The following is a 143794-nucleotide window of genomic DNA, read 5'->3' as shown; positions in this document are numbered from 1 at the left end:
CCCTAGACCCCTCGATCACAGCCGGGGAGCTAAATAGCCTAAAGACAGAAAAGGAAATCTAAACTGCCCCAGAGCAGACCCCAAAGTAAAAGGCAGCCCCCAACATATAATGACGGTGAAGCAAGATGAAAAAACACTCACACAGATAGAAAGATAGGCTGAGCAAACGATGGGGCCCAAGCTAACTAAACAGAACAGGAAAGGAAGGTTGCTGTCTGCAATCTGCCAAAACCCTATCAAAGACATAAGCCAACAAGCTGATATGAAAAAAGACCCTGAAGCAGCTAGGCTTCAAAAACTAAATCAGCACTCAGGTATTTTCAGAAGACAGAGCTAAAGGAATTCAGCTCACCCCAGCAGGGAATGGCAGAAATCCAGAAAAACAAAGCAAAACAAAGTCAAAGCACAAATGCAAAAAGCCAAGCAGAAAACTTAGCTTTAGAAGAGCAGGAATTCAGACTGGTTTCCAAGGATCCCACAGAGAATTCACCCACAGGGCAGAAGGGTGTCGGTAGCCTTATATCCAGTCAGTAACTCCACTCAGCCAGTCATCATCATCAGGCTCAGGTGTTTGATAATTAGGCTCACTACCTTTTTTCACCAGAAGAGGGAGTTCCTCGGGCCTCAGTAGTGAAGGGGAAAATGAACTCACAACAGCAAACCCTGTCTTATGAGGAAAGGTTGCAGGATTTGGGAATGTTTAGTTTGCAAAAGAGAAGACTGAGAGGAGACTTAATAGCTGTCTACAAATATCTAAACGGCTGTCACATTGTAGAAGGATCGACTTTATTCTCATTTGCACAAGGAAAGACTAGAAGCAATGGGATGAAACTGAATGGGAGGAGACACAGATTAGATATTAGAAAAAACTTTTTGACAGTTAGAGTGATCAATGAGTGGAACAGGCTGCCACAAGAAGTGGTGAGTTCTCCTTCAATGGAAGTCTTCAAACAGAGGCTGGACAGACATCTGACTGGGATGATTTAGCGAATCCTGCTTTGAGCAGGGGGTTGGACCAGATGGTCCAGGAGGTCCCTTCCAACTCTACGTTTCTATGATTCTATGATTCTATGCCCCAGACCACCAAGAAAATTGTAAATTTTTGGTGCTGCATAATTTGCATGATACTATTGTTCTGGGTTTTCCTTGGTTGCAAACTCATAATCCAGTTTTGGATTGGAAATCTGGGTCTGTGGTGAGTTGGGGTTGTCAGTGTGTTCTTAGGGACGCTCCTGTTTTCTCCACCTCTCCTCAGTCTCATGATATTCCTGATTATCTAGCCAATTTTTCTGATGTATTTAGTGAGAGCAAGTTTGCGTCTTTGCCTCCTCATAGGAGTTATAACTATGCTATTGAGTTGATGCCTGGGTGTAAATTTCCCATGGGTCGGCTTTTCAACTTATCAGTACCTGAACATGATACTATGCAATCCTATATTAAGGAGTCATTGGAGAAGGGGCATATTAGACCATCCTCGTCACCTTTAGGTGCTGGGTTTTTTTTTGTGGCCAAGAAAGATGGTTCATTAAGACCGTGTATTGATTATCGTTCCCTTAACAAGATGACTGTTAAATATCAGTACCCATTACCTCTGATGTCTGATTTATTCTCCAGAGTTGAGTGCCAGCTGGTTTACTAAGCTTGACCTCAGGGGGGCGTATAATCTTATTCGTATCAAGCACGGGGATGAATGGAAGACGGCGTTTTTGATCATCTATCTGGATGATATTTTGATCTTTTCTAGTGATTGGGATTCTCATGTGGAACACGTCCGGACTGTGTTCCGGGTTTTGAGAGAGAATTCCCTGTTTGTTAAGGAATCGAAATGCCTCTTTGGTGTACAGACGATTTCATTTTTGGGATTTATCTTATCTCCATCGACTATTGAAATGGACCCAGCCAAGGTACAGGCCATTTATGATTGGGTTCAGCCTACTTCTTTGAAGGCCCTCCAGAAGTTTTCGTGTTTTGCTAATTTCTATCGTAAATTTCTAGGTAATTTTTCTGGTATTGTCAAACTACTGACTGATCTGACCAAGAAGGGCGCTGATGTGCTGAATTGGTCTCCTGAGGCTATCTCAGCATTTCAGGAGCTTAAGCAGAGATTTACTTCAGCTTCAGTTTTACGGCAACCTGATGTCTCACTTCCATTTCAGGTGGAGGTAGATGCTTTTGAGATTGGTGCAGGAGCTGTTTTGTCCCAAAAAGACCCTGTGACTTCTTCATTGGTTGGAGGGAGCTAGACATCAAGTTGTGGTCCTCAGCGATCAAAAGAATTTGATTTATCTGGAGTCGGCCAAGCACTTGAATCCTAGACAGGCTAGATGGGCCTTGTTTTTTCATGTGTTTTAATTTTGTGGTCTCTTTTCTTCCGGGCACTAAGAATGTTAAGGCAGACGCCCTTTCTAGGAGTTTCTTTGTCGATTCTCTTAGTGTGACCGAGCCTATAACCATCCTAGGTGAGGGGGTAGTTCTTTCTGCCATTTCGCCCGATTTGAGACGTGCCCTGGAGGAATTTCAGGAGGATAAACCTGAGCGTTGGCCTATGGGAAAATTGTATGTTCCTGACCTGTGGAGAAAGAGAGTGATGTCTGAAATTCATTGCTCCGCATTGGCTGGTCATCCAGGTATTTTTGGTACCAGAGATTTGGTGATTCGGTCCTTTTGGTGGCCTGCCTTATCTCATGACGTCAGGAATTTTGTACAGTCCTGTGGGACTTGCTCTCGGTCTAAACCTTGTTCTCGTTCTAGTGGGTTGCTGATGCCCTTGCCGCTGCCCAAGAGGCCATGGACCCATATCTCAATGGATTTTATTTCTGATCTTCCTTTCTCTCAGAGAATGACTGTTATATGGGTGATTTGTGATAGATTTTCGAAGATGGTCCATCTTGTACCACTCCCAAAGTTGCCATCTTTTGCTGAGTTGGTGCCCTTGTTTTTACAACAGGTGGTTCGGTTACATGGGATTCCTGAGAACATTGTGTCCGACAGAGGAGTTCAGTTTGTTTCCAGATTCTGGAAAGCCTTTTGTTCCAATCTGGGAATTCAGTTATCCTTCTCCTCTGCGTTTCATCCCCAGACCAATGGACAGACTGAGAGAACAAACCAGACCTTGGAGTCTTATTTGAGATGTTTTATATCTGCTGATCAGGATAATTGGGTCTCATTTTTGCCCTTGGCCGAATTCGCACTGAACAATAGAGCTAGTTCTGCCACTATGATGTCACGCTTTTTCTGTAATTTTGGGTTTCATCCTCGATTCTCTAAAGGGCAAGTGGAATCTTCGTCCTGCCCTGGTGTGGACACTGTGGTTAAGAGAATGCAGCAGATATGGGACCAAGTGGTGGATAAGTTGTCACTCTCTCAGGAAAAGGCCTAGCGATTTTCCAACCGGCATAGGACCATTGGTCCCCGGTTTAAAGTGGGTGATATGGTTTGGTTGTCATCTAAGAATATTCCTATGAAGGTTCTAAATTTAAGCCAAGATTTATTGGTCCTTATAAGATTTTGGAAATTCTTAATCCTGTTTCGTTTCGATTGGCTCTTCCAGTTGCGTTCAAGATCCATAACGTATTTCACAAATCTCTGTTGAAGAGGTTTGTGGAGCCAGTGGTTCCTATGGCAGCACCTCCTGACCCTGTGTTGGTCGAAGGCAATGTGGAATATGAGGTAGAGAAAATATTGGATTCTCGTTTGGTTAGACGGAGACTCCAGTATTTGGTCAAATGGAAGGGTTATGGCCATGAGGATAATTCTTGGGTCTCTGCCTCCGATATTCTTGCCAATAGATTGGTTCATGCTTTTCACCGGGCCCATCCTAATCGGCCTGGTGGCGTGGATGAGGGTTCGGTGACCCCTCCTCAAGGGGGGGGTACTGTTATGAGTTCATTCTCGGGTTCACCAGTTGTGAGTTCCCCTTCTGTACTCCCTCTGGTGGTGACGGGAGGTGGTGCGGCTGGTTTGATCGGTGGAGATCTGCCACCTGAGAATGAGGATGACGATTGGATCTCAGGATTCTCAGATTGGATTTAAGACAGCCGACGCCCTATAAAGTTGCTGGTGATTCTTTTTGGCTTGTCAGCTCTTGGTTTTCATCTCTGTTCCAGTCATCTAAAGCTAAGTTTTCTGCTAATGTTCACACTTGATTTTGTTGGTCTTTTCAGTTTTTGTGTGGTCTGCCAGCTGGGGGCTGAGCTGAATTTCCACTCTTATTTATCAGTATTTTGGCAATTGGCTTTTTGTCCCTTACTAGTTCGGTCTCTTTTTGCTCTGTCTCAGAATATTTCAGAGTGCTGATATAGTGGGAGAAGTCTAGTGACTTCAGGGTTAATTTTGCTATCAATAGTGTTGGACATTATTTTTGTAGGGTTTTTTGCAGGTTGCAGATCATGTCTTCCCTTTCCTTTCCTGTCTAGTTAGTTTGGGCCCCATCATTTGCTCAGCCTATTTTCCTGCCTGTGTTTGTGTCTTCATCTTGTTTCACCATCAGTACATGTGTGGGGGCTATCTATTCCTTTGGGGTTTGCTCTGGGGCAGTTAGTTTTCCCTTTTTTTGCTTTAGGCTTATGTAGTCCTCCGGCCGTGACGAGGCGTCTAGGTTCATCGTAGGCACGCTCCACGGCTACTGCTAGTTGTGTGGTAAGATCAGGGATCTGCAATCTGCATAGTTACCAACCACTCTGGTTTTCTGTGGCTTAGCTTGTTTTGCTTTTTTCTCCTCGGTGACCCATTCATAACAGGGAGCCAGTCCTACATTGGAGTCCATGGAGATGGGAGCTATCAACCTCAAAGAGAAAGAAAGGAGACAGCAGCGTTTCAGAAATCTGTGTTTTTAATGCGGTGATCCAGGACAATGGAAAAAGGACTGTCCCCCTGCCCACCGACTAACAAGCGGCTGAGTCTGGGTGATCATCTTGGAGGGCACTCAGACACTCAGGTACCCCTTTCTTCATTTTCTAAGATACTGTTAAAGGTTGAACTTGGTGTTAAAAACTGCTTTTCCCTTACTTCGGCTTTTGTGGACTGTGGGTCATCATTGAACCTGATTGATTCTAAGCTGGTGGTCAGCTGTAGATTAGGGACAGTTAGGTTGGAGACTCCTATAAAAATAATGACCATTGATTCTACATCTCTCACCAAGGACGGTCACCGTTTTGTTTCTGAAGAATTTACCCTCAGAGTTTAGACACTTCATCAGGAGTATGTCATGTTTTGTTTTGGATAACCTCCCTGCTGGCCTGGTGTTAGGGTTTCCCTGGTTGCAACGACATAACCCAATTATTGACTGGGGTTCCTGGGATATTGTTAAATGGGGATTTAATTGTTCTGAAAGTTGTCTTGCTACTGTGTCTGTGTCGTCCGTTGGTCTGGAAGGTATTCTGGAGTACCTAAAGACTATGTGGACGTTTTCTCCAAAAAAGAGGCTGAAGTTTTACCACCACATCGCCCATTTGATTGTACCATTGACCTGGTTCCAGGTGCTAAATTGCCCAAGGCTAGCTTGTGTAACCTCTTGGGTCCTGAGAGGGCTGGTATGAAAGAATACATTTCCGAGAGTCTTCGTAAAGGACACATTCTTCCTTCTGTTTCTCCCATGGTGGCGGGGTTCTTTTTCGTAAAGAAAAAAGACAGTGGTTTGAGCCCATGCCTCGATTTTCAAGAGTTAAATAAGATAACTGAGAAATACTTACCCCCTCCCACTTATTCCTGATTTGTACAACCAGTTGTCTGGGGCTAAGTGGTTTTCGAAATTGGATCTGCTGGGGCCATATAACTTTATCCGGGTCTGGGAGGGGGATGAGTGGAAAGCTGCTATTCTCACTACTGAAGGGTTGTTTGAGAACTTGCCTTTCGGTCTGACCAATGCACCAGCAGTCTTCCAAAATTTCATCACTCATGTGTGCTCTGACTTTATTGGGCGTTTTATGGTTGTGTATTTGGATGACATACTTACCTACTCGCCTGATAAACAGGCTCACATTGGTAATCTTCGGGAAGTTCTCCCAAGGCTCTGGGAGAACTGTCTCTTTGCTAAGCTAGAGAAATGTCCATTGTTTGTTCAGGAACTGTCTTTTCTGGGGTTCATTGTTGTCACGTCCCCTACCGGCGCCGTCACCTACCTACGCAGGCCCGGGCGCACCTCTCGCCGCGCTTCAACTCCACGGTGCGCCCCCGCGCCTGATATCCGGCCTCCTAGACGTCGGTCCCGCGCGCATGCGCCCGACGTTTCACCCGGTGCTCAGACTGATGGGACCTCTGACGCGCTGGCTCCGCCCCCAACATGGCGGCGCCCACCGGCCATATCTTCCCGGCGTCTTCCCAGGTAAGACGCCTGTTGACCCTGCGGTGTTGCTGTCCGTTCGGCCAGCGTTCGCCCAGCGTTCGCCCATTCTTCAGGCCCTTTATTTCTTCTGTGTGTACCCTGTCAGTCCTGTGTCTAGCAACCACTGTGTCCTTCTCTAGTACTCCTCCTGTGCCCCTGTCTCCCTGGCTCTTGTGTCTCGCTTCCCCTGCTCCTATCTCCATTAGGTTCTTTGGGCTTCCCTAGCCTATGTGTGCTTTGCTTTGTTTCCCCTGAGCTCTGTGTCTTTTGTTACCTTATACCTCCCTCTCTTGCAGCCTCCGTCCCCCGTCTGAACCGGCTACTCCCTGCCTCTGGATCTGCAGCCACTGTTAGCTCCTCCGTTGTAGCCTCTCGGATTCTCTACTTTTGATTCCCTAGTTCCTACCCAGTCGTCCCTTTGGCTCCGGCTGTCACTGTTTCATCCCTTGTGGGCCTGCCCCTAACACTCCCTGTATAGGGGGTGGCTCCTCCTGGCCAGCTCATTCGCAGGGGCTCTGGAGCCATGACCCAGAGGGTCCACTCACTCCGGGTTGTACCTCTCTCCTCTCCATACCACAACCATAACAATTGTGTCTGCTGAGGGTTATCGCATGGATCCTAATAAGGTGCAGGCCATTGTCGATTTGTTTCAACCTCATGATTTGAAGGCTCTGCAGCATTTCTTAGGATTCTCAAATTATTATCGCAAGTTTATGAGGGGGTTCTCACAGGTAGTTAAACCTCTGGCAGATCTGACTCAAAAGGGGGCTGATATCAAGAATTGGTCAGCCACAGCGGTGGCAGCATTTCAGTTTTTAAAAAAATGTTTCATGTCAGCTCCGGTTCTTATTCAACTGGACCTGTCTGAATCAATTATTGTTGAAGTGGAAGCCTCAGAGGTGGGGGTGGGGGCGGTGTTGTCCTTGGGACCTGCCACTTTGACTAATTTGAGACCCTGTGCCTTTTTCACTTAGACGTTCTCTCCTGAGGACAGAAACTATGATGTTGGGAATCGAGAACTTCTGGGCGTGAAGTTGGACTTTGAAGAATGGAGGCATTTATTGGAGGGGGCTGTCTATCCTATTACCGTGGTTACCGACCACAATAACCTAGTTTGAGTCTGCTAAAAGGTTGACTCCTAGACAGGCGAAATGGTTGCTTTTTTTTCCCGATTCCAGTTCTCCATCACTTTTCGGCCAGGATCCAAAAATGTCATGGCTGATGCCTTGTCACGCAATCTGGATCCGGTGTCTCCCCCTGAACCTCCATCCTCCATTCTTCAGCCTGGGGTGATGGTGGCGGGTGTGTCTACTGTGTTGGAGTGGGAGATTAAGGAAGCTCAGTCTCTTGCCCCTCTGGCTAAGTTGGTGGATAAACTTTTTGTACCAGTTCAATTTCGTCTCAGGGTTCTTTGGGAGTTCCACGACTCAGTTCTAGGTGGACATCCAGTGATCTAGGCTACCCAGAGGGCCATCGCTAGGATATTCTGGTGGTCTTCTTTAGCCTCTGATGTCAGGGAATTTGTGTCTGCTTGTGGGATATGTGTTCGCGTGAAAAACCCCCATAACTGGCCGGCGAGGGAATTGGTGCCACTGCCAATTCCTGATAGACCCTGGACCCATTTGTCCATGGATTTTATCACCAATCTTCCTCTTTCCAAGGTAATATTGTAATTTGGGTCGTGGTGGACAGGTTTAGTAAGCAGGCACATTTTGTACCCTTGGCGGCTTTATGTAATGCGGAAACGTTGTCCAGATTGTTTGCTGAGCATGTGGTGCGGTTTCATGGGGTTCCCCTGAATGTGGTGTCTGATAGGGGGGTACAATTTGTTTCCAGATTTTGGAGGGCGTTTTGTAAGAGGTTTGGTATTGGTCTGTCTTTTTCATCCGCTTATCATCCGGAGACTAATGGTCAGACTGCGCAGACCAATCAGTCTCTGAAGCAAATTCTGCATTGCCTGATCTCAGCCTGACAGAATGATTGGAGTACTGCATTACCTTTGGCCGAGTTCGCGGTTAACAACCGCATTAACCAGTCTACGGGCATATTATTATTATTATTATTATTTATTGTTATAGCGCCATTTATTCCATGGCGCTTTACATGTGAGGGGGGTATACATAAAAACAAGTACAATAATCTTAAACAATACAAGTCATAACTGGTACAGGAGGAGAGAGGACCCTGCCCGCGAAGGCTCACAATCTACAGCGGGATGGGTGATAATACAGTAGGCGAGGGTAGAGCTGGTCGTGCAGCGGTTTGGTCGATCAGTGGTTACTGCAGGTTATAGGCTTGTCGGAAGAGGTGGGTCTTCAGGCTCTTTTTGAAGGTTTCGATGGTAGGCGAGAGTCTGATATGTTGTGGTAGAGAGTTCCAGAGTAGGGGTGATGCGCGAGAGAAATCTTGTATGCGATTGTGGGAAGAGGAGATAAGAGGGGAGTAGAGAAGGAGATCTTGTGAGGATCGGAGGTTGCATGCAGGAAAGTACCGGGAGACGAGGTCACAGATGTATGGAGGAGACAAGTTGTGGATGGCTTTGTATGTCATGGTTAGGGTTTTGTAATGGAGTCTCTGGGCAATTGGGAGCCAGTGAAGGGATTGACAGAGGGGAGAAGCTGGGGAATAGCGGGGGGACAGGTGGATTAGTCGGGCAGCAGAGTTTAGAATAGATTGGAGGGGTGCGAGAGTGTTTGAGGGGAGGCCACAGAGCATGAGGTTGCAGTAGTCAAGGCGAGAGATGATGAGGGCATGGACTAGGGTTTTTGCAGATTCTTGGGTGAGGAATGAACGGATGCGTGAAATATTTTTGAGTTGAAGTCGGCAGGAAGTGGAAAGGGTTTGGATATGTGGTTTGAAGGAGAGATCAGCATCAAGGATTACTCCGAGGCAGCGAGCTTGTGGGACTGGGGAGAGTGGGCAGTCATTTACTGTAATTGATAGGTTCGTAGGGGGGGTCACGTGAGATGGGGGAAAGATGATGAATTCTGTTTTGTCCATGTTGAGTTTCAGATATCTAGTGGAGAAGAAGGATGAAATAGTGGACAGACATTGAGGGATTCTGGTTAGTAGGGAGGTGATATCTGGTCCAGAGATGTAGATCTGTGTGTCATCAGCATAAAGATGATACTGAAAGCCATGAGATTCTATGAGCTGTCCCAGGCCAAAGGTGTAAATAGAGAACAGCAGGGGCCCTAGGACTGAACCTTGTGGGACTCCGACAGATAGGGGGCGAGGTGAGGAGGTGGTGTGTGAGTGGGAGACGCTGAATGTCCGGTCTGTTAGGTATGATGAGATCCAGGAGAGGGCCAAGTCTGTGATGCCGAGGGATGAGAGGGTCTGTAATAATAGGGAATGGTCCACTGTGTCAAAGGCAGCCGACAGGTCCAGGAGGAGGAGGACGGAGTAGTGTCGCTTGCTCTTGGCAGTTAAGAGGTCATTGGTGACCTTAGTAAGGGCAGTTTCAGTGGAGTGGTGTGACCGGAAGCCAGATTGTAAGCGGTCGAAGAGGGAGCAAGAAGAGAGATGGGAGGACAGTTCAAGGTAGACGTGTTGTTCCAGTAGCTTGGAGGCGTATGGGAGAAGTGATATAGGGCGATAGCTAGATACACCCCCTTTTTCTGCAACTATGGGTTTCATCCACATTTTGGAGAGTTCTCCTGTTTCGACTTTGGGTGTCCTGGGGCGGATGAGAAAATCCATCGGTTGGGGAAGTTATGGCGGGAGGTCCAAAGGAACATTACGAAGGCTCAGACTAAATATAAGGTTTTTGCAGACAAAAAACGTTCCGTGGGACCTGTGTTCCAGGTTGGGGATAAGGTATGGTTGTCTACTAAGAACATAAGGCTCAAGGTCCCCTCTGCGAAACTTGGACCTAAATTTATTGGTCCTTATGAAATTACAGAAGCCGTTAACTTGGTGGCTTTTTGGTTGTGTCTCCCGCCTTCTCTATGGATCCCCAGCGTTTTCCATAGGTCCCTTTTGAAACCTGTGGGGTCCTGTGGGGAGGGATCATTGTCTTCCCCGCTCCCAGTTTTGGTAGATAGGCAGTCTGAGTACGAGGTGGAACGAATTGTTGACTCTAGGTTGGTCCGTCACACTCTTCAGTATCTTGTATATTGGAAAGGCTACGGTCCGGAGGACCGGTCATGGGATCCTGCCCGATCGGTTCATGTGGATCAGATGGTCCGTGCCTTTCATGAAAGGTATCCTGAGAAACCTGGGGTCCAGTGGCCCCCTCCCGTTGAGAGGGGGGTACTGTCATGATCCAGAACAGGGTTTTATCTTTGTCCCGTCCTGGTCAGACAGGGGTTAATTGTTTCTGCCTCTTTCTGGCAGAGGGCAGCTATTTAGTTGCCAATTGACCTAGATCCGGTGTCAGTTATACTCTTTCCTTTGGCTGAGTTAGTTGACCCCTTGCGTGCCTGTGCCTTGTGTCTGACATTTTGTTTCTTGTTTGGTTTCAACCCGGTCCGTCTCTTCATTGTGAGTTAGTCTACTGTCTTGGTACTGTGTATTTGCCCATTCTGGTATACTGATCTCTTGCTATGTCCTGACTATCCATTCTGTCTAATCATTTGGTACTGTTGTGCTATCTCGTGCTTTGACCCCTGCCTGATAAGGTTTATGACCCTGTCTATACCCCTTGGTAACTTTGCCCCCTAGTTGTCCTTCTAGGAGTTTTCCTTCAGCTCCTAGCTCTCCTTAGCTTAGGCCACACCCCCAGCAGTCAGGTGCTTCAGGTCCTATCTGGCCTGAAGCAATCTCTCTCTACTCCTGCTTCCTCTGGAAGACCTGTGGCTGGCTCCGCCCCTTGGCAGTCACATGCTTCAGATCCTGTTTGTCTGAACACACATTTTTACCGCTGCTACCGCACTTCACAGGTATCTTTGAGCACTGTTTGTCTTACTCAGGACATGCACACTGGCTCAGTGAGCAAGTGCAGCACAGTGTTCCTGACACAGATTGCTCCACGGTTCCTGAGCACTCTGAAAAAGTTTTTTGGGGACCTCGAGTCTCCCATGATACGGCGCTCCAACTGCTGGCACTGACAAAGGGCTCATCCATGGTCAGCTATTTTGCCGTCCACTTCCAGACTTTAGCATCTGAGTTGGAGTGGCCGGACAAAGTCCTTATTCCTGTATTTTGGAGGGGACTGGCTGACCATGTGAAGGACGCTTTGGCCACTAGGGAGATTCCCGACACATTGGAGGAGCTAATAGCAGTGTCAACTCGCATCGACCTTCGTTTTAATGAGCGAAGGTTGGAGCGAACCTAGTATCGACAGAGGTTTCGGCTGGCTCCCACCTTCGCCAAACCTCTGGAATCTCCAGTCCAGGCATCCGAGCCACATGAGACCATGGAGGTGTCACGAGCGGGATCTAAGTCCCGGACTGCCCGTGCACTCAAGGTCTGTCATGTCTGCCGGCAGTCAGCACATCTTGCCTCCAGATGTCCTCAGTGGTTGGGAGAATGTCCCCGTTTAGTGACGTAGGAGGTGGTTCACTAGACACAGCAGCGTTTTCCTCCAAACTGTCCTTCAAGGGGAAAATTACCAGTGGCCCATCCACTCATACGGTATAGCTTTTCATGGATTCCGGGGCGGAGGGCAACTTTATGTCTTCTGCCTTCGCCCAACGGCTCGCAATTCTTCTGGTGATGCTCGCCTAACCAGTGGCCATACGAGTGGTAAATGGGTCGACACTGCACTCACAGATAATGCATCAGACCATCCCATTTACTCTATCCATGTCTCTTGCCTTGTGCAGAGCCTCCCCAGGGTTGAGTCTATCCACTATCTCTCCCAGAGACGGAGGCAATGACACAGTACATCCAGGAGAATCTGGTAAGAAGATTCTTTAGGAAGTCAGTGTCAACTGCAGGGGCCGGGTTCTTGTTCGTGCAGAAGAAGAATGGAGAAGTACGTCCATAAGCAAGAACAAAAGAGAACATTCAGCTCACCCCTGAGATGTAATTCCCAGCACAAGAAGGAGCACGGCTTCCTCACTGCTGCACAGCGTCCAAGGCAATAGGAAAAATAGAAGTGGATCCAGCTCACTCACAGGGCTTATTTAAAAATTAGAAAATTTTTATTGGATGATCCTTAAAAAATTCAAAATGACAAAACAGACATCTCAGATGGCACAGCAATGACAGGGGGTGGTGTGTAATGAGACCATACGTTTTTCGAGCAACACGGCTCTTGATCACTGGTTATTTTTAAATAAGCCCTGTGAGTGAGCTGGATCCACTTCTATTTTTCCGAACCACGTCCATGCATAGATTACAGGGGTCTTAACACCATCACCGTTAAGAAAAAGTACCCGCTGCCCCTGATATCTGAGCTATTTGATAGGTTACGGAGAGAAAGGGTTTTTACTAAACGTGATCTGCGGGGTGCTTACAACCTGATTCGCATCTGTGAGAGGGTACGAATTGAAGAAGGGATTTAATACCAGGGATGGCCACTACGAGTGTCTGGTGATGCCCTTCGGGCTCTGTAATGCTCCTGCCATTTTCAAGGACTTTGAAAACAATATTTTCTGGGAAATGCTTACCACCTCGGTCGTAGTCTATCTGGATGATATTCTCATCTACTCTCCAGATATAAACTCCCACCGGAGAGATGTTTGCAAAGTCTTCAACTTCCTAAGGGCTAACTCCCTCTATGCCAAGTTGGAGAAGTGTGTGTTTGAGCAGGAGTCCTTGCCTTTCCTGGGCTATATCATCTCCGCCCAGGGATTAGCTATGGATCTTGCCAAGCTACAGGCTGTGATGGACTGGCAGGAATCCCATTCTCTCAAAGCGGTGCAGCGCTTTATGGGGTTCATTAACTATTGTTGCCAGTTCATTCCCCACTTCTCAACTTTGGTAGCTCCCTTGGTAGCCCTCACCAAGAAGGGAGCAAATCCCAAATTGTGGTTGGAGGAGGTCTCCAAGGTCTTCCTATCTATTAAGTCAAACTTCGCTAGCGCTCCCATTTTACGTCGCCCCTATGTAGATAAACCATTTATAATGGAGGTGGATGCCTCATCCATCGGTGCAGGAGCAGTCCTCTTCCAAAAGGATGCTCAAGGTCGGAAGCATCCTTGCTTCTTTTTCTCAAAGACCTTCACATCGACGGAGAGAAATTATTCCATCGGGGACAGGGAGTTGCTAGCTATGAAGCTGGCCTTCTCAGAGTGGAGACACCTCCTGGAGGTGGCTCGTTTTCCCTTCCAAGTTCACACTGACCACAAGAATTTGGTGTACCTACAGACCGTCGAGCGGCTAAATTCTCGCCAGGCTAGATGGTCCCCGTTCTTCTCCCGGTTCCATTTCACCCTCCATTTTCTCTCCGGGGAGATGAACATTCGTTCCGTCGATCTCTCCCGCTCCGTAGTGTCATCAGAGGAAGAGGAGCCTTGGTTAATTGTCACTTCTGAGAGCCTGAGGACCGGTGAACCAAGTTTCGCTTGAGTCTGTGCCCCCGGGCAAGACTTTTGTGCCACCTAATTTGCAACCGGAGGTTCTCTCTTGGGCTCACTCGTCCTGGGTGGGTGGACATTTTGGGACCAAGAGGACATCTGAGCTTCTGGCGAGGACGTACTGGTGGCCGCATATGACCCGTGACGTCGATGACTATATCCGGGCATGTGTCTCCTGCGCCAAGAATAGGTCTTCTCGACAACAGCCTGCTGGGCTACTTTACCCCCTGCCGATGGCAGACAGGCCCTGGGAAATTGTCGGGAAGGACTTTGTGGTGGGTTTACCCAAGTCCCGTAGTTGCACAGTCATCTGGGTAGTCACCGACCATTTTTCTAAAATGGTGCACCTGGTGCCCCTTCTGTGGGTACCTTCTGCACGGGCCTTTGTGGCGTTGTTCACTAAGCACGTTTTTCGCCTACACGGTATGCGTGACAAAATTGGCAGCGACCAGGGTCCTCAGTTCGCATCTCGGATCTGGAGAGAGCTTTGTCGCCTACTCAGCATTGAGCTGAATCTCTCCAGCCTATCATCCTGAGACAAATGGGTTGGTAGAGAGGGCTAACCAGACCCTGGTCACATACCTGCGACATTTTGTTTTGGCCAGGCATGATGACTGGGCCTCCTTGCTTCCATGGGTGGAATTTGCGCTGAACAATGCCATAGCTGACTACTGGACAGACCCCATTCTTCCTTAACTACGGCCAGCATCCACGTTTCCCTGTGCCAATGCCAGTGTCTTCCACCGACTCTAGAGGGGCAGACTGGGTGGTGGAGGCATATGACCACACACTGGATGCCATCTGGGCCTCCAAGGAGAGAATGAGGGTCTCCACTGAGGCACACCGGTGCCCCGCTCCGACCTTTGCTCTGGCAACTTAGTGTGGCTCTCCGCCCGTAACATCAGGCTGCGAGTTGAGTCCACTAAATTTGCACCTCGCTACATAGGTCCCTCCAAGGTCCTGGAACAGGTCAATTACATGGTTTATTGTCTGGCCCTTCACTCATGCCTAGGTATCACCGACACCTTTTATGTGTCCCTCCTAAAACCCGTTCACATGTTCTGGTTTTCCGAGTCATCTGCCGGGACAATGGGTTCGTCCACGGATGATTATGAGGTGAATGCTACTGTGGGATGTGAGGTGGTACGTGGCAAAAATTAATATCTGGTGGATTGGAAGGGTCATGGCCCAGAGGACAGGACCTGGGAACCTATTGAGCACATTCGTGCTCCTCAGCTCGCTGCAGCTTTTGAGTGTAGCGAGGCTCAAGGAGGTGGGGGCCCTAGGAGGGGGGTTGTTGTGAGTTCATTTTCCGGTCCACCAGTTGTGAGTTCTGCTTCCAGGCTTTCTCTGGTGGAAACTGGAGGTAGTGAGGCTGATTTAATCAGTAGAGATCTGCCACCTGATAATGAGGATGACAATTGGACCTCAGGAATCTCAGACTGGATTTAAGACAGCCGACACCCTATTCTGGTGCTGGTGATTCCTTCTGCTTGTCAGGTCTTGGTCCTCAGCTCTGTTCCAGTCATTTCAAGCTAAGTTTTTCTGCTAATGTTCACACTTGATTTTGTTGGTCTATTCAGTTTTTTGTGTGGTCAGCCAGCCCCGGCTGGGGCTGTGCTGAATTTACACTCTTATTTATCTGTATTTGCCAATTTGTTTTTTTTCTTTATTAGATTGGCCTCTTTTTGCTCTGTCTCAGAATATTTCAGAGTGCTAATATAGTGGAGAAGTCTAGTGCCTTCAGGGTTAATTTTGCTATCAGAAGTGTTGGACATTATTTTTGTAGGGTTTTTGACAGATTGCAGACAGTGTCTTTCCTTTCCTATTCTGTTAGTTTGGGCCCCATCGTTTGCTCAGCCTATTTTCCTGCCTGTGTTTGTGCTTTCATCGCTTGCTTTAGACTTATTTAGTCCTCCGGCTGTGACAAAGCGTCTAGGATCATCGTAGGCACGCTCCACGGCTGCTGCTAGTTGTGTGGTTAAGATCAGGGATCTGCAATCTGCATAGTTACCAACCTCTCTGGTTTTCTGTGACTTAGCTTGTTTAATCTTTTTCTCCTCGGTGACCCATTCATAACAGAATCACCAGCCATACCGCAGATTCTAGGGTACTCAAAAGCAGGAAAAAGTTGTTAAAAAGAAAAAAGAAAAAAATGTGTCAGTATTTTTTTTTATTTTATTTATTTTTTCCTCTTTTTTTTCTGGGGCTGTAGGAGGATTTTTTTTTTTTCCTAATGGAGACTAAGCAATTGTCTGATCGTGTGGATGCATTTTTTCAAGCCTTGGGGTTGTTTTATGATGAACCTAATGCTGTTGATCAACCTGAAAGAACCCTGTTGGCATTAAACCAGGGTCAGGATTCTGCAGAGTTATACTGTCAAAAATTCCGAAAGTGGGCGGTCCTTACTACATGGAATGATAGTGCATTAGCAGCTCTCTTTCGGAAGGGTTTATCAGACACCGTAAAAGATGTTATGGTGGGATTTCCTGTTCCCTCTGGTCTGGATGATTCTATGTCATTAGCCATTCAAGTTGATCGGCGTTTACGTGAACGTAAAACTACCCGGGAGGCGCTGCCACCTTTTGAACAAATGTCTGAACCTAAGCAATGTGATAGGGTTTTGTCTAGGGCGCAACGTCAGGAGTTTAGAAGGCGTAATAAGCTGTGTTTTTTCTGTGGAGACGCCTCTCATACTATTTCTGTCTGCCCTAAACGAGAGAAACGTTTTGCACACACATTTGCTGTGGGCAGTGTACAACCTAAGTTCCTTTTGGCAATTACTCTGATCTGCTCCTTATCCACGTTTTCTACTAAGGCTTTCGTGGATTCAGGAGCAGCGTTGAATCTGATGAATTTGGACTTTGCTAAACGTTGTGGTTTTTCCATGACGCCTCTGCGGACGCCTATTCCTTTGAGGGGTATTGATGCTACTCCTTTGGTGGAGAATAAACCTCAGTTTTGGACCCAGGTGATAATGCGAGTTGCCCCAGACCACCAAGAAAATTGTACATTTTTGGTGCTGCATAATTTGCACGATACTATTGTTCTGGGTTTTCCCTGGTTGCAAACTCATAATCCAGTTTTGGATTGGAAGTCTGTGTCTGTGGTGAGTTGGGGTTGTCAGTGTGTTCTTAGGGACGCTCCTGTTTTCTCCACCTCTCCTCAGTCTCATGATATTCCTGATTATCTTGCCGATTTTTCTGATGTATTTAGTGAGAGTAAGTCTGCATCTTTGCCTCCTCATAGGAGTTATGACTGTGCTATTGAGTTGATGCCTGGGTGTAATTTTCCCAAGGGTCGGCTTTTCAACTTATCTGTACCCGAGCATGATGCTATGCGATCCTATATTAAGGAGTCATTGGCGAAGGGTCATATTAGACCATCCTCGTCACCTTTAAGTGCTGGGGTTTTTTTTGTGGCCAAGAAAGATGGTTCATTAAGACCGTGTATTGATTATCGTTCCCTTAACAAGATGACAGTTAAATATCAGTACCCGTTACCTCTGATGTCTGATTTATTCTCCAGAGTTAAGAGTGCCTGCTGGTTTACTAAGCTTATTCGCATCAAGCACGGGGATGAATGGAAGACGGCGTTTAATACTCCGGAGGGACATTTTGAGTACCTGGTGATGCCTTTTGGGCTCACTAATGCCCCTTCTGTCTTCCAGTCCTTTATGAATGATATTTTCCGTGACTTTGTGGATAAGTTTTTGATCATCTATCTGGATGATATTTTGATCTTTTCTAGCGATTGGAATTCTCATGTGGAATACGTCCGGACTGTGTTCCGGATTTTGAGGGAGAATTCTCTGTTTGTTAAGGGATCGAAATGCCTTTTTGGTGTACAGAGGATTTCATTTTTGCGATTTATCTTGTCTCCATCGACTATTGGAATGGACCCGGCCAAGGTAAAGGCCATTTATGATTGGGTTCAGACTACTTCTTTGAAGGCCCTCCAGAAGTTTTTGGGTTTTGCCAATTTCTATCGTAAATTTAAAGGTAATTTTTCTGGTATTGTCAAACCACTGACTGATCTGACCAAGAAGGGCGCTGATGTGCTGAATTGGTCTCCTGAGGCTGTCTCAGCATTTCAGGAGCTTAAGCGGAGATTTACTTCAGCTCCAATTTTACGGCAACCTGATGTCTCACTTCCATTTCAGGTGGAGGTAGATACTTCTGAGATTGGTGCAGGAGCTGTTTTGTCCCAAAAAGACCCTGTGACTTCTAAGATGAATCCCTGTGCCTTCTTTTCTCGAAAGTTCTCCCCATCTGAACGCAACTATGACGTGGGGAATCGGGAATTGTTGGCCATGAAATGGGCATTTGAGGAGTGGAGACATTGGTTGGAGGGAGCTAGACATCAAGTTGTGGTCCTCACCGATCACAAGAATTTGATTTATCTGGAGTCGGCCAAACACTTGAATCCTAGACAGGCTAGATGGGCCTTGTTTTTCACGCGTTTTAATTTCATGGTCTCTTTTCTTCCGGGCACTAAGAATGTTAAGGCAGATGCCCTTTCTAGGAGTTTCTTTGCCGATTCTCTTAATGTGACCGAGCCTACTACCATCCTAGGTGAGGGGGTAGTTCTTTCTGCCACTTTGCCCGATTTGAGACGCGCCCTGGAGGAATTTCAAGAGGATAAACCTGAGCGTTGGCCTATGGGAAAATTGTATGTTCCTGACCAGTGGAGAAAGAGAGTGATGTCTGAAATTCATTGCTCCGCATTGGCTGGTCATCCAGGTGTTTTTGGTACCTGAGATTTGGTGAGTTGGTCTTTTTGGTGGCCTGCCTTATCTCGTGACGTCAGGAATTTTGAACAGTCCTGTGGGACTTGTTCTCGGTCTAAACCCTGTTCTCGTTCTAGTGGGTTGCTGATGCCCCTGCCGGTGCCCAAGAGGCCATGGACCCATATCTCAATGGATTTTATTTCTGATCTTCCTGTCTCTCAGAGAATGACTGTTATCTGGGTGATTTGTCATAGATTTTTGAAGATGGTCCATCTTGTACCACTCCCAAAGTTGCCATCTTCCTCTGAGTTGGTGCCCTTGTTTTTACAACAGGTGGTTCGGTTACATGGGATTCCTGAGAACATTGTGTCCGACAGAGGAGTCCAGTTTGTTTCCAGATTCTGGAAAGCCTTTTGTTCCAATCTCGGAATTCAGTTATCTTTCTCCTCCGCGTTTCATCCCCAGACCAATGGACAGACTGAGAGAACAAACCAGACCTTGGAGTCTTATTTAAGATGTTTTATATCTGCTGATCACATTGATTGGGTCTCATTTTTGCCCTTGGCCGAATTTGCACTGAACAATAGAGCTAGTTCTGCCACTTTGATGTCACCCTTTTTCTGTAATTTTGGGTTTCATCCTCGATTCTCTTCAGGGCAAGTGGAATCTTCGTCCTGCCCAGGTGTGGACACTATGGTTGAGAGAATGCAGCAGATATGGGACCAAGTGGTGGATAAGTTGTCACTCTCTCAGGAAAAGGCCCAGCGATTTTCCAACCGGCATAGGACCATTGGTCCCCGGTTTAAAGTGGGTGATATGGTTTGCTTGTCGTCTAAGAATATTTCAATGAAGGTTGCATCTCCAAAATTTAAGCCAAGATTTATTGGACCTTATAAGATTTTGGAGATTCTTAATCCTGTTTCTTTTTGATTCCCTCTCCCAGTTACGTTCAAGATCCATAACGTATTTCACAAGTCTCTGTTGAAGAGGTTTGTTGAGCCAGTGGTTCCTATGGTGGCACCTCCTGACCCTGTGTTGGTTGAAGGCCATGTGGAAAATGAGGTAGAGAAAATATTGGATTCTTGTTTGGTTAGACGGAGACTCCAGTATTTTGTCAAATGGAAGGGTTATGGCCAGGAGCATAATTCTTGGGTCTCTGCCTCCGATATTCATGCCAATAGATTGGTTCGTGCTTTTCACCGGGCCCATCCTAATCGGCCTGGTGGCGTGGATGAGGGTTCGGTGACCCCTCCTCAAGGGGGGGGTACTGTTGTGAGTTCATTCTCGGGTTAACCAGTTGTGAGTTCCCCTTCTGGACTCCCTCTGGTGGTGACGGGAGGTGGTGCGGCTGGTTTGATCGGTGGAGATCTGCCACCTGAGAATGAGGATGACAATTGGATCTCAGGATTCTCAGATTGGGTTTAAGAAAGCCGACGCCGTATTCAGTTGCTGGTGATTCCTTCTGGCTTGTCAGCTCTTGGTTTTCAGCTCTGTTCCAGTCATCTAAAACTAAGTTTTTCTGCTAATGTTCACACTTGATTTTGTTGGTCTATTCAGTTTTTTGTGTGGTCAGCCAGCCCCGGCTGGGGGCAGTGCTGAATTTCCACTCTTATTTATCAGTATTTTGCCAATTGGCTTTTTGTCCCTTACTAGTTTGGTCTCTTTTTGCTCTGTCTCAGAATATTTCAGAGTGCTGATATAGTGGGAGAAGTCTAGTGACTTCAGGGTTATTTTTGCTATCAGAAGTGTTGGACATGATTTTTGTAGGGTTTTTTGCAGGTTGCAGACAGTGTCTTTCCTTTCCTGTCTAGTTAGTTTGGGCCATATCGTTTGCTAAGCCTATTTTCCTGCCTGTGTTTGTGCCTTCATCTTGTTTCACCGTCAATACATGTGTGGGGGCTATCTATTCCGTTGGGGTCTGCTCTGGGGCAGTTAGTTTTCCCTTTTCTTGCTTTAGGCTTATTTAGTCCTCCGGCCGTGACGAGGCGTCTAGGTTCATCGTAGACACGCTCCACGGCTACTGCTAGTTGTGTTGTAAGATCAGGGATCTGCAATCTGCATAGTTACCAACCACTCTGGTTTTCTGTGACTTAGCTTGTTTTGCTTTTTTCTCCTCGGTGACCCATTCATAACAACCGTCCTTTAAATGGTCACCTGATGCATCAGCTGACTGTTGGTGATAGAGCATTCTATACTGACCACCAAGCCTGGAGGAAGGAGCTCTCTGGCTGCTATGGTGTATCAGCTGGTTTCGTGGTCTGGGTGCCTTTCTTCTCCTGTGCAGTGCTTTGCAGCAGAGAAGGCTATTAAGCTAAGTTTGGTGTTTTTGTCCTCGTCTGTATTTTGTTTGTCACTGTCCCCTTTGTCGCTCCATCTGCAGTGATGAGGCTAGCGCCCTTGCTGGCCAGTGCACTAGCCAGGGCAGTGCTAGGTGACAGCGAGGGATGAGGTTCCTGATGGCGGTGGGGGGAAGGACCCACTTAGGGTGTTAGGGGAGTGCAGGGTCAGTCTCAGGTGTGAGCAGGAGGTGTCCATCCCTCATTTCCCTATCATTAGGGCCTTTCCCCATTTCCATCCCGTTGTGTGTGTGTCGTGCCGTCCACTGTGCTACCCCTGTAAGGTCTCTACATATCGAACAGGCGGCCGCAGGGCACAGCGCTTTGTACATGGCCTCATACATATGCATTTGCAGGACTGGATTGCTTGACATAAATATGGCAAAAATAGTAAACTGAGAAGGAATACCCATTTAATTATTGTGATATCAAACATTCTGTAGCTTTCTTATATAATCTCTGCCTCAATCCTATCTATCCATAATGCTTCCATCACCCATCTACATCATCTATCAGCCATCCATCTTACGGAGCACAGTGCGGCTGTAGAGGACCTGACTGTCGTCTCTCGGGGCCTGTTTCGTCCCTCTTTCTCCCACATACATTTATACCAGTTTCTCTTTGCTTCTCTTGGCACCACTGGGCATGAACACGACTGATGGAGAAGATCTGGTTGAAGCTGCTTCACACCTCTTTCCTATTCATCACATGCGCTGTGTTGTGCACACGCTGCAGCTGGCAATAAGAGAGTCTGCAAGAGGGACATGCTGGAGCTCTGATTAGCAAAGTGAGGACATTGGCTATTGCTGCCAGAACCCCTAAAATTGATTCCATCTTGAAGAGACGTGCTGGGAAAGGGGCAATTGTGGATCAAGCCACTCGGTGGGGCAGCACCTATTTAATGACTGAGCGATTGCTTCAGCTGAAACACTTCCTTGTAGATATGGCAGACCCTCAGGTAACACTACATGAAGGTCAATGGACACAGGTGGCTGAATTGAAGAAATTGCTTCATCACCCATTTACAGTGACTAAAAAGTTACAAGCTGAGGATTTAACTCCTGGCATTTTTATAGAGGAGTGGAAGAACTTGTTGTTTTGCCTGTCCCAAAGAGGAGATTTAATGGCAGATGGCATTGCTGCTTCAATGAGACGGAGAGAGACACGGCTATTAGAAAATAACATTCTTCCAGCAGCTGTTTATGTGGACCCGAGTCATCGTATATTGCTGGATGATCAGCAGCTACTAAAGGAAAAGAAGCTCTGACTGAGGTAGCAGGTAGGATGAGTGGGCTACAGGACGGCCAAGAGCAGAGGACTCGGGTCCTGCCAGTGCTGCTGCTGCCGTTCCTTCATCCTCATCAGATGAGGAGTTTGATTTCGACAAGTATTTGGACGACATGGAGCAGACAAAGCGTTGCCGCAGGGAAAAGATTCCACTCCCATAGAAAACACATCGACCATATTTCAGCAACATTTGTCACTTGCTCTCAGAGAAGTAGAAGATTTCAATCATTTATCAGCACTGACTGCGCACGAGGCAATTCCTCTACACCCTGAGATTGTTAGAGATGTTCCCATGTGGTTACGGCTTTGCCTCCAACCCAAGTGACTGTAGAGAGGTTGTTCTGTAGCCTTAAAATAATGAGGTCAGATGTGAGGTCCTCTATAGAGGAGGATCTGATGGCGGCGATACTATTCCTCAGAACACATTCATAGACTGCACACACGTTATTCAGGACGTTTTTGCTGAAAACTGTTTTTCCCACTTACTGCACAGTGTATAATAAATTGTAAATGTGCAAAAGGTTTCTGTTCTAAAGTTGTATTCCAATAAATATTTTATGTTCTCTCTAAATGACTTGATTATTGTCTCATAATAATGATTAAAAGACTGATGTCACCATTTTACTACAGCAAATTTATCACTTACACATGAGCCATGTATGAGGGAGTCGGACTTGTGGAAATTGAGGAGTCGGATTCATAGGTTTGGCTTACCGACTCCACAGCCCTGATTTTGTGTGACTGTGGGTTTCCTCCCATGTTCTGAAGACAGACCTGTAGGAGATATGACCCCTGATGGGCGCAGTGATGTCTGTAAAGTGCTGTACAATCAATATGCTTATTTATTATGCTTCATAAGAACGGTCTCACTTTGCACCCATTATTGCCCCGTCAGGACTCGCATCCTATCAGTATGTCTTTGGAAGTGGAGCTGCTCACACTCTGCTCCATTCATTGTTTATGGGACGTCTGAGAACGCAGAGCTCCGTTATTTCCAGACATTTCTATAGACAATGACTGCAGTGGAGGATAAGCCCGCGCACCTCTGCTCCATTCAAGAATGGGTTGGATCTAGGACACTTGTGCTCCGAGCTCTGGAGACCGTGTCCTGGAGATTATTACGTGATGTTTTCTTGTACGTGGATGTGTCAGAGATGTCCCACAGTGAACGGCCGCCCTCGCCAGTCTCTTGTCTGAGAACACAGAGACAAAAGCCTTTAGTTCCCGTCTCATAGCTCGGGGCACAGCCTGCTGTTGCTGGTGGGTAAGCACCCATGGGGCAGCATGGTAACACTGGGGCTTTCTTGTTGCTGTTTTCATTACTTCAGCTCTGACCAAGAACAATGAGATTCCTCCTCTCAGACTCATCTCGGAAAATAATCAGTGACCACAAGGGAACCTGCTCTTCTTTCTCATGACCTGTCGGTGGGTACTGATAGACATATTGATGACCTAGCCATCAGGTAATGCTCAGGCAGCTCAGTGGCTCACTCAATTGTCTTTCAATGCTTGGGTCCTTAGTTCAATTCTGACTGATGGCTGAGAATTCTACCTCTCAGTTGTACTTTAGAAATTGCAAATGGACCTGCTCTAGTTTTTCTTGGTCTTCCCATAGGAGCTGGTAGTAATATCAATGACTTTGCCAAAGGTTATCTTCTGCGCAGCGTGGTGGCCCAGTGGAAAGTACTGGTGCTTTGTAGCATGGGAGTCCTGGGTTCAAATCCCACCATGGATGACATCTGCAAGGAGTTTGTATGGTTCTCCCTGTGCTCAGGTGGTCTGCCACCCATGCTCCAAAGACATACAGGTAGGGACTAATGATGGTGTTACCTGTGCAGCATCCAGGAGGGCTGCTTGCCCCCTTCATTGGGCAAGTAGCCCCAGTTCTTATTGGATGAATAAGTGATTGGCTTGTATATATAGACAGCTCAGTTGTGTTGACTGAGCTGTTGTCTTTTGGACTTAGCTATTAAGGTAAGTACAAATCCTAAATGACAACAGCTCAGTCACAAGCAACTGAGCTGTCTACATAGCAAGCCAATCGCTTGTATCAGCACATTCATCCAATAAGGACTGAGACTACTTACCCAATGAAGGGGGCAAGCAGCCCTCCAGGATGCTGCACAGGTAACACCATCATTAGCCCCTACCTGTATGTTTTTGGAGCATGGGTGGCAGACCACCTGAGCACAGAGAGAACATACAAAATCCTTGCAGATGGTGGGCTTTGAACCCTGAGCTCCCATGCTGCAAAGTACCAGCACTTTCCACTGGGCCACCGTGCTGCTCAGAAGTTAATCTTTGGCAAAGTCATTGATATTACTACCAGCACCAATGGGAAGATCAGGAAAAACTAGAGCAGGTCCATTTGCAATTTCTAAAGTAGACCTGTGAGGAGGAATCTCATTGTCCTCAAACAGAGATGAACCCAGGGCACCAGCGTTGGACATCAGCAGCGCTACCAACTGCACCACCATGCTGCCTGAGTACTATGCTTTGGGTAAGTCATCTATGTGACTGTCAGCACCTAAGGAAAGGTCAGGAAAAACTAGAGCAGGTCCATTTACAATTTCTAAAGTACAACTGAGAGATAAAATTACTCAGTCCTCAGTCAGAACTGACTTATGGACTAATCCTGCAGTGGCTCAGGGGTGCGCTTGACTACCTTTCATTGTTTGGGGCCTTAGTTCAATCCTGGCTGAGGGATGAGTAATTCTACCTCTCAGTTGTACTTTAGAAATTGTACATGAACCTGCTCTAGTTTTTCCAGACCTTCCCATAGGTGCTGAGAGTCATATAGATGAATTACCCAGAGGTGAGCACTCAGGCAGCATGATGGCCCAGTGGTTAGTGCTGCTGCTGCCCAATGCTGGTGCCCTGGGTTCAACTCTGAGGACGATGTGATACCTCCTCTCAGGTCTACTTTAGAAATTGCAAATGGACCTGCTCTAGTTTTTCCTGATCTTCCCATAGGTGCTGGTAGTAATATCAATGACTTTGCCGAAGTTTATTTTCTGAGCAGCATGGTGGCCCAGTGGAAAGCGCTGGTGCTTTGCAGCATGGGAGTCCAGGGTTCAAATCCCACCATGGATGACATCTGCAAGGAGTTTGTATGTTCTCCCTGTGCTCAGGTGGCCTGCCACCCATGCTCCAAAGACATACAGGTAGGGGCTAATGATGGTGTTACCTGTGCAGCATCCAGGAGGGCTGCTTGCCCCCTTCATTGGGCAAGTAGCCTCAGTCCTTATTGGATGAATGTGCTGATGCAAGTGATTGGCTTGTATATAAAAGCAGCTCAGGTGCACTTGAGCTGGCACCCATTTTTAAAAAAAATGGTTTGAAATAACTTTTTAAAGAGGTGACAGCTCAGGTGCACCTGAGCTGCTTTTATATACAAGCCAATCACTTGTATCAGCACATTCATCCAATAAGGACTGAGGATACTTACCCAATGAAGGGGGCAAGCAGCCTTCCTGGATGCTGCACAGGTAACACCATCATTAGCCCCTACCTGTATGTCTTTGGAGCATGGGTGGCAGACCACCTGAGCACAGGGAGAACATTCAAACTCCTTGCAGATGTCATCCATGGTGGGTTTTGAACCTTGGACTCCCATGCTGCAAAGCACCAGTGCTTTCCTACTGGGCCACCGTGCTGCTGAGTTCACCTTTGGCAAAGTCATTGATATTACTACCAGCACCTATGGGAAGATCAGGAAAAACTAGAGCAGGTCCATATGCAATTTCTAAAGTAGACCTGTGAGGAGGAATCTCATTGTCCTCAATCAGAGATGAACCCAGGACACCAGCATTGGACATCAGCAGAGCTAACAACTGTACCACCATGCTGCCTAAGTACTATGCTTTGGGTAAGTCATCTATGTGACTCTCAGCACCTATGGGAAGATCAGGAAAAACTAGAGCAGGTCCATTTACAATTTCTAAAGTACAACTGAGAGATAGAATTACTCAGTCCTCAGTTAGAATTGACTTATGGCCTAATCCTGCAGTGGCTCAGGGGTTAGTGTGGTTACCTTTCATTGCTTGGGTCCTTAGTTCAATCCTGACTGAGGTTGGAGTAATTCTAGTTCTCAGTTGTACTTTAGAAATTGCAAATGGACCTGCTCTAGTTTTTCCAGACCTTCCCATCGGTGCTGAGAGTCATATAGATGACTTACTCAGAGGTTAGCACTCAGGCAGCATGATGGCCCAGTGGTTAGTGCTGCTGCTGTCCAACGCTGGTGCCCTGGGTTCAACACATGATGATGATGAGATTCCTCCTCTCAGGTCTACTTTAGAAATTGCAAATGGACCTGCTCTAGTTTTTCCTGATAGGTGCTGGTAGTAATATCAATGACTTTGCTGAAGTTTAACTTCTGAGCAGCATGGTGGCCCAGTGGAAAGCGTTGGTGCTTTGCATCATGGAGTCCATGGTTCAAATCCCACCATGGATGACATCTGCAAGGAGTTTGTATGTTCTCCCTGTGCTCAGGTGGTCTGCCACCCATACTCCAAAGACATACAGGTAGGGACTAATGATGGTGTTAACTGTGCAGCATCCAGGAGGGCTGCTTGCCCCCTTCATTGGGCAAGTAGCCTCAGTCCTTATTGGATGAATGTGCTCATACAAGTGATTGGCTTGTATATAAGCAGCTCAGGTGCACCTGAGCTGTCACCTTTTTATAAAGTTAGAAATTTTATTTTAAAGCACATACAATACATTTTTAAAATAAGGCGACAGCTCAGGTGCACCTGAGCTGCTTATATACAAGCCAATCACTTGTATCAGCACATTCATCCAATAAGGACTGGGGCTACTTGCCCAATGAAGGGGGCAAGCAGCCCTCCTGGATGCTGCACAGGTAACACCATCATTAGTCCCTACCTGTATGTCTTTGGAGCATGGGTGGCAGACCACCTGAGCACAGGGAGAACATACAAACTCCTTGCAGATGTCATCCATGGTGGGATTTGAACCCTGGACTCACATGCTGCAAAGCACCAGCGCTTTCCACTGGGCCACCATGCTGCTCAGAAGATAAGCTTCGGCAAAGTAATTGATATTACTACCAGCACCAATGGGAAGATCAGGAAAAACTAGAGCAGGTCCATTTGCAATTTCTAAAGTACAACTGAGAGGAGGAATCTCATTGTCCTCAGTCAGAGTTGAACCCAGGGCACCAGCGTTGGATAGCAGCAGCGCTAACCACTGGGCCATCATGCTGCCTGAGTGATCACCTCTGGGTAAGTCATGAATATGACTCCCGACACCTATGGGAAGGTCAGGAAAAATAGACATAGCCGCCCAACACATCTAACCAATCTGTTTATTGATTTCAATTTCTAAAGTGAGGTGGAAAGCAGAAATCAGATGATGCAGAGTATAATGTATGTGTATACACACTAATGTTCTTTTTCCACTCTTAGGTTTTTTTTTTTAAGTGCACCCAAAAAAAAGCAGTGTAAAGAATGTAGGATGGGGTCAGACTCAGATTAGACGATGCAGTTGCGCTGGAGTCGGACTGTCATGTGCATGGTTGGAGATGGTATCACATTGATATGTGGGGGGTCCAATCTGAGGGATCCATATAGATGGGGGCCATATAGTATTTGCGGACACAGTTCTTGTACACTTTATGTCATGGCTTCAGTCATTTCCCTTTTGCTGTCATTCTGCACACAGTGTCTGCTGACACCATACGATTGCAGGGAGGTGGAGTTTTGCAAAAACACGGCCGCTGCTAATGACCTTATATCAGAAGGTAAGTTTGGATTTAGTTTCCCTCCAGCTCCATCCAGTTGTCCATACATGTGCACACTCGGCTAAAACGTGCATGCATTCCCAATATGGAAGCTGATATGTTTCAGGGGAAGAACCTACAGTGGGTACGGAAAATATTCAGACCCCTTTTTTTTTTTTTACTCTTTGTTTCATTGCAGCCATTTGGTAAATTCAAAAAAGTTCATTTTTTTCTCATTAGTGTGCACTCTGCACCCCATCTTGGCTGAAAAAAACAGAAATATAGAAATATTTGCAAATTTATTAAAAAAAGAAAAACTGAAATATCACATGGTCGCAAGTATTCAGCCCCTTTGCTCAGTATTGAGTAGAAGCACCTTTTGAGCTAGTACAGCCATGGGTCTTCTTGGGAATGATGCAACAAGTTTTTCACCCCTGGATTTGGGGATCCTCTGCCATTCTTCCTTGCAGATCCTCTCCAGTTCCGTCAGCTTGGATGGTGAACGTTGGTGGACAGCCATTTTCAGGTCTCTCCAGAGATGCTCAATTGGGGTTAGGTCAGGGCTCTGGCTGGGCCGGTCAAGAATGGTCACAGAGTTATTCTGAAGCCACTCCTTTGTTATTTTACAGTTGTGGCCAAAAGTATTAACACCCCTGCAATTCTGTCAGATAATACTCAGTTTCTTCCTGAAAATGATTGCAAACACAAATTCTTTGGTATTATTATCTTCATTTAATTTGTTTTAAATGAAAAAACACAAAAATAATTGTCCTAAAGCCAAATTGGATATAATTCCACACCAACCATAAAAAAGAGGGTGGACAAAAGTATTGGCACTGTTCGAAAAATCATGTGATGCTTCTCTAATTTGTGTAATTAACAGCACCTGTAACTTACCTGTGGCACCTAACAGGTGTTGGCAATAACTAAATCACACTTGCAGCCAGTTGACATGGATTAAAGTTGACTCAACCTCAGTCCTGTGTCCTTGTGTGTACCACATTGAGCATGGAGAAAAGAAAGAAGACCAAAGAACTGTCTGAGGACTTGAGAAACCAAATTGTGAGGAAGCATGAGCAATCTCAAGGCTACAAGTCCATCTCCAAAGACCTGAATGTTCCTGTGTCTACCGTGCGCAGTGTCATCAAGAAGTTTAAAGCCCATGGCACTGTGGCTAACCTCCCTAGATGTGGCCGGAAAAGAAAAATTGACAAGAGATTTCAACACAAGATTGTGCGGATGTTGGATAAAGAACCTCGACTAACATCCAAACAAGTTCAAGCTGCCCTGCAGTCCGAGGGTACAACAGTGTCAACCCGTACTATCCGTCGGCGTCTGAATGAAAAGGGACTGTATGGTAGGAGACCCAGGAAGACCCCACTTCTTACCCCGAGACATAAAAAAGCCAGGCTGGAGTTTGCCAAAACTTACCTGAAAAAGCCTAAAACGTTTTGAAAGAATGTTCTCTCGTCAGATGAGACAAAAGTAGAGCTTTTTGGGCAAAGGCATCAACATAGAGTTTACAGGAGAAAAAAAAGAGGCATTCAAAGAAAAGAACACGGTCACTACAGTCAAACATGGCGGAGGTTCCCTGATGTTTTGGGGTTGCTTTGCTGCCTCTGGCACTGGACTGCTTGACAGTGTGCATGGCATTATGAAGTCAGAAGACTACCAACAAATTTTGCAGCATAATGTAGGGCCCAGTGTGAGAAAGCTGGGTCTCCCTCAGAGGTCATGGGTCTTCCAGCAGGACAATGACCCAAAACACACTTCAAAAAGCACTAGAAAATGGTTTGAGAGAAAGCACTGGAGACTTCTAAGGTGGCCAGCAATGAGTCCAGACCTGAATCCCATAGAACACCTGTGGAAAGATCTAAAAATGGCAGTTTGGAGAAGGCACCCTTCAAATATCAGGGTCCTGGAGCAGTTTGCCAAAGAAGAATGGTCTAAAATTCCAGCAGAGCATTGTAAGAAACTCATTGATGGTTACCGGAAGCGGTTGGTCGCAGTTATTTTGGCTAAAGGTTGTGCAACCAAGTATTAGGCTGAGGGTGCTAATACTTTTGTCTGGCCCATTTTTGGAGTTTTGTGTGAAATGATCAATGTTTTGCTTTTTGCTTCATTCTCTTTTGTGCCTTTTCATTTAAGACAAATGAAATGAAGGTAATAATACCAAAGAATTTGTGTTTGCAATCATTTTCAGGAAGAAACTGAGTATTATCTGACAGAATTGCAGGGTTGTCAATACTTTTGGCCACAACTGTAGCTGTGTGCTTAGGGTCATTGTCTTGTTGGAAGGTGAACCTTCGGCCAAGTCTGAGATCCAGAGCACTCTGGAAGAGGTTTTCATCCAGAATATCTATGTGCATGGCTGCATTCATGTTTCCTTCAATGGCAACCAGTCGTCCTGTCCCTGCCGATGAAAAACACCCCCACAGCAGGATGCTGCCACCACCATGTTTCACTGTTGGGATTGTATTGGGCAGGTGATGAGCAGTGCTTGGTTTTCTCCACACATACCGCTTAGAATTATCACCAAAAAGTTCTATTTTCGTCTCATCAGACCAGAGAATCTTATTTCTCATAGTCTGGGAGTCCTTCATGTGTTTTTTTAGCAAACTCTATGCAGGCTTTCATATGTCTGGCACTGAGGAGAGGCTTCCATTGGGCCACTCTGCCATAAAGGCCCGACTGGTGGAGGGCTGCAGTAATAGGTGACTTTGTGGAACTTTCTCCCTACTCCATCTGTGGAGCTCAGCCACAGTGATCTTGGGGTTCTTCTTTACCTCTCTCACCAAGGCTTTTCTCCCACGTTTGCTCAGTTTGGCTGGACGGCTAGATCTAGGAAGACTTCTGGTGGTCCCAAACTTCTTGTGCTAGGATCCGAGTGATGCAGTGAATTGCATACTCCGTACCGCTTATGCACAATGTCCCATCATCCTGACATCTACTGCGGTATGTCTGCATTTTTAATTCCATAGTTTACTGCTCGATGTCTACCTTACCGACCACCTCTGCCGTCTATCAGTGGTGGCCAGTTTGCTATAAAGCTAACTAGCGCTGCTCTGAAACTGGCTGGATCCGGCTTCAATGCAATAGAATGGCAGAGAGCTCAGTTCAAGCAGGTGGTGCGACCATGCCACGTCAATCTTCAGGAGCGCATCCTGAAAATTGGAGAATGGACGCATCAAAAAAGATCACACAACCCCTATATTCGATTTGTGTGATTTTTTTTTTTTTTTTTGCTGTAGCTTTGGTGGCCAAGGCTGGGGCCTGCCATTGAGAGTCAGTGGAGCCGTCTGCATGGAGGGGACCTGCCGAAACAGATTGAGGTGCTGAGGGACATACAGAGTGATGTGGACAGGTAGGTGACAGGTTGTCATCTCCGTCACTGGAATCCCGGCACCACAGACACTAATCATTTGTCTCTGGATCATCAGATGCCTCGCACATTGCACATCTCTGCCCCTCACCGACACCGCGTGGTTATCAGCCGCCGTCCTGCATTTCACCATGAGAAGGAAAAAGATGGCACATGAGGAAATATTACAATTACTTGGCAGAAAACACGTTCAGGTGATAAGAATGCAATGATGGTCATACTGCAAATGAACAAGAGGTTTCTGGGTAGGAAGACTCAGCTGCTGCAGCGGTGATTTAGTGCATGTGTCAGGTGCTATAGACGACATCTAAAATATCATACTGTAATTGCAGCACCATTTGCCTCAGAAACCTTCTCCATTTTCCTTGCAGATGTTGGATTCTCTTCTGTTCTTTTCCGTTCTGGACCTCATCCCTGTGTTACTGGAGGTGACGCACTGATATTTTACCTTCATTTTCATATATATAAACTTTAAAGAAAGAATGGAACTGAAAAGATGTATAATGGATTTCTCTTATGTTCTGATAGGAAGGAGAAAGAACTAAAAAAGCGCAAGAAAATTGTCTGTCCACTATACGTTGCCTGGAAGCAAACGGGGGCAGCTGGGTGACGGCCTTTCAGCCCACCAAGGAGAAACGTGAGTAGGAGCAATGACCTTGTGGGATCTCAGCCATTCGGAAGCATTTTAGCATCCGGACCCCCCAAACCTACATAATTGTGGAGGTGTCTAGACCTTGCAGTCATTATACAACCATCTTGGCAACTTCCACATTGCAGATTCTTCAGTTGGGATCTACAAATGTATATACATTGACGAGGAAGAACGTAGCGTGCAGGCTCCAAAATGTGCATATTCATGCCGTATTATAGGATTCTGCAGGATGAGATGCTAATATAAAGGCATTTTCTTGCAGACGTGACCCTTCTGCAGCAGACTGCCCCGGACGCCCTGCGTGATCTGCTTCCGCTGGCTTTCTTCAGGTGTGTTATCTGGCAGGGGGGGTCATGGTATCCTCCATATTGCAGACGTCTTATGTTTCCACCTCTGGTTACAGTTTGGCTCCTTGTCTTCCCGTGGAGAGGACGGTATTGCAGCAGGACTTTGTGTGTGTGACGCTGGAGCTGTATGGCAGATTCCTCCAGCTTTTTGTAGATGGAAATCCAGTCCGGGGTCAGGTAGAGTAATCTCAGAATCAGTAATATGTGGTCGGCGCACAGGAACCCTGAGGCTGTGTGCACACGCTGCGGATTATGTGCGGATTCATCCGCGCGGATTTTGTAAAATCCGCAGGCGAAACCGCAGGTCAAAAGACCTGCGGTTTTACCTGCGGATTGCTCTGCGGTTTTGCCCTGCGGTTTTTCATCTCCTCAATGGAGGAGATGGCAAACCGCAGGAGAATCCGCAGAAAGAATTGACATGTCAATTCTTTCTGCGGATTGAAAACCGCGGAAAATTCCGCACCGTCTGCACTGCGGTTTTTGATTCCCATAGGGAATCATGGTACTGTACACCGCAGCAAGGACCCGCAGCGTGTGCACACAGCCTGATATCTATCCCCTGTTTGAGGCATCCCTGGTGCGATGGCATGCGATATTATGCCAGGCCACCTAATCAGCAGACATGCTCAGGCTGCAGAGAGGTAGGAGGCATTTCTCAGGGCTCCAATCCAGTGGCCAATGGACTGGATCATTCAAATTTATTTGCACCAACTCTATATCTGTCTGTTCCGTGTCTTCAGACAGATACCAATGAAGTTTTCAGACGCGGCCGTGAGTCTCTACTAAATTGTGTACAGACATCACGAAACAATCACTGACCTCAGGGAGACCAGTCAAAGAAAACACTGCGGCAGCCGGCAAAGGCGCTCAGCCAGTGAAATCCTAGGTGCATTGCTCCCTGGGAAATACGAATATGCAAATAAAGTCCGTGGAGCCTCATTTAAGAGTCTCAAACACGGGACTAGCCAGAACTTCCTCCAGGGAAGGACCCGGCCAAGGGGTGGCTCCTTTCGGAAACCACTATTACCACCATATTAAGTGGCCCTTTAAGTCAATATCCAGCTCTTTACGAGTTTACAGATATGACAAGGGAAATACCAAGGCCAGGTATCCATCCACAGACAGCTGTTTCGGGGTGTTGCCCCTCATCAGTGTGGAGTAGGATTCTGGCTAGGTGGGAGCAATGCCTAGTAGACCAACATCACTCCTTGGCTGGGTCCTTCCCTGGAGGAAGATCTGGCTAGTCCCGTGTTTGAGACTCTTAAAAGAGGCTCCACGGACTTTATTTGCATATTCGTATTTCCCAGGGAGCAATGCTCCTAGGATTTCACAGAGCGCCTTTGCCGGCTGCTGCAGTGTTTTCTTTGACTGGTCTCCCTGAGGTCAGTGATTGTTTTGTGATGTTGGTCTACTAGGCATTGCTCCCACCTAGCCAGAATCCTACTCCACACTGATGAGGGGCAACGCCCCGAAACAGCTGTCTGTGGATGGATACCTAGCCTTGGTATTTCCCTTGTCGTATCTGTAAACTCGTAAAGAGCTGGATATTGAATTAAAGGGCCACTTAATATGGTGGTAATGGTGGTTTCCGAAAGGAGCCACCCCTTGGCTGGGTCCTTCCCTGGAGGAAGATCTGGCTAGTCCCGTGTTTGAGACTCCACGGACTTTATTTGCATATTCGTAAATTGTGTACAGAAAAATTCCATGGGGTGTGGCAAACCCCACCTCACCAGCTGAGGGTTAAAGAAGTACAGAGATGTTGTATTGTAGGAAACTATGAACATACGAGGTGGTCCTCAGCGATTGATGGCACTCATCACCCCTGACTAGATGGACAATCCCAGGAGAGCAGAGCTTTCCATAACAAAATAAAAGTTAAAAAATAAAAAACCATGAAGCCAGCGCTGCCTATGGTCAGCACACAATGCATAAAGTGCACATATTAGTTTCTATAAAATAAAAGTTATACTGAAAAATTTGACGTGTGAAGTGACATTTTCCGTTTGTGCCCCAATATCCATCACTGATCCATCAACTCTTGTAAATAATTTATTCAAAATCTTTCATACCTGTTATCATAAATTAGTCGGGGTCTATGTACGCTCACTAGAGGGGAGGGCGCACTGCTCTGCAGCAGCCTGTGTATCGACAGTGCTAGGCCACAATTTCCACAGTCCTGTGGTTATCCGGGGTCCGGAGAGCCACAGGGTGCATAACACCAGTCCAGCCCTCATCACAGTGCTTTGGACAGATAAAAAAAAACACAAAGTTAGGTGCCCGTGGACGAGTTCTGTGACACTTTGTACATATTGTCTGCACTTGCGGACCTGTACAGAAAACCCTAAAAGCAATACAAAAACGTATGTGGCTTCTCTTCTTCCTCAGATGGGGAGCGGCTGCTGCGGCGCAGCTTCTGGTTTCATTGCTTGTCCTTCCATGGTTCCAGAAGGGGCGTCCGGTTCTGTATCCGGGGGCTTTGCAGGGCTCTGGGTGAGTGGATGAACCATGGACATGTGAACATTGAGGTTATGGGCCTTCTCAAAGCGCTTTCCACACTGGTCACATGCAAACTCCAGGTCTGCCTCGGCCTTGTGCTTGGTCATGTGGTATTTCAGGGACGCCCTCTGCCGGCATTGGAAACCGCACACTTCACATCTGATAGGAGAAAATACAAGGATGAGACCCTGGCAGAAGAGAGACAGGCAGCAAATCCAAAACTCACTGCAGCTCCCCTGCCCAGTGCCTGCACATCTTCTGCCCTGTGCCTCCAGCTCCTCTGCCCTGTGCCTCCAGCTCCACTGCCCAGACTAAACCCCATGACTCTGCAGTCACGTCCATACATCCCCTGCTGGCTGATACGTATTCTGTAGGGGACAGATAGACGGGCGAGAGACTAAAGCGCAGGACGAGGATGCAGGAGCTGTAGTAGTGACGGTGAAGTAGAGAACAATAGAATATTATACACCACAGCAGAAAGTCTGGGAACATTCACTTGTATTGTAAGTCAGTCACAGACAGTGAGCCGAGGTATGGATTCATAGGATATCACGTTGCATACATACACTCACTGGCCACTTTATTAGGTACACCTGTCCAACTGTGTGTTAAGACTTAATTTCTAATCAGCCAATCACATGGCGGCAACTCAGTGCATTTAGGCATGTAGACATGGTCAAGACAATCTCCTGCAGTTCAAACCGAGCATCAGTATGGGGAAGAAAGGTGATTTGAGTGCCTTTGAACGTGGCAAGATTGTTGGTGCCAGAAGGGCTGGTCTGAGTATTTCAGAAACTGCTGATCTACTGGGATTTTCACGCACAACCATCTCTAGGGTTTACAGAGAATGGTCCGAAAAAGAAAAAAAATCCAGTGAGCGGCAGTTCTGTGGCCGGAAATGCCTTGTTGATGCCAGAGGTCAGAGGAGAATGGGCAGACTGGTTCGAGCTGATAGAAAGGCAACAGTGACTCAAATTGCCACCCGTTACAACCAAGGTAGGCAGAAGAGCATCTCTGAACGCACAGTGCGTCGAACTTTGAGGCAGATGGGCTACAGCAGCAGAAGACCACACCGGGTACCACTCCTCTCAGCTAAGAACAGGAAACTGAGGCTACAATTTGCACAAGCTCATCGAAATTGGACAGTAGAAGATTGGAAAAACGTTGCCTGGTCTGATGAGTCTCGATTTCTGCTGCGACATTCGGATGGTAGGGTCAGAATTTGGCGTAAACAACATGAAAGCATGGATCCATCCTGCCTTGTATCAACGGTTCAGGCTGGTGGTGGTGGTGTCATGGTGTGGGGAATTTTTTCTGGGCACTCTTTGGGCCCCTTGGTACCAATTGAGCATCGTTGCAACGCCACAGCCTACCTGAGTATTGTTGCTGACCATGTCCATCCCTTTATGACCACAATGTACCCAACATCTGATGGCTACTTTCAGCAGGATAATGCGCCATGTCATAAAGCTCGAATCATCTCAGATTGGTTTCTTGAACATGACAATGAGTTTACTGTACTCAAATGGCCTCCTCAGTCACCAGATCTCAATCCAATAGAGCATCTTTGGGATGTGGTGGAACGGGAGATTCGCATGAGGGATGTGCAGCCGACAAATCTGCGCCAACTGTGTGATGCCATCATGTCAATATGGTCCAAAATCTCTGAGGAATGCTTCCAGCACCTTGTTGAATCTCTGCCACGAAGAATTGAGGCAGTTCTGAAGGCAAAAGGGGGTCCAACCCCTTACTAGCATGGTGTACCTAATAAAGTGGCCAGTGAGTGTATATGTAAGTACAGACACCCACCCATTGAGACACCAAGACATACAGACCCCCACAGAGACAGACACCCATACCCATCCAGATGTAAAAGTTTGGACAACCCCTAGTGAAAATTACTGTTATTGTGAACAGTTGAGCAAGTTGAAGATGAAATGATGTCTAAAAGGCCTAAAGATAAATATGACATTTCCTTTGTATTTTACGCAAAAAAAAAAAAAAATCTTTTACATTTTAAAAATTACAAAAAGGAAAAGGAGTTGATGCAAGAGTTTGGGCATCCTTAGAGATTTGTGTGCTCAGATAACCTTGACCAAGGTTTCCAACCTTAACCCCTTTCCGACATCGGGTGTATAGTTACGCCAATGTCGGTCTACCCTCCCTTTGACGTGTGCTCCGGCGGTGAGCCCACATCTTTCCCGGTACGTCAGCTGTTTTGAACCGCTGACATGTGCCCGCAATAGCCGCGGGTGGAATCGCGATCCACCTGCCACATTTAACAAGCGCTTCCGACAATCGCGCTCGAAATCCGCATGTTTGATTTTTTTCAATTTGTCTAATAAAGATTTTGTGCTATATTTATAAAAAAACACTCCTATTGTTCTCCTTTTTGAATATGTGCATTTTGGAGTTGTCTAGCAGCGGCCAAGTGTAGGTTTCTAACTAACGCATCAATATGAGTCTGGGTTTTTGCATATTGACATACGTATACGTCATAGGTCATAAAGGGGTTAAAATGTAAAAGATGAAAAAATATATTTTTTTTTTGCCAAAAAACCCCAAAAACAATGGAAATATGTCATCTTTAAATTTTACAATCACCGCTACAAGGTCTGTGAAAAGAATCCTAAAAAAAGAAGAGATACTGCCCAGCAGTCAATTTCTTTAAACAGTGGGTACGGAAAGTATTCAGACCCCTTTACAATTTTTCACTCTTTGTTTCATTGCAGCCATTTGATAAAATTCAAAAAAGTTCAATTTTTTCCTCATTAATGTACACTCTGCACCCCATCTTGACTGACATCAGACCAGAGAATCTTATATCTCATAGTCTGGGAGTCCGTCATGTGTTTTAGCAATCTCTATGCAGGCTTTCATATGTCTGGCACTGAGGAGAGGCTTCCGTCGGGCCGCTCTGCCATAAAGGTCTGACTGGTGGAGGGCTGCAGTGATAGGTGACTCTGTGGACTTTCTCCCATCTCCCTACTGCATCTGTGGAGCTCAGTCACAGTGATGTTGAGGTTCTTCTTTACGTCTCTCACCAAGGCTCTTCTCCCACGATTGCTTGACGGCCAGGTCTAGGAAGACTTCTGGTGGTCCCAAACTTCTTCCATTTAAGGATTATGGAGGCCACTGTGCTCTTAGGAACCTTGAGTACTGCAGAAATTCTTTTGTAACCTTGGCCAGATCTTTGCCTTGCCACAATTCTGTCTCTGAGCTTCTTGGCCAGTTCCTTTGACCTCATGATTCTCATTTGGTCTGACATGCCCTGTGTGCTGTGAGGTCTCATATAGACAGGTGTGCGCCTTTACAAATCAAGTCCTATCAGTTTAATTAAACACAGCTGGACTCTGAAGGAGTAGAATCATCTAAGAAGAATCACAAGGAAATGGACAGAATGTGACTTACATATGAGTGTCTGAGCAAAGGGTCTGAATACTTATGACCATGTGATATTTCAGTTTTTCTTTTTTAATAAATTTGGAACAATTTCTACATTTTTTTTTTCAATCAAGATGGGGAGCAGAGTGTACAATAATGAGAAAAAATGAACTTTTTTGAATTTACCAAATGGCTGCAATGAAACAAAGAGTGAAAAATTTAAAGGGGTCTGAATACTTTCCGTACCCACTGTACATTTGTAGGAGGAATAACCGAGGGACAGCACAAGAAAGATGTAAGAAAAGGCAACCCAGATCTGAGACTGAGGAACAGAGGCGACACTTACTGTAAGGGTTTAGCTCCCGAGTGCCTCATCTGATGCACAGATAAATGCTTCCTTTGCTTGAACGCCTGTCCGCACTGGTCACAGATGTAATTCCTCTCCTCTGGGGGAAGAAATAGGGGGCATTAGGCAGAAGAGGTTGGAGACGTGCAGGATGGAGGAGGCGCAGCGCTCACCGGTGTGGATCAGCTTCACGTGTCTCTGCAGGTAGCGATCTATCATGAACACCTTGTTGCAGCCGGGGTGAGGGCACGGCCGCTCCCGCACCTCTTCATGATGTTCCTTGATGTGCTTCTGTAACAAAAAATCATGACATTGTCCTACTGCAAAAATTAAAAGTAATCCTCTGCATGGAACAACAGTGATGTGATGAACGCAGGGTGCAGAAGCTGCTCTGGTTGTGCAGAATTAGAAAAACATGGCTGCTTTCTACCAGACACAGCGCAATACCAGTCCAGGGGTTCTTCTGGGAAGTGAATAGTTTGACCTCCAGCACCCCACACGGACTGGGGACAGATGTGACGCTGATTTTGGAAGACAGCAGCCGGACTGCCATGATGCAGCGTCAAGGCATCTGACCAAAAGGTGAGAGGCGGCTCTCCCGCTCTATCCAGTGGCTACTGAGCGCAGCCATGGCAGATGGACTGGGAAGCGCAAATTGATCAGCACCAACTCTATTTTAGGTTCCTTCCAAAACCTCCATTGCCCAGGCTGTCCGATTTATTTACCTTCATCCCATCGGCTCCTCGATAGACGGCAGTGCAGCCTTGGTAAGGACACTTGTAGATTGTGGGGAGCTCCTCTCTGCAAAACAGAATGAATCACTAAGATGTCTTATTGTATAAGACCCCAAAAACTCAACATCCTCTGCAGGGAAAGTTAGGAGGCCCCATAACATTTTACTGGCACCCCGGCGTCTTGTATGAGACACGTAACTGAGGCAGAATGCGGACAGTGCCCTTCGGTCCCAGACATCACTCTGACCTCTCTCGCTTAATCTTCTTCTTCCAGCCCGGTTTTGGTCCCGGCTTCTTCCTTACTTTGGGCTCTTGGGATTTCTGGCTTTTCCTCGGTCTGGTCTTCCTAAGCCGGGGCCTAGAATCCAGAAAAGAAGGAAGTGAAGGTATAAACCGTACAAAAGTAATACCGCAACCAGAAGGTGAATTCAAGACAAAGATGCATGAACCGGACATCTATTAAGTTCATGGAGGGTGTGTGAACAGATGCTACAAAGGATCAGATTTGGAAGGGCAAAACAGGAATATTTATATACGTGAGGTGATTGGGGTAGCGTGTCCGGATGAGGAGCTGAGCGGACACAGGCAGCGCTGGCTCTGTGCTCCTTCAGTAGCTCAAAGCAGTGGACAATGGCAGGAGAAACCTGCATCATTGCTCACCACAACTTCAGGCACGGTCCGGGAAACAATGGGGTGTGTCACCAGGAGCAGCACCAGGCAGAATACCGGTCTTCTTACCGGCGCCCGGGAAAATCCAAGATAGCCGCCGCGGCACTTACCATGCAGCCGGCGGCGTTGTGGAGTACTCTGATCTCCTGAAGCATAATCGGACCTCACAGAAGAGGATCCTCAGCACAACGGAGCAGGCAAAGAAGGAAGCAGGCAGATCACCCAGGATCCCGGAGAAAACAGACGCTAAACCGTAAGTATATGCACCCGCACCTGACATAGGGCACCTCTCCATCCCCGTCACAGAGACCACACTAAAGTCCCTGCTAGGAGGAGATCTAAAGTGGCCATACACAGACATTACCTCAGCCTTCACTGCAGAAAGACTTTGGGCACATAGGGGACAGAACAGCCCATATTGAGGAAAAGCTGGAGGAGTCACCACAGCCCACAATGAGGCAGATGAGTAGATCACTGCTCTAAAACTGAAGCTGGAGGACCGCTCCAGACGCAACAATCTGCACTCCAGGGGGACTCCAGAAAGCGTTGCTGCTGACGCGTTGAAGGAGTTCCTAACGGATTACTTTACCGCACTAAAAAAAAAGGTCTATTATGAGGCGGAACAGCGAGACCTCATAATAGACAGAGCGCACAGAATCCCCAAACCCAAAATTGCCCCCGCCTCTGTGCCCAGGGATGTAATTGCCAGGCATCATTTGTACCACTTCAAAGAAGCCATCGGTAAGGCAGCAGCGTGCGGACCGGAGCTCCGGGAAAGGTTCAAGAGCATCCTGGTGTTCACCGACCTCTCCACCGTCACCCTGAACAGAAGGCGGGAATTCTTCACAGCCACCAAGATCCTATGGGATCGTGTACAAATGAGGCTACCCAGTGGTCATCACCAAGAACGGAGCCACCCAGGTCCTGCTTTCCCCCCAGAGGCCATGAAGGGACTGAATAGTACGTTCAAAAGATCCCTGATATGGAAAGAGGCCCAATCCCTAAAAGCAGAAGTAACCCACCTAAATAGCACCGGCGCCCCCAGACTGCAGCATAGGAACTTCCCAAATGTATTTCATTCTCATGCAATTGACAAAAAAAAAAAAGAAGAGGAGTAGTAATTGCGATAAAGAACACTGTCGCTTTCCAGCTAATCACCAGTGTAGTGGACGATGAGGGCAGATACGTCCCCTTAGTCTGCACCATCAATAACAAGACCTACACCATTGTGTCTATTTACGCCCCTAACTCCAGGCAGGTTTTATTTATTAAAGACACCCTGGCGGTAGTAGCAAAAGTTAAAAAAGGCGCCATGTTTATCTGTGGGGATTTTAATATCACCCCCTGTCCTAACATTGATAAATAAGTACCCCCTCAAAAGAAAGAAAATGCCCGATCACGCTCACAGACCCTCCTAGCTGAAGATCTCTACGATGTCTGGAGGGTTCTGCAGCCTCCGAGCGGGATTACACCTTCTACTCACACTCACATAGAGGTTGTTCCAGAATTGACCTAATGGTCACAGATAAATGGTTATTACAGGACATTCAAACGGCCGCGATAGGGAACATCACCTGGTCGGACCATGCCCCATCTCCTGCCAAATCATAGAGATACAACTACCCGACATATTTCCCATGGACTAAATAACTACCTAATTACATCCCAAATAGCGTCCCAAAATAAAAAAGCGACACTACGCCAAATAGAGGAAATTAATCAAACATACCTACACTAGAAGAGACACAAACATAGCCCCACAAACACAATATTCCAAGAATTACAGAAACTAAGGTAAGAATTATACCAACTAACAACACAAATATGAGCACAATCTACGGAAAAGCAAAGCCAAATATTACTGGCAGGGAAACAAAGCGGGCAAAATATTAGCCAATGAAATCAGAGCCAAAATGACCAAACAAAGATTATCCCACATACAGGACGACCAAAAAAACGTAATAAATAACCCAAAGGAAATCGCCAATACCTTCTCACATTATTATTCCTCCTCACTCTATAATCTACAGGAAAATACCGCAATCCCACAACCCACCTCCCAATTAATAAATCAGTTCTTAGAGAGCGTAAAACTTCCTAAAATACCCGAGCACACATTACACATATTGAGTCACCAATATCCCAAACAGAAATGCAGCAAACAAATAGGAAAGAAAAACAACAAGTCCCCCGGCCCTGAGGGTCTAACGAGAGAATACTTATAAATATTTCAAGACATAGTAAAACCTCACATGACGGTAATTTTCCAAAATTTTATGCAAACCGGGAAAATTCCAAAAGAGATGATTCAGGCAACAATTATACCCCTCCCCAAACCAGGAAAAAACCCTGATTGGACCGTCAATTTTAGGCCGATTTCATTATTGAAATACAGACCTTAAAATTTACTCCAAAATCCTGGCTAATAGGATCTCGGAAATAATCCCGGCCTTAGTGCAGAAAGACCAAGTGGGGTTTGTTAAATCTAGACAGCCACTGGATGGTACGAGGAGGATGATCGATATCATCCATAGAGCCGGGGTGAGCCGGACCCCCTCTATTCTACTCTCTTTAGATGCCGAAAAGGCGTTTGATCGGGTGCACTGGGGGCTCTTTTTCAAAGTGCTGTCCAGATTTGGGTTTGACCGTAATATACTTCGAGCCCTCTATACTCCGAGCCGTCGCCCCGCTACACTCCGAGCCGTCGCCCCGCTACACTCCGAGCCGTCGCCCCTCTACACTCCGAGCCGTCGCCCCTCTACACTCCGAGCCGTCGCCCCTCTACACTCCGAGCCGTCGCCCCTCTACACTCCGAGCCGTCGCCCCTCTACACTCCGAGCCGTCGCCCCTCTACACTCCGAGCCGTCGCCCCTCTACACTCCGAGCCGTCGCCCCTCTACACTCCGAGCCGTCGCCCCTCTACACTCCGAGCCGTCGCCCCTCTACACTCCGAGCCGTCGCCCCTCTACACTCCGAGCCGTCGCCCCTCTACACTCCGAGCCGTCGCCCCTCTACACTCCGAGCCGTCGCCCCTCTACACTCCGAGCCGTCGCCCCTCTACACTCCGAGCCGTCGCCCCTCTACACTCCGAGCCGTCGCCCCTCTATACTGTAACCCGTCAGCTTTAGTTCTTAGTTCAGGAATGATGTCAGGCACATTTGATATCACTAATGGAACGAGGCAGGGGTGCCCACTCTCTCCCAAAATATTTGTGTTATTAATCGAACCCTTAACTGAAAAAAATCAGATCACACCCTGGGATAGCTGGTATTAATTGGTAATGTAGAGCACAAAATCGGGCTACATTATTTTATCCCTTATCAATCCCGAAGAGTCGGTCAATAGCGTAATGGAAGTGATAGACTCCTTTACCCAAGTATCATATTATAAACGGAATGTCCCTAAATGCCAAAATCTGAATCTAACACCCTCCGTGCCGCACCCTGTAAACCTTAAAACTAAGTTCCCCTTTAAGTGGGATAATGAAAACATAACCTATCTTGGAATCCACTTAGCCACCGCAGTAGATAGAATGCTCTCATTAAATTATGAGGCTCTGAGACAGAAGATCAAAGGCGACATGCTGCACATGAGACAACACGACATGTCCTGGTTAGGAAGAACAGCGTCTGTAACAATGTTCATAATCCCCCAGATACTGTACGTATTCCTCAAAGCGTTACAAACAATCATTTTAAAGTATATATGGAAGGAAAAACAGCACAGAGTTAAAGCAGATATATTACATATCCTAATAAAAGAGGGAGGACTGTGCTGCCCCTCAAGGGTGAGGTATTATAGGGCAGCCATATTTGAACAACTGAGGTTGATGTGGAATGATAAGGATGACAGACACTGGATAGAAATCGAGAAACATCTCGTAAAATCCCCAAATGTTGCATTGTTTTTTTACTAGCATAACATTACCGGGCCTAATTCCGGCGATGATAGGAAATTGTGTCTGCCACCAACGGTGGAAACAGTGCTGGGAGTGTGGAGCATTCTAATCAATAAACTGCATATTATTAATTTGGCGCTGTCTAAAGCCCCCATAGAGACTTTGGAGATGTGTATTCTGGACCTCCAGATTCGTAACTGGAAATCCCTAGGAATACCACTGGTTGGAGACATGTATGAGGGAGGAATATTGTTATCCTTCTCTACGATGCTGGAGGAGACGTTCCCCTCTCTGGATTCATATCTCCACAAGTGGGAGGCTGATCTTGCAATATGATCCTGGCTGCTACATTCAGGATGGATTGGAGAGGGGAGAGTTTAGTAAGAGAGAGACCGATTGGTAGAGATTTGCTGTATTCCAGACGAGAATGAGTAAGAGCTACAGTAAAAGTTTTTGCAGAGTCAAAGGTGAGAAACATGGATTTTTGTGAGTACTCACCGTAAAATCCTTTTCTCCGAGACGCTCATTGGGGGACACAGAGACTGTGGGTGTGTGCTTCTGCCGTCTGGAGGCTGACACTAAGTATACAAAAAAAGAGTTAGCTCCTCCTCCGCCGCATACACCCTCGCCCCCAGACCGGGCGTAACTCAGTTTAGTGCATAAGCAGTAGGAGAACGCGCCTTAAATTCAGGCAAGAAATTATACGTCTGGAAAAGGGACCACCCTGATCCTTACATAAGGATTTGTATAACTCAAAATAAGCAAAAGTCAACTGGCTAGTAGGGTGGGTGCTGTGTCCCCCAATGAGCGTCTCGGAGAAAAGGATTTTACGGTGAGTACTCACAAAAATCCATGTTTCTCCTTCGACTCATTGGGGGACACAGAGACTGTGGGACGTTCTAAAGCAGTCCCTGGGCGGGATCTTAGCTCACCCAATCCATGCTATTTTGCGCCCCCGATTAGAGGTGCGCAACTGCTGCCTGGAGAATCTTTCTTCCCAGGCTTGCATCCGAGGATGCCTGGGTATGTACGTTATAATGTTTGACAAACGTATGCAAGCTGGACCAGGTAGCTGCTTTGCACACCTGTTCCGCTGAAGCTTGGTGTCGCAGTGCCCATGAGGCACCCACTGCTCGAGCCGAGTGTGCCTTGATCCCTGCCGGAACCGGCGTGCCACTAATTTCATAAGATTCTTGGACCGTCAGGCGAACCCATCTGGCCAAAGTCGCTTTGGACGCAGCGAGCCCCTTCCACCGCCCTTCTGGGATCACGAATAGAGAGTCTGTCCGGCGGAAAGGAGCTGTCCTTGTCACATACCTCCTAAGAGCTCTCACCAGATCCAAGGTGTGCAATGCCTTTTCTACCCTGTGCACCGGTGCCGGGCAAAACGAGGGTAAGACAATGTCTTCGTTGATATGGAATGCAGAGACAACCTTCGGCAAGAAGGGAGGAGCTGGCCTTAAAACTACCTTATCCTTATAAAAGGTCAGGAACGGCGGTTTACAAGATAAAGCCGCCAATTCCGAAACCCGCCTAATAGACGTAATAGCTACCAGAAAAACGACCTTCCTGGACAGGTAAGGTAAGGAGACTTCTTGTAACGGTTCGAAAGGAGCCTCCTGAAGGGCCCTGAGCACCAAGTTCAGGTCCCATGATTCCGTTGGCGCTTTATAGGGGGGTACTAAATGTGCGACCCCCTGCATAAACGTCCTAACCTGCCAGACCGAAGCGACCTTTCGTTGGAAAAGCACCGACAGAGCCGAGATCTGCGTTCTGAGCGAACTCGGAGCCAATCCTGCGTCCAGCCCTGCCTGCAGAAAAGCCAGTACGTTGGGGATCGAAAAAACCAGAGGAGCCACTCCGCGATCTCTACACCAACTTCCCAAGTCCGATGATATACTCTCGCCGAGGAAGGCTTTCGGGCACTCACCATCGTGGCTACCACATCGCGCCTGAATCCTGCCTGTGTTAACAGCCAAGATTCAATGGCCACGCCGTCAAACACAGGGCCCCTAAGTTCGGATGGTAGATCGGCCCCTGGGACAGCAAGTCCGGCCGATCTGGGAGACGCCAGGGTACGTCCACCACTAGCTGAACCAGATCTGCATACCAGGCCCGCCGAGGCCAGTCTGGGGCCAGCAGAATTGCTGGAACCTTCTCTCTCCTTAACTTCCTGATGACTCTTGGAAGCAGAGGTAGCGGGGGGAACAAGTACGGGAGACGAAACTGGCTCCACGGAAGCACCAGAACGTCTGCTGCGATTGCCTGCGGGTCGAGGGATCGAGCGACGAACCTTTGTACTTTGGCGTTCTCTCTGGATGCCATAAGGTCCACGTCCGGTGTCCCCCACCGTTGGCAGATCTGTTGAAAGACCTCGGGATGCAGGGACCATTCCCCTGCCGCGACCCTCTGTCGGCTGAGAAAATCTGCCACCCAGTTTTCGACTCCCGGAATGTGCACGGCTGAAATTACCACGCGGTTCTTCTCTGCCCAACGCAGTACCAGCCCGACCTCGCGCATGGCTGCCTGGCTGCGTGTGCCCCCTTGATGGTTGACATATGCTACTGCTGTAGCATTGTCCGACTGAATGCGCACCGGCCGGTGTCTCAGGAAACACTGGAAATGTTGCAGGGCCAATCGTATTGCCCGTATCTCCAGAATGTTGATCGGGAGAATTATCTCCTGAATGGACCACCGCCCCTGGGCTGTGTGACTCTGGAAAACTGCTCCCCAACCATGCAGGCTTGCATCGGTCGTCACCACCAACCACTGCTCCGGGGGAAAAGGTTTCCCCTGGACCAGGGACGAGTCGCGAGTCCACCACCGGAGTGAATGTCGGACCAGCGGAGACAACTTGCACCGATGACTGAGAGACAGCAGCCTCCGGTCCCATGCTGACAAGAGCGCATGCTGAAGCGGACGGAGATGGAACTGGGCAAACGGGATTGCCTCCATCGCCGCCACCATTCTGCCCAACACACTCATGCCGTACCGGATGGGTCTGGTGCCCGGCTGCAGAAGGTTCCGTACTCCTTGCTTGATTTTTCGCGCCTTGTCCTGAGGGAGGATCACCAGCCCCCGGGAGGTGTCGAAAATCATGCCTAGGAACACGATTCTTTGGGCTGGAACCAAGGACGACTTGCTCCGATTGATCAACCAGCCTAGACGGGCCAGGGTATCCAGCGTGATACTGACATTCTCCTGGCACGCCTGAAACGACGGCCCCTTTACCAACAGGTCGTCCAGGTAAGGTAGTACCGTTATGCCCCGAGCATGCAGGATGGCCATAACCACCGCCATTATCTTCGTAAAGACTCTGGGAGCAGTGGCCAGACCGAAGGGCAGAGCAACAAATTGAAAATGTCGCCCTCCGATCGCAAAACGCAGGAACCTCTGGTGTGGAGGAAAAATCGGAATGTGCAGATATGCATCCTGCACATCGATCGAGGCCAGGAACTCCCCTGGATCCATGGCTGCAATGACCGAACGGAGGGATTCCATCCGGAACCGCCTGACTCTGATGAATTTGTTCAGGATTTTTAGATCTAGTACTGGCCTTACTGTCCCGTCTTTTTTGGGGACCGAAAACAGGTTGGAGTAAAAACCTTGTGCCTCTTCGCTTTTCGGCACTGGGACAATGACCCCGTTGCGCCGTAGCGTCATTATGGCCTGTAACAAACCCTCTGCCTGCGATACTGTTCCGGAAAACCGGGAATGAAAGAATCGCCGTGGCGGGAGTCCGACAAACTCTATCTTGTACCCGGACGATATCAGTTCTGCCACCCAAGCGTCGCGTGCCACTGCGACCCAAACGTGGCTGAACCTTAGTAGGCGTCCGCCCACCCTGTCGTCCGTAGGTACGAAGCGCCTCGAGTCATTTTGCTGGAGGCTTTTGGGATCTGGCCCCCCTCGTTCTGGGCAAACGGCCTCGGCCTCTGCCCAGCGGATTGGCTCTGTAAGAGGTTTGCCTTTCCCTAATCTGACCATCATTTGCGGAGGTGGATGCTCTGGCCGAAGTCCCCCTCCAGGGGTTACGAAAGGGCCGAAAACGCCTCTGTGTCTGCCTGAATGCTGGCCAAGTCCTCTGCTGCGGGAGGAAACTACTCCTCCCCCCCCCCCGTGGCTTCTGAGATAAGCTTATCAAGCTTCTCACCGAACAACCGATTGCCCTGAAAAGGCAATGAGGTCAAGGATTTTTTGGAGATAGAATCCGCTTTCCACAATCTCAGCTATAATGCTCGCCTAACGGCGATCGCATTTGCTGCTGCCACAGCAGAACACTCGGCCGCGTCCAGAGAGGCGCTGACGAGAAAATCACTTGCCCCTGATATCTGATTTGTAACCTCCAAGACCTCCGCAGGCAGATCTCTGTCTTGGAGGGCATTATGCAGAGCGTCCGCCCATGAAACCATGGCCTTAGCCACCCAAGTAGCCGCAAAGGAGGGGGCCAGGGCCGACCCCGCTGCCTCATACACTGAGCGGGCAAGCCCCTCTATAAGGCGATCAGTTGGGTCCTTGATAGAAGAACCGCTGGGTATCGACAATAGCGATCTTGACGCCAAACGTGATACCGGTGGGTCCACTACTGGCGACTCCACCCATCCTTTATGGAGTTCAGGAGGAAACGGATACTTTGCTTGCAGCGCTTTTTGCATTGCAAAACGCTTATCCGGGTGTTCCCTATGTTTCTGGACTAGCTCCTCGAACTCCGGATGCGTGGCAAACCTTCTATGCGGTCGCCTGGTCTTCTTGAAGGAGACCTTGTGACCTGAGGCCGTGGACACATCGTCCTCGATCTCTAATGTCTGGTTGACTGCCTCAATGAGGCTGTCCACCGAGTCTTGGTATCCCAGGCTTTCTGGATTCCAGGCCTCCTCTCCCTCCTCCTCGCCCTCATCCTGCTCGCTTCCCGAGCTCGGCGACGGGGAACGAGATGCCCTAATACCCGCCGCCGAAGCCCCAGAGGGTCCGGCCGACGGGGAACGAGCTCTTTTGCTATGAGCTTGTCTGGTGCTGGAGCGGCCTCTAACGGTCGGAGGGTCCTGAGACGTGGACGAGCTGTCTTCCGCTGGCAGACCACCATCCTTGTCCCTGCCCGGGCCTCGAAGAGACTCAATTGCCCTTGTAAGGGACATCATAGAGTGTGATAAAGACACCGCCCATTCTGGGGGGTCCTGACTTCTGGGCTCTGCAACAATGGGGGGCTCCTGGGCTCGCTCCGACTCGCAGGCTTCACAAAATTTATCCGGCTGCGCCTTAGGCAGCCTGACCCCACAGGAAACGCAAACAGCATATAGGAAAGAATGAGCTTACCCTTTGCCAGACATATTGCAGGGTAGGGTAGGAGGAGGAGGATAACCCCTTCCTTGACCACTAGTGCGGCACTCGAAACGGGGTTGCACTCACCCACCGGTAATGTCCACCTTGCGTCTCTTCCACGGGGCGTGCGGCGTTACTCGTCGGGGCACTTGCGGCGCACTCCGGGAGATAGGCGGCGGCTTCCGGCCGCACTTCGCGAGGAAATGAGGAGGGGGAGGGAGGCGGAGCTCTCCGGTAACTGTGCGCGCCCGCCGCTCTCCGCCCCCGGAAGTTAGTGGGCGGGGCTTCCGGCTACCCCCGGAAGTCGGCGGGCGGGCGCGCGGAACTCCGGACCTCCCCATACAGCGGGGACCACAGCCGCCGCTTCTGGCTGCACTACACGTGCGGCATTCGAGGGAGGAGGGCGGGAGCTCCCCGGTAACTGCGCGCGCCCGCCGCTCTCCGCCCCCGGAAGTTAGTGGGCGGGGCTTCCGACTACCCCCGGAAGTCGGCGGGCAGGCGCGCGGAACTCCCCATACAGCGGGGACCACAGCCGCCGCTTCTGGCCGCACTACACGTGCGGCGTTCGAGGGAGGAGGGCGGGAGCTCCCCGGTCACCATTACAGCGGGGGCCGCAGCCGCACTCCACGCCCATCAACCAAGAAGGTGAGCCGGGCCGCCGTGGGTCTGTGGTGCTCTCAACCCCATCCCTGGGCAGGGAGGGGGAGGCTACCCGGTCTTCAACGCTTCTATCCCTTGGCTCACCTGCGCCTCCAGGACCACCCCTGGTCTCCTACCTAGGGGTGGTAGGGGCATTAATGCATTCCCACGTTGCAGGAGAGTAACAACGTGGAGGATCACTCACACGTGCTCGCCCGCTGGGGTTCATGGGGAACCGAATCCTCTTATCAGGATGCGTTCCACCTCTTTAAAAAATAACAAAGAAAAATGGTTGTCTGGGGAAAAGTCCCAGATGTGTCCCTCGGTGCGGGAGAGAAAACACGTGGAGGGTTACTCACACGTGGTCGCCCGTTGATGATTTGGGGAGATCGGACCCTCTCTATAGGATCCGTCGCCCCTATCTTATCTTCATAGAAAGAGACCAAAAAAAAAAAAAAAAAAAAAAAATCTAGTCTGGAGCTCCAGACTGCGTGTGCCTCCATCAGACACTAAGCAAAAACTGAGTTACGCCCGGTCTGGGGGCGAGGGTGTATGCGGCGGAGGAGGAGCTAACTCTTTTTTTGTATACTTAGTGTCAGCCTCCAGACGGCAGAAGCACACACCCACAGTCTCTGTGTCCCCCAATGAGTCGAAGGAGAAAAAGTCAAAGTCTCGAGATGTTTTTGAGGTGTAGGTGACATGAACAGGTGAGTGGATGTGGGTGATGAAGGAAGGCTCGGAATCAGGTATGACCCCAAGACAGCAGGCATGCTGCGGGGGAGTAATGGTGGAACCACACACATTGGATTTAGCTAATAGTAGATCATTAGAGACTTTAGTGAGGGCAGTTTCAGTAGAGCGTAAAGAGCGGAAACCAGATCAAGAAAAGACTGATATGAGAGATAGCGGATAAGACAGGAGTGGACCAAGTATTCCAGGAGTTTAGAGATGGAAGGAAGAATAGAGACTGGTCTGTAGTTAGCAGCTGCAGTTCTGGTTGAAGGATGTTTTTTAAGTAATGGATGTATGATGGCTTATTTAAATGATGAGGGAAAGATATCAAAGTTAGGTGAGTGTTGACAGCCGGGAAAAGAGACTGGAGGAGATGTGAGGGAATAGGGTCACTAGTGCAGTTAATAGGGTAAGAAGATTCAAGGAGCCTGGTCACTTCTTTTTCTCTGACCGGTTCACACCAGAAAGTGAGCTAGATGCAGTGGGGGAGGGAAGACAATACATTAGGAGATTTGGAGGAAATTGCCTGTCTGATATGGTCAGTATTTTCTTTGTCAGCGCTGAAAAGTTGATGGTGGAGGATGGTACTCTTGGATTGAGAGGGAATGAAAAGTGTCAGAGTCGTTTAGGATTGTTGGATAGTGAGGTGTTGAAATAGCCTTGCTTCGAGAGGTGAACGGCAGAGTTGTATGTTTTAAGCATAAACTTATAATGCATGAAATCTTCAGCCAAATTGGATTTTCTCCACAGACATTTGGTGCACCTGGAGCAACGCTGGAGAAGATGTGTTTGCAGCGTGTGCCAGGGTTTCCGCCATCTGTGCCGAGTTGTTCTATGTGTAGGCAGTGCAGCTTCCTCCAGGGCACATTGCAATGTATCATTATAATCCAGAAGGTTAAAGGAGTTAGAAATGAAAAAGTCATGGAGATGGAGAGTTTGTTAAACACTGACTAAGAGTTCCAGAGGGCACAATTGAAGGTGACAGAAAACAGAGAAGGGGAATTATTATGGTTTACAAGATGGAAATCTTCAACCATTGCAGACCCATCATTTTTCATTCCCGGCTCATGGATCCCACCATCATGTCCCACAACAGTTTACCTCTTCTCTGGATATGGTTCAAAGGAGTCATCTGAAGACAATAAGGCGTCTGCTCTGCGTTCTCCGGCATCTCTGCTGTGGCAGTCACTATATGAGAAGAAAATGCCATTACAGTAGACACCGGAGCACTATAGGCACCAGTATAACCCAGTCTGAACGCCCAAAGTCCACGCTGGAAAGAGAACTTTCATACATACAAGAACATCCTCACCCGTCTGACAGGTCGATGTCCACATCCCTTGTAGGATCAGTAGTCACAGGAGACGTTCTACCATCATATCCTGCAGGAAGAAAGAAGAACTCACAGAAGGCTGCAGCGGCACCGGGAGTCAGCCTCATACATGTGCAAACTACACGGCACAGTTACTGTATTATTCTTTATTTATTATTACTATAGCGCCATTTATTCCATGGGGCTAGGAAACATGCAAAATCATAAAGCTCCAGAGTATAATACAGGATGTAACTGAGGATCAGTAGTGTAATGTATGTACACAGTGACTGCACCAACAGAATAGTGAGTGCAGCTCTGGGGTATAATATAGGATGTAACTGAGGATCAGTAGTGTAATGTATGTACACAGTGACTGCACCAGCAGAGTAGTGACTGCAGCTCTGGGGTATAATGCAGGATGTAACTCAGGATCAGTAATGTAATGTATGTGCACAGTGACTGCACCAGCAGAATAGTGAGTGCAGCTCTGGAGTATAATACAGGATGTAACTCAGGATCAGTAATGTATGTACACAGTGACTGCACCAGCAGAATAGTGAGTGCAGCTCTGGAGTATAATACAGGAGGTAACTCAGGATCAGTAATGTAATGTATGTACACAGTGACTGCACCAGCAGAATAGTGAGTGCAGCTTTGTAGTATAATACAGGATGTAACTCAGGATCAGTAATTTATGTACACAGTGACTGCACCAGCAGAATAGTGAGTGCAGCTCTGGGGTATAATACAGGATGTAACTCAGGATCAGTAATGTATGTACACAGTGACTGCACCAGTAGAATAGTGAGTGCCTGCTCTGGGGTATAATACAGGCGGTAACTCAGGATCAGTAATGTAATGTATGTACACAGTGACTGCACCAGCAGAATAGTGAGTGCAGCTCTGGAGTATAATACAGGATGTAACTCAGGATCAGTAATGTAATGTATGTACATAGTGACTGCACCAGCAGAATAGTGAGTGCAGCTCTGGAGTGTATTATATGATATAATGTCTCGGTGGCTGCACTGATATTTAATATATTTCACTTTTACTTTATTAAGTTTTTGTAAAGACTAATTGATTACGTTTATGCGACATGAATGGCGATCGGCTCCGGCCATCTTACCCTGCGCTGAATCTGTCTCGGGACACAGGGCCATCGGGGTCTCCAGGGGAAGTGCGGGCCATCTGATCTGGGCTGGAGGGTACCCTTCCCTTCCAATATCAGCAACAGCCGGGGAGGCGTCCATCCTGTCCGGCAGCATATACCCCAATGTGGCAGTGTCTGCAGCTCTGACGGTATGAGGCCCATTTCCACTTTGTGCCTTTGGATTTTCCGTATCTTGCTGCACTTCTGTGAGGTCGGAGTCTGTGTCCATGATGTAATCGTGCCCCTCGTTGCAGCCCCATACTGCCCGAATGACGCCACAGTATTGTGCGGAAAGCACTCGCTGCAAGCTGGGCACGGAGGCGCATCCGCCCGCGTGGCGATGGGTCCAGTTCACCAGACCGGTCATGCACTCGGGGCTTGAGGTGATCAGATCTGGAAATGTAGAATCACATATGAACCAAATGCACCAGCATCGCTTTCCAGCCATGATAGTCTGCTGTATTGTATCAAATGCTCAGCTGTGAGAAGCATTAGGCCTGTGCAGCCCCTGCAATGGATCCTCCTTACCTGCGCAGGGCCCGCTGCTCAGAGTCTCAGCACTGTGCACGTGATCACTGAAAATGCAAAACAACAAATAAAAAGTCATATATCACTGGCACCACAGCCGCATATACAAAGCAAACAAGGGGGTCCGCAATGGGGCCCCAGCTGCCATGAAAGCCCATGTGCACCCCATAACTGCACCATGCATCACGAGGTCTGCGATGGTGAGACGCAAGACCTCCACCTCCGTCTATCCGCTCCCATGTCTCGGCTGGTACTGCACCATGTCATCTGACCAGTTAGACGGCGGATATTAGAGATCTCTGATCCTGGACGATGCCGCAGAGCGTCAGCAGGACCACCCAGTGAAGAACTATAGGGGGGCATCTATTCTCCTAAACTTGGTGAGGGGGGTCTGTCTGTCATAGAATCATAGAATCATAGAATCGTAGAGTTGGAAGGGACCTCCTGGGCCATCTGGTCCAACCCCCTGCTCAAAGCAGGATTCGCTAAATCATCCCACTTATGCTGCATATAATATACATAGTTTACCTTACTGCACCCACCCTGTGGCGTTGCCGTGCGGAGCGGTCGGGGAGATATTCACTCTCTGCATGAAGGTGCGTAGCACGCTGCGGCACTTGTAGAATTGGGCATGGCAGTTCTTACACACGAACTGCGGCAGCCGAGGGTCCTGCTGTACGGAGACGCCGACCAGCTGCTGGAAGTCAGCGAAGAACACCTGCTCCATCCTCCGCTGCTTCTCCGAGCTCCGACTAGTGACCGGCACCTTCCCAAAGACCTGGCGCAGACTGCGGGAAGAGAACTTCCCATGGCACAGCCGGCAGTGATCGGAGCTCAGCGTCCGGCCGAAGGCTGAAAGGAAAAACGGCAAAGATGGAAACAAAGTGCAATTTATCTATCAGCCAAGATGTGCTCTGTGCAACACCCGACAAATGTGATATCGATGACATTGTCATATGGAGATGCCATAGGTTTATTATCATACCTCAGAGCTGCACTCACTATTCTGCTGGTGCAGTCACTGTGTGCATACATTACATTACTGATCCTGAGTTACATCCTGTATTATACTCCAGAGCTGCACTCACTATTCTGCTGGTGCAGTCACTGTGTACATACATTACATTACTGATCCTGAGTTACATCCTGTATTATACTCCAGAGCTGCACTCACTATTCTGCTGGTGCAGTCACTGTGTACATACATTACTGATCCTGAGTTACATCCTGTATTATACCCCAGAGCTGCACTCACTATTCTGCTGGTGCAGTCACTGTGTACATACATTACATTACTGATCCTGAGTTACCTCCTGTATTATACCCCAGAGCTGTAGTCACTATTCTGCTGGTGCAGTCACTGTGTACATACATTACTGATCCTGAGTTACATCCTGTATTATACTCCAAAGCTGCACTCACTATTCTGCTGGTGCAGTCACTGTGTACATACATTACATTACTGATCCTGAGTTACCTCCTGTATTATACCCCAGAGCTGTAGTCACTATTCTGCTGGTGCAGTCACTGTGTACATACATTACTGATCCTGAGTTACATCCTGTATTATACTCCAGAGCTGCACTCACTATTCTGCTGGTGCAGTCACTGTGTACATACATTGCATTACTGATCCTGAGTTAAATCCTGTATTATACTCCAGAGCTGCACTCACTATTCTGCTGGTGCAGTCACTGTGTACATACATTACATTACTGATCCTGAGTTACATCCTGTATTATACTCCAGAGCTGCACTCACTATTCTGCTGGTGCAGTCACTGTGTACATACATTACATTACTGATCCTGTACTGATCCTGAGTTAAATCCTGTATTATACCCCAGAGCTGCACTCACTATTCTGCTAGTGCAGTCACTGCGTACAGACATTACATTACTGATCCTGAGTTACATCATGTATTATACCCCAGAGCTGCACTCACTATTCTGCAGGTGCAGTCACTGTGTTCATACATTACATTACTGATCCTGAGTTACCTCCTGTATTATACTCCAGAGCTGCACTCACTATTCTGCTGGTGCAGTCATTGTGTACATACATTACATGACTGATCCTGAGTTACATCCTGTATTTTAACCCAGAGCTGCACTCACTATTCTGCTGCTGCAGTCACTGTGTACATACATTACATTACTGATCCTGAGTTACATCCTGTATTATACTCCAGAGCTGCACTCACTATTCTGCTGGTGCAGTCACTGTGTACACACATTACTGATCCTGAGTTACATCCTGTATTATACTCCAGAGCTGCACTCACTATTCTGCTGGTGCAGTCAATACATTACTGATCCCGAGTTGCACCCTGTATTATACCCCAGAGCTGCTCTCACTATTCTGCTGGTGCAGTCACTGTGTACATACATTACATTACTGATCCTGAGTTACATCCTGTATTATACTCCAGAGCAGCACTCACTATTCTGCTGGTGCAGTCACTGTTTACATACATTACATTACTGATCCTGAGTTATATCCTGTATTATACTCCAGAGCTGCTCTCACTATTCTGCTGGTGCAGTCACTGTGTACACACATTACATTACTGATCCTGAGTTACATCCTGTATTATACTCCAGAGCTGCACTCACTATTCTGCTGGTGCAGTCACTGTGTACATACATTACATTACTGATCCTGAGTTACATCCTGTATTATACTCCAGAGCTGCTCTCACTATTCTGCTGGTGCAGTCACTGTGTACATACATTACTGATCCTGAGTTACATCCTGTATTATACTCCAGAGCTGCTCTCACTATTCTGCTGGTGCAGTCACTGTGTACATACATTACTGATCCTGAGTTACATCCTGTAATATACTCCAGAGCTGCACTCACTATTCTGCTGGTGCAGTCACTGTGTACACACATTACATTACTGATCCTGAGTTACATCCTGTATTATACTCCAGAGCTGCACTCACTATTCTGCTGGTGCAGTCACTGTGTACACACATTACTGACCCTGAGTTACATCCTGTATTATACTCCAGAGCTGCTCTCACTATTCTGCTGGTGCAGTCACTGTGTACATACATTACTGATCCTGAGTTACATCCTGTATTATACTCCAGAGCTGCACTCACTATTCTGCTGGTGCAGTCACTGTGTACACACATTACATTACTGATCCTGAGTTACATCCTGTATTATACTCCAGAGCTGCACTCACTATTCTGCTGGTGTAGTCACTGTGTACATACATTACATTACTGATCCTGAGTTACATCCTGTATTATACCCCAGAGCTGCGCTCACTATTCTGCTGGTGCAGTCACTGTGTACATACATTACTGATCCTGAGTTACATCCTGTATTATACTCCAGAGCTGCTCTCACTATTCTGCTGGTGCAGACACTGTGTACATACATTACATTACTGATCCTGAGTTACATCCTGTATTATACTCCAGAGCTGCACTCACTATTCTGCTGGTGCAGTCACTGTGTGCATACATTACATTACTGATCCTGAGTTACATCCTGTATTATACCCCAGAGCTGCACTCACTATTCTGATGGTGCAGTCACTGTGTGCATACATTACATTACTGATCCTGAGTTACATCCTGTATTATACCCCAGAGCTGCACTCACTATTCTGCTGGTGCACTCACTGTGTACATACATTACATTACTGATCTTGAGTTACATCCTGTATTATACTCCAGAGCTGCACTCACTATTCTGCTGGTGCAGTCACTGTGTACATACATTACATTACTGATCCTGAGTTACATCCTGTATTATACCCCAGAGCTGCACTCACTATTCTGCTGGTGCAGTCACTGTGTACATACATTACATTACTGATCCTGAATTACATCCTGTATTATACCCCAGAGCTGCACTCACTATTCTGCTGGTGCAGTCACTGTGTACATACATTACATTACTGATCCTGAGTTACATCCTGTATTATACCCCAGAGCTGCCCTCACTATTCTGCTGGTGCAGTCACTGTGTACATACATTACATTACTGATCCTGAGTTACATCCTGTATTATACTCCAGAGCTGCACACACTATTCTGCTGGTGGAGTCACTGTGTACATACATTACATTACTGATCCTGAGCTACATCCTGTATTATACTCCAGAGCTGCACTAACTATTCTGCTGGTGCAGTCACTGTGTACATACATTACATTACTGATCCTGAGTTACACCCTGTATTATACCCCAGAGCTGCACTCACTATTCTGCTGGTGCAGTCACTGTGTACATACATTACTGATCCTGAGTTACATCCTGTATTATACTCCAGAGCTGCACTCACTATTCTGCTGGTGCAGTCACTGTGTACATACATTACATTACTGATCCTGAGTTACATCCTGTATTATACTCCAGAGCTGCAGTCACTACTCTGCTGGTGCAGTCACTGTGTACACACATTACATTACTGATCCTGAGTTACATCCTGTATTATACTCCAGAGCAGCACTCACTATTCTGCTGATGCAGTCACTGTGTACATACATTACTGATCCTGAGTTACATCCTGTATTATACTCCAGAGCTGCACTCACTATTCTGCTGGTGCAGTCAATACATTACTGATCCTGAGTTGCACCCTGTATTATACCCCAGAGCTGCTCTCACTATTCTGCTGGTGCAGTCACTGTGTACATACATTACATTACTGATCCTGAGTTACATCCTGTATTATACTCCAGAGCTGCTCTCACTATTCTGCTGGTGCAGTCACTGTGTACATACATTACTGATCCTGAGTTACATCCTGTATTATACTCCAGAGCTGCACTCACTATTCTGCTGGTGCAGTCACTGTGTACACACATTACATTACTGATCCTGAGTTACATCCTGTATTATACTCCAGAGCTGCACTCACTATTCTGCTGGTGTAGTCACTGTGTACATACATTACATTACTGATCCTGAGTTACATCCTGTATTATACCCCAGAGCTGCGCTCACTATTCTGCTGGTGCAGTCACTGTGTACATACATTACATTACTGATCCTGAGTTACATCCTGTATAATACTCCAGAGCTGTTCTCACTATTCTGCTGGTGCAGTCACTGTGTACATACATTACATTACTGATCCTGAGTTACATCCTGTATTATACTCCAGAGCTGAACTCACTATTCTGCTGGTGCAGTCACTGTGTGCATACATTACATTACTGATCCTGAGTTACATCCTGTATTATACCCCAGAGCTGCACTCACTATTCTGATGGTGCAGTCACTGTGTGCATACATTACATTACTGATCCTGAGTTACATCCTGTATTATACCCCAGAGCTGCACTCACTATTCTGCTGGTGCACTCACTGTGTACATACATTACATTACTGATCCTGAGTTACATCCTGTATTATACTCCAGAGCTGCACTCACTATTCTGCTGGTGCAGTCACTGTGTACATACATTACATTACTGATCCTGAGTTACATCCTGTATTATACCCCAGAGCTGCACTCACTATTCTGCTGGTGCAGTCACTGTGTACATACATTACATTACTGATCCTGAGTTACATCCTGTATTATACCCCAGAGCTGCACTCACTATTCTGCTGGTGCACTCACTGTGTACATACATTACATTACTGATCCTGAATTACATCCTGTATTATACCCCAGAGCTGCACTCACTATTCTGCTGGTGCAGTCACTGTGTACATACATTACATTACTGATCCTGAGTTACATCCTGTATTATACCCCAGAGCTGCCCTCACTATTCTGCTGGTGCAGTCACTGTGTACATACATTACATTACTGATCCTGAGTTACATCCTGTATTATACTCCAGAGCTGCACACACTATTCTGCTGGTGGAGTCACTGTGTACATACATTACATTACTGATCCTGAGCTACATCCTGTATTATACTCCAGAGCTGCACTCACTATTCTGCAGGTGCAGTCACTGTGTACATACATTACATTACTGATCCTGAGTTACACCCTGTATTATACCCCAGAGCTGCACTCACTATTCTGCTGGTGCAGTCACTGTGTACATACATTACTGATCCTGAGTTACATCCTGTATTATACTCCAGAGCTGCACTCACTATTCTGCTGGTGCAGTCACTGTGTACATACATTACATTACTGATCCTGAGTTACATCCTGTATTATACTCCAGAGCTGCAGTCACTACTCTGCTGGTGCAGTCACTGTGTACACACATTACATTACTGATCCTGAGTTACATCCTGTATTATACTCCAGAGCAGCACTCACTATTCTGCTGATGCAGTCACTGTGTACATACATTACTGATCCTGAGTTACATCCTGTATTATACTCCAGAGCTGCACTCACTATTCTGCTGGTGCAGTCAATACATTACTGATCCTGAGTTGCACCCTGTATTATACCCCAGAGCTGCTCTCACTATTCTGCTGGTGCAGTCACTGTGTACATACATTACATTACTGATCCTGAGTTACATCCTGTATTATACTCCAGAGCTGCACTCACTATTCTGCTGGTGCAGTCACTGTGTACATACATTACATTACTGATCCTGAGTTATATCCTGTATTATACTCCAGAGCTGCTCTCACTATTCTGCTGGTGCAGTCACTGTGTACACACATTACATTACTGATCCTGAGTTACATCCTGTATTATACTCCAGAGCTGCACTCACTATTCTGCTGGTGCAGTCACTGTGTACATACATTACATTACTGATCCTGAGTTACATCCTGTATTATACTCCAGAGCTGCTCTCACTATTCTGCTGGTGCAGTCACTGTGTACATACATTACATTACTGATCCTGAGTTACATCCTGTATTATACTCCAGAGCTGCTCTCACTATTCTGCTGGTGCAGTCACTGTGTACATACATTACTGATCCTGAGTTACATCCTGTATTATACTCCAGAGCTGCACTCACTATTCTGCTGGTGCAGTCACTGTGTACATACATTACATTACTGATCCTGAGTTATATCCTGTATTATACTCCAGAGCTGCTCTCACTATTCTGCTGGTGCAGTCACTGTGTACATACATTACATTACTGATCCTGAGTTACATCCTGTATTATACTCCAGAGCTGCAGTCACTACTCTGCTGGTACAGTCACTGTGTACACACATTACATTACTGATCCTGAGTTACATCCTGTATTACACTCCAGAGCTGCACTCACTATTCTGCTGGTGCAGTCACTGTGTACATACATTACTGATCCTGAGTTACATCCTGTATTATACTCCAGAGCTGCACTCACTATTCTGCTGGTGCAGTCACTGTGTACATACATTACATTACTGATCCTGAGTTACATCCTGTATTATACTCCAGAGCTGCACTCACTATTCTGCTGGTGCAGTCACTGTGTACATACATTACATTACTGATCCTGAGTTATATCCTGTATTATACTCCAGAGCTGCTCTCACTATTCTGCTGGTGCAGTCACTGTGTACACACATTACATTACTGATCCTGAGTTACATCCTGTATTATACTCCAGAGCAGCACTCACTATTCTGCTGGTGCAGTCACTGTGTACATACATTACATTACTGATCCTGAGTTACATCCTGTATTATACTCCAGAGCTGCTCTCACTATTCTGCTGGTGCAGTCACTGTGTACATACATTACATTACTGATCCTGAGTTACATCCTGTATTATACTCCAGAGCTGCTCTCACTATTCTGCTGGTGCAGTCACTGTGTACATACATTACTGATCCTGAGTTACATCCTGTATTCTACTCCAGAGCTGCACTCACTATTCTGCTGGTGCAGTCACTGTGTACACACATTACATTACTGATCCTGAGTTACATCCTGTATTATACTCCAGAGCTGCACTCACTATTCTGCTGGTGCAGTCACTGTGTACATACATTACTGACCCTGAGTTACATCCTGTATTATACTCCAGAGCTGCTCTCACTATTCTGCTGGTGCAGTCACTGTGTACATACATTACTGATCCTGAGTTACATCCTGTATTATACTCCAAAGCTGCACTCACTATTCTGCTGGTGCAGTCACTGTGTACACACATTACTGATCCTGAGTTACATCCTGTATTATACTCCAAAGCTGCACTCACTATTCTGCTGGTGCAGTCACTGTGTACACACATTACATTACTGATCCTGAGTTACATCCTGTATTATACTCCAGAGCTGCACTCACTATTCTGCTGGTGCAGTCACTGTGTACATACATTACATTACTGATCCTGAGTTACATCCTGTATTATACCCCAGAGCTGCGCTCACTATTCTGCTGGTGCAGTCACTGTGTACATACATTACATTACTGATCCTGAGTTACATCCTGTATTATACTCCAGAGCTGCTCTCACTATTCTGCTGGTGCAGTCACTGTGTACATACATTACATTACTGATCCTGAGTTACATCCTGTATTATACTCCAGAGCTGCACTCACTATTCTGCTGGTGCAGTCACTGTGTACACACATTACATTACTGATCCTGAGTTACATCCTGTATTATACTCCAGAGCTGCACTCACTATTCTGCTGATGCAGTCACTGTGTACATACATTACTGACCATGAGTTACATCCTGTTTTATACTCCAGAGCTGCTCTCACTATTCTGCTGGTGCAGTCGCTGTGTACATACATTACTGATCCTGAGTTACATCCTGTATTATACTCCAGAGCTGCACTCACTATTCTGCTGGTGCAGTCACTGTGTGCATACATTACATTACTGATCCTGAGTTACATCCTGTATTATACCCCAGAGCTGCACTCACTATTCTGCTGGTGCAGTCACTGTGTGCATACATTACTGATCCTGAGTTACATCCTGTATTATACCCCAGAGCTGCACTCACTATTCTGCTGGTTCACTCACTGTGTACATACATTACATTACTGATCCTGAGTTACATCCTGTATTATACTCCAGAGCTGCACTCACTATTCTGCTGGTGCAGTCACTGTGTACATACATTACTGATCCTGAGTTACATCCTGTATTATACCCCAGAGCTGCACTCACTATTCTGCTGGTGCAGTCACTGTGTACATACATTACATTACTGATCCTGAGTTACATCCTGTATTATACCCCAGAGCTGCACTCACTATTCTGCTGGTGCAGTCACTGTGTACATACATTACATTACTGATCCTGAGTTACATCCTGTATTATACCCCAGAGCTGCCCTCACTATTCTGCTGGTGCAGTCACTGTGTACATACATTACATTACTGATCCTGAGTTACATCCTGTATTATACCCCAGAGCTGCCCTCACTATTCTGCTGGTGCAGTCACTGTGTACACACATTACATTACTGATCCTGAGTTACATCCTGTATTATACTCCAGAGCTGCACACACTATTCTGCTGGTGCAGTCACTGTGTACATACATTACATTACTGATCCTGAGCTACATCCTGTATTATACTCCAGAGCTGCACTCACTATTCTGCTGGTGCAGTCACTGTGTACATACATTACATTACTGATCCTGAGTTACACCCTGTATTATACCCCAGAGCTGCACTCACTATTCTGCTGGTGCAGTCACTGTGTACATACATTACTGATCCTGAGTTACATCCTATATTATACTCCAGAGCTGCACTCACTATTCTGCTAGTGCAGTCACTGTGTACATACATTACATTACTGATCCTGAGTTACATCCTGTATTATACCCCAGAGCTGCACTCACTATTCTGCTGGTGCAGTCACTGTGTACATACATTACATTACTGATCCTGAGTTACATCCTGTATTATACCCCAGAGCTGCCCTCACTATTCTGCTGGTGCAGTCACTGTGTACATACATTACATTACTGATCCTGAGTTACATCCTCTATCATACTCCAGAGCTGCACACACTATTCTGCTGGTGCAGTCACTGTGTACATACATTACATTACTGATCCTGAGCTACATCCTGTATTATACTCCAGAGCTGCACTCACTATTCTGCTGGTGCAGTCACTGTGTACATACATTACTGACCCTGAGTTACATCCTGTATTATACTCCAGAGCTGCTCTCACTATTCTGCTGGTGCAGTCACTGTGTACATACATTACTGATCCTGAGTTACATCCTGTATTCTACTCCAGAGCTGCACTCACTATTCTGCTGGTGCAGTCACTGTGTACACACATTACATTACTGATCCTGAGTTACATCCTGTATTATACTCCAGAGCTGCACTCACTATTCTGCTGGTGCAGTCACTGTGTACATACATTACTGACCCTGAGTTACATCCTGTATTATACTCCAGAGCTGCTCTCACTATTCTGCTGGTGCAGTCACTGTGTACATACATTACTGATCCTGAGTTACATCCTGTATTATACTCCAAAGCTGCACTCACTATTCTGCTGGTGCAGTCACTGTGTACACACATTACTGATCCTGAGTTACATCCTGTATTATACTCCAGAGCTGCACTCACTATTCTGCTGGTGCAGTCACTGTGTACATACATTACATTACTGATCCTGAGTTACATCCTGTATTATACCCCAGAGCTGCGCTCACTATTCTGCTGGTGCAGTCACTGTGTACATACATTACATTACTGATCCTGAGTTACATCCTGTATTATACTCCAGAGCTGCTCTCACTATTCTGCTGGTGCAGTCACTGTGTACATACATTACATTACTGATCCTGAGTTACATCCTGTATTATACTCCAGAGCTGCACTCACTATTCTGCTGGTGCAGTCACTGTGTACACACATTACATTACTGATCCTGAGTTACATCCTGTATTATACTCCAGAGCTGCACTCACTATTCTGCTGGTGCAGTCACTGTGTACATACATTACTGACCATGAGTTACATCCTGTTTTATACTCCAGAGCTGCTCTCACTATTCTGCTGGTGCAGTCGCTGTGTACATACATTACAGATCCTGAGTTACATCCTGTATTATACTCCAGAGCTGCACTCACTATTCTGCTGGTGCAGTCACTGTGTGCATACATTACATTACTGATCCTGAGTTACATCCTGTATTATACCCCAGAGCTGCACTCACTATTCTGCTGGTGCAGTCACTGTGTGCATACATTACTGATCCTGAGTTACATCCTGTATTATACCCCAGAGCTGCACTCACTATTCTGCTAGTTCACTCACTGTGTACATACATTACATTACTGATCCTGAGTTACATCCTGTATTATACTCCAGAGCTGCACTCACTATTCTGCTGGTGCAGTCACTGTGTACATACATTACTGATCCTGAGTTACATCCTGTATTATACCCCAGAGCTGCACTCACTATTCTGCTGGTGCAGTCACTGTGTACATACATTACATTACTGATCCTGAGTTACATCCTGTATTATACCCCAGAGCTGCCCTCACTATTCTGCTGGTGCAGTCACTGTGTACATACATTACATTACTGATCCTGAGTTACATCCTGTATTATACCCCAGAGCTGCCCTCACTATTCTGCTGGTGCAGTCACTGTGTACACACATTACATTACTGATCCTGAGTTACATCCTGTATTATACTCCAGAGCTGCACACACTATTCTGCTGGTGCAGTCACTGTGTACATACATTACATTACTGATCCTGAGCTACATCCTGTATTATACTCCAGAGCTGCACTCACTATTCTGCTGGTGCAGTCACTGTGTACATACATTACATTACTGATCCTGAGTTACACCCTGTATTATACCCCAGAGCTGCACTCACTATTCTGCTGGTGCAGTCACTGTGTACATACATTACTGATCCTGAGTTACATCCTATATTATACTCCAGAGCTGCACTCACTATTCTGCTGGTGCAGTCACTGTGTACATACATTACATTACTGATCCTGAGTTACATCCTGTATCATACCCCAGAGCTGCACTCACTATTCTGCTGGTGCAGTCACTGTGTACATACATTACATTACTGATCCTGAGTTACATCCTGTATTATACCCCAGAGCTGCCCTCACTATTCTGCTGGTGCAGTCACTGTGTACATACATTACATTACTGTTCCTGAGTTACATCCTGTATCATACTCCAGAGCTGCACACACTATTCTGCTGGTGCAGTCACTGTGTACATACATTACATTACTGATCCTGAGCTACATCCTGTATTATACTCCAGAGCTGCACTCACTATTCTGCTGGTGCAGTCACTGTGTACATACATTACATTACTGATCCTGAGTTACACCCTGTATTATACCCCAGAGCTGCACTCAGTATTCTGCTGGTGCAGTCACTGTGTACATACATTACATTACTGATCCTGAGTTACACCCTGTATTATACCCCAGAGCTGCACTCACTATTCTGCTGGTGCAGTCACTGTGTACATACATTACTGATCCTGAGTTACATCCTATATTATACCCCAGAGCTGCACTCACTATTCTGCTGGTGCAGTCACTGTGTACATACATTACATTAATGATCCTGAGTTACATCCTGTATTATACTCCAGAGCTGCACTCACTATTCTGCTGGTGCAGTCACTGTGTACATACATTACTGATCCTGAGTTACATCCTGTATTATACCCCAGAGCTGCACTCACTATTCTGCTGGTGCAGTCACTGTGTACATACATTACTGATCCTGAGTTACATCCTATATTATACTCCAGAGCTGCACTCACTATTCTGCTGGTGCAGTCACTGTGTACATACATTACATTACTGATCCTGAGTTACATCCTGTATTATACCCCAGAGCTGCACTCACTATTCTGCTGGTGCAGTCACTGTGTACATACATTACAATACTGATCCTGTGTTACATCCTGTATTATACCCCAGAGCTGCCCTCACTGTGTACATATATTACTGATCCTGAGTTACATCCTGTATTATACTCCAGAGCTGCACACACTATTCTGCTGGTGCAGTCACTGTGTACATACATTACATTACTGATCCTGAGCTACATCCTGTATTATACTCCAGAGCTGCACTCACTATTCTGCTGGTGCAGTCACTGTGTACATACATTACATTACTGATCCTGAGTTACACCCTGTATTATACCCCAGAGCTGCACTCAGTATTCTGCTGGTGCAGTCACTGTGTACATACATTACATTACTGATCCTGAGTTACACCCTGTATTATATCCCAGAGCTGCACTCACTATTCTGCTGGTGCAGTCATTGTGTACATACATTACTGATCCTGAGTTACATCCTGTATTATACCCCAGAGCTGCAATCACTATTCTGCTGGTGCAGTCACTGTGTACATACATTACATTACTGATCCTGAGTTACATCCTGTATTATACTCCAGAGCTGCACTCACTATTCTGCTGGTGCAGTCACTGTGTACATACATTACATTAATGATCCTGAGTTACATCCTGTATTATACTCCAGAGCTGCACTCACTATTCTGCTGGTGCAGTCACTGTGTACATACATTACATTACTGATCCTGAGTTACATCCTGTATTATACTCCAGAGCTGCACTCACTATTCCGCTGGTGCAGTCACTGTGTACATACATTACATTACTGATCCTGAGTTACATCCTGTATTATACCCCAGAGCTGCACTCACTATTCTGCTGGTGCAGTGACTGTGTACATACATTACATTACTGATCCTGAGTTACATCCTGTATTATACTCCAGAGCTGCACTCACTATTCTGCTGGTACAGTCACTGTGTACATACATTACTGATCCTGAGTTGCATCCTGTATTATACCCCAGAGCTGCACTCACTATTCTGCTGGTGCAGTCACTGTGTACATACATTACATTACTGATCCTGAGTTACATCCTGTATTATACTCCAGAACTGCACTCACTGTTCTGCTGGTGCAGTCACTGTGTACATACATTACATTATTGATCCTGAGCTACATCCTGTATTATACCCCAGAGCCGCACTCACTATTCTGCTGGTGCAGTCACTGTGTACATACATTACATTACTGATCCTGAGTTACATCCTGTATTATACTCCAGAGCTGCACTCACTATTCTGCTGGTGCAGTCACTGTGTACATACATTACATTACTGATCCTGAGTTACATCCTGTATTATACCCCAGAGCTGCACTCACTATTCTGCTGGTGCAGTCACTGTGTACATACATTACTGATCCTGAGTTACATCCTGTATTATACTCCAGAACTGCACTCACTGTTCTGCTGGTGCAGTCACTGTGTACATACATTACATTACTGATCCTGAGCTACATCCTGTATTATACCCCAGAGCCGCACTCACTATTCTGCTGGTGCAGTCACTGTGTACATACATTACATTACTGATCCTGAGTTACCTCCTGTATTATACCCCAGAGCTGCACTCACTATTCTGCTGGTGCAGTCACTGTGTACATACATTACATTACTGATCCTGAGTTACATCCTGTATTCTACTCTAGAGCTGCACTCACTATTCTGCTGGTGCAGTCACTGTGTACATACATTACTGATCCTGAGTTACATCCTGTATTATACTCCAGAGCTGCACTCACTATTCTGCTGGTGCAGTCACTGTGTACCTACATTACTGATCCTGTGTTATATCCTGTATTATACTCCAGAGCTGCACTCACTATTCTGCTGGTACAGTCACTGTGTACATACATTACTGATCCTGAGTTGCATCCTGTATTATACTCCAGAGCTGCACTCACTATTCTGCTGGTGCAGTCACTGTGTACATACATTACATTACTGATCCTGAGTTACATCCTGTATTATACCCCAGAGCTGCACTCACTATTCTGCTGGTGCAGTCACTGTGTACATACATTACATTACTGATCCTGAGTTGCATCCTGTATTATACTCCAGAGTTGCACTCACTATTCTGCTGGTGCAGTCACTGTGTACATATATTACATTACTGATCCTGAGTTACATCCTGTATTATACCCCAGAGCTGCACTCACTATTCTGCTGGTGCAGTCACTGTGTACATACATTACTGATCCTGAGTTACCTCCTGTATTATACCCCAGAGCTGCACTCACTATTCTGCTGGTACAATCACTGTGTACATACATTACATTACTGATCCTGAGTTACATCCTGTATTATACTCCAGAGCTGCGCTCACTATTCTGCTGGTGCAGTCACTGTGTACATACATTACATTACTGATCCTGAGTTACATCCTGTATTATACTCCAGAGCTGCACTCACTATTCTGCTGGTGCAGTAACTGTGTACATACATTACATTACTGATCCTGAGTTACATCCTGTATTATACTCCAGAGCTGCACTCACTATTCTGCTGGTGCAGTCACTGTGTACATACATTACATTACTGATCCTGAGTTACATCCTGTATTATACCCCAGAGCTGCACTCACTATTCTGCTGGTGCAGTCACTGTGTACATACATTACATTACTGATCCTGAGTTACACCCTGTATTATACCCCAGAGCTGCACTCACTATTCTGCTGGTGCAGTCACTGTGTACATACATTACTGATCCTGAGTTACATCCTATATTATACTCCAGAGCTGCACTCACTATTCTGCTGGTGCAGTCACTGTGTACATACATTACATTACTGATCCTGAGTTACATCCTGTATTATACCCCAGAGCTGCACTCACTATTCTGCTGGTGCAGTCACTGTGTACATACATTACATTACTGATCCTGAGTTACATCCTGTATTATACCCCAGAGCTGCCCTCACTATTCTGCTGGTGCAGTCACTGTGTACATACATTACATTACTGTTCCTGAGTTACATCCTGTATCATACTCCAGAGCTGCACACACTATTCTGCTGGTGCAGTCACTGTGTACATACATTACATTACTGATCCTGAGCTACATCCTGTATTATACTCCAGAGCTGCACTCACTATTCTGCTGGTGCAGTCACTGTGTACATACATTACATTACTGATCCTGAGTTACACCCTGTATTATACCCCAGAGCTGCACTCAGTATTCTGCTGGTGCAGTCACTGTGTACATACATTACATTACTGATCCTGAGTTACACCCTGTATTATACCCCAGAGCTGCACTCACTATTCTGCTGGTGCAGTCACTGTGTACATACATTACTGATCCTGAGTTACATCCTATATTATACCCCAGAGCTGCACTCACTATTCTGCTGGTGCAGTCACTGTGTACATACATTACATTAATGATCCTGAGTTACATCCTGTATTACACTCCAGAGCTGCACTCACTATTCTGCTGGTGCAGTCACTGTGTACATACATTACTGATCCTGAGTTACATCCTGTATTATACCCCAGAGCTGCACTCACTATTCTGCTGGTGCAGTCACTGTGTACATACATTACTGATCCTGAGTTACATCCTATATTATACTCCAGAGCTGCACTCACTATTCTGCTGGTGCAGTCACTGTGTACATACATTACATTACTGATCCTGAGTTACATCCTGTATTATACCCCAGAGCTGCACTCACTATTCTGCTGGTGCAGTCACTGTGTACATACATTACAATACTGATCCTGTGTTACATCCTGTATTATACCCCAGAGCTGCCCTCACTGTGTACATACATTACTGATCCTGAGTTACATCCTGTATTATACTCCAGAGCTGCACACACTATTCTGCTGGTGCAGTCACTGTGTACATACATTACATTACTGATCCTGAGCTACATCCTGTATTATACTCCAGAGCTGCACTCACTATTCTGCTGGTGCAGTCACTGTGTACATACATTACATTACTGATCCTGAGTTACACCCTGTATTATACCCCAGAGCTGCACTCAGTATTCTGCTGGTGCAGTCACTGTGTACATACATTACATTACTGATCCTGAGTTACACCCTGTATTATATCCCAGAGCTGCACTCACTATTCTGCTGGTGCAGTCATTGTGTACATACATTACTGATCCTGAGTTACATCCTGTATTATACCCCAGAGCTGCAATCACTATTCTGCTGGTGCAGTCACTGTGTACATACATTACATTACTGATCCTGAGTTACATCCTGTATTATACTCCAGAGCTGCACTCACTATTCTGCTGGTGCAGTCACTGTGTACATACATTACATTACTGATCCTGAGTTACATCCTGTATTATACTCCAGAGCTGCACTCACTATTCTGCTGGTGCAGTCACTGTGTACATACACTCACTGGCCACTTTATTAGGTACACCATGCTAGTAAGGGGTTGGACCCCCTTTTGCCTTCAGAACTGCCTCAATTCTTCGTGGCAGAGATTCAACAAGGTGCTGGAAGCATTCCTCAGAGATTTTGGACCATATTGACATGATGGCATCACACAGTTGGCGCAGATTTGTCGGCTGCACATCCCTGATGCGAATCTCCCGTTCCACCACATCCCAAAGATGCTCTATTGGATTGAGATCTGGTGACTGAGGAGGCCATTTGAGTACAGTGAACTCATTGTCATGTTCAAGAAACCAATCTGAGATGATTCGAGCTTTATGACATGGCGCATTATCCTGCTGAAAGTAGCCATCAGATGCCTGTTCTTAGCTGAGAGGAGTGGTACCCAGTGTGGTCTTCTGCTGCTGTAGCCTCAAAGTTCGACGCACTGTGCGTTCAGAGATGCTCTTCTGCCTACCTTGGTTGTAACGGGTGGCAATTTGAGTCACTGTTGCCTTTCTATCAGCTCGAACCAGTATGCCCATTCTCCTCTGACCTCTGGCATCAACAAGGCATTTCCGGCCACAGAACTGCCGCTCACTGGATTTTTTTTCTTTTTCGGACCATTCTCTGTAAACCCTAGAGATGGTTGTGCGTGAAAATCCCAGTAGATCAGCAGTTTCTGAAATACTCAGACCAGCCCTTCTGGCACCAACAATCATGCCACGTTCAAAGGCACTCAAATCACCTTTCTTCCCCATACTGATGCTCGGTTTGAACTGCAGGAGATTGTCTTGACCATGTCTACATGCCTAAATGCACTGAGTTGCCGCCATGTGATTGGCTGATTAGAAATTAAGTCTTAACACACAGTTGGACAGGTGTACCTAATAAAGTGGCCAGTGAGTGTACATTACATTACTGATCCTGAATTACATCCTGTATTATACTCCAGAGCTGCACTCACTATTCTGCTGGTGCAGTCACTGTGTACATACATTACATTACTGATCCTGAGTTACATCCTGTATTATACCCCAGAGCTGCACTCACTATTCTGCTGGTGCAGTCACTGTGTACATACATTACATTACTGATCCTGAGTTACATCCTGTATTATACTCCAGAGCTGCACTCACTATTCTGCTGGTACAGTCACTGTGTACATACATTACTGATCCTGAGTTGCATCCTGTATTATACCCCAGAGCTGCACTCACTATTCTGCTGGTGCAGTCACTGTGTACATACATTACATTACTGATCCTGAGTTACATCCTGTATTATACCCCAGAGCTGCACTCACTATTCTGCTGGTGCAGTCACTGTGTACATACATTACATTACTGATCCTGAGTTACATCCTGTATTATACTCCAGAACTGCACTCACTGTTCTGCTGGTGCAGTCACTGTGTACATACATTACATTATTGATCCTGAGCTACATCCTGTATTATACCCCAGAGCCGCACTCACTATTCTGCTGGTGCAGTCACTGTGTACATACATTACATTACTGATCCTGAGTTACATCCTGTATTATACTCCAGAGCTGCACTCACTATTCTGCTGGTGCAGTCACTGTGTACATACATTACATTACTGATCCTGAGTTACATCCTGTATTATACCCCAGAGCTGCACTCACTATTCTGCTGGTGCAGTCACTGTGTACATACATTACTGATCCTGAGTTACATCCTGTATTATACTCCAGAACTGCACTCACTGTTCTGCTGGTGCAGTCACTGTGTACATACATTACATTACTGATCCTGAGCTACATCCTGTATTATACCCCAGAGCCGCACTCACTATTCTGCTGGTGCAGTCACTGTGTACATACATTACATTACTGATCCTGAGTTACCTCCTGTATTATACCCCAGAGCTGCACTCACTATTCTGCTGGTGCAGTCACTGTGTACATACATTACATTACTGATCCTGAGTTACATCCTGTATTCTACTCTAGAGCTGCACTCACTATTCTGCTGGTGCAGTCACTGTGTACATACATTACTGATCCTGAGTTACATCCTGTATTATACTCCAGAGCTGCACTCACTATTCTGCTGGTGCAGTCACTGTGTACCTACATTACTGATCCTGTGTTATATCCTGTATTATACTCCAGAGCTGCACTCACTATTCTGCTGGTACAGTCACTGTGTACATACATTACTGATCCTGAGTTGCATCCTGTATTATACTCCAGAGCTGCACTCACTATTCTGCTGGTGCAGTCACTGTGTACATACATTACATTACTGATCCTGAGTTACATCCTGTATTATACCCCAGAGCTGCACTCACTATTCTGCTGGTGCAGTCACTGTGTACATACATTACATTACTGATCCTGAGTTGCATCCTGTATTATACTCCAGAGTTGCACTCACTATTCTGCTGGTGCAGTCACTGTGTACATATATTACATTACTGATCCTGAGTTACATCCTGTATTATACCCCAGAGCTGCACTCACTATTCTGCTGGTGCAGTCACTGTGTACATACATTACTGATCCTGAGTTACCTCCTGTATTATACCCCAGAGCTGCACTCACTATTCTGCTGGTACAATCACTGTGTACATACATTACATTACTGATCCTGAGTTACATCCTGTATTATACTCCAGAGCTGCGCTCACTATTCTGCTGGTGCAGTCACTGTGTACATACATTACATTACTGATCCTGAGTTACATCCTGTATTATACTCCAGAGCTGCACTCACTATTCTGCTGGTGCAGTAACTGTGTACATACATTACATTACTGATCCTGAGTTACATCCTGTATTATACTCCAGAGCTGCACTCACTATTCTGCTGGTGCAGTCACTGTGTACATACATTACATTACTGATCCTGAGTTACATCCTGTATTATACCCCAGAGCTGCACTCACTATTCTGCTGGTGCAGTCACTGTGTACATACATTACATTACTGATCCTGAGTTACATCCTGTATTATACTCCTGAGCTGCACTCACTAATCTGCTGGTACAGTCACTGTGTACATACATTACTGATCCTGAGTTGCATCCTGTATTATACCCCAGAGCTGCACTCACTATTCTGCTGGTGCAGTCACTGTGTACATACATTACATTACTGATCCTGAGTTACATCCTGTATTATACTCCAGAGCTGGACTCACTATTCTGCTGGTACAGTCACTGTGTACATACATTACTGATCCTGAGTTGCATCCTGTATTATACCCCAGAGCTGCACTCACTATTCTGCTGGTGCAGTCACTGTGTACATACATTACATTACTGATCCTGAGTTACATCCTGTATTATACTCCAGAGCTGCACTCACTATTCTGCTGGTGCAGTCACTGTGTACATACATTACTGATCCTGAGTTACATCCTGTATTATACCCCAGAGCTGCACTCACTATTCTGCTGGTGCAGTCACTGTGTACATACATTACTGATCCTGAGTTGCATCCTGTATTATACCCCAGAGCTGCACTCACTATTCTGCTGGTGCAGTCACTGTATACATACATTACATTACTGATCCTGAGTTACATCCTGTATTATACCCCAGAGCTGCACTCACTATTCTGCTGGTGCAGTCACTGTGTACATACATTACATTACTGATCCTGAGTTACATCCTGTATTATACTCCAGAGCTGCACTCACTATTCTGCTGGTGCAGTCACTGTGTACATACATTACTGATCCGGAGTTACATCCTGTATTATACTCCAGAGCTGCACTCACTATTCTGCTGGTGCAGTCACTGTGTACATACATTACATTACTGATCCTGAGTTACATCCTGTATTATACTCCAGAGCTGCACTCACTATTCTGCTGGTGCAGTCACTGTGTACATTACATTACTGATCCTGAGTTACATCCTGTATTATACTCCAGAGCTGCACTCACTATTCTGCTGGTGCAGTCACTGTGTACATACATTACTGATCCGGAGTTACATCCTGTATTATACCCCAGAGCTGCACTCACTATTCTGCTGGTGCAGTCACTGTGTACATACATTACATTACTGATCCTGAGTTACCTCCTGTATTATACTCCAGAGCTGCACACACTATTCTGCTGGTGCAGTCACTGTGTACATACATTACATTACTGATCCTGAGTTACCTCCTGTATTATACCCCAGAGCTGCACTCACTATTCTGCTGGTGGAGTCACTGTGTACACACATTACATTACTGATCCTGAGTTACATCCTGTATTATACCCCAGAGCTGCACTCACTATTCTGCTGGTGCAGTCACTGTGTACATACATTACATTACTGATCCTGAGTTACATCCTGTATTATACCCCAGAGCTGCACTCACTATTCTGCTGGTGCAGTCACTGTGTACATACAGTACATTACTGATCCTGAGTTACCTCCTGTATTATACCCCAGAGCTGCACTCACTATTCTGCTGGTGGAGTCACTGTGTACACACATTACATTACTGATCCTGAGTTACATCCTGTATTATACCCCAGAGCTGCACTCACTATTCTGCTGGTGCAGTCACTGTGTACATACATTACATTACTGATCCTGAGTTACCTCCTGTATTATACCCCAGAGCTGCACTCACTATTCTGCTGGTGGAGTCACTGTGTACACACATTACATTACTGATCCTGAGTTACATCCTGTATTATACCCCAGAGCTGCACTCACTGTTCTGCTGGTGCAGTCACTGTACATACATTACATTACTGATCCTGAGTTACATCCTGTATTATACCCCAGAGCTGCACTCACTATTCTGCTGGTGCAGTCACTGTGTACATACATTACATTACTGATCCTGAGTTACATCCTGTATTATACCCCAGAGCTGCACTCACTATTCTGCTGGTGCAGTCACTGTGTACATACATTACATTACTGATCCTGAGTTACATCCTGTATTATACCCCAGAGCTGCACTCACTATTCTGCTGGTGCAGTCACTGTGTACATACATTACATTACTGATCCTGAGTTACATCCTGTATTATACCCCAGAGCTGCACTCACTATTCTGCTGGTGCAGTCACTGTGTACATACATTACATTACTGATCCTGAGTTACATCCTGTATTATACTCCAGAGCTGCACTCACTATTCTGCTGGTGCAGTCACTGTGTACATACATTACATTACTGATCCTGAGTTACATCCTGTATTATACTCCAGAGCTGCACTCACTATTCTGCTGGTGCAGTCACTGTGTACATTACATTACATTACTGATCCTGAGTTACATCCTGTATTATACTCCAGAGCTGCACTCACTATTCTGCTGGTGCAGTCACTGTGTACATTACATTACTGATCCTGAGTTACATCCTGTATTACACCCCAGAGCTGCACTCACTATTCTGCTGGTGGAGTCACTGTGTACATACATTACATTACTGATCCTGAGTTACATCCTGTATTATACCCCAGAGCTGCACTCACTATTCTGCTGGTGCAGTCACTGTGTACATACATTACATTACTGATCCTGAGTTACCTCCTGTATTATACTCCAGAGCTGCACACAATATTCTGCTGGTGCAGTCACTGTGTACATACATTACATTACTGATCCTGAGTTACCTCCTGTATTATACCCCAGAGCTGCACTCACTATTCTGCTGGTGGAGTCACTGTGTACACACATTACATTACTGATCCTGAGTTACATCCTGTATTATACCCCAGAGCTGCACTCACTATTCTGCTGGTGCAGTCACTGTGTACATACATTACATTACTGATCCTGAGTTACATCCTGTATTATACCCCAGAGCTGCACTCACTATTCTGCTGGTGGAGTCACTGTGTACACACATTACATTACTGATCCTGAGTTACATCCTGTATTATACCCCAGAGCTGCACTCACTATTCTGCTGGTGCAGTCACTGTGTACATACATTACATTACTGATCCTGAGTTACCTCCTGTATTATACCCCAGAGCTGCACTCACTATTCTGCTGGTGGAGTCACTGTGTACACACATTACATTACTGATCCTGAGTTACCTCCTGTATTATACCCCAGAGCTGCACTCACTATTCTGCTGGTGGAGTCACTGTGTACACACATTACATTACTGATCCTGAGTTACCTCCTGTATTATACTCCAGAGCTGCACTCACTATTCTGCTGGTGCAGTCACTGTGTACATACATTACATTACTGATCCGGAGTTACATCCTGTATTATACTCCAGAGCTGCACTCACTATTCTGCTGGTGCAGTCACTGTGTACATTACATTACATTACTGATCCTGAGTTACATCCTGTATTATACTCCAGAGCTGCACTCACTATTCTGCTGGTGCAGTCACTGTGTACATTACATTACTGATCCTGAGTTACATCCTGTATTATACCCCAGAGCTGCACTCACTATTCTGCTGGTGGAGTCACTGTGTACATACATTACATTACTGATCCTGAGTTACATCCTGTATTATACCCCAGAGCTGCACTCACTATTCTGCTGGTGCAGTCACTGTGTACATACATTACATTACTGATCCTGAGTTACCTCCTGTATTATACTCCAGAGCTGCACACAATATTCTGCTGGTGCAGTCACTGTGTACATACATTACATTACTGATCCTGAGTTACCTCCTGTATTATACCCCAGAGCTGCACTCACTATTCTGCTGGTGGAGTCACTGTGTACACACATTACATTACTGATCCTGAGTTACATCCTGTATTATACCCCAGAGCTGCACTCACTATTCTGCTGGTGCAGTCACTGTGTACATACATTACATTACTGATCCTGAGTTACATCCTGTATTATACCCCAGAGCTGCACTCACTATTCTGCTGGTGGAGTCACTGTGTACACACATTACATTACTGATCCTGAGTTACATCCTGTATTATACCCCAGAGCTGCACTCACTATTCTGCTGGTGCAGTCACTGTGTACATACATTACATTACTGATCCTGAGTTACCTCCTGTATTATACCCCAGAGCTGCACTCACTATTCTGCTGGTGGAGTCACTGTGTACACACATTACATTACTGATCCTGAGTTACCTCCTGTATTATACCCCAGAGCTGCACTCACTATTCTGCTGGTGGAGTCACTGTGTACACACATTACATTACTGATCCTGAGTTACCTCCTGTATTATACTCCAGAGCTGCACTCACTATTCTGCTGGTGCAGTCACTGTGTACATACATTACATTACTGATCCTGAGTTACCTCCTGTATTATACCCCAGAGCTGCACTCACTATTCTGCTGGTGCAGCCACTGTGTACATACATTACTGATCCTGAGTTACCTCCTGTATTATACTCCAGAGCTGCACTCACTATTCTGCTGGTGCAGTCACTGTGTACATACATTACTGATCCTGAGTTACCTCCTGTATTATACCCCAGAGCTGCACTCACTATTCTGCTGGTGCAGTCACTGTGTACATACATTACTGATCCTGAGTTACCTCCTGTATTATACTCCAGAGCTGCACTCACTATTCTGCTGGTGCAGTCACTGTGTACATACATTACTGATCCTGAGTTACCTCCTGTATTATACCCCAGAGCTGCACTCACTATTCTGCTGGTGCAGTCACTGTGTACATACATTACTGATCCTGAGTTACCTCCTGTATTATACTCCAGAGCTGCACTCACTATTCTGCTGGTGCAGTCACTGTGTACATACATTACTGATCCTGAGTTACCTCCTGTATTATACCCCAGAGCTGCACTCACTATTCTGCTGGTACAGTCACTGTGTACACACATTACATTACTGATCCTGAGTTACATCCTGTATTATACTCCAGAGCCGCACTCACTATTCTGCTGGTGCAGTCACTGTGTACACACATTACATTACTGATCCTGAGTTACATCCTGTATTATACCCCAGAGCTGCACTCACTATTCTGCTGGTGCAATCACTGTGTACATACATTACATTACTGATCCTGAGTTACCTCCTGTATTATACTCCAGAGCTGCACTCACTATTCTGCTGGTGGAGTCACTGTGTACACACATTACATTACTGATCCTGAGTCACCTCCTGTATTATACCCCAGAGCTGCACTCACTATTCTGCTGGTGCAGTCACTGTGTACACACATTACATTACTGATCCTGAGTTACATCCTGTATTATACCCCAGAGCTGCGCTCACTATTCTGCTGGTGCAGTCACTGTGTACATACATTACATTACTGATCCTGTGTTATATCCTGTATTATACCCCAGAGCTGCACTCACTATTCTGCTGGTGCAGTCACTGTGTACATACATTACATTACTGATCCTGTGTTATATCCTGTATTATACCCCAGAGCTGCACTCACTATTCTGCTGGTGCAGTCACTGTGTACATACATTACAGATCCTGAGTTATAGCCTGTATTATACTCCAGAGCTGCACTCACTATTCTGCTGGTGCAGTCACTGTGTACACACATTACATTACTGATCCTGAGTTACCTCCTGTATTATACCCCAGAGCTGCACTCACTATTCTGCTGGTGGAGTCACTGTGTACACACATTACATTACTGATCCTGAGTTACATCCTGTATTATACCCCAGAGCTGCACTCACTATTCTGCTGGTGCAGTCACTGTGTACATACATTACATTACTGATCCTGAGTTACCTCCTGTATTATACTCCAGAGCTGCACTCACTATTCTGCTGGTGGAGTCACTGTGTACACACATTACATTACTGATCCTGAGTTACCTCCTGTATTATACCCCAGAGCTGCACTCACTATTCTGCTGGTGGAGTCACTGTGTACATACATTACATTACTGATCCTGAGTTACCTCCTGTATTATACCCCAGAGCTGCACTCACTATTCTGCTGGTGCAGTCACTGTTTACATACATTACATTACTGATCCTGAGTTACCTCCTGTATTATACTCCAGAGCTGCACTCACTATTCTGCTGGTGCAGTCACTGTTTACATACATTACATTACTGATCCTGAGTTACCTCCTGTATTATACCCCAGAGCTGCACTCACTATTCTGCTGGTGGAGTCACTGTGTACATACATTACATTACTGATCCTGAGTTACCTCCTGTATTATACCCCAGAGCTGCACTCACTATTCTGCTGGTGCAGTCACTGTTTACATACATTACATTACTGATCCTGAGTTACCTCCTGTATTATACCCCAGAGCTGCACTCACTATTCTGCTGGTGCAGTCACTGTGTACATACATTACTGATCCTGAGTTACATCCTGTATTATACTCCAGAGCTGCACTCACTATTTTGCTGGTGCAGTCACTGTGTACAAACATTACATTACTGATCCTGAGTTACCTCCTGTATTATACCCCAGAGCTGCACTCACTATTTTGCTGGTGCAGTCACTGTTTACATACATTACATTACTGATCCTGAGTTACCTCCTGTATTATACTCCAGAGCTGCACTCACTATTCTGCTGGTGCAGTCACTGTGTACATACATTACATTACTGATCCTGAGTTACCTCCTGTATTATACCCCAGAGCTGCACTCACTATTCTGCTGGTGCAGTCACTGTGTACATACATTACATTACTGATCCTGAGTTACATCCTGTATTATACTCCAGAGCTGCACTCACTATTCTGCTGGTGCAGTCACTGTGTACATACATTACTGATCCTGAGTTACATCCTGTATTATACTCCAGAGCTGCACTCACTATTCTGCTGGTGCAGTCACTGTGTACATACATTACATTACTGATCCTGAGTTACATCCTGTATTATACTCCAGAGCTGCACTCACTATTCTGCTGGTGCAGTCACTGTGTACATACATTACATTACTGATCCTGAGTTACATCCTGTATTATACCCCAGAGCTGCACTCACTATTTTGCTGGTGCAGTCACTGTGTACATACATTACATTACTGATCCTGAGTTACCTCCTGTATTATACCCCAGAGCTGCACTCACTATTCTGCTGGTGCAGTCACTGTGTACATACATTACATTACTGATCCTGAGTTACATCCTGTATTATACTCCAGAGCTGCACTCACTATTCTGCTGGTGCAGTCACTGTGTACATACATTACTGATCCTGAGTTACATCCTGTATTATACTCCAGAGCTGCACTCACTATTCTGCTGGTGCAGTCACTGTGTACATACATTACATTACTGATCCTGAGTTACATCCTGTATTATACTCCAGAGCTGCACTCACTATTCTGCTGGTGCAGTCACTGTGTACATACATTACTGATCCTGAGTTACATCCTGTATTATACCCCAGAGCTGCACTCACTATTCTGCTGGTGCAGTCACTGTGTACATACATTACTGATCCTGAGTTACATCCTGTATTATACTCCAGAGCTGCACTCACTATTCTGCTGGTGCAGTCACTGTGTACATACATTACATTACTGATCCTGAGTTACATCCTGTATTATACTCCAGAGCTGCACTCACTATTCTGCTGGTGCAGTCACTGTGTACATACATTACTGATCCTGAGTTACATCCTATATTATACTCCAGAGCTGCACTCACTATTTTGCTGGTGCAGTCACTGTGTACATACATTACATTACTGATCCTGAGTTACACCCTGTATTATACACCAGAGCTGCACTCCCTATTCTGCTGGTGCAGTCACTGTGTACATACATTACTGATCCTGAGTTACATCCTATATTATACTCCAGAGCTGCACTCACTATTCTGCTGGTGCAGTCACTGTGTACATACATTACATTACTGATCCTGAGTTAGATCCTGTATTATACTCCAGAGCTGCACTCACTATTCTGCTGGTGCAGTCACTGTGTACATACATTACTGATCCTGAGTTACATCCTATATTATACTCCAGAGCTGCACTCACTATTCTGCTGGAGCAGTCACTGTGTACATACATTACATTACTGATCCTGAGTTACATCCTGTATTATACCCCAGAGCTGCACTCACTATTCTGCTGCTGCAGTCACTGTGTACATACATTACATTACTGATCCTGAGTTACATCCTGTATTATACTCCAGAGCTGCACTCACTATTCTGCTGGTGCAGTCACTGTGCACATACATTACATTACTGATCCTGAGTTACATCCTGTATTATACCCCAGAGCTGCACTCACTATTCTGCTGGTGCAGTCACTGTGTACATACATTACATTACTGATCTTGAGTTACCTCCTGTATTATACTCCAGAGCTGCACTCACTATTCTGCTGGTGCAGTCACTGTGTACATACATTACATTACTGATCCTGAGTTACATCCTGTATTATACCCCAGAGCTGCACTCACTATTCTGCTGGTGCAGTCACTGTGTACATACATTACTGATCCTGAGTTACATCCTGTATTATACTCCAGAGCTGCACTCACTGTTCTGCTGGTGCAGTCACTGTGTACATACATTACTGATCCTGAGTTACATCCTGTATTATACCCCAGAGCTGCACTCACTATTCTGCTGGTGCAGTCACTGTGTACATACATTACTGATCCTGAGTTACATCCTGTATTATACCCCAGAGCTGCACTCACTATTCTGCTGGTGCAGTCACTGTGTACATACATTACATTACTGATCCTGAGTTACATCCTGTATTATACTCCAGAGCTGCACTCACTATTCTGCTGGTGCAGTCACTGTGTACATACATTACATTACTGATCCTGAGTTACATCCTGTATTATACCCCAGAGCTGCACTCACTGTTCTGCTGGTGCAGTCACTGTGTACATACATTACTGATCCTGAGTTACATCCTGTATTATACCCCAGAGCTGCACTCACTATTCTGCTGGTGCAGTCACTGTGTACATACATTACATTACTGATCCTGAGTTACATCCTGTATTATACTCCAGAGCTGCACTCACTATTCTGCTGGTGCAGTCACTGTGTACACACATTACATTACTGATCCTGAGTTACATCCTGTATTATACCCCAGAGCTGCACTCACTGTTCTGCTGGTGCAGTCACTGTGTACATACATTACTGATCCTGAGTTACATCCTGTATTATACCCCAGAGCTGCACTCACTATTCTGCTGGTGCAGTCACTGTGTACATACATTACATTACTGATCCTGAGTTACATCCTGTATTATACCCCAGAGCTGCACTCACTATTCTGCTGGTGCAGTCACTGTGCACATACATTACATTACTGATCCTGAGTTACATCCTGTATTATACCCCAGAGCTGCACTCACTATTCTGCTGGTGCAGTCACTGTGTACATACATTACATTACTGATCCTGAGTTACATCCTGTATTATACCCCAGAGCTGCACTCACTATTCTGCTGGTGCAGTCACTGTGCACATACATTACATTACTGATCCTGAGTTACATCCTGTATTATACCCCAGAGCTGCACTCACTATTCTGCTGGTGCAGTCACTGTGTACATACATTACATTACTGATCCTGAGTTACATCCTGTATTATACCCCAGAGCTGCACTCACTATTCTGCTGGTGCAGTCACTGTGTACATACATTACATTACTGATCCTGAGCTACATCCTGTATTATACCCCAGTGCTGCACTCACTATTCTGCTGGTGCAGTCACTGTGTACATACATTACATTACTGATCCTGAGCTACATCCTGTATTATACCCCAGAGCTGCACTCACTGTTCTGCTGGTGCAGTCACTGTGTACATACATTACTGATCCTGAGTTACATCCTGTATTATACCCCAGAGCTGCACTCACTATTCTGCTGGTGCAGTCACTGTGTACATACATTACATTACTGATCCTGAGTTACATCCTGTATTATACTCCAGAGCTGCACTCACTATTCTGCTGGTGCAGTCACTGTGTACACACATTACATTACTGATCCTGAGTTACATCCTGTATTATACCCCAGAGCTGCACTCACTGTTCTGCTGGTGCAGTCACTGTGTACATACATTACTGATCCTGAGTTACATCCTGTATTATACCCCAGAGCTGCACTCACTATTCTGCTGGTGCAGTCACTGTGTACATACATTACATTACTGATCCTGAGTTACATCCTGTATTATACCCCAGAGCTGCACTCACTATTCTGCTGGTGCAGTCACTGTGCACATACATTACATTACTGATCCTGAGTTACATCCTGTATTATACCCCAGAGCTGCACTCACTATTCTGCTGGTGCAGTCACTGTGCACATACATTACATTACTGATCCTGAGTTACATCCTGTATTATACCCCAGAGCTGCACTCACTATTCTGCTGGTGCAGTCACTGTGTACATACATTACATTACTGATCCTGAGTTACATCCTGTATTATACTCCAGAGCTGCACTCACTATTCTGCTGGTGCAGTCACTGTGTACATACATTACATTACTGATCCTGAGTTACATCCTGTATTATACTCCAGAGCTGCACTCACTATTCTGCTGGTGCAGTCACTGTGTACATACATTACATTACTGATCCTGAGTTACATCTTGTATTATACTCCAGAGCTGCACTCACTATTCTGCTGGTGCAGTCACTGTGTACATACATTACATTACTGATCCTGAGCTACATCCTGTATTATACCCCAGAGCTGCACTCACTATTCTGCTGGTGCAGTCACTGTGTACATACATTACATTACTGATCCTGAGTTACATCCTGTATTATACTCCAGAGCTGCACTCACTATTCTGCTGGTGCAGTCACTGTGTACATACATTACATTACTGATCCTGAGCTACATCCTGTATTATACCCCAGTGCTGCACTCACTATTCTGCTGGTGCAGTCACTGTGTACATACATTACATTACTGATCCTGAGTTACATCCTGTATTATACTCCAGAGCTGCACTCACTATTCTGCTGGTGCAGTCACTGTGTACATACATTACATTACTGATCCTGAGTTACATCCTGTATTATACTCCAGAGCTGCACTCACTATTCTGCTGGTGCAGTCACTGTGTACATACATTACTGATCCTGAGTTACATCCTGTATTATACTCCAGAGCTGCACTCACTATTCTGCTGGTGCAGTCACTGTGTACATACATTACATTACTGATCCTGAGTTACATCCTGTATTATACTCCAGAGCTGCACTCACTATTCTGCTGGTGCAGTCACTGTGTACATACATTACTGATCCTGAGTTACATCCTGTATTATACTCCAGAGCTGCACTCACTATTCTGCTGGTGCAGTCACTGTGTACATACATTACATTACTGATCCTGAGTTACATCCTGTATTATACTCCAGAGCTGCACTCACTATTCTGCTGGTGCAGTCACTGTGTACATACATTACATTACTCATCCTGAGTTACATCCTGTATTATACCCCAGAGCCGCACTCACTATTCTGCTGGTGCAGTCACTGTGTACATACATTACATTACTGATCCTGAGTTACATCCTGTATTATACCCCAGTGCTGCACTCACTATTCTGCTGCTGCAGTCACTGTGTACATACATTACTGATCCTGAGTTACATCCTGTATTATACTCCAGAGCTGCACTCACTATCCTGCTGGTGCAGTCACTGTGTACATACATTACATTACTGATCCTGAGTTACATCCTGTATTATACCCCAGAGCTGCACTCACTATTCTGCTGGTGCAGTCACTGTGTACATACATTACATTACTGATCCTGAGTTACATCCTGTATTATACTCCAGAGCTGCACTCACTATTCTGCTGGTGCAGTCACTGTGTACATACATTACATTACTGATCCTGAGTTACACCCTGTATTATACTCCAGAGCTGCACTCACTATTCTGCTGCTGCAGTCACTGTGTACATACATTACATTACTGATCCTGAGTTACACCCTGTATTATACCCCAGTGCTGCACTCACTATTCTGCTGCTGCAGTCACTGTGTACATACATTACTGATCCTGAGTTACATCCTGTATTATACTCCAGAGCTGCACTCACTATCCTGCTGGTGCAGTCACTGTGTACATACATTACATTACTGATCCTGAGTTACATCCTGTATTATACCCCAGTGCTGCACTCACTATTCTGCTGGTGCAGTCACTGTGTACATACATTACTGATCCTGAGTTACATCCTGTATTATACTCCAGAGCTGCACTCACTATTCTGCTGGTGCAGTCACTGTGTACATACATTACATTACTGATCCTGAGTTATCTCTTGTATTATACTCCAGAGCTGCACTCACTATTCTGCTGGTGCAGTCACTGTGTACATACATTACATTAATGATCCTGAGTTACATCCTGTATTATACTCCAGAGCTGCACTCACTATTCTGCTGGTGCAGTCACTGTGTACATACATTACATTACTCATCCTGAGTTACATCCTGTATTATACCCCAGAGCCGCACTCACTATTCTGCTGGTGCAGTCACTGTGTACATACATTACATTACTGATCCTGAGTTACATCCTGTATTATACCCCAGTGCTGCACTCACTATTCTGCTGCTGCAGTCACTGTGTACATACATTACTGATCCTGAGTTACATCCTGTATTATACTCCAGAGCTGCACTCACTATCCTGCTGGTGCAGTCACTGTGTACATACATTACATTACTGATCCTGAGTTACATCCTGTATTATACCCCAGTGCTGCACTCACTATTCTGCTGGTGCAGTCACTGTGTACATACATTACTGATCCTGAGTTACATCCTGTATTATACTCCAGAGCTGCACTCACTATTCTGCTGGTGCAGTCACTGTGTACATACATTACATTACTGATCCTGAGTTATCTCTTGTATTATACTCCAGAGCTGCACTCACTATTCTGCTGGTGCAGTCACTGTGTACATACATTACATTACTGATCCTGAGTTACATCCTGTATTATACTCCAGAGCTGCACTCACTATTCTGCTGGTGCAGTCACTGTGTACATACATTACATTACTGATCCTGAGTTACATCCTGTATTATACTCCAGAGCTGCACTCACTATTCTGCTGGTGCAGTCACTGTGTACATACATTACATTACTGATCCTGAGTTACATCCTGTATTATACTCCAGAGCTGCACTCACTATTCTGCTGGTGCAGTCACTGTGTACATACATTACTGATCCTGAGTTACATCCTGTATTATACCCCAGAGCTGCACTCACTATTCTGCTGGTGCAGTCACTGTGTACATACATTACATTACTGATCCTGAGTTACATCCTGTATTATACCCCAGAGCTGCACTCACTATTCTGCTGGTGCAGTCACTGTGTACATACATTACTGATCCGGAGTTACATCCTGTATTATACCCCAGAGCTGCACTCACTATTCTGCTGGTGCAGTCACTGTGTACATACATTACATTACTGATCCTGAGTTACATCCTGTATTATACCCCAGAGCTGCACTCACTATTCTGCTGGTGCAGTCACTGTGTACATACATTACATTACTGATCCTGAGTTATCTCTTGTATTATACTCCAGAGCTGCACTCACTATTCTGCTGGTGCAGTCACTGTGTACATACATTACATTACTGATCCTGAGTTACATCCTGTATTATACTCCAGAGCTGCACTCACTATTCTGCTGGTGCAGTCACTGTGTACATACATTACATTACTGATCCTGAGTTACACCCTGTATTATACTCCAGAGCTGCACTCACTATTCTGCTGCTGCAGTCACTGTGTACATACATTACATTACTGATCCTGAGTTACACCCTGTATTATACCCCAGTGCTGCACTCACTATTCTGCTGCTGCAGTCACTGTGTACATACATTACTGATCCTGAGTTACATCCTGTATTATACTCCAGAGCTGCACTCACTATCCTGCTGGTGCAGTCACTGTGTACATACATTACATTACTGATCCTGAGTTACATCCTGTATTATACCCCAGTGCTGCACTCACTATTCTGCTGGTGCAGTCACTGTGTACATACATTACTGATCCTGAGTTACATCCTGTATTATACTCCAGAGCTGCACTCACTATTCTGCTGGTGCAGTCACTGTGTACATACATTACATTACTGATCCTGAGTTATCTCTTGTATTATACTCCAGAGCTGCACTCACTATTCTGCTGGTGCAGTCACTGTGTACATACATTACATTACTGATCCTGAGTTACATCCTGTATTATACTCCAGAGCTGCACTCACTATTCTGCTGGTGCAGTCACTGTGTACATACATTACATTACTCATCCTGAGTTACATCCTGTATTATACCCCAGAGCCGCACTCACTATTCTGCTGGTGCAGTCACTGTGTACATACATTACATTACTGATCCTGAGTTACATCCTGTATTATACCCCAGTGCTGAACTCACTATTCTGCTGCTGCAGTCACTGTGTACATACATTACTGATCCTGAGTTACATCCTGTATTATACTCCAGAGCTGCACTCACTATCCTGCTGGTGCAGTCACTGTGTACATACATTACATTACTGATCCTGAGTTACATCCTGTATTATACCCCAGTGCTGCACTCACTATTCTGCTGGTGCAGTCACTGTGTACATACATTACTGATCCTGAGTTACATCCTGTATTATACTCCAGAGCTGCACTCACTATTCTGCTGGTGCAGTCACTGTGTACATACATTACATTACTGATCCTGAGTTATCTCTTGTATTATACTCCAGAGCTGCACTCACTATTCTGCTGGTGCAGTCACTGTGTACATACATTACATTACTGATCCTGAGTTACATCCTGTATTATACTCCAGAGCTGCACTCACTATTCTGCTGGTGCAGTCACTGTGTACATACATTACATTACTGATCCTGAGTTACATCCTGTATTATACTCCAGAGCTGCACTCACTATTCTGCTGGTGCAGTCACTGTGTACATACATTACATTACTGATCCTGAGTTACATCCTGTATTATACTCCAGAGCTGCACTCACTATTCTGCTGGTGCAGTCACTGTGTACATACATTACTGATCCTGAGTTACATCCTGTATTATACCCCAGAGCTGCACTCACTATTCTGCTGGTGCAGTCACTGTGTACATACATTACATTACTGATCCTGAGTTACATCCTGTATTATACCCCAGAGCTGCACTCACTATTCTGCTGGTGCAGTCACTGTGTACATACATTACTGATCCGGAGTTACATCCTGTATTATACCCCAGAGCTGCACTCACTATTCTGCTGGTGCAGTCACTGTGTACATACATTACATGACTGATCCTGAGTTATCTCTTGTATTATACTCCAGAGCTGCACTCACTATTCTGCTGGTGCAGTCACTGTGTACATACATACATTACATTACTGATCCTGAGTTACATCCTGTATTATACCCCAGAGCTGCACTCACTATTCTGCTGGTGCAGTCACTGTGTACATACATTACATTACTGATCCTGAGTTACATCCTGTATTATACCCCAGAGCTGCACTCACTATTCTGCTGGTGCAGTCACTGTGTACATACATTACATTACTGATCCTGAGTTACATCCTGTATTATACCCCAGAGCTGCACTCACTATTCTGCTGGTGCAGTCACTGTGTACATACATGGTAAGAGGTTCTGCAGCAGCTCTGGCTCGCTCTCCGGCCCCCGTTCCTTACCCGCTCTGGGCTCGGTTGAGGGCGGTTTGGGCACTTGGCTCCTTTCTGTCGCCGTAGCCCGGGAAGCCCTCCGGTGACAGGACGTGTTCCGCCCGCGCCTGTCCCGCTTCATTCCGCGGCCTCACCCCCTAGCGGCAGCCCGGGAGCCGCCATCCAGCCGGGGGACTCAGTGCCACCGCTTCCTCCCGCTGGGCACGTCTCCCCCTGCTGGTCACGTGTAGAGACTACATTCGGACCATGTAATAACGGGTTTAGATCTGAAAAAAATCGTTTCAGAAATAAATCCTCCTCTGTCCACATTACGTTACTGTGTAAACCTCCGTATCTGATATCATGACTATCACGATAATTCATATTAATTAGTAATTCCTATTTCCATTCAATAGTAATTGCTATGCGATCCTCCGGCCGCCAGATGGTGCTGTGACCATTTCCTCGTCCCTTTGCTGGTCCGCTAGTAATTCGCTCCGGATTGTGCAGTGACTGTTTACATTCCGGGTGGACCCCTGAGGCTCAGCATAAGAGTTCCGGGTGCCGGCTGTTCCCGTAGTTGGTTCGTCAGTCATGGCTTCCTGTTCGGACGGGGCGCTGAAGCCGCTGCAGAGGGCGATGAAGCTGGCGGACAGGGCGATCCAGCTGGACACCGGGAGCCGGCACCGGGTGAGCACCGGGGGGCGTCCTCTATGGGAGGGGCTGTCAGAGAGACCTGTCCTCCACCATCAGCCCCCACTAAGGCTTAACCCCTTCCTTTCTCATGCTTCGCTGTCGGTTTCCATTTTTTCCTCTGCGTTCCGTCACTGTTGTATTTTTCCGTCTCTCCGGCCGAATTACGCGTTGTGCCGTCACCCTGTCATATAATGGAGCGGAAAAGGCAAAAGGGACGAAAAGGTGAAGAAAAACCAAAAACCCTCCTGTCTCCACCGGTTCCCAGCGTTCGCGGTACGGTCACGATGTTCGTCCGGCGAGATTCCGCAGCGCGAGGGCGGCGACAACAAACTTGGATCGTTTATTAAAAAATATATATTTTAAATATTAATTTTTTTTATTCTATATTCTTTAGAATGAATGGCAAATCTCATTTACATTACTAGTCCTAGAGTTGGGTTTTCTCTTTTATTGCATGCAGATTAGTGGGGTCTGTGATCCTGAGACCCCCGGCCATCACGCAGAGCTTTGTACGGATGTGTCGGCGCCTCTATGGGTCATCATCGGGGGTCCGCCTTCTAATACCGGGGGGCCCCTTACTGATCACATTTCTTATTGGTTGGCGGGATGAATATTTCACCGTGCCCCCCGCTGACCGCTAACACCCAAGAGCTGCAATCACCCGGTGCGGGACAGCGCCAGGATACAGCTCACCCAGGGCGGCTCCACATCTGCCCAGACTTGTATTCCTACCTGCTCTTCTGGTCTGGGCTCCATGTAGAGCGCGGCGGCGGAGATGGCACCAGTGATTAACAGAAGGACTGATGTAATGAGCAGCGGGGCGACCGTCACTACAGAGAAGTGATTCTGTCTGCAGAAGTGGAACATGGTCCTATATTACTTACCGTAAAAGTGTAATACCTCATTCCACCTGCGGTGGCGCTGCAGGAATACAAACACCCATTTTTTTTGGGGGGGCTATTTTCCTCCTCTTCTTCCAAAAGCCATAACTTTTTATTATTTTATCTTTTTGTCCACACGTGAGGACGTGTTTCTATTTCAGGACTAGTTTTAGTTTCAAATTCACTTTTGCCATAAAATGTACAAAAAATTCCCAAGTGCGTTGAAATGGGGGAAAAAAAGAGACAAAAAAAAAAATCACAATTCTGACCTATTGTTTGTTTTTTTTTTTACACAGTTTACTGCAGGGGTTAAATAGTTTGTGGATCAATTTTTTATTATGATTATAATAGTGCTGGGGGCTTAAAAAATAAATAGAACAGTTTAAAAAAAGAAAAAATTATAAATTAAATAAAATATTTTCTTGCTTTTCCCAGGACGCCTATGTGGAATACCTCAGGGGCGTGAGCTTCATTTCCCAAACCCTGGCTGAGGAAGCCAAGCAGAAAGGTAAGCAGCGCTCCATCTAATTAGATTCATTACAACGGCGCCATCGTGTGGTCAGAGCTGAAGGAAAAAGTTGTTGTTTTTATTTTAAAGTAGAAGCGTCAAACTCTGTAACTTCTGTCCCTATCAGTAAATGACGCCCTGAGCCCGGACTCCCTGAAGATGCTGAAGTTAGCGGAACAATGTCTCGAGAGGGCACGGACGACGGCGGATAAGTTGGGTGAGACCACTCTGCTTCCAGCCTCTGTCTATAGGTGTCTGGAAACTAAATGAATGCAATGACCTGAATCTGATTATTTCACTACCCTCCTAAGCTGAGGGTTTGTTACAGTGTATCAGTGCAGGCCCACTCTTTGCGCTGGGATTTCACTAGAATAGATATGTTGCACTGATACACTGTAACAAACCTTAGGCCCGTCATGATTTTTGTTTTAGGTAAATCGGATGTTAATTTACAGTCACCGGAAAATCGTATTTCTGAAGTCCCCATTCCGCCATCTACTATAAAGACTACAAGCACATCGTCCGCTACTTCCGCGACCACCTCAGTGACGTCACCGGTGGCTCCCAGTCCCAGCCATCACTATAGGCACCGACGAGCTTGTTCAGATGAGGCTCAGAAGCTCAGAGCTTTTCCAACACCAGAGGTTTTCCAAATGCTGAGGGCGGCTGAAGTTCAGAGTTCTAAAAAGTGAGTACCCCAAGATCCTCCTGGTCAGGGGAGCAACCCAGTAATGATGTGTCTGTTACCAGGGAGCTCACCCCCCTAGAAGAGGCGTCCATACAGAACCAGAAGCTCCGGGCTGCGTATGAAGTCCGGTTGGCCCGGCTGAACCCCAGGCAGGCGGCGCAGAAGACTTCGTTGGTAAGTGGCCAAATATAAAGCCTGATTCACATGTTGGAGCGGGTGACAGCCCCTACAGGGGGCGCTATTACGGCTGCCATTGTTACGTGAATTAAAGGGACACTTCATATATTATTTGGAAATGTGCTACAAGTTCATGTTTCAGGAACACAAACCATCTGGCAGAAGAGAGATCCATCAGTCACAGCCCAACGGGGGGATATTGAGGAGGTTCACACCAGCCGCACGCCTCTGGGGGAGGGGGGCCCATACACATTAGACCATTGTTCACCAACTCAAGTCCTCAGGAGCCACCAACAGATCATGATGGAATTATCACCCATGCAGTACTAAGGAAATCCTGATCTGTTTGATAGCTCTGAGGACTGGCGTTGGAGATCACTGCTCTAATATTTGCGGGGTCCCCAACTTTACCCCGATATCAGCATTTTCAGCCGGCGACCCCCATACACATTAGACTGCCGGCTAAACCTGTCGATATCGGAGTGTGACTGATTGTCGGGGGAGATGTTGATTGGACATGTCCGATTTCGATCTCCCTGAGTGAAGTCACCGGCAGAGATGTTTGTCGGCAGCTTTCTCCTAGAGATCACAGGAGCGATCCGGTGTATGGGAGAGACAGCCATTAGGGTGAGCGCACACAGTGCGGATTCACCTGCGGATTTGCAGTTAAAACCGCAAGTAAAGTGTCCTGCTGTTTTCCCCTGCGGTTTGACACCTGGACAATGGAACAGGTGTCAAACCGCTGCGGAATCCGCAGAGAGAATTGACATGCTGTGGATTGAAAACCCTAGCAAATCCGCGCAGAAAAATCCACAGCGTGTGCATTGCAGTTTAGAAATCCCATTGGCTAACATGGTACTGTACATTGCTTGCGGATCTGCTGTGCCATCCGCAGGGCCAAATCCGCTGCAGATCCGCAGTGTGTGCACATACCCTTAAGCATCGATCAGGTGACGGCCGTCTGATCGGTCTCGGGGCTTCCAGCCTCCACCGACAGGTTAATGGGCCAGTGGAGATAATTAGAAGTTTCACAGGTGGGAGCTCCCATCCCCCATCGTCAGCAGTCAGACCCTCAGCAGGAGGGCACAGTGTAGTTTGCAATGAATGATTCCTGAGCATCCAGCTTTCTAGGACGAGTATCTGCAAAAGAAGGCGATGGGGCAGGCAGGGGGGAGCCCGAGGAAAGGTGTGTGCCCGATCCCCGAGCGTACGCGTCTGTGCCCTGTATGGATATGGTGGCCGCCCGTCAGTCACTACGCCTTCCCTCCCCGTCTGCTCACTTCACTTTCCCTATCGTTTATCTTTTGGTTTTCAGTTTCCAAACCACATTTAAGCTGCATCTAATTTGGAACAGCCTAAATAAAGCGGCCGTCCATGGGACATAGTGTCTGGATGAGTCCGACAGAACGGGGGTCACTGCGACCACCACTGTGGGGGGCTCGGAATATGGAGCCAGCTGTAAGGAGATGCGCATTATGCATTACACAAGTTTTTCTAGTGGTAACCTTACACTTTTTTTTTTTTTTTCAGCTTCTTGTTTGCGCAGTGACGCAGGATATTTCGGGTTTAAATCTGACTTTATTTCCCTTGCCTTATAGTGTTTTTTTTTGTTTTTTTTTACACTAACTATAAATGTATGGATATTGCTGCATAGCATGGTGCGGAATGTTCATTCCATCCTCTCTTCTTTGAAGAATATAAATTTCTGATTTTGCCATGAAGCAGGTCTTCTGACCCAAATTTTGGCAGACAGGTAAGGAGATCCCCAGCTGCCGCTCCCCTGTACCCCGATTACGGACTGCAAATCACTTTTGTGTTTTCTATGAGAAAGCTATCGGCCGTCCGAAATTGAACTTGCCCAAACTACATCTCCCCTGAGGTTTGCCCGTCTGGGGTCCGCCAGCCATGGATTACTGACGTGGCCATGATGCTCCTGTCAAGATATAGCAAGATAGGGTTTTCAGATATTCTTTTCCTGGTAAAGCTGGGTGACCAGCTATATGGTCGGCCAGATCCGACACCACCCAACTTTACCAGACCCCTGTATAGTAAGTCATCCTTGTAATATACTTACCATCCAGGACTCTGAGAAAGCTGGGCATGTTACCCTGAAAACTGGTGTGGTCACCATACAGCTTCATTACCAATATAATCAGTCTCCAGCCAAACACAAAGGTCAGGATGTCTCCGATGTGTGGTGTTTTTTTTTTTTTTTTTTTTTGTTTTTTCCTCTGTATTCAAAAATTGAGTTCTTCAAATGGAAACTGCTTCAAGAAATGCCCCTTTTCTTGGGGGGAGGTTTAGATTCTGATTGTGTCTTGTTTGGAACCAGTTCCTTTAAAAGAAGTTATCTGCACATCTCCCGCCTCCTCCACACTGAAGATTGAGGATTCTAATGCAAATCCAGCCTTGCACAATCCTCACACTCTGGGTTTGTTTGTCAACAGTCTGTGCTCCACATAGAGATGAGGACATTATCCTCCACAGACGCCCATTGTCCTCTCTGGGGCCTCATGTATAGAGATGCTAATGGCAGGTGACACCTGACATAGACCTCCTGTCTCCAGACCCCTCCATGCATGGGACACTGGAATCTAATATCTCCATGTCATAATTCCATGTTCCTCCTATTCATGATCGAGAACCTTCATCACTTCTCTGGTTTAAAGATTTGAGATTTTTGGTATGCTCGGAAACATGGCGGTCAACACCCTACCTCCAGGAGGTTCCTACTGGAAACTGTGCCATAAATTAGAGTAATGTCCTGGGAGCAAACTTCCCTTGCATGTAATTAGCCGTCCTCCTCTCACCTGACTAGGAGGGTGGAGGGGTCTTGTTTGGGACCCTTTAAAATCTCACAAAGAGAAACAAATGGTCAGACCCAGGACATACAACCAGGATCACAGATCTGCCGGACTTTCTGCTCCTCCGCAGGATTCCTCTCCAATCTCTGCAGTAAGAAGCTTTATTCTAGATTTCTCCCTTTTTTTTTCCATTATAAATCCATAATATTTAATGCCTTATATTTATGATTTAGCCTTTTCTCCAGCCGAATTTGCGGTGTTAAGCGAAGGCCGATCGGTAGATATTTACCGATCTGACGGTCGCTTATTAGCCCAGCCATTGTTCTCGGCAGCACGAGTCTAGCTTGCGTAGATCGATGTGCTGCCGAGAACTATTTTGTGTACAGCCCAAAAGATCATTTCACGCAAGGAATGAGTAGTTTTTCTTTTTTCTCATTTGCACCAGTCTAGCAAAACTACCCTTCTGGGAACACTCGTACATGATAATCGCACTCTGTAAATGCAGCTTTTGGACTGGTCATTAATATCAGATTGATGGTGGTCTTACCGATCCAAATACACCGGCTCCATGTCATGTGTAGCAGCCGCTCCTGGGTCCTGCAGAACTCGGGAGGGAGCGGCCGCTACTGCCATTGTGCAGCTGCTTGTTTACATCGGGGTGGTAGCAGCTGATGGGTGGGGGTGGTAGACCACCACTAACATGGATCACCTACCCTACAGATGGGTCATCCATATACTACGGCCGGACTACCCATTTCCCCTGTGGCCAATTTTTCCACTTTATAACTTTTTTTTCTTTTCTATCCTGTTCACATACGTGGTCATTTTTTTTTTATTTTTTTTTTGTAGGACCCCATTAATTTGCCATAAAAGGGAGGGAAAATAGTCCGTCTGCAGTACCCGGCCGTGGCTGCACCGGGCGTGGAGCTGTAATGCACCGCTCCGTATACAGTACCACTGCTGGAGGTCAGGACGGCAGATTGTGGGGGCTGCCGGGCGTCGGACCCCCACCAATCTTATATTGATGACCTTCATTATGGGTCGGTCATCAATATAAAAGTCCTGGGAAACAACTCTGTTTCTTTCTTCCAGACACTGTCACTGCAGAGACAGATGATGGAGAACCTGGTAATAGCCAAGGCCCGAGAAGACACTGTATCCTTCATGTGCCGATGTTCTGGGTGCAGGGAGGGTTTTATTTTGTAATTTTTTTGCTGTCTTTATATTTCCTAATTGAATCATTGACTTTTTTTCTTAAACTAAAAGGCCTAAGAAACGCTAAAGGAATCCTTAACGATCGTCCTCAGCTGCAGAGGAAAGCGGAGGAGCGCAGGCAGCGGCTGCAGCAGGAGTCCGGCAGGTAGATCCCTGAGGCCCCGCCATGGGGGGGGTGGTTTCCTTTTTCCTCAGCTGCTTCTGTTTTGACTGCAGACTGTTCAAAAAAGAAAAGCGGATGAGCCCGGAGGAGGAAGAGCAGAAGGAGCTGTACACCGCCGTGCTGGAGTACGAGCAGGACTACGTGAGTTGTGTCTCTCAATGGTTTCTGTGTCCTTTATACACCGAGAATAAAAAGTCGTGGATTCTGGAAATCACAGGATGGAAAGACGCGGTACTGATCTGTAAGTGATGGGAAACGAGGAAACATTTGCTGGTGTGTACGACACTTACACACCCCAAATACTGCAGCCCCTGTACATCGGAGCCTACGGTCACTGTCTGACCGCATCTGCGCGGTGGCGGGAGCCGATGTGCAGGGCGAGGTGATCGCAGCCTGACGTCACTAGTACAATACAAGGCTGCAGATGGCCGTCATGTCCAGAGCTGTGTATGTAATGCCCATCATGGTGACCGCGGGGACCACTGTACTATATGGGGAATCTAGGGGGCTCAATAAGACAAAAATTACTTTGTAAGGGCAGCAAAGTTACAAGATATGCTTTTGTGAACCCGATATTTTTTTTGTGGGAGGGGCTGGGGGGCAATTAATGTGACCCTGCTCCCTCCATTTCTGTGGGGGCAATGGTGTACCGAGTGACACCCCTGCACCATCCACTTCTAAGGGAGTGGTGGTGTGACCTTGCTCCGTCCACTTCTATGGGAGTAGTAATGCAGTGGATGGAGCGGGGGTCACACATTACACCACTGCTCCCATGGAAGTGGACGGAGCGGGGGTCACACGTTACACCGCCGCTCCCATGGAAGTGGACGGAGCAGGGGTCACACATTACACCGCCGTTCCCATGGAAGTGGACGGAGCGGGGGTCACACATTACACCGCCGTTACCATGGAAGTGGACGGAGCGGGGGTCACACATTACACCGCCGTTCCCATGGAAGGGGGGGGGTCACACATTACACCGCCGTTCCCATGGAAGGGGGGGGGTCACACATTACACCGCCGTTCCCATGGAAGTGGACGGAGTGGGGGGGTCACACATTACACCGCCGTTCCCATGGAAGTGGACGGAGTGGGGGGGGTCACACATTACACCGCCGTTCCCATGGAAGTGGACGGAGTGGGGGGGGTCACACATTACACCGCCGTTCCCATGGAAGTGGACGGAGCCGGGGGGGGTGTGTCACACATTACACTGCCGATCCCATGGAAGTGGACGGAGCGGGGGTCACACATTACGCCGCCGTTCCCATGGAAGTGGACGGAGCGGGGTCACACGTTACACCACCGCTCCCATGGAAGTGGACCACACGTTACACCGCCGCTTCCATGGAAGTGGACGGAAGGGGGTCACACGTTACACCGCCGCTCCCATGGAAGTGGACCACACGTTACACCGCCGCTCCCATGGAAGTGGACGGATTGGGGTCACACGTTACACCGCCGCTCCCATGGAAGTGGGTCACACGTTACACCGCCGCTCCCATGGAAGTGGACCACACGTTACACCGCCGCTCCCATGGAAGTGGACGGAAGGGGGTCACACGTTACACCGCCGCTCCCATGGAAGTGGACCACACGTTACACCGCCGCTCCCATGGAAGTGGACGGAAGGGGGGGGTCACACGTTACACCGCCACTCCCATGGAAGTGGACGGAAGGGGGGGGGTCACACGTTACACCGCCGCTCCCATGGAAGTAGATGGAGTGCAGTTGTAATATACACTAGGTTTTCATGGCAAATTTCAGCAGCTGCTCCCCAGAGTGTTTTATTAGTGGAAAATATCAAACCTCTTAATTAGTTTACATATTTTACTTCATTAAAAATATATATATTTTTTTTTTTTTTGCAATTGTTGAGGAGAAATTATTTTTGTTTAAGAGGGAATGTCACAGTGGTCCTACCCCTGGGATTATTGTGTGTGTGTGTGTGTGTATAATGTACAGTATTTGGACCCCTCTAGTCTTAATTCCAGGTCCCTAACATCTCAGTGGGGCAGCCATTTTACAACATAACAGGCCGCATGTTGCTAATGTTCCTGTGTGCCCTGAATGTGCTCCCACGGCTGCAGTGGCTCCTGACTTATCTCCCATTGAGCACATCGGGGACGTCATTGGTCGGTGATTACACAGGAGCTGCCAGCAGCGGATCTTGATGATTCCTCAGACAACCGTTAATAACCCCAGTGATGGAAGCTGTAAGTGCCTGGATTTCTGCACGTGGTTCACACGCCATACTGAATAAATCTAGATGTTTTGAACATTTGTTACCGTTTTTTTTTTCCCCTTCTTTCACGATCAGTAATGCGTCTACCCATCCTGAGGCTTCCATCATTCCACAACATTTCCTCCTTGGTGTTAGAAGAACATACTTGAGCTCTGTAGAATGAGCCGCGTCCACACCGGTGGCTCCGGGCAATGGGATGTGATGAGAGCGAGTTGCTATACGAAGCTCGATACGTTTCCTCTTTATGATCCTAAATGTTGTTGTTCATTAGAGATGGCCGGCCGGCTATAAGGAGAAGATTAAGAACAATCCGGGTGACGTAGAGGCGGTTTCCAGCTATCTCTGCCAAATCCTCAGGTAATACACACAGTATTGGAGACGGGGGGGATTGGGAAGGGTCCGAACTCCTAGGCTGGGGCTGCAAGGCGACTTCTCGGACAACTTGTCTGCGACTTGCAAAGTTGTAGTCTACTGGAAAGCCAATAAGTGACACCCCCTCCTCCCTATTGTACCCTGTCTAATTGCGTTTTGTTCCCATTGATCCCAGCTCATCGGATCATCCTCTCGCCAAACTAGTGATCCATCTCCAGTGCCAGATCTACAGCCGCCTGTATCCCGTCATCAGTAAGGACCCCTCTAAGGCAACCTCGGCCACCAAACTCTTCCGTCGTTCCCTCCAGGCCGATAACGGGGCTGGATCGTCTGTCTGCCTGCCGCAGCTAAAATCCTCAAAAAGCTTCCAGTTTCTCCCTGATCCTCGCCGGCCCTCCATTCAGCACAGCCGCTCCATAGGAGATGGGCTGGAAAGCTGGGAAAACAGCATTGAGCTTAGTACAGGACCGTGCCGGAAAGACCTAGAGACCTCTTTTGAGGACTTGGAAAATCTGCTGTCCCCTACGTCGCTGACCGTGCCAGCCGCGCTGCAAAGACTGACCCCGTCCCAGCACCTAAACGTCGTGGTTACGGAGATCCACAATGCCAGAGGTGAGTGACGAAGGGTTAATCTGATGTGACCCTGGAAACAGAAATCGCTATACGTGCCCTTATGGCAACAGAAGTTATGCCCACCCATATGACAGTATTATTTCGGCTTTCTATGATGACCATACGCTTTTTGTTTTTTTTTTTGGTTTTTTTTTGGGGGGGGAGGGGGATTATGACCAAGGCAAAAGAAACTTCTCCAAACAGTCTTTACAATTTGGGTTATACCATATTTATACACAAGGGGGCAGCACAGGATGTCGTAGCCCCTTGGGCCCGTCCCTATAGGCTGAAAGTGATAAAATATAAAAGTAGTCCCCCAAAATGTGTCCGTATGGGGGGGGCACGTTCAGATCATACCTAGTGGTCTAATGATGAGCAGTTATATGATGATGTGTCAGTAAGGGAAGTGATAGGATTAGTTTTATATCAAAATGTTTACTGCATTAATTTGTGATTTTACCCCCCCCTCCCCATTCTCCAGACCGATTGCTTTCTTGCGCCATGTTCTCGCTGGATTTCCCTTTGAGCCCACAAGTGAAGGACGTCTGCCTGGACTGCTTGGAGGACAGCTTCTTTCCCCCACTATGGCCGCCGCTTCTCGCTCTATACAGGTAATTATATCGGTCGCTCTATTTAATATAGATGCATAAGGGTCATCTCACTAGAGACCACCGGCCGTTCTTGTCCTTACCGTAGATGGACGGCCCAAGGTGGGAACGCCATGACCGATTTAAATATATCTTCTTGCCCCTCAGACAGGTGATGTTTGCCCAGGAGGAATCTCTTCTCCAGGTTATGGATATGTACAGCACAGCAATGCCATATGTGCTGGGGGTTCCGAAAAAGCTGTACCCAGACGATATAAAGGAACCGTATAAACCTGCTGTGGAAGATCTGCAAAACCTGCCGCACCAACGCAGTCCGCAAAGAAAACTGGAGGGCATTGGTAAGAACCGTTATTACCCCTTTCACAAGGCGACCAGTGACCGGAGTATAACACGAGGCGTAAAGAGGCTCACACCCCAGATATTGTTGTTTAAAGGGGTCATCTCGTAAGGAGAATACCAGTCCATGTGCCCTTGTAGTGTATATAGATACCATGGAGGGGGTCTTGCTATGAACCATAAAGGAGGAACCCCGTAGGCAGGAGATGTCAGCTCATTCCATAATCTGACATATAGTGGTGGGTATTCTTTGCAGGACCCTAGCGGTAAATCCATGGCATCCGGTCCAGTGTTTTGCAAACGTCATATGCCTGCATCCTCGGCACCTTTTGGTGTTTTTCAAAACCCACATCATGACATGGTGGTACAACGCTTCTTGGTGACTAGGCCTTGCGTCACATGTCGCTTGCAGGACCCTTCTCCAGATGCCACGGAGTAACGCCAGGGTCTAGGAAGTTTGCAGAACTCTGGTCCGCATGCCACAGAGTTACCGCCAGGGTCTAGGAAGTTTGCAGAACCCGGGACCGGATGCCACGGAGTTACCGCCAGGGTCTAGGAAGTTTGCAGAACCCGGGTCCGGATGCCACGGAGTTACCGCCAGGGTCTAGAAAGTTTGCAGAACCCGGGTCCGGATGCCACGGAGTTACCGCCAGGGTCTAGAAAGTTTGCAGAACCCGGGTCCGGATGCCACGGAGTTACCGCCAGGGTCTAGGAAGTTTGCAGAACCCGGGTCCGGATGCCATAATTACTTATAAGTTCAAGGAAGTTTGAAAAACTGGTGCAGCTGCAAAAGTGTAACCCACGCCTACAAGGGTCCTGGGAATCTGTTTGATCAGCTCTTTCTATGGCTGCTTGATGGCAATGGTGCAACATAATTCCACCATCTTACGTAAAGGAGTAATATACTCAACCTTAAAGGGATTGACTTGAGTGCAGCTCTGCACAGTAACATATAATGCCCACTGAGACACTGAATGCACCTGTAAGACCCCTCTAATTGTTACATAATTTGTTCTTTCTTATGTTTTCAGTGAGGACTCTGCGTGTCATTTGTGAGTGCACAGAAGAATATTGCCACTCTCCCGGGAGTGCCGCCATGTGAGTGCCTTTATATTTTGGGTTGAGGGTGAGCGCCGTCTGACATTTTCCATGTCTCCGTCCATCTGTACACTGCACGTGTCTCTCTCTCCTCTGCTCCTCGTGTGCACAGGTTGCTGAGTACATGATGTTTATTGGGTACAGATAGGAGGCCCCTCTAGGGTCTTCACTGATGGATGAGATGTGACAGTCGCAGGCAGAACATGGCCTGTCCTGCAGAGCACAGGGGGCTGTGGCGCTCTGCAGAGCAGCAGCTTCCAAGCAGAGCGCCTGTCTGCTCAAATTAGCAGAGTGCCACAGAAGATGAGAAGGTTGGGTGGGGGGCCGGCAGTGTCATGATGGGAAAAAGTCATGGAAGGGACCAGACGGCAACATAGTAGAGGGAAGAGAACATGGAGATGATTTACTAAAGGAGTCACAATGGAATACCGGACCGGGAATCTGCGATGAGAAGGGTCATTGGGGAGCAAAGATCTTCAACATGGCGAAGAATCGAAAGCAAAACGTGAATATGGGAGATGATGTCCCCTCTGTGGGGAAGGGGTTAAGCAGGGGGAAGACGGTGCAACGGGGGGCATATTTCGGGGGCAGCTGTCAGGACTTAATGAGCACAGACTTGCCAATTTCCCAGTCAGAGCAGCTTTGGACGTGACCCCAGACAGTGGGGGACGGCTGTGGGGTGATGACCCTAGGCAGACCCCCAGCGATCGGCTCCAGTGCTGCCATGCAATCTATAGGTACAGACGTTGGCTCTCGCTCACTATAGGGGGCGCTATGTCCTGTACTGTCCCATATGTAGTAACGTCTCCATTTTTTTCTCTTCTCTTTCTAGTGGCGCAGACGACCTCCTGCCCATTGTGGCATTTGTAGTGCTGAAGAGCGGCATGTCGCATTTGGTGTCTGAGTGCGCGGCGCTGGAGGAGTTTATACATGAGGGGTAAGTACCCACCATTACGCTCTGCATGTCTCAGCAGTGACAGTTTGTGTAATTCTTAGTGAGCGCCACTAGCGCTCAATAACAGCAGGGGGGCGCCCCGTCCCTGGCCTTGTCGCTGACTCTTAGTCGGCCTGGTGACATGTCTGCTGCTGTGACAGCTTTATCGTCTCCCTGAGCCAGTTCTGCAGACTTGCGTCTCTGTCTATTCCTCCCGGTCACTCTTCTCTCAGCCAGTCTGGGTGTCTCCTCTCCTCTCGTCTTCCTTGCAGCTCATTTCCACACTTACAGCCTCTTCCTAATCTATGCACATTATTTACATGCAGCCATTATTTTGAAACACGGGAGCTTTCTCTCAAACAGCACCACCCCTGACCGTAGGTTGTCTCTGGAATTGCACTTCCGGTCCCCATTGATTGTCAATCGGGGGTCAGCGTAAAGTGATGCCTGTGGCTGTTTTATCCAGGCTTCAGGGGTTTTGATGATGGATTCCAATCGATATTCATAATATTGTTTTCTTCTTCTCCCTAGGGATCTGATTGGAGAGGTGGGCTACTGTTTGACCTCGCTGCAGAGCGCCCTGGCCTATTTGGAGACCCTCCCTGTGCCTCCACTGATCCAGCTTGACTGAGGAGGAGCGGCGACTTGGAGAAACTACTTGTGAGCAGCTGCATCCGCACATTATTCTGCACCTTACCTGCGTACATGAAGAAATCCTCAACCACTGGCCATTCGCCCATGAATGTGAACCCGAAAAATAATGTTAATCTTCTACACCGTGCAGGGGAAGCGTTTTCTACTGTATATGTTAAACCCAATATGGCCACTGTTACAACCCCTGTATGGCTCGTCACCCAACTTTTCTAGAGTCCTGAGTGAGCCCCCCCCCCACCATGTTACAGGAGATCATCCTGGCTTCACAGAAACCTACAAAAAGTGAGCTGTTTATGGGGAACGCTCCGTACATGGGTCACCCAGCTTTTCCAGGAAGAGAGTTTCTACATAACAGGGTCCCATCTCAAAGTGATGACATAAGTCGGGATCCTTCCTTTAATTCTGAAACTAATGGGTTTCAGTGCTGTGACCCCCTTTACAGTTCTGCATTACGGGCCACCCACTGCTATTCTCTGCATGGTAGGGGGAAAAAGCCCCCATCTTTATTTTGGATTGATAAGGGTCCCTGAATCCTAAAATGACCTATCGAATCCCTTGCTGAGGTGGTAGCCCACCTGTATGGACTTACAGATTGTAGAGGTGAAGCCGGCAGGGCACGAGTTGTGGCACAATCTGTTAAGCCGATGATCTTTGCACTAAACTATTTATCATTGTAGACAGCTTTCAAAACTACCAGTGCTGTTTTTCTGGGACTTGTAGTCCTGCGAAAGCTGGAGCACTGGAAGTTGGTCTGCAATTAAACCAACTCCCAAAATGCTAGAGCTCTGACTTATGTCAGTACTACAACTCCCACCGTGACGGCCAAAGTCTATAGCGTCCAATTTTGGCAAACCGATGCTCCAGAGCAGCGATCTACTACCTGTGGCAAAAGACGACCTGACGGCAGCAGCTGGGAGTTGTAGTGTTGCCGCTGGACTGGAGATTGCGGCTCTATGTCCATAGGGAAAGATGAATTTCTGCTTTTACTCTTCTGATTGAAATAAAATTATTTTTAATAAAGCTTTCATTTTTTTTTCCTGCCTGAAAGAGTTGGGTTTTATCGAGCATTTCGAAAACAAAAGACAATAAGAAATAATTGGGATCTTTCTGTCCTGGCAGGAGATTCTCAGGCCGGGGCCAAGTATTCGACATGGAACATAATTGCTGTCTTATAGCGGATTTATTTATAGTTTTCCCCATGGGAGGCGGCTGTCGGCGTCTTCATTATTTTATTTTGACAAATTCCATAATAGAAATATAGAAGACTCGAAACTGTAAACACGACTTTGTCGCGATGTTCCCTACAGTGCACGGTTGCGGCACACACCCTTCTGTTGCACGTGTTGCCTTGCAAAAAGGTAAAACTTTCAAGTCCGTATCCAAATTTTTTTTTTTTTTTTTTTTGGAGGGGGGGGGGGGGTGAGAACAAGTCTGTGGTGCAAAAATAAGCAGTGTGTGAATGGGAGTCATCCAGATCTGTAACTGAGCGATAGCCAGAGCCTACTGCACCCCGAACGAGGAGGAATATGAGGGGTCATTTCTTATAAATTCAATTGTAATCTGCGCGAAATTCTGATTGTGCTGCAGGCTAAAACAGAAAGTGTTTAGATTCTCTTTAAACCCTACGCCAATTCTGTTTGCTATGTAATCTGATATAGGGGCAGAGACCCTGATTCCAGATAGGTATCACTTAGTTACTGTGTGCAGCAGTTGTCATACAATCCAGTTTACGCTGCTGCAGATCTAGCAGGGCTCAAATGCTGAGCTGTGTATAACCCCACCCACACCACTGATTGTTAGTGTACACAGAAAGCAGCCAATCAGTGGTGTGGGTGGACCAGGAGACACCAGACTACTAGTCCTGCAGTGATAATCTCCTGCTGATAACACTAATTGTATTGAAACTGCGAAACAATCTAGTAAAAAAAACACTGGAATCAGTGATTCCTCTACATTGTGCTGCTCTCAGATTACATGACCAAAGCCTGCTGACCGATTCCCTTTAAAAAACAAAACTGTACACATCCTCTGTAAGCGAGAAAGAAGGCTTAAAATGTAACTGTAAGTAAAGCATTGCTGATCAATGGGGGTCCAGATCTGGAGAACCCAACAACTAGTCAAAACACTTCTTTGAAATCAGCAGCTCCTGCATGAGCATTTCTCTCTACAGTCTCTTACAAACTTGGGTTAATCTTTACTATTAGGCTCGTGAAGCTCATGCAGGAGCTATAGCTTTGAGAGATCGGTGGGTTCCTGGACCCCGGACCCCCCATCGATAAGCAACATTATGAAAACACTCTCATGCAATGACCGTTACACTTTAAAGGAGATGTACTAAAATTACAAGGTAATACCTATCCATACAATAGGTGCCAACTTTCCAATCGCTGGAACATGGGGTGTCTACCGTGCCCACTACTGCTCCATCTATATGGGACAAATATGGCTGTAGTTGTGGCCCCGTAAGGTACCGGATGATCCTCAAGTCACAAAAGCTTATAAAATCAGAGTAGATGTGTGCGTTATACAGATGGCTGACAACACTTGTTCTACAGGCCGACATCGGCAAGAAGTTTACATTGTCTGCCCATATTTCAGTTCCCTAAGAATAGTTGGGAAACTGGAGTCCTGCAGATTTATGCATGTGGGGGCATGCAGATCATTTTGCAACCTACCTAAAGAAATAAAACCAGGGAAAGGGATTTGGGAAGAAAGCGCGAAAGATCTGAGAAGTTTGCAATGGGTAAGATGCCATGTGTGCACATAGGAGAGGTGGCATGCACATGGAGACTGGCACATAAAAAAAAATGGCTTGCCGGCCAGCTGTACCAGCTCAGCTTATGGATAAGCTTTTTTATCTGTGACCTCATTTTTCTGCGATTTACAGATATTCCCCCATCTCCTTCCTCTCAGCCGTCACACAGCTAAGGATCCTTGGCTCACTGCAGCCAACATGGACAGTAAGACCCGCAGATGAGCAGATTAATCGCTCCGGATCACAGACACGAACATGCAAAAATATCATTTCATCAAGATTTATTAAATTCACATGAATCGGAGATTGGATTGGTGAAAAAGCCAGGAACAAGGGGGTTAATATTATATATCTATAAAGCTGGTAGGAGCCGTCAAAGATTACGCCAGATGGGCAGGGGATGAATGTATGAAATTCATCTTGTCATTATTAAACTCCCAGAGAAAAAAAAAAAATGTTAAAAAAAATAACAAGCTGGATTTTACACGTCATCCTAAAGCGGCGGTGGCTTAGAACAGATCTGGATTAGTACTTTCTTCAAGGGATTGTTCAGGTTGCAGCTGGTTCCTTGCCCATAAAGGATTGGAAAAAAATGGTGGTATCCCTTAATAGATGGATCTCTGACCCATAAGGAGCTATTAGAAGACCCCCGCTCCAGAGATGGATCAGTGGTGGTAGATGGGTTTGTGGCGGGGCACATGGGATATGAACCAGGTTTGGTCCGCCCAAATCTCACAGCTTCCCTTCTAAGATGAGTGTCTTGAGGTCGGTGGTGGAGTTGGCGCAGAGCACCGTGTGGGACACCCTCCTTTTCTCCACCAACGACGCAACGGCTTCTCCTACCTCCAAGTGACTCACATACCCGGGTCCGAGGCGCTCGGGAGGAGCCACCCCCATGTTGATTTTTACCTGATAACGGCAAAAAACAGCCAATTTTGGAACCATATGATCTACGACCGTTCATTGTGATTATTCTCCGACCCCAAATAAATCATCATGTTAGGCCAAAACTCCAATTTCTTCCTATATCCCTCCCAAATTTAGCACTAACCTCATTCAGCTTACAAGGAACATCAGGATACTCCTCCCGGATCACCTGGGAAAACGCCAGCGCTCCCGCTGCGCCCAAGGTTAGGAATCCAGTGCCCGGCATCAGCAAACGCTCACCAGCGCCCCCTAGGGTCACATGAAAAACTGAATGAATTTCACATAAAAAATACTGGACATTGCAGACATCCAGAGATCTTCAGGAGCGCAACATTCCCTAGCCTTGTGCCGGGGACCAATGTGCTCCTGACGATTGACAGTTCAGACTGGCAGCATTGCTGAGCGCTCGCCGAACCCGAAAGGCATCGGAGGGGCGCTGAAGAAATCTGGTGGTCATCAGGTGTTTAATGCTCCTTGCCTATAAAACCAGACACCACTGATAGATTGCAGAGGTGGCCGGTAACACACACACCCCCTCACCCTCTGACCATCACCTACCGGTAATAAAGGTGTATGTTCCATTCGGATTATCTTTTATCAAGGGAAAGAAAGCCTTCCAGGACGTGAACGTGCTGAGAAGTAAAGTATCCAGCACCTACAGGGACAGAATGGATCCGTGAGCTGACGCCATTATCTGCATTCATTCCTGAAGTTCAGGGACACGTTAGGTATCTATGATTTCGGCACAAAGTGCAGTGACGGGATATATCGGTACATGATAGAAAACCGTTCCGGCTCTGCTACATTATGATTGTAATTGATGGAATATCTTGTATATTTGTCTGTTTGTTTCAGATCCTATTATCACACCTCCGGGGTCCCCCCTTCCTCTACGCTCCCATTGTTGCACGGTCTGATGATCTTTATCCTCTTAATGTTGTGACAGGCGTGGGACAAATATCTGCTGCTTAAGTTCTATCAAGTAGCGTCTGGCTGTTTGACTGCAGAAGTAGCAGTGCTGAGTTTGTAAGATGAAGTAGAGATTAACTGCTCAAAAGTGGGTTGAACACGTGCAGCACACCCGAGTCAGTAACGTGCAGAAGACATGCAACAGAGCAAAGTCACTAGAGTGCAGTACACATGCAGCAGAGCCGAGTCAGTACCTTGCAGCACACAAGCCAGAGCGGAATCAGTAACATGCAGCACACATGCAACAGAGCTGAGTCAGTAATGTGCAGCACCTATGAGCATCTCATGTAGCACCAGTCCTTCTGACATTGCAATATGCGACCTGTCAGTTACATAGGACTGCACAAGTACAAGCTTAGTGCCCGACCTTCAGGACTTAGACTGTCAGCTCTTCGTACAAGCCCCATGCAGCAGGGATGATGGTAAAAGCTTCTAACGATTTAATGACAAGAAACAGTTCTGGCAGCGTACCCTCTGCAGCTCCTGCAGCGACTGAGTGTGGGGCGGACCACCCTGCCACCAGCTGAACCCCAGCGAAGAAACCACATCGGTCACTTTTCCTGCTCTGCTGACCAGAGCCGCTGCCGCCTCCTGCGCCCCCTGCTCCGAGCCTGCACAAAACACAAAAAAGGGGTCAGCGAGCCAGACAGTGCTGCAGGCGACCCCCTCCCCCAAGCAGAAAGTAATATCACAGACTGTGCATGGAAATAAAGGACAAAAACGGAACAAATGCGATTCAGTGTGTGCTCCAGAGCTGAAATCCTGACATTCTTCATAGCCATACAGGTAGGACGCCTCCTTGCTTCTCCTAGACACATCTTACCCACATCTCCAACCAGGGTGTGAAGACTTTCTCTGTACTGCGCCGGCACAAAACTCGTCAGCTTCTCCAAGCGGGCGTCATCTCGGGAAATTACGGCAACCTGGAACCCTGCGGCATAAGACGAGGACAACGCTTAGGACCGGAGATCGGCCGCCTGTCCCATAAGATGAGCTCGGCCCTACCTCGCTCCAGAAGACATTTCACAATCCCAGACCCAACAGTACCGGCTCCGCCAAGGACCAGGACCAGCCTCTGTGACGTGGACATAGTGAGCGGCTCAGCAGCAGAACTCCGGACCGCAGCGTCTCACGGCAATCAGGGAGGTCGGCTATACAGACTCAATAATAATAGAGAGCGTGGCACCTCCCCAAAGACTCCCACCAAATCCCACCCTCCCTGCACCCTCCTCCTGACCCTGCCGCACACCAATGTACCCTGGAAGCCGGCAATCAGGGGGACACTTCACTGCTACAGGATAATTCTACACAGATTGCAAGCTCTTCGGGGGAGTGACTAGACAACGCGATAAGCTCCAGAGCCATTGGCCGACATCTACAAGTGAGCAGCCGACGATAACGGTTTGGAGAAAGAAGGGTTAAAAATTCCCAGAGCAGGAAAAGTTTATAGGGGAAAAAAGAAAAAGTGCCTTATTGTAAGGAAGACTGGAGACTGTGCTGTCAGTGAGCGCCACCTGGTGGTCAGACGGGAAAGGAACACTGGACAAAGTTTTATGTAATGTTACATATGAAATACAGGATGAAAAGTAACAACGGAAAACAGAGGTTAATCAGGAGGATTTCCCAACGGCAGGCAGAAGTGAGTGCAGCTCTGGAGTACAATACAGCAAAAGTAATGCAATATATGTACACAGTGACTGCACCAGCAGATAGTGAGTGCAGCTCTGGTGCATAATACAGGATGTAACTCAGGATCAGTAATGTAATGTATGTACACAGTGAGTGCACCAGCAGAATAGTGAGTGCAGCTCTGGGGTATAATACAGGATGTAACTCAGGATCAGTAATGTAATGTATGTACACAGTGAGTGCACCAGCAGAATAGTGAGTGCAGCTCTGGAGTATAATACAGGATGTAACTCAGGATCAGTAATGTATGCACACAGTGACTGCACCAGCAGAATAGTGAGTGCAGCTCTGGAGTATAATACAGGATGTAACTCAGGATCAGTAATGTATGCACACAGTGACTGCACCAGCAGAATAGTGAGTGCAGCTCTGGGGTATAATACAGGATGTAACTCAGGATCAGTAATGTAATGTATGTACACAGTGAGTGCAGCAGCAGAATAGTGAGTGCAGCTCTGGAGTATAACACAGGATGTAACTCAGGATCAGTAATGTATGTACACAGTGACTGCACAAGCAGAATAGCGAGTGCAGCTCTGGAGTATAATACAGGATGTAACTCAGGATCAGTAATGTAATTTATGTACACAGTGAGTGCACCAGCAGAATAGTGAGTGCAGCTCTGGAGTATAATACAGGATGTAACTCAGGATCAGTAATGTATGCACACAGTGACTGCACCAGCAGAATAGTGAGTGCAGCTCTGGAGTATAATACAGGATGTAACTCAGGATCAGTAATGTAATGTATGTACACAGAGACTGCACCAGCAGAATAGTGAGTGCTGCTCTGGAGTATAATACAGGATGTAACTCAGGATCAGTAATGTATGTACACAGTGACTGCACCAGCAGAATAGTGAGTGCAGCTCTGGAGTATAATACAGGATGTAACTCAGGATCAGTAATGTAATTTATGTACACAGTGAGTGCACCAGCAGAATAGTGAGTGCAGCTCTGGAGTATAATACAGGATGTAACTCAGGATCAGTAATGTAATGTATGTACACAGAGACTGCACCAGCAGAATAGTGAGTGCTGCTCTGGAGTATAATACAGGATGTAACTCAGGATCAGTAATGTATGTACACAGTGACTGCACCAGCAGAATAGTGAGTGCAGCTCTGGAGTATAATACAGGATGTAACTCAGGATAAGTAATGTAATGTATGTACATAGTGACTGCACCAGCAGAATAGTGAGTGCAGCTCTGGAGTATAATAAAGGATGTAACTCAGGATTAGTAATGTAATGTATGTACACAGTGACTGCACCAGCAGAATAGTGAGTGCAGCTCTGGGGTATAATACAGGATGTAACTCAGGATCAGTAATGTAATGTATGTACACTGTGACTGCACCAGCAGAATAGTGAATTCAGTTCTGGAGTATAATACAGGATGTAACTCAGGATCAGTAATGTATGTACACAGTGACTGCACCAGCAGAATAGTGAGTGTAGCTCTGGAGTAGAATACAGGATGTAACTCAGGATCAGTAATGTAATTTATGTACACAGTGAGTGCACCAGCAGAATAGTGAGTGCAGCTCTGGAGTATAATACAGGATGTAACTCAGGATCAGTAATGTAATGTATGTACACAGTGACTGCACCAGCAGAATAGTGAGTGCAGCTCTGGAGTATAATACAGGATGTAACTCAGGATCAGTAATGTAATGTATGTACACAGTGACTGCACCAGCAGAATAGTGAGTGCAGCTCTGGGGTATAATACAGGATGTAACTCAGGATCAGTAATGTATGTACACAGTGACTGCACAGCAGAATAGTGAGTGCAGCTCTGGAGTATAATACAGGATGTAACTCAGGATCAGTAATGTAATGTATGTACATAGTGACTGCACCAGCAGAATAGTGAATTCAGTTCTGGAGTATAATACAGGGTGTAACTCAGGATCAGTAATGTAATGCATGTACACAGTGACTGCACCAGCAGAATAGTGAGTGCTGCTCTGGAGTATACATGATCAATAATGTAATGTCGCTCTCTGCTCCCTGTCACCCTCCTTGCTTTGCACAGTCGCTCTGTGCTCCCTCACTCTCTATGCTTTGTACAGTCGCACTCTCTCTGTTGCCCTCTACTCCCTGTCACCCTCCATTCTCTGTACATTCGCTGTCTGCTCCATCACCCTCCCTGCTTTGTACAGTCATCCTCTGTTCCACGTCACCCTCCTGTCAGGAACACCGCACTGAACTTACTCACTGAGCCAGTGCGCGTGTCCTGAGTAAAGCGAACTGTGCTCAAAGATACCTGTGGAGCGGGCAGCAGCCGAGTAGATGCGTACTTCAGAGCTGCAGGACCTGAAGCATGTGACTGCTGGGGGCGTGGCCTAAACTCCAGAGAGCTAGGAGCTGCAAGAGAACTCCTAGCAGGGTAACTGCGAGACAAAGTTACCAAGGGGCATAGACAGGAAGGATAGTCAGGACATAGCCAATGAGTCATACACAGAGATAGCTGCAAGGTACAAGAGGGGCGAGCAGAGAGTAGTCAGATCACAGGCAATGCGTCCTACACCGGGAGGGTAGCGAAGTACAGACTCAACAGGCAAACTCACAGCTGGGAACAGAACCAGGTCAGAGCCATATAAACAAGCTATAACAACGAACAGGCACACGGAGGTCACCACACTCGGCCAAAGGCAAAAGTATAACTGACAGGGATTGGAGCTTCCAGGGGTTTAAGAAGCTCTCCCATTATTAGAGAGGCCACAATCATTAACCCCAGGTGTGCAGGTCAAAACCTGCACTGAGCTCCAGACATTAACCCCTGACGTGCAGCTCAAAAACCTGCACTGGGATCATGACACCTCCCTGCTCTGTACAGTCGCTCTCTGCTCCCTGTCATCCTCTGTCCTCTGTACAGTTGCTCCCTGCTCCGTCACCCTCTGTCCTCTGTACAGTCACTCTCTGCTCCCTGTCACCCTCTGTCCTCTGTACAGTCGCTCTCTGCTCCCCGTCACCCTCTGTTCTCTGTATAGTCGCTCTGTCACCCTCTGTGCTCTGTACAGTCCCTCTATGCTCCCAGTCACCCTCCGTTCTCTGTACAGTCGCTGTCTGCTCCGTCACCCTCCCTGGCTTGTACAATTGCTCTCTTCTCACTGTCACCCTCCTTGCTTTGTACAGTCGCTCTCTGCTCCCCATCACCCTCCCTGCTCTGTAGTCGCTCTCTGCTCCCTGTCACCCTCTGTCCTCTGTACAGTCGCTCTCTGCTCCCTGTCACCCTCTGTCCTCTGTACAGTCGCTCTCTGCTCCCCGTCACCCTCCCTGCTTTGTACAGTCGCTCTGTCACCCTCTGTGCACTGTACAGTCCCTCTATGCTCCCAGTCACCCTCCCTGCTTTGTACAGTCGCTCTCTACTCCCCGTCACCCTCCCTGCTTTGTACAGTCACCCTCTGTTCTCCGTCACCCTCCCTGCTCTGTACAGTCGCTCTCTGCTCCGTTACCCTCTGTCCTCTGTCCAGTCGCTCTCTGTTCCCTGTCACCCTCTGTCCAGTCGCTCTGCTCCCTCTCACCCACTGTCCTCTGTACAGTCGCTCTCTGCTCCCCGTCACCCTCCCTGCTTTGTACAGTTGCTCTGTCACCCTCTGTGCTCTGTACAGTCCCTCTATGCTCCCAGTCACCCTCCGTTCTCTGTACAGTCACTCTATCACCCTCCCTGCCCTGTACAGTCGCTCTCTGCACCCTGTACCCTCCCTGCTCTGTACAGTCACTCTCTGTCGTCGCTCTGTCGCCCTCCCTGCCCTGTACAGTTGCTGCCTGCTCAGTCACCCTCCCTGGCTTGTACAGTTGCTCTCTGCTAACTGTCAAACTCCGTGCTCTGTATAGTCGCTGTCTGCTCCGTCACCCTCCCTGGCTTGTACAGTGTCTCTCTGCTTCCTGTCACCCTCCCTGCCCTGTACAGTCGCTCTCTGCTCTGTACAGTCGCTCTGTCACCCTCTGTGCTCTGTACAGTCCCTCTATGCTCCCAGTCACCCTCCTTTCTCTGTACAGTCGCTGTCTGCTCCGTCACCCTCCCGGCTTGTACAGTTGCTCTTTGCTCACTGTCACCCTCCTTGCTTTGTACAGTCGCTCTCTGCTCCCTGTCACCCTCCGTGCTCTGAACAGTCACTCTGTCACCCTCACTGCTCTGTACAGTGGTTCTCTGCTTCCTGTTACCCTCCCTGCCCTGTACAGTCGCTCTCTGCTCCATCACCCTCCGTGCTCTGTACAGTCACTCTCTGTTGTCGCTCTGTCACCCTCCCTGCTCCCTGTCACTCTCCCTGCCCTGTACAATCGCTCTCTGCTCCCTGTCACCCTCCCTGCTCTGTACAGTTCCTCTATGCTCCCAGTCACCCTCCGTTCTCTGTACAGTCGCTGTCTGCTCCATCACCCTCCGTGGCTTGTACAGTTGCTCTCTGCTCCCCGTCACCCTCCCTGCTTTGTACAGTCACCCTCTGTTCCCCGTCACCCTCCCTGCTCTGTACAGTCGCTCTCTGCTCCCTGTCACCCTCTGTCCTCTGTACAGTCGCTCTCTGCTCCCAGTCACCCTCCGTTCTCTGTACAGTCACTCTGTCACCCTCCCTGCCCTGTACAGTCGCTCTCTGCACCCTGTCACCCTCCCTGCTCTGTACAGTCACTCTCTGTCATCGCTCTGTCGCCCTCCCTGCCCTGTACAGTTGCTGCCTGATCAGTCACCCTCCCTGGCTTGTACAGTTGCTCTCTGCTAACTGTCAAACTCCGTGCTCTGTACAGTCGCTGTCTGCTCCGTCACCCTCCCTGGCTTGTACAGTGGCTCTCTGCTTCCTGTCACCCTCCCTGCCCTGTACAGTCGCTCTCTGCTCTGTACAGTTGCTCTTTGCACCCTGTCACCCTCCCTGCTCTGTACAGTCACTCTGTCGTCGCTCTGTCACCCTCCCTGCCCTGTACAGTCGCTCTCTGCTCCCTGTCACCCTCCCTGCCCTGTACAGTTGCTCTCTGCTTCCTGTCACCCTCCCTGCTCTGTACAGCCCCTCTATGCTCCCAGTCACCCTCTGTTCTCTGTACAGTCGCTGTCTGCTCCGTCACCCTCCCTGGCTTGTACAGTTGCCCTCTGCTCCCTGTCACCCTCCTTGCTTTGTACAGTCGCTCTCTGCTCCCCATCACCCTCCTTGCTTTGTACAGTCGCTCTCTGCTCCCCGTCACCCTCCCTGCTCTGTAGTCGCTCTCTGCTCCCTGTCACCCTGTCCTCTGTACAGTCGCTCTCTGCTCCCTGTCACCCTCTGTCCTCTGTACAGTCGCTCTCTGCTCCCCGTCACCCTCCCTGCTTTGTACAGTCGCTCTGTCACCCTCTGTGCACTGTACAGTCCCTCTATGCTCCCAGTCACCCTCCGTTCTCTGTACAGTCGCTGTCTGCTCTGTCACCCTCCCTGGCTTGTACAGTTGCTCTCTGCTCCCTGTCACCCTCCTTGCTTTGTACAGTCGCTCTCTGCTCCCCGTCACCCTCCTTGCTTTGTACAGTCGCTCTCTGCTCCCCGTCACCCTCCCTGCTCTGTAGTCGCTCTCTGCTCCCTGTCACCCTCTGTCCTCTGTACAGTCACTCTCTGCTCCCTGTCACCCTCTGTCCTCTGTACAGTCGCTCTCTGCTCCCCGTCACCCTCCCTGCTTTGTACAGTCGCTCTGTCACCCTCTGTGCACTGTACAGTCCCTCTATGCTCCCAGTCACCCTCCGTTCTCTGTACAGTCGCTGTCTGCTCTGTCACCCTCCCTGGCTTGTACAGTTGCTCTCTGCTCCCTGTCACCCTCCTTGCTTTGTACAGTCGCTCTCTGCTCCCCATCACCCTCCCTGCTCTGTAGTCGCTCTCTGCTCCCTGTCACCCTCTGTCCTCTGTACAGTCGCTCTCTGCTCCCTGTCACCCTCTGTCCTCTGTACAGTCGCTCTCTGCTCCCCGTCACCCTCCCTGCTTTGTACAGTCGCTCTGTCACCCTCTGTGCACTGTACAGTCCCTCTATGCTCCCAGTCACCCTCCTGTTATGATTGAGTCACCGTAGGAGGCAAAAACAGAAATGCTAGCTAAGTCCAGAAAACCAGAGAGGTTGGCAGCTATCGGATTGCAGACCCCTGAACCTATCAACACAACTAGCAGTAGCCGTGGGGGGTTCCTACGATGCCCTAGACCCCTCGATCACAGCCGGAGAACTACATAGCCTAAAGACAGAAAGGGAAATCTAAACTGCCCCAGAGCAGACCCCAAAGCAAAAGGCAGCCCCCCACAAATAATGACGGTGAAGCAAGAAGAAAGAACACAACACAGACAGAAAGATAGCTTGGGCCCCGTCTTTGCTCAGTCTAACTAGATAGGAAAGGACAGGAAGGCTGCTGTCTGCAATCCGAGAAAAACCCTATGAAAATAAGAGCCAACAGACTGACAGTGAAAAAGGCCCTGAAGACGCTAGGCTTCAAAAAGACTATGTCAGTACTCAGGAATATTCTGAAGACAGAGCAACAGGCAAAAGAAGAATCAGCTCACCCCAGCAGGGAATGGCAGAATCCAGAAAAGCAAGGCAAACAAAAACAAAACACAAATGCTAAAAGGCAAAGCAGAAAACTTAGCTTTAGAGGAGCAGGAATCAGACTGGTTTCCTAGAAGTCCACAGAGAAATCACCCGCAGGGCAAAAGGGCGTCGGCAGCCTTATATCCAGTCCGTGACTCCACTCAGCCAGTCATCATCATTAGACTCAGGTGCCTGATAATCAGGCTCATTACCTTCCTTTACCAGAATAGGGAGTTCACCAGACTTCAGTGACGAAGGGGAAAATGAACTCACAACAGTACCTCCCCCTTGAGGAGGGGTCACCGAACCCTCAATCACGCCACCAGGGCGATCAGGGTGAGCCCGATGAAAGGCACGCACCAATCTTTTGGCATGAATATCAGAGGCAGAGACCCAGGAATTATCCTCCTGACCATAACCCTTCCACTTAACCAAATACTGGAGTCTCCGTCTAGCCAGACGGGAATCCAGTATTTTCTCTACCTCATATTCCATGTTACCTTCAACCAATACAGGGTCCGGAGGTGCCACCCCAGGAACAACTGGTTCAACAAACCTCTTCAACAAGGACTTATGGAACACATTATGGATTTTAAATGTGACAGGGAGAGCCAAACGAAAAGAGACCGGATTAATAATCTCCAAAATCTTGTAAGGTCCAATAAATCTAGGCTTAAACTTAGGAGAAGCCACCTTCATAGCAATATTTTTTGATGATATCCACACCATATCACCAATCTTAAACTGGGGACCAATGGTCCTATGTCGATTGGAAAACCGCTGGGCCTTTTCCTGGGAGAGAGATAACTTATCCACCACTTGGTCCCAGATTTGGTGCATTCTCTCCACCACAGTGTCAACACCTGGGCAGGCAGAAGGCTCCACCTGCCCTGAAGAAAATCGAGGATGAAACCCAAAGTTACAAAAAAAAGGTGACATCAAAGTGGCAGAACTAGTTCTATTATTTAAAGCAAATTCGGCCAAGGGCAAAAATGAAACCCAATCATCCTGATCAGCGGAAATAAAACATCTCAAATACGACTCCAAGGTCTGGTTTCTTCTCTCTGTCTGCCCATTGGTCTGAGGGTGAAAAGCAGAGGAGAAGGACAACTGAATTCCCAGCTTGGAACAGAAAGTCCTCCAAAATCTAGACACAAACTGAACTCCTCTGTCAGATACAATGTTCTCAGGAATCCCGTGCAAGCGAACCACCTGTTGTAAAAACAAGGGAACCAACTCAGAAGAAGATGGCAACTTAGGGAGTGGTACAAGATGAACCATCTTAGAGAACCTATCACAAATCACCCAAATAACAGTCATTTTTTGAGAGACCGGCATATCAGAGATGAAATCCATTGAAATATGGGTCCATGGCCTCCTGGGGACCGGCAAAGGCATCAACAAGCCACTAGCGCGAGAACAAGATTTAGACCGGGAGCACGTCCCACAGGACTGCACAAAATTCCTGACATCATGAGACAAGGTGGGCCACCAAAAAGAGCGACTCACCAGATCTCTAGTACCAAAAATACCTGGATGACCAGCCAATGCAGAGCAATGAACTTCAGACATCACTCTCTTCTTCCACTGGTCAGGAACATACAACTTTCCACTGGGTCAACGCTCAGGTTTGTCCTCCTGGAACTCTTGCAGAGCAAGTCTCAAATCGGGCGAGATGGCAGAAAGAACTACCCCTTCGCCTAAGATGGTAGCAGGCTTGGTCACCACAGGAGAATCAGCAAAGAAGCTCACAGAGAGGGCGTCTGCCTTGCCATTCTTAGTTCCAGGAAGAAAAGAGACCACAAAATCAAAACGTGTAAAAAACAAGGCCCACCTAGGCTGTCTAGGGTTCAAGCGTTTAGCCGACTCTAGGTAAATCAAATTCTTGTGGTCAGTGAGGACCACAACTTGATGTTTATCTCCCTCCAACCAATGTCTCCACTCCTCAAATGCCCATTTCATGGCCAACAGTTCCCGATTCCCCACATCATAGTTACGTTCAGATGGAGAGAACTTTCGGGAAAAGAAAGCACAGGGATTCATTTTAGATGTTACAGGATCCTTTTGGGACAAAACAGCTCCTGCACCAATCTCAGAAGCATCCACCTCTACCTGGAACGGGAGTGAGACATCAGGTTGCCGCAAAACCGGGGCGGAGGTAAATCTTCGCTTCAGCTCCTGAAAGGAAGCAACAGCCTCCGGAGACCAATTCAACACATCAGCACCCTTCTTAGTCAGATCAGTCAATGGCTTGGCAATACTAGAAAATTTTGCTATAAATTTCCGATAAAAATTAGCAAAACCCAAAAACTTCTGGAGGGCCTTCAAAGAAGTGGGCTGAACCCAATCATAAATGGCCTGTACCTTGGCCGGGTCCATTTCAATAGTTAATGGAGACAAAATAAATCCCAAAAATGAAATCCTCTGTACTCCAAAAAGGCATTTCGATCCTTTGACATACAGGGAATTCTCCCTCAAGATCCACAGTCCGAATATGTTCCACATGAGAATCCCAAACCTTGGATAAGATCAAAATATCATCCAGATAGATAATCAAAAATTTATCGACAAAGTCTCGGAAAATATCGTTCATGAAGCACTGGAAGACAGAAGGGGCATTAGTGAGCCCAAAAGGCATCACCAGGTACTCAAAATGTCCCTCCGGAGTATTAAACGCCGTCTTCCATTCATCCCCATGCTTAATGCGGATAAGATTATACGCCCCCCTGAGGTCAAGCTTGGTAAACCAGCAAGCACCTCTAACTCTAGAGAATAGATCCGAAATCAGGGGTAACGGATACTGATATTTAATAGTAATTTTGTTGAGGGCACGATAATCAATACAAGGCCTTAAAGAACCATCCTTTTTGGCCAAAAAAAAAAACGGCACCTAAGGGTGAAGAGGATGGTCTAATATGACCCTTCTCCAACGCCTCCTTAATATAGGACAGCATAGCCTCGTGCTCGGGTACAGATAAATTGAAGAGCCGACCCTTGGGAAATTTACACCCCGGGCTCAGTTCAATTGCACAGTCATAACTCCTATGAGGAGGCAAAGACGCAGACTCATTCTCACTAAATACATCATAAAAGTCTGCCAAATAGTCAGGAACATCATGCGACTGAGGAGAGGTGGAAAACACCGGAGCCTCACTAAAGGCACACCGACAACCCCAACTCACCACAGACACAGATTTCCAATCCAAAACTGGATTATGAATTTGCAACCAGGGAAACCCCAGAACAACGGCATCATGCAGACCATGTAACACCAAAAATCTGCAATTTTCTTGATGGTCTGGGGCGACCCGCATGACCACCTGGGTCCAAAACTGAGGTTTATTTTTCGCCAAAGGAGTAGCATCAATCCCCCTCAAAGGGATAGGCGTCCGCAGAGGTGTCATAGGAAACACACAACGTTTAGCAAAATACAAGTCCATTAGGTTTAGCGCTGCTCCCGAATCCACAAAAGCCTTGGCGGAAAATGTGGACAAGGAGCAGATCAGAGTAATTGCCAGAAGAAACTTAGGTTGAACACCACCAACAGAAAACGTGTGTGCAAAGAGTTTCTCTCGTTTAGGACAAACAGAAATAATATGCGAGGCATCTCCACAAAAAAAAACACAGCTTATTACGCCTTCTGAACTCCTGACGCTGCTCTCTGGACAAAACTCTATCACATTGCATAGGTTCAGTCGTCTGTTCTACCGGTGGCAACACCTCTCGTGCAATCCTGCGTTCACGTAAACGCCGATCAACCTGAATGGCTAATGACATAGAATCGTCCAGACCAGAGGGAACAGGAAATCCCATCATAGTATCTTTTACGGCTTCTGACAAACCCTTCCGAAAGAGAGCAGCCAAGGCATTATCATTCCAGGTAGTAAGGACCGCTCACTTTCGGAACTTTTGACAGTACAACTCTGCAGAATCTCGACCCTGGTTCAATGCCAACAGGGTCTTTTCAGCCTGATCAATAGCATTAGGTTCATCATACAACAACCCCAAGGCTTGAAAGAATGCGTTCACATTAGTCAGAATAGGATCATATGGTTTCAAAGAAAACGCCCAATCCTGGGGATCGCCATGCAGCAAAGAGATGACAATTTTAACCTGCTGCGCGGAGCTCCCTGACGAGTTAGGCTTCAAGGCAAAAAATAATTTACAATTATTTTTGAAACTCAAAAATTTAGATCGATCCCCAAAAAATACATCAGGTGTAGGGATCTTTGGTTCAACAGCATGCGACGAGCAAGGTAGGCGGAAATTCCCCGCACTTCCGCAGCGAGCTGCTCCACATGATCAATTGCTTTATCTCCATTGAGAGAAAAAAAAAAAAATTCCCCCTACGGCCTCAGAGATATAGAGGAAAGAATATACACACCTTTTTTTTTTTTTTTAAACACAATTCTTTCCTGCTATTGAGTACCCTAGGATCTGCGGTCGGCGGGTGATTCTGTTATGATTGAGTCACCGTAGGAGGCAAAAACAGAAATGCTAGCTAAGTCCAGAAAACCAGAGAAGTTGGCAGCTATCGGATTGCAGACCCCTGAACCTATCAACACAACTAGCAGTAGCCGTGGGGGGTTCCTACGATGCCCTAGACCCCTCGATCACAGCCGGAGAACTACATAGCCTAAAGACAGAAAGGGAAATCTAAACTGCCCCAGAGCAGACCCCAAAGCAAAAGGCAGCCCCCCACAAATAATGACGGTGAAGCAAGAAGAAAGAACACAACACAGACAGAAAGATAGAATGAGCAAAGACGGGGCCCAAGCTAACTAGATAGGAAAGGACAGGAAGGCTGCTGTCTGCAATCCGAGAAAAACCCTATGAAAATAAGAGCCAACATACTGACAGTGAAAAAGGCCCTGAAGACGCTAGGCTTCAAAAAGACTATGTCAGTACTCAGGAATATTCTGAAGACAGAGCAACAGGCAAAAGAAGAATCAGCTCACCCCAGCAGGGAATGGCAGAATCCAGAAAAGCAAGGCAAACAAAAACAAAACACAAATGCTAAAAGGCAAAGCAGAAAACTTAGCTTTAGAGGAGCAGGAATCAGACTGGTTTCCTAGAAGTCCACAGAGAAATCACCCGCAGGGCAGAAGGGCGTCGGCAGCCTTATATCCAGTCCGTGACTCCACTCAGCCAGTCATCATCATTAGACTCAGGTGCCTGATAATCAGGCTCATTACCTTCCTTTACCAGAATAGGGAGTTCACCAGACCTCAGTGACGAATGGGAAAATGAACTCACAACACCCTCCATTCTCTGTACAGTCGCTGTCTGCTCCGTCACTCTCCCTGGCTTGTACAGTGGCTCTCTGCTTCCTGTCACCCTCCCTGCCCTGTACAGTCGCTCTCTGCTCCGTCACCCTCCGTGCTCTGTACAGTCACTGTCGTCGCTGTCACCCTCCCTGCCCTGTACAGTCGCTCTCTGCTCTGTAGTCGCTCTCTGCATCCTGTCACCCTCCCTGCTCTGTACAGTCACTCTCTGTCGTCGCTCTGTCACCCTTCCTTCCTTGTACAGTTGCTCTCTGCTCCCTGTCACCCTCCGTGCTCTGTACAGTCCCTCTATGCTCCCAGTCGCCCTCCGTTCTCTGTACAGTCGCTGTCTGCTCCATCACCCTCCCTGGCTTGTACAGTTGCTCTCTGCTCACTGTCACCCTCCTTGCTTTGTACAGTCTCCCTCTGTTCCCCGTCACCCTCCCTGCTCTGTACAGTCGCTCTCTGCTCTGTCACCCTCCGTGCTCTGTACAGTCACTCTCTGTCGTCGCTCTGTCACCCTCCCTGCCCTGTACAGTCTCTCTGTCACCCTCCCTGCCCTGTACAGTCCCTCTCTCTGTCACCCTCCCTGCCCTGTACAGTCTCTCTCTGTCACCCTCCCTGCCCTGTACAGTCTCTCTCTGTCACCCTCCCTGCCCTGTACAGTCTCTCTCTGTCACCCTCCCTGCCCTGTCTCTCTCTGTCACCCTCCCTGCCCTGTCTCTCTGTCACCCTCCCTGCCCTGTACAGTCGCTCTCTGCTCTGTAGTCGCTCTCTGCATCCTGTCACCCTCCCTGCTCTGTACAGTCTCTCTGTCACCCTCCCTGCTCTGTACAGTCTCTCTCTGTCACCCTCCCTGCCCTGTACAGTCTCTCTCTGTCACCCTCCCTGCCCTGTACAGTCTCTCTCTGTCACCCTCCCTGCCCTGTACAGTCTCTCTGTCACCCTCCCTGCCCTGTACAGTCCCTCTCTCTGTCACCCTCCCTGCCCTGTACAGTCCCTCTCTCTGTCACCCTCTCTGCCCTGTACAGTCCCTCTCTCTGTCACCCTCTCTCTCCTCTGTAGAGCCTCTGTGTCACTCTCTCTCCTCTGTACAGTCCCTCTCTCTGTCACCCTCTCTCTCCTCTGTACAGCCTCTCTATCACCCTCTCTCTCCTCTGTACAGTCTCTCTCTGTCACCCTCTCTCTCCTCTGTACAGTCTCTCTCTGTCACCCTCTCTCTCCTCTGTACAGTCTCTCTCTGTCACCCTCTCTCTCCTCTGTACAGTCTCTCTCTGTCACCCTCTCTCTCCTCTGTACAGTCGCTCTCTGTCACCCTCTCTCTCCTCTGTACAATCGCTCTCTGTCACCCTCTCTCTCCTCTGTACAGCCTGTCACCCTCCCTGCTCTGTACAGTCTCTCTGTCACCCTCCCTGCCCTGTACAGTCTCTGTCACCCTCCCTGCCCTGTACAGTCTCTCTGTCACCCTCCCTGCCCTGTACAGTCCCTCTCTGTCACCCTCTCTCTCCTCTGTACAGTCCCTCTCTCTGTCACCCTCTCTCCTCTGTACAGTCCCTCTCTCTGTCACCCTCTCTGCCCTGTACAGTCCCTCTCTCTGTCACCCTCTCTCCTCTGTAGAGCCTCTGTGTCACTCTCTCTCCTCTGTACAGTCCCTCTCTCTGTCACCCTCTCTCTCCTCTGTACAGTCGCTCTCTGTCACCCTCTCTCCCCTCTGTACAATCGCTCTCTGTCACCCTCTCTCTCCTCTGTACAGCCTGTCACCCTCCCTGCTCTGTACAGTCTCTCTGTCACCCTCCCTGCCCTGTACAGTCTCTGTCACCCTCCCTGCCCTGTACAGTCTCTCTGTCACCCTCCCTGCCCTGTACAGTCCCTCTCTGTCACCCTCTCTCTCCTCTGTACAGTCCCTCTCTCTGTCACCCTCCCTGCCCTGTACAGTCCCTCTCTCTGTCACCCTCTCTGCCCTGTACAGTCCCTCTCTCTGTCACCCTCTCTCTCCTCTGTAGAGCCTCTGTGTCACTCTCTCTCCTCTGTACAGTCCCTCTCTCTGTCACCCTCTCTCTCCTCTGTACAGCCTCTCTATCACCCTCTCTCTCCTCTGTACAGTCTCTCTCTGTCACCCTCTCTCTCCTCTGTACAGTCTCTCTCTGTCACCCTCTCTCTCCTCTGTACAGTCTCTCTCTGTCACCCTCTCTCTCCTCTGTACAGTCTCTCTCTGTCACCCTCTCTCTCCTCTGTACAGTCGCTCTCTGTCACCCTCTCTCTCCTCTGTACAGTCGCTCTCTGTCACCCTCTCTCCCCTCTGTACAATCGCTCTCTGTCACCCTCTCTCTCCTCTGTACAGCCTGTCACCCTCCCTGCTCTGTACAGTCTCTCTGTCACCCTCCCTGCCCTGTACAGTCTCTGTCACCCTCCCTGCCCTGTACAGTCCCTCTCTGTCACCCTCTCTCTCCTCTGTACAGTCCCTCTCTCTGTCACCCTCTCTCCTCTGTACAGTCCCTCTCTCTGTCACCCTCCCTGCCCTGTACAGTCCCTCTCTCTGTCACCCTCCCTGCCCTGTACAGTCTCTCTGTCACCCTCCCTGCCCTGTACAGTCCCTCTGTCACCCTCCCTGCCCTGTACAGTCCCTCTCTCTCCTCTGTACAGTCCCTCTCTCTGTCACCCTCCCTGCCCTGTACAGTCCCTCTCTCTGTCACCCTCCCTGCCCTGTACAGTCCCTCTCTCTGTTACCCTCCCTGCCCTGTACAGCCTCTCTCTGTCACCCTCCCTGCCCTGTACAGCCTCTCTCTGTCACCCTCCCTGCCCTGTACAGTCTCTCTGTCACCCTCCCTGCTCTGTACAGTCTCTGTCACCCTCCCTGCCCTGTACAGCCTCTCTCTGTCACCCTCCCTGCCCTGTACAGCCTCTCTCTGTCACCCTCCCTGCCCTGTACAGTCTCTCTGTCACCCTCCCTGCTCTGTACAGTCTCTCTGTCACCCTCCCTGCCCTGTACAGTCTCTGTCACCCTCCCTGCCCTGTACAGTCTCTCTGTCACCCTCCCTGCCCTGTACAGTCTCTCTGTCACCCTCCCTGCCCTGTACAGTCTCTCTGTCACCCTCCCTGCCCTGTACAGTCTCTCTGTCACCCTCCCTGCCCTGTACAGTCTCTCTGTCACCCTCCCTGCCCTGTACAGTTGCTCTGTCACCCTCCCTGCTCTGTACAGTCTCTCTGTCACCCTCCCTGCCCTGTACAGTCTCTCTGTCACCCTCCCTGCCCTGTACAGTCTCTCTGTCACCCTCCCTGCCCTGTACAGTCTCTCTGTCACCCTCCCTGCCCTGTACAGTCTCTCTGTCACCCTCCCTGCCCTGTACAGTCTCTCTGTCACCCTCCCTGCCCTGTACAGTCTCTCTGTCACCCTCCCTGCCCTGTACAGTCTCTCTGTCACCCTCCCTGCCCTGTACAGTCTCTCTGTCACCCTCCCTGCTCTGTACAGTCTCTGTCACCCTCCCTGCCCTGTACAGTCTCTCTGTCACCCTCCCTGCTCTGTACAGTCTCTCTGTCACCCTCCCTGCCCTGTACAGTTGCTCTCTGTCACCCTCCCTGCTCTGTACAGTCTCTCTGTCACCCTCTCTCCTCTGTACAGTCCCTCTCTCTCCTCTGTACAGTCCCTCTCTCTGTCACCCTCTGTACAGTCGCTCTCTGTCACCCTCTCTCCTCTGTACAGTCCCTCTCTCTGTCACCCTCCCTGCCCTGTACAGTCCCTCTCTCTGTCACCCTCCCTGCCCTGTACAGTCCCTCTCTCTGTCACCCTCCCTGCCCTGTACAGTCCCTCTCTCTGTCACCCTCTCTCCTCTGTACAGTCCCTCTCTCTGTCACCCTCTCTCTCCTCTGTACAGTTCCTCTCTCTGTCACCCTCTGTCTCCTCTGTACAGTCCCTCTCTGTCACCCTCTCTCCTCTGTACAGTCCCTCTCTCTGTCACCCTCTCTCCTCTGTACAGTCCCTCTCTCTGTCACCCTCCCTGCCCTGTACAGTCCCTCTCTCTGTCACCCTCCCTGCCCTGTACAGTCCCTCTCTCTGTCACCCTCCCTGCCCTGTACAGTCTCTCTGTCACCCTCCCTGCCCTGTACAGTCTCTCTGTCACCCTCCCTGCCCTGTACAGTCTCTCTGTCACCCTCCCTGCCCTGTACAGTCTCTCTGTCACCCTCCCTGCCCTGTACAGTCTCTCTGTCACCCTCCCTGCTCTGTACAGTCTCTGTCACCCTCCCTGCCCTGTACAGTCTCTCTGTCACCCTCCCTGCTCTGTACAGTCTCTCTGTCACCCTCCCTGCCCTGTACAGTTGCTCTCTGTCACCCTCCCTGCTCTGTACAGTCTCTCTGTCACCCTCTCTCCTCTGTACAGTCCCTCTCTCTCCTCTGTACAGTCCCTCTCTCTGTCACCCTCTGTACAGTCGCTCTCTGTCACCCTCTCTCCTCTGTACAGTCCCTCTCTCTGTCACCCTCCCTGCCCTGTACAGTCCCTCTCTCTGTCACCCTCCCTGCCCTGTACAGTCCCTCTCTCTGTCACCCTCCCTGCCCTGTACAGTCCCTCTCTCTGTCACCCTCTCTCCTCTGTACAGTCCCTCTCTCTGTCACCCTCTCTCCTCTGTACAGTCCCTCTCTCTGTCACCCTCTCTCTCCTCTGTACAGTTCCTCTCTCTGTCACCCTCTGTCTCCTCTGTACAGTCCCTCTCTCTGTCACCCTCTCTCCTCTGTACAGTCCCTCTCTCTGTCACCCTCTCTCCTCTGTACAGTCCCTCTCTCTGTCACCCTCCCTGCCCTGTACAGTCCCTCTCTCTGTCACCCTCCCTGCCCTGTACAGTCCCTCTCTCTGTCACCCTCCCTGCCCTGTACAGTCCCTCTCTCTGTCACCCTGCCGCTCTGCACACTCGCTCTCTGCACCTGCCTCTCGCAGTCAGACTCCGCTGCTTCCTCTTTTTCCTCACAGTTCAGTGACCGCAGACCTCGTGCTGAAGTAATAACTTCTCCACCAATTAACACACAGAGAGAAAATAATCCACCAATCAACGAAGCGCTCATGACGTCACTCAGCCGGCGAGGTCCTATAAGGCGGGAGCACCCCGGAAGTAAGATTGGAGATTAGCAGGTGAGGACGCGGCGGTTGCGGGCTGCACGGGCACTAGGGGGCGCTCTGCTCGCCATGTCTCAGGCTGTGTTGGCGCAGTAGAGACTTTCACTTCTGTTAATACGAGCGCAGTCACGGGAAGTCGGTATCTGACGGGTCTGTCGGCAGGTGAGAGCGTTTAGGGAGCGCCTAGTGGTGAGAAGTCGAAATGACATCCTTGTAGGTCTGAAAGCCCCTCTAGTCTAAGCTGTCTAAAACGTTCCCTGAGCGGAGGAGGGGGCGTCGGGGTGGGGAGGGAGGGAGGCGTCGGGGTGCGCAGGGGAGGGAGGGAGGCGTCAGGGTGAATTTTAGATAGAAGGATCAGGGACTGCGGGGGAGGGAGACGTTGAGGGTTCTGGTGGAGATATCCGGGTATGTTGAGGCGGAGTCTAGGTGCGCATCGGGAGGGAGGCGGCAGGATGCGCTGGGGAGAGAGGTGACCACCAGCTGGCGTGCGGCGGCGTCCCTGGGCAGGTGATACGGTGTAGAATTGGACCTGTTTTCAGGACACCTATAGCACCGACGTGATGTAACGAGGCTGTGTGTAGCACAGGGAGGTGACGCTGTGACAGATTGTTCCCTTTCCCCCCCAGAATGAGTGCGGACTCGCTCCTGGCTCACTATAGCGGCTGGCTTCTCGGCGCCTCCTCTGCCGGATCGCTTACTCCATGCACAGATAACCGGATCATGGACTTGGTGAGACAGCGGATTCTGGAGGAGCCGGACCTGCACAATCATCTCCAGAATGACGCCTTCCCCTTGATCGGCTGCGGACTACAGGACAGAGCTGACCTGCTCCTCGCACTACAACAGCTGGCTGCTGCCTTCCAGGCCCTGGAGCAGGCGGTGCTCCATCTTTACTGTACTCCTTGGCGGAGGGAGTTTCATACTATAAAGGTGAGGAGCCGCCATCTGCTGCACGCTGGGGTGTAATGGTGGAGAGGTGACGCCTCTGAGGAGACGCAATCTGCTGCATGCGGGGGTGTAATGATGGAGAGGTGCCGCCTCTGAGCCGCCATCTGCTGCACTCTGGGGTGTAATGGTGAAGAGGTGCCACCTCTGAGGAGCCGCCATCTGCTGCACTCTGGGGTGTAATGGTGAAGAGGTGCCGCCTCAGAGGAGCCACTATCTGCTGCAGTCTGGGGTGTCATGGTGGAGAGGTGCCACCTCTGAGGAGCCACTATCTGCTGCACTCTGGGGTGTAATGGTGGAGAGGTGCCACCTCTGAGGAGCCACTATCTGCTGCACTCTGGGGTGTCATGGTGGAGAGGTGCCACCATCTGCTGCACTCTGGGGTGTCATGGTGGAGAGGTGCCACCTCTGAGGAGCCACTATCTGCTGCACTCTGGGGTGTAATGGTGGAGAGGTGCCACCTCTGAGGAGCCGCCGTCTGCTACACGCTGGGGTGTAATGGTGAAGAGGTGCCGCCTCAGAGGAGCCGCCGTCTGCTACACTCTGGGGTGTAATGGTGAAGAGGTGCCGCCTCAGAGGAGCCGCCGTCTGCTACACTCTGGGGTGTAATGGTGGAGAGGTGCCGTCTCTGAGGAGCCTCCATCTGCTGCACTCTGGGGTGTAATGGTGGAGAGGCGCCGCCTCCAAGGAGCTGCCATCTGCTGCACTCTGGGGTGTAATGGTGGAGAGGTGCCGCCTCCGAGGAGCCGACATCTGCTGCACTCTGGAGTGTAATGGTGGAGAGGTGCCGCCTCCGAGGAGCCACCATCTGCTGCACTCGGGGGTGTAATGGTGAAGAGGCGCCGCCTCCGAGGAGCCGCCCTCTGCTGCACTCTGGGATGTAATGGTGGAGAGCTGCCGCCTCCGGCCTGGTACCTGTCCATTTCTATTCTATGTGCTTTCTTGTAATTGCTCACCTTTTCCCCCCTCTCTCTCCCACCCTGCAGACGTACTCTGGATATTACGTGCACACCCTGGAGGCCGCTCTACCCCCGGATGCCATAATCCGATCCCTCAGAAGATTAAACTATGAGCCAGAAGAAGACGGCACCTCCCTGAAAATACATGTCCTACCGGCACCACAGACTCTGGCTACAGCTGCTCTCGGCTTCCTGGCAGCTCAGATGGAGTGTCACATCTTATCTGACCTGGTGTCTTGCTCCGGATCTAATCTGGTGTGTGGGGCTGACCTGATCCAAGAAAGAAGGCGCTGGCGAGGAGAAGATGCCTGCATGGAAAGACTGCAAAAACTAGTGTTAGAACAGAGAACGGCCCCCGCTTCTGCAGATCGCGTCTTGGGGGCTTCCAATGGTGTCGTTTTCTACCAACCTCAGTTTTGTGACTACTGCCATGAGCCCTTTGCTCAGCATGTGAATGGGTCCTGTCGGATGGTCATTGACCACCCTGAGGATGAGCGTTGTCACACCCAAGTACCACACGTGGACTTCGTCATGCACGACTGTGTATTTGTAGAAAACTCTTTGGAGCATTGCTGCGCGGTGTGTAACATGTTCCACGGCTCGCTGTGTTCCGTGATGAAAGTATGCAGAGACAAGAGACACCGGGTATCCCTGATGACCGCATCCGAGAAGGTCCAAGCGGTGATGGAGGAGCAGCGGAGGCAATACCAGCTCCACTGCTGCCTGCAGCCGGGACAGTTGCCCCATTACCGCTGCACGTACTGCTGCCAGCTTCATTACATAAAGTGCAAGGAGGTGGAGCAGTGCCGCAGCCATGGCCATAACGCCAGCATGATTATGCTGGAGAAAGATCAGCGGCTTTGGCTTCAGCGCAGCTCCATGGACCTCACATTACTTTGTAGGGAATATCCCAGCAAGTCATAGCGGGTAAGAGCCATGTCTGTCCAAAGGCGCAGAATAGTTCCATAGTCATATCATATTGCCTATGACAGGTGCACTACAGGCAAAAAATGGGGTGAGGAAGCGCAAGGACCCTCTGCAGGTCACTCTGCCTGCTGTGTGCCCCTGTATTTATGTAGAAATGGGTGCTAAATAACCCCCCCCCCAAAAAAAAAATAAATAAATAAATAAAAAAATTATAATGATTTTTTGGAGTTGAGTAAAAGGATTTGCAGGTAGCCTCCAGCTCTAGGAGCCTCATCCTACCTGCCGCTTCTACTGGTTAGTACCCCGGCACAATGTCTACATTGCAGCGTGATGGACCGACTAATCAGAAGTGGTGCCGAGGATGCTGGATGGCAGCTAGTAGGAGGAGGTACACAAGGCTCTGTTCGGGGGGCCACAGCCTGTGGAAGTGGCTGGTGGATCAGGATCCTGTGACTTTCTTTGCTCAACTCTAGTACGTTGTCACAGTTTTGTCTATCTGTCTTCCTGGTGGTCAAACTTCCTATTACGAAGCCAATACCTTCACGATAATGTATGAGAAGTGCTGCGGAATAAGATGGCGCTATTTAAGCAATGCACAATAATAAGCCAAGAATATTTATGTAAAATTACAATAGGGCGTCGCCCCGTTTCCCTGCTGTAGTTATAAGTGATTCTTATCCCCCCAAAAAATGTGATCAAAACCTATTCCGTGACTGAGCCCCTACAATAAAACCAATGGTAAAAAGCCCATTTTCTGCGCTTCTTTTAGTCCAAACCGTTCCTAGCAGTCCAATGGAGGGGCAGTGGATATAGTGGAGAATTCCCCTCGTTCAGAAGCACCAAGCCAATGATGAGATCTTGTAGGGAAGATCCACATTTATTTAGTACAATGTAGAGTCGGGTTATGTGCGTTACCTCTATCCGTATCGCTGAGGCTTTAGATTTCTTATATTTTATGCTTTTGACTATATACAAAGACTATGATAACGGCTAACCAAAAATATGGCCCAGATCCAATAGAAGGCAGAGAATATTAGTGCAGTTTCCTATTGATGTTTAATACAAACAAACAAACCTGCACATTGGTTGTTATGGACATTTCTACTTCACATTCTGCCACTTTTGATATCTTCCCTGTTCTTATGGGTGCAGCCCAGGAAAACCACGTATGATCAGGCCATGGCAGCACATTTCGGCCAGACAGGCAGCTCACAGTAGCACGAGTAACGCGGCTCCTGGGAAACTTTGGAGGAATGGTCGTAACTCAGGTTCCATGATTGGTCCATTCTGTGCTGCAAGTGAAATTAAATGTCACATCCCAAGTGTAAAGCGTCACACAGTGTCTACACAACCATCAGAAGGTGTCTCCACAGCATTGGGCAACTAGCCGGACGTCCAGCTACCAAAGGCCACCATGGTGCAGATCAAGACGGCAGTGGAGGCTGGAAGGAAGGTCTGTTCTCTTCAGCGATGAGTCCTGCTTCTCACTATTCAGCTGGTACAATCACTGTGTACATACATTACATTACTGATCCTGAGTTACAGCCTGTATTATACCCCAGAGCTGCACTCATTATTCTGCTGGTGCAGTCACTGTGTACATACATTACTGATCCTGAGTTACATCCTGTATTATACTCCAGAGCTGCACTCACTATTCTGCTGGTGCAGTCACTGTGTACATACATTACTGATCCTGAGTTACATCCTGTATTATACTCTAGAGCTGCACTCACTATTCTGCTGGTGCAGTCACTGTGTACATATATTACATTACTGATCCTGAGTTACATCCTGTATTATACTCCAGAGCTGCACTCACTATTCTGCTGGTGCAGTCATTGTGTACATACATTACTGATCCTGTGTTACATCCTGTATTATACCCCAGAGCTGCACTCACTATTCTGCTGGTGCAGTCACTGTGTACATACATTACATTACTGATCCTGAGTTACATACTGTATTATACTCCAGAGCTGCACTCACTATCCTGCTGGTGCAGTCACTGTGTACATACATTACATTACTGATCCTGAGTTACATCCTGTATTATACTCCAGAGCTGCACTCACTGTTCTGCTGGTGCAGTCACTGTGTACATACATTACATTACTGATCCTGAGTTACATCCTGTATTATACTCCAGAGCTGCACTCACTATTCTGCTGGTGCAGTCATTGTGTACATACATTACATTACTGATCCTGAGTTACATCCTGTATTATACTCCAGAGCTGCACTCACTATTCTGCTGGGCAGTCACTGTGTACACTCATTGCATTACTTGTATTTATGAAGATGGGTTCAGCTAAGCTGTAAATGCAGCTCTGAAGTATAATGGTGGCTGTAACTTAGGTTCTGGGCAAATGAAGTAATACAACCTACCGTACATACACTGTGTTCCAAATTATTATGCAAAAAATATTTCCTCATATTTTCTGTAAATTACCTATATGAATTGCAGTCATTGTTATTTTCCAGTCATCTAATATTCTAGTATAATTGCAATGTTTTTGAACAAACTGCCTATGAAAACAGTATATTTTTAAAAATAAGAAACACTCAAAATGCATGTTCCAAATTATTACGCACAGATGATGCTCCAGAGGTTCTCAATGGGGTTGAGGTCAGGGGAATGATGGTGGCCACACCATAAGTTTGTCCTCTTTTATGCCCATAGCAGCCAGAGATGCAGATGTGTTATTTGCAGCATGAGACTGTGCATTATCATGCATGAAAATGATCTTGCTGCGGAAAGCACGGTTCTTCCTCTTGAACCATGGCAGGAAGTGCTGTTTTAGAAACTCCACATAGATTATGGAGTTCATCTTCACCCCTTCAGGGATCCTAAAGGGGCCGACAATCTCTCTCCCCATGATTCCAGCCCAAAACATTTCTCCACCTCCTCCTTGTTGGCGCCTTAGCCGTGTTTTCATGGGGTGTCCATCAACCAGCCATCCTCCACTCCATCCATCTGGACCATCGAGCGTTGCACGGCACTCATCTGTGAACAGAACAGTTTGGAAGTCAGTCTTCATGTATCGTTTGGCCCACTGGAGCCGTTTCTGCTTGTGTGCAGTGGATAGAGGTGGTCGACAGGATGGCTTACGCACAGCTGCAAACCTCTGAAGGACCCTGCATCTTGTTGTTCGGGGGACGTTGGCGGCACCAGCAGCTTCAAAAACTTGTCTGCTGCTATGACAAGGCATTTTTGCAGCTGCTCTTTTAACCTGACGCAATTGCCTGTTGGAAAGAGTCCTCAATTTTTCCTTATCAGTACGCACACGTGTGTGCTGGGAATCCGCTACATACTTCTTGATTGTGCGATGATCACGATGACGTGTCTTGGCAATGTTGATTGTAGTCATGCCTTGACCTAAATACTCCACAATTTGTTGCTTCTCAGTAGCCGACACATCCTTTTTCTTTCCCATTTTGGCAAAAAATGTCGGCTGCTTAATAATGTGGAACAGCCTTCTTAAGTAGTCTTGCCTTTATTTGGACACACCTGCCAAACTAATTTGCACAGGTCTCTGCAATTGCTTTCAGTGATATAAAGAGCCCTGACACACATAACCATCAATGAGTTTAAATGACAAACAAAAGAATTCTAACCTTATCACTCCTAAACTCTTTTTGCATAATAATTTGGAACACAGTTTACTCGACTATAAGCTGAGATTTTCAGCCCATTTTTTGGGGCTGAAAGTCCCCCTCTCGGCTTATATTCGAGTCATATACACCAGGGGGTCGGAGGGAGAGGGGGGCAGGGGTGTCAGGTCATACTTACCCGTCCTGGCACGGTCTCTGCAGCCCCCAGCTTCTCCGTGATCTCCCTTTCTTCCTACAGTGGTCACATTGTACCGCTCATTAAACTCATGAATATGCGCATATTCATGAGTGTAATTAGCAGATTAATGAGCGGTACCACGTGACCGCTGAAGGCAGGGAGATCGCGGAGAACCTGGGGGCTGCAGAGACCGTGCCAGGACGGGTAAGTATAGCGATACTCACCCGTCCGGGGTTCATCGCTGCTTGCTGCTGTCTGGCACGTCATGTCAGTGACCTTCAGACAGCAGAGGGCACGGTGACGTGGTTAGTGCGCGCTGTGCCCCCTGCAGTCTAAACGTCACTGAGATGACGTGCCAGACAGCAGCAAGCGATACACCGGGGGACAGGTGAATATCTCAGGTGCCAGCAGTGACACCGGCACCTGGCCCCAGCGACGGAGAGGTGAGTATGTCATTTTTTTTTAAATGCAGCAGCAGCAGCACATGGGGCATAATCTATGGATCATCTTATGGGGGCAGCATATGGGCTATGCTATGGAGCATATTATGGGCGCATAATCTATGGAGCATTTTATGGGGCCATAACCATTATGGTGCAGCATATGGGGCATATTATTCTATGGAGCATCTTATGGGGCATTATTAACCTTTGTGCAGCATTATATGGGGTGTATTTTGAATGGCGCATCTTATGGGGCCCATCATGAACTGTATGGAGCATTACGTGGGGCTCCTGATTCAATATGGATATTCGAAAACATTTATCCTACTGATGTCTCAATTAATTTTATTTTTATTGGTATCTATTTTTATTTTTTAAATTTACCAGCAGCTGCTGCATTTTCCACCCTAGGCTTATACTCGAGTCAATAAGTTTTCCCAGTTTTTTGTGGCAAAATGGGGGGGGGTGTATCGGCTTATATGGTATATAAAAAGTTGGGTAATGGTACTTGTAGAAGAACTGTAGTCTGTAGTGCCAGGTCCCTGGAGACATTTGTTTTATGCTCCATGTGCACCAGGGCAAAAAAAGCTAAGATAAAAGTCTATTAGAAGCACAGAGATATTCGGGATCTGTATAATCTCCAGTGATGTCATTTATATATTATTATATATGAGATCTTAGTAAACTTGCTTTGCCCCCAGTGGAGGGTGAACCTGTTCCCGTCCCTTTCCTGGTCACATACAGTGGGGCCACCCGTCCATGATCCTGCTGTACCGGGCTGATGATGAGCCGGTGCTCCGCCATGCGGCATGCTGTAGAGTCTTGCGTTGCATGTGTCCCATGGTGCCATCACTGCTTGCGTTTCGCCTGGCTCTCCGCACCCGAGCTGCTCATTCTCTTGTTGCGGTGATGTGGAAAGGTCGGCATCAGCTGCGGCTCACAGGCTACAAAGAAACAGGGATCATACAATGAGACGCTGTGCCCAGGGCTGTCCTACAAGTTCATGGTGGAATAACCCAGTAATCCGCTAATCAGAGGAGGCCGGCAAGAAGCATGAGGTTCACAAGGCTCTGGTCCGTCTGCCATAAAGGTCTGTGATAAGTATAACGTGGCACTACCGCAGGGTGCACAAGTAGGTTACCCAGACCCAAATGAATAGCAAATAGTAACTTGGCACTCAACTTGAATGATCCTTTTTGAAAGAAAATTTTATTATGTGCAGTCTCAGAAACGTTTCGGCCCACAACAGGCCTTCGTCGGTCTGCCGACTGATGTCACAGTATGGTGACTAAATGCAGATCCAAAATTTCGTATATATTGATTCCTGCTATCAAGGTTGGTGCAGGTGTGCACTGTGCACTCACTTGATACTGTTTGCGTATGGGCTGGTAAACTAGTCAGACTCAATATATATTGATTTTAGTGCGGTATCTAACTCCTTGGATTCAAATTAGGATGATGCACATTGTGAGATGCTTGGCCATGGAAGACAGGCGTTTGATATGAAAAACTAAGTGCTCTTGAACCAGAGGTCCATCCAGGACTGTAGCTGAGAGGGAGCACAAGATAAGCGGTGTAATCAATGTAGTGGTATCCCCTAAAGCTTGTGGAGGTCGGTTTGGGGTGTGTAGATCAAAACGCGGTATCCACCGCTTGTATGACAGCCAAAATTTTGGATCTGCATTTAGTCACCATACTGTGACATCAGTCGGCAGACCGACGAAGGCCTGTTGTGGGCCGAAACGTTTCTGAGACTGCACATAATAAAATTTTCTTTCAAAAAGGATCATTCAAGTTGAGTGCCAAGTTACTATTTGCCATAAAGGTCTGACCTGGATGCAGGACCAGCCTACAACAAAGTGTTTTACTCTGGAGAAGCTCAAGATAAAATCATGGGGCAGAGATAACGTGCTGGATGGAAGGAGACTATAGAGTGAGGGTCCGCCGAATGCAGTCTATAGGGAGCGTCTCGCGTGCAGCCTATAGAGCGCGTCCCACGTGCAACCTATAGGGAGCGTCCCACGTGCAGTCTACAGGGAGCGTCCCGTGTGCAGCCTATAGGGAGCGCCCCGCGTGCAGCCTATAGGGAGCGCCCCGCGTGCAGCCTATAGGGAGCGCCCCGCGTGCAGTTTATAGGGAGCGCCCCGTGTGCAGTCTATAGGGAGCGCCCCGTGTGCAGTCTATAGGGAGCGCCCCGTGTGCAGTCTATAGGGAGCGCCCCGTGTGCAGTCTATAGGGAGCGCCCCGTGTGCAGTCTATAGGGAGTATCCCGTGTGCAGTCTATAGGGAGTGCCCCGTGTGCAGTCTATAGGGAGTATCCCGTGTGCAGTCTATAGGGAGCGCCCCGTGTGCAGTCTATAGGGAGCACCCCGTGTGCAGTCTATAGGGAGCGCCCCGTGTGCAGTCTATAGGGAGCGCCCCGCGTGCAGTCTATAGGGAGTGCCCCGCGTGCAGTCTATAGGGAGTATCCCGTGTGAAGTCTATAGGGAGTATCCCGTGTGCAGTCTATAGGGAGTGCCCCGTGTGCAGCCTATAGGACTGGAGCACACACAATATAATTACAGAGTACCCTCTGGCATAGGGCGGCACGACTCCCAGTAGCATTGGTGAAGGTTATGACAGCATGGTGCCAACACATCTGAGGGTTAACCTGTTCAGTACCAGGGAAAATAAAAGTCCAGAATATACCAGAAATGGCGCACTGTATAATCCCTGCGTTCTTCGTACAGTAAAACGTTCTGTCATTCCTACTACACTATGTGTTAATATTCCTCATTTGTGAGAATACTACTTGCAGTCACTTCCCTAAATCCTAAGTTATCCCCTACCCATAGGTGACCCGGGCTCTAGATGCTGGACCTCCACTACAATCTTTTAATGGGACTTTAGTGGGACTTTTCTGGCATTCCCATAGACGAAGCACGGAGCGGATGTCGAGCGCGTCCACCTCTGCTCCACCTCAGACGGAGATCCACAGAACCCGTATGGAAGGATAAGGGCAGTGGATAACTTATAAATTTAGGGGAAAATAACCCATTAAAACATTGACTCAGTAAGATTAACATTCAAAGCAGTTGAGTGACAAACGTCTTACGTAAAGGCTTCTCTTTGAAGTAGGAACTTGCCAGGCTGTCTTCTGCCGTAGCCCTGACGGGGAGGGAGAGAAGAGACAAGGATGGGTCCAGGTTCTGTCTATCAGGAGCCTCTCCATCCAGAAATCCTCTTCTTACCTCTTTTTGGGATCATACATAAATAGGAAATTGAGAAGTCGGAGGCCAGCTTCTGACAGCCAGGGAAACTTATGCTTCAGATTGTTGTATGGCTGCTTGCGTACTGTGTATTGACCGACAAGGGGTAACTTGGAGAAACCCTGCAAAAAAAAACAAAATAAAACAGCCACTTAAGAAAAAGGAAGTGATCAAAAGTGATAAAAGTGTCGCTAAAAAGAAACCCACATACACACCGGCCAGATGGCTTCACTAGGCGTCCCCAAGAGTTGTATGATTAAATCGATCTGCTGGATTTCTGACGTTCCGGGTAATAAAGGCTTGTGAGCCAGCAACTCGGCCAGGATACAACCAACCGCCCTGCAAGAGTGACAGTGCTACTAGGAAGAGCCGTGTGCAGCAACCGGCGAGACCCTCATGGAGGTGCCGAGGGGCAGCCAGGAGATGCTGTAACAAGAGTTTACAATGTGACACGTACCACATATCGATGGCCGTCGTCTGCGTTGTGCTACCCAAAAGCAGTTCAGGGGCGCGATACCTGCAATCCAAGAGAAAGATCAAAAATTTATAAAAGTCATTGGTAAAGCAAAACTCATGTGAATCAACCCTTAAACGATGAGGAACAATTATTATTTTTCTAGTTACTTAAATGCATGTTTTGCCTTTAACCACTTTTTTTTCTAGTTTTTACAGGGTTTGGAAACCATCACAAAAGGAACATAAGCGTCTTATTCGTTCTTCCAAATGAAGCCACCTGCTTAAAAAATATAGACAGTGACAGCGGCAATAACTGACAAGATGCTTGAGGAAAACGACCACCGGCGTATTCCCGAAGAATATCTTACAAACACTGTGTGCACATGTCCTAATGGGAGTTTGTCCCTCTATTATATGATTTCTCAGCTGACTTATGACCACAGACCACATCACAAGGAGAGCTGAACCGTCATGTGGTCAGAAATCAGCTGAGAAAAGCTCCGGAAAATTACACATTCTCTGCTGGAACAAGCTCACTCGTAGACTGGGATCGGTTTGCTGCCACATCACATCTTATGTCCGTTGGATTATATTTCCTGCCAGATGCACAGGACACTACTCACCAAAGAGTCACTACTTTTGGGGTCATCTGTTTTGCAGGAACGCTGTATGCCCGGGCAAGTCCAAAGTCGGCTGCAAAAAGGAAAAAATAATCGGTCGGTTTGGTTAATGCAAAACTGAATATTTTACATGTTAAAAAAAAAGGTGGTGTTTTACCGATCTTCACACAGCCTTTATCAGTCATCAGCAGGTTGGAGACCTTCAGATCCCTGCCCGAGGAACATACAAAAGTGAGGACGACAAGAACCTCCAGTTACGTTAACAGGAGGCGAATCAACCAAGGGTGCACATTTTTGGTCTCTATTCACATCCAGAGTACAGAAAACCACTGTCCTCCTGATTAGTGATGAGCGAACGTGCTGGGATAAGGTGTATCCGCCATGCTTGGGTGCTAACCGAGTGTCTTCAGCATGCTCGAATATGTCCGAGTCCCTGCGACTGTCGGCGCAACACATGCAGGGATTGCCTAACAAACAGGCGACCCCTGCATGTATTGCGGGTGTTGAGCAGCCTCGGGGACTCTGACATTTTATTCGAGCATGCCGAAGATACTCGGTTAGCACCCAAGCATGGCAGATACACCTTATCCCAGCACGTTCGCTCATCACTACTCCTGATACCTGCTAGAGATGTAGAGTAGTGATTGTCAGATATAGAGAATTTCACTGGTCATGCCAATAAAAAAATGGAAGATGGAAGGGAGATAACCCTAATAATACAAGACTGGACTTCGTTCTCAGACACCAGGGAGGATGAGGGATGGGGGACCCCCATTTTGAAGATAGGTGCTGTTCAGATAGAACATGGGATCCATGTCTATCAGACTTTTATGGCATATCCTAAAACGAGATTACCTCATTTAGGGTCTATAAAACTAATTCCTTACCTGTGCACTATGAAGTTTTCATGCAGATACTGGAGGCCGGTGAGAAGCTGGAAACATATGCATTTCACCTGTGTAAAGAGAAAAAACAAAAAGTCGTAAAAATAATAGTAAATTGCCAGAATCTAATAATCTAATTGTGTGCAATGAATCTGAGGCTCCATCTTCTTTCATTAACCTGTTAAAGACTGTATGCTATAAATAGATGACGGATTGCTCTAGGTCGAGATGATCAAAGACAATTTACGGTTCCCACTTCAAGCCTCTGGTCCCTCATTTTTGGATCTGGCATCCTAAACCCGGCATTTCATGGGCGCTATGATTGCTTTCTAAGCCTCACGCGATGTCTTGATAAGCATTGCTCCACGACGTCAAAGTCTTAAAAGTAGCCAAGGTGCCCCAGAAAGGTCTGCCTGAGGATGCCGGATGTGGAAGTGAAGCCACGCTGTAACAGAGGACTGAGCCTGGGTACTGGCAATCTTATTGATCCTCTCTAGTCCTGGACTTTAGGCTGCTGCAACCCAGGCAGGGTAAACTGTGGGTGGTCAGACAAGTCACTGCCACTGAAAGGAAAGCTGACATTACATAGCGCCACATTTGACTGGGTAATTGATGACTGATCCATTCTGGCGTAATAGATCGGTGTCCTGAGTGAAGGATAAGGTCACAGGTTTCCCATCTAAGACAACATTTATTTAAAGGAACCATAAGTAGAAAAACAAAGTCATAAAAAAAAATAGCCTGCTTGGTGATGGTTTCCAGAAAATAAGTAGAGGCAGCATCATGACTATACTTCAACGTGGAGAGTCAGATTAAAACATGTTTCTGCCATATAAAAGCCAGTGATTTGCTCTATATATCATTACATCTATACCTGAGCTTCAGAGAATGGAGTCTGCATGTTTTCCAGGAGACTGGCCAAGTCTTGCTCGCAGTAACCCATGACCAGGAAAATGCTGCAAAAAACATACAAATGGCGTCATTATAATAACCAGCAAAGGGAGGCATACGACGAGGTTATCCTCACCTCACACACGACAGTGTTATCCTCACCTCGCACACGACGGGGTTATCCTCACCTCGCACACGACGGGGTTATCCTCACCTCGCACACGACGGGGTTATCCTCACCTCGCACACGACGGGGTTATCCTCACCTCGCACACGACGGGGTTATCCTCACCTCGCACACGACGGGGTTATCCTCACCTCGCACACGACGGGGTTATCCTCACCTCGCACACGACAGTGTTATCCTCACCTCGCACACGACAGTGTTATCCTCACCTCGCACACGACAGTGTTATCCTCACCTCGCACACGACAGTGTTATCCTCACCTCGCACACGACAGTGTTATCCTCACCTCGCACACGACAGTGTTATCCTCACCTCGCACACGACAGTGTTATCCTCACCTCGCACACGACAGTGTTATCCTCACCTCGCACACGACAGTGTTATCCTCACCTCGCACACGACAGTGTTATCCTCACCTCGCACACGACAGTGTTATCCTCACCTCGCACACGACAGTGTTATCCTCACCTCGCACACGACAGTGTTATCCTCACCTCGCACACGACGGGGTTATCCTCACCTCGCACACGACGGGGTTATCCTCACCTCTCTAGATGATTCCCAACGACCACTTCCTTCAGCTCCACTATGTTGGGATGTCTGAGCTTTAACAGCAGCGTGATCTCTCGGAGGCTGCTAATGGGGATTCCTGCAATGTAACGACACTTCAATGATGCAACCTCACAGCACTTAGTGAGGGGTGCTGGGTGTAGACCCCCACATGATCAGATACTGATGACATCCCAAGCTTGGAAACTGCCTTTACAGCCACTGCAACGTCCATGGAAAGAAACCATGAGGATATCTCTGTACGAGAGAACGATGCAGTGGAGGGTGAGGACGTTCCAGCTGATGAGAAGAATTATAGGTCTCGATCTGACGGTCTAAGATGCCGCAGGGAGGGTCAGATGCCAAGGCAAGAATGAAGTGCACAGATCTAGGGAAGGCTTCAGCGTTTCACCATTTCCTTACCAATTGGCTGGCCAGGCAGTGTCTCTGGCTGGGGACCCAGTGTGCTTCATAGGTGAAGCTTGTACCCACCATACTTTTTGCTAAAAAAAAAATGCCTCATTCAGGACACAAGAAGTGCCAGTAATCCTGCAGATTTCATGCAGCAAGATCCACTCCCTTCCTTTGAATGAAGGTTGTTTAGCATCATGTGCACATCAATGGGACAGAAGAAGAAATTCCCACATGTAATTCTATACCCCCGATCCTGTACGTCCTCACGTCGTGGGAAACCACTCACCGTCCTTTTCTTTATCCATCCGAACTTTCTTCAGCGCCACAATTTCATTATTCCTGGTGTCTCTGGCGCGGTCTGCAAGCAAAACGGAAACTTGGGGTACAGGGGTGATGGGACACGTCACAAGAGTCATGTGTAGACCAGCGCAGGCCTGACGACCAGGGCTGTAGAGTCAGAGTCATGGAGTCAGAGCTGGAGCCCATTTTGGTGGAGTCGGAGTTGGAGTCATGGAAATTGAGGAGTTGGAGTCGGAGTTTTGGCTTACCAACTCCACAGCCCTACTGACGACATCCCCATAGGGTGTGAATACTTACACACGATGCCGTAGGTGCCTTCACCTATTCGGTTTAACTTCTCGAATTCCTTTACACTTCGACATTGCCCGAGCTGTAAAAAAATAAATAATTACTATTAGTTATACGAGATCCAAAATGTCACACATGATAATATACAGCTCACACAGCTGCAGAACGTTACAGTGTACCAGCGCTCACTTAAAGGGAACCTGCCATTGGATTTATGCTGCCCGAATCAAACACTTGGGATAATATACTGCTCACCCTCATATTGAACATGTAGGATTAATTATAACTGGGGACGTGAGAAAGAGCTGACACTTCAACATCCATATAAGTAGGGACCTCCTGCAATGACCAGGTAATCACAACAGGAGAATCTGATGAGAGCCAGCCACCAAGTCTAGGATTTGTATACTCAGAGGTGAAGAAGTACAGGGGCTTCCTCTTTTCAAAGGAATCATCTTACACACTCTGGATCCAAGTGGACAGAGATGAATATTTGAGTTTGCATTGATCCGATATATGGGAGCCATATTTTTGGCGTCATAGTGAAAGAACGAACATAACACATTCACTCACATCACCATAAGGCCATTCTAACCCCTCCAGCTTAATAACGCCCCAATGGATAATGCTATCTATGCCATGTTTTCTCTCTATAGAAAGGTAAAATTGTGATAGGAAACATGACAATATCTTCCGCATGGGACCTCCAAGGGCGAAGATATACTGAAAGTTGAGGATCTCAATCTTCTAAAGACCTAGCATATCCCACAACCAGCCCCCCAAATGAGCTCACCAAGGGGAGGTATGTGAGTTAACCTTGACAAAAATCAGAGTTTAATTTTTTGTCATTTCTGGAAGACACAATTTGCTGTGATTCTGTCCGTTGCTTTACGGAGTACCTCCCTCCACTAAGCTCTGAGCCATTTCCATGAAATCAGGTTTAGTACTTTTCTTTTATGTGTGTAATGGGTGTCCAATCGGCCTGTATAGACGATTGGTGGTGGTAGCTCTGGTAACAGAGCAGTACTGCTGCGATCTGTACTGGGAGCAGCGGGGACTGCACTAATTCGTACTTGGAGCAGCGGGGACCGCAGGCATCCTTACTGGCAGCAGTGCGATACCGCAGTGATCCGTGCTGGGAGCAGGGGGGACCGCAGGCATCCGTGCTGGGAGCAGGGGGGACCGCAGGCATCCGTGCTGGGAGCAGGGGGGACCGCAGGCATCCGTGCTGGGAGCAGGGGGGACCGCAGGCATCCGTGCTGGGAGCAGGGGGGACTGCACTCATCCTCACTGGGAGCAGGGGGGGGACCGCACTCATCCGTACTGGGAGCAGGGGGGACTGCACTCATCCTCACTGGGAGCAGGGGGGGGGACCGCACTCATCCGTACTGGGAGCAGGGGGGGGGACCGCACTCATCCGTACTGGGAGCAGGGGGGGGGACCGCACTCATCCGTACTGGGAGCAGGGGGGGGGACCGCAGGCATCCGTACTGGGAGCAGGGGGGGGGACCGCAGGCATCCGTACTGGGAGCAGGGGGGGGGACCGCAGGCATCCGTACTGGGAGCAGGGGGGGGGACCGCAGGCATCCGTACTGGGAGCAGGGGGGGGGACCGCAGGCATCCGTACTGGGAGCAGGGGGGGGGACCGCAGGCACCCGTACTGGGAGCAGGGGTGGGGACCGCAGGCACCCGTACTCGGAGCAGGGGTGGGGACCGCAGGCACCCGTACTCGGAGCAGGGGTGGGGACCGCAGGCACCCGTACTCGGAGCAGGGGTGGGGACCGCAGGCACCCGTACTCGGAGCAGGGGTGGGGACCGCAGGCACCCGTACTCGGAGCAGGGGTGGGGACCGCAGGCACCCGTACTCGGAGCAGGGGTGGGGACCGCAGGCACCCGTACTCGGAGCAGGGGTGGGGACCGCAGGCACCCGTACTCGGAGCAGGGGTGGGGACCGCAGGCACCCGTACTCGGAGCAGGGGTGGGGACCGCAGGCACCCGTACTCGGAGCAGGGGTGGGGACCGCAGGCACCCGTACTCGGAGCAGGGGTGGGGACCGCAGGCACCCGTACTCGGAGCAGGGGTGGGGACCGCAGGCACCCGTACTCGGAGCAGGGGTGGGGACCGCAGGCACCCGTACTCGGAGCAGGGGTGGGGACCGCAGGCACCCGTACTCGGAGCAGGGGTGGGGACCGCAGGCACCCGTACTCGGAGCAGGGGTGGGGACCGCAGGCACCCGTACTCGGAGCAGGGGTGGGGACCGCAGGCACCCGTACTCGGAGCAGGGGTGGGGACCGCAGGCACCCGTACTCGGAGCAGGGGTGGGGACCGCAGGCACCCGTACTCGGAGCAGGGGGGACCGCAGGCACCCGTACTCGGAGCAGGGGTGGGGACCGCAGGCACCCGTACTCGGAGCAGGGGTGGGGACCGCAGGCACCCGTACTCGGAGCAGGGGGGACCGCAGGCACCCGTACTCGGAGCAGGGGGCACCGTAGGCACCCGTAC

At 47.7% G+C, this 143794-nt stretch overlaps 6 protein-coding genes across 13 annotated transcripts in view; 3 read left to right on the top strand and 3 right to left on the bottom strand.

Annotated features, from left to right (window-relative positions):
• The first annotated feature begins 27883 nt into the window (after positions 1–27883).
• Positions 27884–32447, top strand: LOC141095533 (Fanconi anemia group A protein homolog). The gene is made up of 8 exons (XM_073581581.1): positions 27884–27901; positions 30862–31008; positions 31132–31244; positions 31321–31456; positions 31634–31690; positions 31791–31899; positions 32177–32243; positions 32318–32447. Exons 1-8 carry the CDS (start codon positions 27884–27886, stop codon positions 32445–32447), a joined length of 777 nt encoding a protein of 258 aa, XP_073437682.1.
• A 1850-nt stretch (positions 32448–34297) lies between these two features.
• On the bottom strand, positions 34298–89411 carry ZNF276 (zinc finger protein 276). Of its 2 annotated transcripts, none has more exons than XM_073583849.1 (11): positions 89134–89411; positions 54017–54326; positions 53475–53521; positions 52923–53339; positions 51791–51860; positions 51580–51666; positions 39469–39579; positions 39213–39288; positions 38661–38778; positions 38488–38587; positions 34298–34916 (listed from the first exon to the last, which is right to left on the bottom strand). In XM_073583849.1, exons 1-11 carry the CDS (start codon positions 89297–89299, stop codon positions 34643–34645), a joined length of 1776 nt encoding a protein of 591 aa, XP_073439950.1. In that variant the 5' UTR covers positions 89300–89411; the 3' UTR covers positions 34298–34642. The 2 variants fall into 2 exon arrangements, with proteins under 2 accessions (XP_073439950.1, XP_073439957.1); XM_073583856.1 differs by having other exon boundaries at positions 89188–89410.
• Positions 89412–89692: 281 nt separating this feature from the next.
• VPS9D1 (VPS9 domain containing 1) lies at positions 89693–104168 on the top strand. 2 transcript variants are annotated; one of them, XM_073583827.1, is made up of 15 exons: positions 89693–89847; positions 91170–91242; positions 91370–91459; positions 91675–91930; positions 91993–92104; positions 96004–96066; positions 96219–96271; positions 96343–96430; positions 98806–98891; positions 99082–99518; positions 100000–100129; positions 100274–100464; positions 101494–101560; positions 102393–102497; positions 103026–104168. In XM_073583827.1, the coding sequence occupies exons 1-15, from the start codon at positions 89752–89754 to the stop codon at positions 103123–103125; spliced, it is 1947 nt and encodes a 648-aa protein (XP_073439928.1). In that variant the 5' UTR covers positions 89693–89751; the 3' UTR covers positions 103126–104168. The 2 variants fall into 2 exon arrangements, with proteins under 2 accessions (XP_073439928.1, XP_073439937.1); XM_073583836.1 differs by lacking the exons at positions 96219–96271; positions 96343–96430.
• A 2001-nt stretch (positions 104169–106169) lies between these two features.
• Positions 106170–121737, bottom strand: LOC141096901 (uncharacterized). 3 transcript variants are annotated; one of them, XM_073583815.1, is made up of 6 exons: positions 121214–121737; positions 108623–108730; positions 108271–108410; positions 107389–107485; positions 106955–107079; positions 106170–106812 (listed from the first exon to the last, which is right to left on the bottom strand). In XM_073583815.1, the coding sequence occupies exons 1-6, from the start codon at positions 121284–121286 to the stop codon at positions 106636–106638; spliced, it is 720 nt and encodes a 239-aa protein (XP_073439916.1). In that variant the 5' UTR covers positions 121287–121737; the 3' UTR covers positions 106170–106635. The 3 variants fall into 3 exon arrangements, with proteins under 3 accessions (XP_073439916.1, XP_073439921.1, XP_073439907.1); XM_073583820.1 differs by lacking the exon at positions 121214–121737 and adding an exon at positions 108847–109821; XM_073583806.1 differs by lacking the exon at positions 121214–121737 and adding an exon at positions 108805–109811.
• Positions 121738–126300: 4563 nt separating this feature from the next.
• Positions 126301–129968, top strand: SPATA2L (spermatogenesis associated 2 like). Of its 2 annotated transcripts, none has more exons than XM_073583767.1 (3): positions 126301–126402; positions 127014–127317; positions 128319–129968. In XM_073583767.1, exons 2-3 carry the CDS (start codon positions 127015–127017, stop codon positions 129213–129215), a joined length of 1200 nt encoding a protein of 399 aa, XP_073439868.1. In that variant the 5' UTR covers positions 126301–126402; position 127014; the 3' UTR covers positions 129216–129968. The 2 variants fall into 2 exon arrangements, with proteins under 2 accessions (XP_073439868.1, XP_073439857.1); XM_073583756.1 differs by lacking the exon at positions 126301–126402 and adding an exon at positions 126409–126549.
• Positions 129969–130255: 287 nt separating this feature from the next.
• The window catches only part of CDK10 (cyclin dependent kinase 10), a 14933-nt gene continuing 1394 nt past the window's right edge, over positions 130256–143794 (bottom strand). For 2 of the 3 annotated variants that reach the window (XM_073583792.1, XM_073583780.1), the window contains exons 2-13: positions 141302–141374; positions 140991–141062; positions 140288–140390; positions 139537–139618; positions 138666–138733; positions 137936–137988; positions 137782–137851; positions 137160–137219; positions 136918–137041; positions 136685–136824; positions 136549–136601; positions 133788–134398 (exon numbers count right to left, since the gene is read on the bottom strand). In XM_073583792.1, coding sequence (XP_073439893.1) covers positions 134304–134398; positions 136549–136601; positions 136685–136824; positions 136918–137041; positions 137160–137219; positions 137782–137851; positions 137936–137988; positions 138666–138733; positions 139537–139618; positions 140288–140390; positions 140991–141009 — 867 coding nt within the window. In that variant the 5' untranslated portion in view covers positions 141010–141062; positions 141302–141374 and the 3' untranslated portion in view covers positions 133788–134303. Of the gene's footprint in view, positions 130511–133787; positions 134399–136548; positions 136602–136684; positions 136825–136917; positions 137042–137159; positions 137220–137781; positions 137852–137935; positions 137989–138665; positions 138734–139536; positions 139619–140287; positions 140391–140990; positions 141063–141301; positions 141375–143794 lie in introns of those variants that run through there. The other variant, XR_012233807.1, reaches the window with a different exon arrangement.

This window comes from Dendrobates tinctorius, unplaced genomic scaffold (genome assembly GCF_039654945.1).
Source record: "Dendrobates tinctorius isolate UK_male_01 unplaced genomic scaffold, ASM3965494v1 ptg000009l, whole genome shotgun sequence".
Classification (NCBI taxonomy): Eukaryota; Metazoa; Chordata; class Amphibia; order Anura; family Dendrobatidae; genus Dendrobates; species Dendrobates tinctorius.
Note: the sequence above shows the minus strand (reverse complement) of the source record. Positions and strands in the feature narration are given on the sequence as shown.

What these genes read in the sequence shown, in the direction of transcription:
- LOC141095533 (XM_073581581.1), top strand. An exon ending in ATACAGAGTGATGTGGACAG is followed by an intron (nt 31,245 to 31,320) that starts GTAGGTGACAGG and finishes CTGGATCATCAG; the next exon opens with ATGCCTCGCACATTGCACAT. An exon ending in TTGGCAGAAAACACGTTCAG is followed by an intron (nt 31,457 to 31,633) that starts GTGATAAGAATG and finishes TTTTCCTTGCAG; the next exon opens with ATGTTGGATTCTCTTCTGTT.
- VPS9D1 (XM_073583827.1), top strand. Translation starts at nt 89,752, where the DNA reads ATGGCTTCCTGTTCGGACGGGGCGCTGAAGCCGCTGCAGAGGGCGATG. An exon ending in GGAGATCCACAATGCCAGAG is followed by an intron (nt 99,519 to 99,999) that starts GTGAGTGACGAA and finishes CCCATTCTCCAG; the next exon opens with ACCGATTGCTTTCTTGCGCC. An exon ending in AAGAAAACTGGAGGGCATTG is followed by an intron (nt 100,465 to 101,493) that starts GTAAGAACCGTT and finishes TTATGTTTTCAG; the next exon opens with TGAGGACTCTGCGTGTCATT.
- SPATA2L (XM_073583767.1), top strand. Translation starts at nt 127,015, where the DNA reads ATGAGTGCGGACTCGCTCCTGGCTCACTATAGCGGCTGGCTTCTCGGC. An exon ending in GGGAGTTTCATACTATAAAG is followed by an intron (nt 127,318 to 128,318) that starts GTGAGGAGCCGC and finishes CCCACCCTGCAG; the next exon opens with ACGTACTCTGGATATTACGT.
- LOC141096901 (XM_073583806.1), bottom strand. Translation starts at nt 108,889, where the DNA reads ATGTCCACGTCACAGAGGCTGGTCCTGGTCCTTGGCGGAGCCGGTACT. An exon ending in CACCCTGGTTGGAGATGTGG is followed by an intron (nt 108,411 to 108,622) that starts GTAAGATGTGTC and finishes TGTTTTGTGCAG; the next exon opens with GCTCGGAGCAGGGGGCGCAG. An exon ending in CGCTGCAGGAGCTGCAGAGG is followed by an intron (nt 107,486 to 108,270) that starts GTACGCTGCCAG and finishes CTGTCCCTGTAG; the next exon opens with GTGCTGGATACTTTACTTCT.
- ZNF276 (XM_073583849.1), bottom strand. Translation starts at nt 89,299, where the DNA reads ATGAAGCGGGACAGGCGCGGGCGGAACACGTCCTGTCACCGGAGGGCT. An exon ending in AAGAAGATTAAGCGAGAGAG is followed by an intron (nt 39,289 to 39,468) that starts GTCAGAGTGATG and finishes TCTGTTTTGCAG; the next exon opens with AGAGGAGCTCCCCACAATCT. An exon ending in GAGGAGCCGATGGGATGAAG is followed by an intron (nt 38,779 to 39,212) that starts GTAAATAAATCG and finishes TTTTTGTTACAG; the next exon opens with AAGCACATCAAGGAACATCA.